General features: G+C 39.8%; 2 protein-coding genes across 5 annotated transcripts; one reads left to right on the forward strand and one right to left on the reverse strand.

Moving 5' to 3' along the window:
- Positions 1 to 2,119: 2,119 nt before the first annotated feature.
- Positions 2,120 to 10,275, reverse strand: ANKRD1 (ankyrin repeat domain 1). The gene is made up of 9 exons (XM_082286651.1): positions 10,141 to 10,275; positions 8,789 to 8,968; positions 6,823 to 6,960; positions 6,626 to 6,733; positions 5,900 to 5,998; positions 4,705 to 4,803; positions 4,462 to 4,560; positions 4,211 to 4,309; positions 2,120 to 3,020 (listed from the first exon to the last, which is right to left on the reverse strand). Exons 1-9 carry the CDS (start codon positions 10,168 to 10,170, stop codon positions 2,910 to 2,912), a joined length of 963 nt encoding a protein of 320 aa, XP_082142777.1. The 5' UTR covers positions 10,171 to 10,275; the 3' UTR covers positions 2,120 to 2,909.
- Positions 10,276 to 61,155: 50,880 nt separating this feature from the next.
- PCGF5 (polycomb group ring finger 5) lies at positions 61,156 to 119,001 on the forward strand. Of its 4 annotated transcripts, XM_082286479.1 has the most exons (12): positions 61,156 to 61,497; positions 68,460 to 68,629; positions 71,380 to 71,489; positions 93,023 to 93,332; positions 103,103 to 103,199; positions 107,772 to 107,827; positions 107,947 to 108,006; positions 111,132 to 111,280; positions 112,405 to 112,503; positions 113,552 to 113,641; positions 115,528 to 115,587; positions 117,781 to 119,001. In XM_082286479.1, exons 4-12 carry the CDS (start codon positions 93,221 to 93,223, stop codon positions 117,826 to 117,828), a joined length of 771 nt encoding a protein of 256 aa, XP_082142605.1. In that variant the 5' UTR covers positions 61,156 to 61,497; positions 68,460 to 68,629; positions 71,380 to 71,489; positions 93,023 to 93,220; the 3' UTR covers positions 117,829 to 119,001. The 4 variants fall into 4 exon arrangements, with proteins under 4 accessions (XP_082142605.1, XP_082142604.1, XP_082142603.1 ...); XM_082286478.1 differs by lacking the exon at positions 68,460 to 68,629; XM_082286477.1 differs by lacking the exons at positions 61,156 to 61,497; positions 68,460 to 68,629; positions 71,380 to 71,489 and adding an exon at positions 92,476 to 92,605.
- Positions 119,002 to 144,179: the final 25,178 nt, after the last annotated feature.

The raw sequence follows: 144,179 nt of genomic DNA on the forward strand, positions 1-144,179 counted from the left end.
GTGGAAGTTGTAACATGTAAAATATAGCAGAAATCCTGCAGTGGGTTGGTTATTTCTGAGCTCTTGGTAATTGGACTGAACGGAACAGATGAAGTTCTCATAGACTTAATAATTCTATATAACGCTTGTGTAAGTTACAACAGCTTTTGCTTCATTCAACAAATATGAAATATGTTTCCTGTATGTTATTACTTGTTGACTTTGTGACTTGAGTCCATTTTACTATAGGTATTGGGGAGTTTTTTTTATATGTGTGTGGATGTATATATATATATATATATATATATATATGCATAAAGTAGTTTGTCATTTATGGACTTACCTCTAAAATGATGCTCTAACCACAGAAGAAGCAAAATGTCTTTGGTGCAGTTTTCTGAACAATATGTTAATCTTGCCTTGGCCAGAGAATAACCTACCTTAAGCGTGACAAAAGGTAACTAACATATGGAAGGAGGCTTTGAATGCTTGAGATTCTTCTTGCTACTTGTTTGACTTACAAAAATTAAACTCTGCCTCTTTGCCCTTTATTAGATACAGTGCTTCAGGAGCTGATGGAAAAGTTTCTTCTCCCCCAGTTTCCTGAAGCACGTTGCTGTGGCCACTTGGGTGCCTGAATGATTGAACTGCTGCTTGGTTAGGTGATGAACAGACAGAATTAGCCAGCAGTGATGTCATTTCTATTTCCTGCAAGGCTTGCTCCCAGTGTCTGGGTAATTGTGCAGAAACAAGCAGGGAAGTCATGGCTTGCAGAGAAGGGCAGCAAGTGGAGGTGGAGAAGGATGTGTTCACAAGTTAGGCCTATGGCTGGCAAGGTGACACTTGTGAATTATGGTGCTTGTGTGAGAAAAGTCTCACGTGTCTGAAGCTGTTGGTCTCAGTCTAGGAGAGCTGCCTGCGGACAGAATAGGTGGTTCTTTTTCTTGCTTCTCTGTGGGGTTTGTGTAAATTCACTCCAAAATTGGCACTCCAGGAACAACTCTTCTTTGCTGCCTGCTTCTGACTCCACCTCAGGACATTGCTTTGGCTAAACTATAAAGCCAGCTGACATAGGTTGGTGAAGGAGTTTGAGAGCCTCTGGCATGTCTGTCCGGCCATCCAATGGATATTAGAAATGTAACTGAATGCAGCATCTAATACCCCTCTACTCTGCTCTCTCCCACCTGGAGTGCTGTGTCCAGCTCTGGGTCCTCAGCACAGGAAGAACATGGAGCTGTTGGAGTGTGTCCAGAGAGGGCCACGAAGATGGTAAGAAGGATGGAGCACACCTCCTGTGTGGAAGTGCTGAGAGAGCTGGGGTTGTTCAGCCTGGAGAATAGAAGGCTCCAGAACCACCTTATTGGGGCCTTTCAGTATTTAAAGAGGGCTTATAAGAAGGATTTCTCCAGAATTTTCATCAAGGCCTGTTGTGATAGGACAAGAGGAAATGGGTTTAAACTAAAAAAGGGTTGATTTAGTTTAGATACAAGAAAAGTTTTTTACAGTGGAGGTGGTTAAACACTAGCACAGGTTGCCCAGAGAGGTGGTAGATGTCTTAGCCCTGGAAACATTCCAGGCCAGGTGGGACAGGGCTCTGAGCAACCTGATCTTGTTGAAGACGCCCCTGCTCCTTGCAGAGGGGTTGGAGTAGTTGAGCTTTAAAGGTCCTTTCCAGCCCAAACTGGTTTGTGATTCTGTGAAATGGGACATGATGCCCTGGCTGGCAGCACTGAAGGTTGTCCTGCTTCTGCTAAAGCAAAGGGAGAAGTGTCTGCCTTTCCTAATGGGACTTGGCATCTCTCTTGGCTTGGATAACTGGGGCTGTCCCATGCTCTACACTGTAGTGACTAACCAAGAAATTATATTTTTTAAATCAAACTCAGTAATAGAACTGTAATTTTTTACTAGCTGCTCAAAATACTGTCTTTCTGCTTTCACATGTGCTTCCATTTAACAAAATAAGAAAGAGATGGGGTTTATCTAACAGTGGCAGGGAGGTACTCAAGGGATGGCTGCTCTTGGCAGCTGAGACTTTTTTTTAATTTTTAAGAATTCTACAGCAGACAAGATGTGAACTTCCTTTAAAAGGAGATAAAATTACCTCATGCACACTCATCACTCCATCATCCACTCCAGCAAGTAAAAAGAACCACTCTGTTTATTTAATCTGAAATGGATCAGTTCAAAATGTACAGAAAAAGCAGTACAAATTTACAAATATACATAATCTGGTTTTGCATTCTTCTATCATCATACTTAGTAGTAGTCTAGTTTTTAAAAAAATTCACTTCCCTGACACCATCTCCTCTCACCTTCACAACATTGTATCTGAATCCTTCAGTCCAAAGGGGTGTGTGGTGGTTGGAGCTCTGTCCTCAAGCTCATTATCAACCACGATTGCCAAACCCTGAGTAAACACCATTCCTCAACTACTTCATTAAACCCACTTGGCACCTCAGTATACCTTCTCCCATTGCTCTTCCACATACCACCACTCAATTCACAGGTTATTTTAGTACTGAGACAAGGCAACAGTTGCAAGTATTTTCTATTTAGAGCTACTGGAAGGGTCGAGGAAAGTTGCTCATATGGTTGAAAATGCTGCCATTTAAGACAAAAGGATTTATGTTGCTGGCAAAGATTGCATTTAGAGCAATTGCATCTATTAAAAAAAAGCTTAAATAATATTGAGGATCATTAAAAATTACTTATAAATAAATAAATAATAAATAGAAATAAATAAAGGCATTTTAGAGCTAGTGGAATTTTAACACTCAACTTGTCTTTCAAAATAATTTCTTTGCAGGTTTTTTGCAATTTTCAGTGAAGGCACCTCAAATATCCAGTGCCTTAAGGCCAAGGTTCAAGGACATCTTCATCCAGGTTCATGGGAAGCATTCCAAACACAAAGCATGGTCTGGTTTCTTTCTTCAGAATTTACCTAGATGGGCACTCTTTTTAGAATTGTCTTTCAGGCTGTTGAATATCTCTTTGGTGCCATTCTGCCACTGAAGAACAAGATCCATAGGAGTTTTCCCTTCCTGGTTAAAAGAAACAGAGGAAGTGGGATCTAATTTCGTCTGCTGATGGCAAATACTTGTTCAGTGCATCTGAATGATGTGAATCCCTTCTGCACACACAGGCCTAGACTTACTCTCACCCCCCTGAGATCAGAGTACTTTTGCTCTACAGATCTAGTCTCAGTCCTGGCCAGACCCGTGATGAAAATTCCCTGGGTTTCAGTGGGTCTAAGCAAATGCTGTGACCAGCAGAACGTGCAGGTGTTTCTTTTGTTCTAGTTTCAAGTGATTAGAAATATATTTAGGTGCAATCTCAGTAAGACACTCTTCCATTTAATTCAGAATTCAGGTAGGAGTTTAATTAGGGTATCAACCACAGTAATTGAGTAGGATCAACTGTGTGCGGACAAAATCTGAGAGAGCAAGTCTCTGGCCTTTGGGGCTGTACCTTCCATCATTGTCATACCCTGATGAGGGATAATGCTGGGAGCAGCCCCACTTGAGGGGGGGTAGGCAGAGAGTAGGGAATACAAAGTCCTCCAGTGACTGTTTTCTTCCTTGTCCCCTGGAGTTTTGACTGATTGTCAGTCAAAAACATTGACTGGCAAGGGTGAAACACATGCTACTGCTGCTAGGTTTGGGTTTGGGAGAAACAGTCCATCAAGTGCTATCTCTTAACAAGTGGTCACAGGGCTCCAGTAACGCTGCTGCTGCTGCAGTGGCTCCGAGCACAGCCAGGTGTGGGGCTTCTCTGCTCAGCCACGGGGATTTGTTGCCCAGCCAGTCACCCATGTGTAGTGCTGGAGCTTGCCCTCAGCTGTGGGCTTAACAAAAAGGAGATTTCTTTTGCAAGCTAAAATCTTTGTTGTCTCAGTGATGGTTGAAGCCCAGGAGTTGTGAAGAGTGTCTGTCTATTATATCTTTTCAATATATTATATGAGTAATTAAAATAAATCATAGAAAGGTGTGATGTTGTCTAAGTAGCAGATAGTGGGTTCTAGTTGTAAAAGAGGTACTGGGATTTCCTCTTTTCCCTGACCTCCCCCAAGTTACACTCTCCCTGTTGCAGCTCTGCTTTAATTATCTCTGAAGTGATCTAATTAAGTCTGTTCACAATAGTCTCTCCCAGTCCTGAAACTGATGGAACTGCTCTGGTGGGAAACTTATTTTAAAGCATTTTAAAATTACTTCAATTTTGTGCCATTACTTACGCAGTTCTTTAGAGTCAGGTCTGCTCCGTGCAGGATCAGGAGCCTGATGATTTTGTAGCGGTTCAGCCTCACGGCGTCGTGCATTGGTGTGTCTCCTTCCTAGAGCCATGGAGCACAGCATCAGTCCTGCCGGGCCAGCACTGCCAGCCAGCCCCAGCTGCACAGGGATTCCCACAGGCCAGTGCAGCTGTGGAGGCAGACAGGAGCATGGTGCTCCCTGGTGCTGGCACGTAAGAGGTGTTGGTACTTACCCTGTCTCTGGCGTTGAGATCTGCTTCACAGGCAATGAGGTGCTCTCCGCAGTCGTAGCGACCTGTTCGCACAGCCACGTGCAAGGGCGTGCTGAGCAGCTGAGGGGTCAGGGGAGGAAGTGGTCAGTGGCATGGAACAGCTGAAAATTGCTTCAAAAACAGCTACCAGAAGCTATGTAGTCGGAGTAAGGGTCAGCTTTTCGTCTCCAATTAAAAAAGCTGCAGAATTCCAGAAGCACATACCTTGTCTCTTGCATTTATGTTTATCCCTTTGTCCAGTAAGAATTTCAGAACATCCAGATTCCCTCCCCGGCATGCCCAGTGCAGAGCTGTAGAATGAAGCTTTAATAAGAAAAATAAATTTAAAGTATTTTAATACATTGGTATATTTAAAAACCCACTATTTTTATCAAAGTTCTAAATTAATCCAAGTTCATTTTTATGCAATTTAACCTAGAGCACTTCACTGTGATCACTGAATTGTTTCTAGTAACAGCTTTTCTTATTTTGCCCTAATTTCTGCAGTACTGTGAATTTCTCACTCTTCACACTCACTGCATATTGCTCCTAAAGACAGAGATCTTGGCAACACTGCTGTGAGAGAGGATGTGTTTTGTCTATTCTGTGAGCTTAGAGGTTATCTTTAGCTAGGTATATGGCTGGTATGTGCTAGTTAATATTTTTTATTCAATGCCTTTTGGGTTCTAAAATGCATAGAAATGAAGCTCAAGGGAAAGAATAGTTCTCTTTAAAAAACAAACAAACAATCCCCAAGTTATTCAAGTCCACAAAATGAATTAAAACCTTTTTCCTTTACAAGATTCAGTATCTCTGCCCTGAGCTGTGCTGGAAAGAGTGGAATGTCCCTTGATGGTCCTGCTCTGCCTGTCATTCCTCCTCTTTCTCACCCTCCGTGAGCACTGCTGGTTTAAGCGAGGGGGAGGAAGGCTGGCCAGCAAAGGGACAAAGAGCAGAGCAAAGGGGGGAAAAGCAGAGAAGCAGCTGCAGAAGCTGTTGATACTCAGGAACCCTTGCAGCTGGCATTCAGGAGGAGCAGGGGGCTCTCCCAAGCACAGCCTTGAAATCCTGGTGGCGAATGTGCACGTCGTGCTGACCCTGGATAGCGCTGTCCCTCGCACCTATCTCAGCACCTGCTTCAGGCTGACCTCAGCTCTCTTACCCTACCCGAGGCTTTGTTGTTTGTAGCACTCTGCTGGCCAGCACTTCCTGTGTTTTCCAACAACCATTTTGGCACAGGGAGGCAGACAGTCCCTCCTGAAGCCTCTTCTCAACAATGTTATTTTAAGGATAAACTTAAAAGACATTTTAAGGCCTTTTAATACTCCTCCTCTATCAGAAGCATTTCTATAAATGCTTCTCCCGGCACGTATAAAACAATGAGCAGTTTTTGGAAAGAGGTGTGAGTGGATGTGCATACCATGTCTTTCTGTTCAAGCCGGGCTCCAGCTTCCACCAACTTTTTCACCACCTCTAGATGTCCTTCAGAGCACGCCCTGTGCAGTGCAGTGCGTTTGAACTGGAAATTGCAACAGTGCAAAGTTAGACATTACATATGGCACAAAGATACCTTTAAATCTCTTCTCCCCTCCTCCCTAGGATGATGGCAAAAACATGCTCCATGCTGATTCCTTTTAAAGAGCTAATGCTTTTGACACCTGAAATCTGCTGAATTTTAATAGCAACATGATAGTTGAGAGCTGCCTACCCAGCATTTTAAAGGATGGGAGAAGTATCTGCAGTATGGCATCCAGATTTAAAATGACACCTGTTGAGTTCCCCATCCAACATGCTACACTGTGTTTTGTAAATGCAGCTTATGCATTATGGAGTGTGAAGGCAGCCACTTATTGCTGTTATTCTGCAGACAAATTTCTTATCTCCTTTTCCACAGCATTGGAAGATCACCTGTTACGGAAAATCAGGTTCTCCTGGGCACCAAGAGCTTTCTTTTAAATATAAAGGCAATATGACTTTGAAGGGTCTCAGTGGCCACTAGAAAACTTGATGTGCAAAACTTCCAGCATTTCTTTACTTCCCCCCACCCCTTTTTTCTTCTCATAAGAGTAGACTCTACAAAACCTCATGGTAAAAGTTATTCTTGCTCTCTTCTGTAGCAAGCTTTGCATTAGGAAGAAGACTGTACCTTATCACAGACATTTGGATCCCCTTTTTCTGACAGGTATTTTTCAATTATGGGCAACTTATTCTCCAGTGCAGCTTTGAAGAATGTGGGGATATCCACAGGTCCTGTCTGATGGAAAGAATACAGAGAGCATAAATGTGTGTGGCACAAACCCCCATTAATTCTTTTCAAGAATAAGGTACTTTGAAGTAACTTACAATAACTTCTGGTTCAGGTTTCTTTAAAACAGGCACTTTCACTTTCTTGCATTTTTTCTTCTTCTTCAGCTGGATAATTTTTTCAAGATCCTCCAAGTTTTCAAGTTTTGACCTGGCCTCTAATTTCTTCTTCTTCAGCTGAAAGAAATCATGGAAGGCAGCAAGTTGAGCTGTGCAACCACCTCTCCTTTTCAGAGTGGCAGGACAGCACTGTGATACTGTTCAGCTGAATTCAGTTAAGACCGGATGAACTTTGAAATAAATTGTCTGTTTTAATTTTTTTTTTATTTGCAGAGAGAGCTAATTGACCATTAGAATAAGTTGCTAACTATGTGAGAAATTCTACCTCATCTATAGTTTTTCATATACCATTAGACCTCTTCCTAACTTCTTCCTGATCCATAGGTTGTGACACAAATTTAGACCAGGAGTCAGGGCAGCACTGCAGTCTCTTCTGGCACACCAATTTAAAAAAATCTCATGTGCAGCTTATGAGAGCTGGAAAGCTCCTGCAGTTTTAGCTGACTTCCACCAAGCAATTTTCTTTAATCACTTATTTTTTAATGATGCAGCCCCTAATTTATTGGAACTTAATTCTCTTTGCTTAAAAACATACCCTCAAGTGAAGAACAAGGTTTAGAATGATCTTAGCATTTCAGTCAGCAAGTGTTGTTACTTTTTGGGAAGCCACAAAGAATGTCCTCAGTGTCCTTGATGGGGCAGTTCAAAAAATGTTTAAGGCTTCTCCAAACCTGCTTGTAAAAAGCATCTGGGCATAAAGTCAGTGTGGGGCACTGCTGACACCAAGGGCAAATGTGTTGCCTGAACTGAGATCCCATGAGGTATCCTTGACTTCAGAAGGGAGATTCACAAACAAGGGGTAACTCAGGGTGAATACAGATGACAGATTCTGTCCCATGGTGTGATTAAGGGTAAATACACTGGTGACACCCTGTCATACAGTATACAGTTTTGTCAACTGAATTCTTATTCAAGTTATTTCCACCTCTTTATTGTTCTCTGCATTTCTGGTTTGCTCTGCAGATCATTGGCCTAATGGAAAATAATTATGCTGACGGTGAATCAACTGGAAGCCCACAAAGTTCTTAGGAACCTGCTTTGAAGGAACTCAAGAAAACCCCTCTGTAGCCAGTAATGATGCCTCTGTTGAAGTTTAAGAAGTAGTTTTTCTTCTAATGTTTCTGGGACTGACTTTCTCACTCTTCATTTTTTAGAACAAAGTCTTATTCCCCCTGCTAAACTTTATCATTTCCAAATCGCTTTAAATTTTTAGGCCAGCTGATTGCTTATTCACAAAAAGAAATTAAAGATATTACAGCTACTGTGTTTTGGAGAGAAAAAGCTTCAGTTCTTAGGGATTTCTTAGGGATCTCTCTTCTAGGGAGAATTGTCATGCTCCAGGAATAGAAAATGATACTTTTCTGTAGACCAGTATGAATTTCCTTTGTAACTCTTCTTCCCAAATGTGCTGGTAAGTGTAATGCCGTGTTTTCATAAAAAGAATATTTTCATGGTAAGTAAGGGTTCTGGCTTGAGAAATGCACTCTTACATATTTTGTGGGTTAGTTATTTTTGGTAGCAGTCATTAGGTGTGCAAGCTGAAGGTGTCTCACTGGCTCTGATTGCCCCCCCCCCCCTCACTGACAGCCAGCAGCAGGTGACCCCTGGGCAGCAGGAGCCCTCAGGCTTTCAGTCAGACAGTATAGGGGGTGTTTTAGGTTCTGCCTCAGAGTGTTACTGCCTGCACCCACAGGCTACAGAGGTGAGCAGATCTCTGTGGTCTTCAGTGGACTTCAGACCAACCTCCTTTTGTGGGGGTCTTCCAAGGGTTTTTCTAGCTCACCATGCATGTATTTCTAACTTAGAGAGAGGCAAGACTTCAAGGACTGCAGCAGGAAATGCACAGAGGATGATAAAAATCCAAGCAGAAAACCCAAGAGCCTACCTCTGCTTCTAGTTTTTTCTCCTTCTCATAAGCCAGATCACCTCGAGTCAATGAGTGCTCAGGGATTGTCTTTAGGTCCTCCTGCTTCTCTAATCTTACGGCAGCTTCATACTCTCCATTTTTGAAGTCCTCAGGGAGGAAGCTGCCAGTCTCTTTATCATCCACCTTCTTCCCTGTCACCTGTAAATGCAAACATGATATAATCAGCGGAATCATGACTGCAGTAGCCACCACCTGGGAACATGGATTGCCTAGGGCTGATTGCACCTCATTCCTGCCCACTCTCGGAGCATGTGACAGCCAGGGCAGGCCCTGCTGCCCGTGCCTGGGTGAACTGTGGCTAGGGCACGTCTCCCATGCAGTTAAATCAGGTTGCTGAGTAATTTCAAGGTTGGTTTTATCCATCACTGTCAGTACTAAAGTCCCATTTATAGCAGAATGGCAGAAGCTATGTGGTGCTGTGCACCAGCACAGCTTTCAATAGTTATCAGAAATATTTCTGATGTCCAATGAAGTGTGTGCAAAGAGATAACTTGTTAAACTTTGTAGAGACTGTTGTGTATTTTGAGAGTGGTTCATGTGGCCTAGACTGCCTTTCTATTTGATCACCTTGTAAAATTGTGTGTTATAGAGTCTAATACAGAAGAAACTGTCAGAACCTTGACAAAGAATTTAAGACAGCATTAACTATTTAGGCAGTTGTATCTTAACAAAGCCATCTGGGAAAATAAATGCAGTGTTTTACTGAATCATTCCTGTTTTCCCAGTTTCTCCCTCAGATCAGACATTCTTGGTCTGAAACCTGCAGTGGAATGTCCCATTACTTGTGGTCTAGACATTATTTTTCAAAGACTCTTTTACATCATGAACAGCAGTGGCTGTAGGAACTGTTAGTTTATTATTAGAAAACAATACTATTATTAAGCTGTTCATTTAGTATTATAAAATGCTGTAGCTTCCCTGCATTAATATGTTGTACCAGTCCCTTATTAGATTGGAATTACTTAGTGTGATCGTAAGATTGCTGGCTTCTAAATATATATATATAAAAATTAAAATCAAGGACAAAAATCAAATAGCTAAATTTTGGTTGGTCTTTTCCTGGTGAACTGTGCTGTTATGCCAAATCCAAACAGCTGTGTAATTGTATCTGTGGTGAGACCCTTTCCCAAGGAAAAGTTAGAATGAAAATTTAATGATACAGAAAACAGTACATAAGGGTTTGCACCTAGAGCACAGAAGGGCTGGTAACCTGCTAAATCAGTGATCCACAAAGGTCATCTTTCTCTGCCTGGTGTAACAAGTCTAGAAAGAAAAGTAATTGTGAGTAAATCAAAGGAGGTTGCACCTACCAGCTCTTCTACTTTCATCATCATCGTCATGTTTGCTGCTGCTCGAAGGCTGTGCTCCTGTAGGGCTGACACCTCCCAGGGCTCAGGCCAGCTCTGCAGGGACCACCACACTCTCTGCACTTATATATCTTTGGGAGAACTGTGCTTGAATGAGATAATCTTCCAACCTGGGAATCCAAGTATGCCCCTTGTGCTTGCCAGCTGAGAGGTGGCTCACGCTCATTCCAGACACGTTAACGAGCCAGATCTGGTGTCGAGGCAGTGAAGGGGCGTCAGCTGGGCGAGGAAGGGTGAGAGCCCCGCAGTCTGACCACACCAGGACGGGAATCGGGAATCGGAATGCAATGTGAGCTCACCATTCCTTTGGCAATGACTGCACTGCTCAGCAATGCGACTCATTCTGTGCTCTCAGTGCCCACTAGGACAGCTGTCTGTTGATACAGCATTATAACTTCATCTTCTTTTTCCTTTTTTTTTAATTGACATTCAGGTGACTGTAAGACACAGGAAGGGGTAAGTGGCTTATGTACAATGCTCATAGCAATATCTTCCTGATAAATGGATTATTACCTCTAAAGTCTCGAAAAAACATTGTTTTCATTGCTATTTATTCTTGGATGATAAACACTTTTAGGGGAAAGACTTTTTCTCATCATGATGACAGTCTTCTATATTTGTTGGAAGGAATTCTCTGAAGGGATTACTATACCAGAGTGATGTCTCTGGTGCTAAAAGGGCCTATGACATGATAAGTTACAATCAGTGTGAGATATCAAAACAGTAAGATTTGCGTTTTTCTGGACCCTTGTCAGTTATTATAAGCCAAATAATAAATTATGTCCTATTATGCAAAAGAAAAAAAAAAAAAAAACTGAAAACTTAATACTGTTTTCTCAGGCAATATTTTCCTTCTGGATATGAGGGAATAGGGGCCCAGAAGTGATTTGTTTATTTTTTAGGATAAGAGGAGATACACACAAATATATGCAGATAACGTGTGTGTTTTGGGGAAAAAGAGCTATTGAATCCTTTGGGAAAGCTTTTCTTATGCCATGAACCAGAGTCATCTGGAATCAGGAGAATGATCACCAGCAGAAGGCAGTTTTATAAGAGGAAGATGCACTAATCTTTGCATTCAAAGAGTGTGGATAAATGCCAAGAAACACCAGTTCTGTGATTGTGCAATGCCTGGGGCTCCTGTTCGGTGAGGTATGCAGGTCACCTGGCTGAAAGGAATACAGCAGCCCAGGTGCTTCAAGTACGACATGTACATAAGTGCTTCACCAAATCGAGACCTATCTCGGGGGTTGTTTATATCATTAGCATCATTAGCATGCTGCATTCCTGACACTGACCTTTCAAGGTGTCTCTCCTCTGAACTATCCCCCAGTAATCCGAGTACATCCAAACTTGTCCTCTGGTGCCCATCATACCTATGCCCTCCCTTTCCCTGAAATGAAGCTGGATATCAGGTGGTTCCTTTACTACTCAGAATATATATGACATTAGGGGATGAGTCCCAGAACTAAAATAGAGTATGTGCTAGCAACACAACCTTTCAGAGCGTTTTTTTCCAGACTTAAGTACAGCAACGCTATCAACCCCTAGTGGTATGCTCTGAATCACATTGCCAGGCTTTCTTTCACTGCAGTTTTGTACTCCTGCTGAATGTCTCTATGACAAGAGGCAGCTCGGGGTTTTTCTTGTGTTGCCACAGCTTACCTCAGTCTGTTCAGTTCTGTGACTTTTATTGTGTCTTAAAATCCACAACCCTAACAGGATGGCTGCATAGAGTGCTTCTAGTTTAGTGGAAACGGATCACAGCAGAGACCTGATGCAGAAAGAGAAATGTAGAGGTTTGGTTTGCTTTTAGAACAAAAACCCTTTAAGGAACTGTGAGCTTCCTCTGGACTTGTTTTTCCTGAAAGTTACTTTTTCATTTTTTTACTTTCCCTTTTCTTTTTTTTTTTGTTTTTTGTTTTTTGTTTTTTGGGTTTTTTTAGCAGCCTGATATATAAAACTGACTCAACAAAACCTGAAGTGGAAGCTTTAAGTAGATAGATCTTCCTCTACAAATGGTACATAAATCCAGAGCCAGAGTAGCTTTACAGGAAACCTCAGTGCTCTGAGGGGAAACAGAAACCAAGTTCTCACAAGTGCTACCACAACACCAAAGCTTATTTATCTTTAAAACATCCCATCCCTGATGACTAAAAGAATAATAAAGAATAGAAAATTCCTTGATTATCCCGTTTCTATTTTAAAGTAGTGGCACCCAGAAACCCACTTTAACCAAAGGCTGGGATCTAAATTAACGTAACAGTAAATGCTTTTAAGCTAAATGTCATGTACACAAAGGCAACACTATTGAAATAGCAGAAATGCACTGATTTGTATCAGCTAAGACTCTGGGCTTATCACTGTTGCTTAAAATTGGAGGGGGAAGTAATATAATGGGCTTGTAACCTTGTACTGGACAGTAACCACTCAATCACCTTTCATCAAGTGATTTCTCGTTAAGGTGGTAGTAGCAGATGGTCAGTGGGTGATGTGTAACAGGAATCTGAAAAACTCTTGCCACTCCACTGAAGGATAAGGGCAGAGCAACCATCTGCAAGGTGTGAGGCAACTGGATATTGTCACAAAAATCTTCCACAGAGAAAATATGAAAGGACAGTAGGCTCAGCATGACAGGGAGAAAACTGTAGCACACCCTGTTCCCGGCTAGCAAAAAGGAACTGTCTGACTCAAGTAAAGAATGTTTGTAATTAATTTTTTTAAGTGATTAATGGTAGAGTGAACTTATCATGTGTGATACAAATGATATTACCTCTTCCTGTCAAGGGTGCAACCATTGTGTTTTCACGGTGTCACTTCTCTACTCATCTATCTTACATTTTCCAGCACTCTGCCCTTGGCTCTGTCCATGCACCCACAGATGCTGCCCTGGGATGCCACTGTGCCTGGTTGCTTGTTGTCCTTTTCCTGCTGCTAAGTAAAGGTATGAAAAAATCAGTTGCTAGGGAGTGGTTATGCACCTAAGAGGTTATTGAGCCAGCAAACTGTTCCACATGTGTGCAGTCAAGATAAATTCATAACCAAGGTACACAGAAGAAGTAGCAACCCACAGATTACTCCTCCTGGATTAGTGATGTGTTGGTGTGTAATGGCTTGTTTATTTTGCAGTATGTGTGAGCATCCAGCATGCCTTATATATCCACATGCAACAGAGCAGTATATAATTGCATATTGCAAGAAATGCATTTATTTCCTCCTCTTTCTTTTTAGCTCTTGATCTTCCATAAAAGGCAGGAAGCACTTTTATTTGTCTAACGCATACTCTCTGATACTTTTGTCAAAAAGGTAACTGATTTGGGAATGAGTTAACTATGATGTGATAATTACACCAGTCATGTTCTAACTTTTTCAACATAGGCATATATAAAAAGTGGTCAGGGATTGCTACATTATCTGATTAGAGACTACTTATCAATGTGTATTTTTGTGTCCAAAAGTGCTAAAGGGAAGTACCTTGTCTTCTCAGAGGAAAAAAATCCCAGAAAACTTTTTCACCCAGGTATATTAAGCTAGTCAAGTACAAAATTAGAATATAAGAAATTATTGAATTAAAAGACAAGGTTACAATTCCATTTCATCAATTGTTATTGAAGAAACAAAGAATTCGTAGTCTAGCAGATTGCTGGTCTGGCCAACACAGTTCTCTGGTGTCAAAACTCAAAGCAGCAATGAGTCAATAGTTGCATCACTTAGGAAGAGCTTTAAAAAGCCTCTTCAAATTACACAAGGGATGGGGATTTCACATAACAGAAGAAAATACAACTGTGATTTCTATTCAAAAACAAGGTATTTGAATATATCTGAGGCTGTGAGCTTTATCATAATGGCATTTCTACAACACATGAATCTAGATAATTCACCTTAATGGATCTCAGCTAATAAGCAAGTGCAGCAAAACACATCAGAAGGGTTGTTATCTGTGGTCAAATGGGTTTATCTCTTGGCTGCTTGCCTTTCTAGTTAGTGATATAGGTCAGGGTCCTTCTGCTCCAGCACACCTGTGCTGATGCTGTTAATGTAGCCTCTAACATTTGTATGTGGTAGATGATGTACATTATGCCCTCAGCTGCTGTAAAAAGGCTTATCTGTGAAAGCGTGGAGTTGTCTTAAAGGTTTCTGCCATGCAGAAATACTCCAGAACAACTCCAAGTCAGGCAGGAAAGGAAAAGTGCTTGAAGTAGAGAACAGTGAGTGCCTGCAAATCCTGGCCACCTCAGTAATGATCCGGCACTGGCCACTTGCTCTCCAGCAAAGCATAGCCAGTACTTTTGAATGACAACAAGGGAGAATTCATCTTCTCTCTGGAGAAGCTGTGGCATTTTTAAACTTTATTTTTATTTAGAATTTCACACTGTCTAAGTTAAAGCCTCCAGTTATTGAATCTTGGTATAACTTTGCCTGAAAGCTAAGTACTTTCTCTCATCCCAGTAGTGCAATGCATTTCTTCTCTGTAAGGGGCTGCTATAGTTTTGGGTGATAGAAACATACCTCTGAGGTGCTGCATATCTTGCACAGGACAAAATTCGGGTCCTAGCTGTCCTTCTCTCTGCTTACATAGCAAAAGCAGCAGCTCAGGAGACACTGGAGAGATCCATTGGGCAGCAGTACAAGACCTCACAGGCTGTACCTGAGGAAGTGATGGTCACTTGCAACTGGCTGCTTCTATTTTAGGAATTCCACTCTGCAAAGGTGTCAGGTTTTGTGTGGGACTCTAGACAGCAGTGACCAAATAACACCCAGCCATTACTTTTCCCTGTAGCCTTACATTAGAGCATATGTTGAAGTATCCAACAGGATTCCCAAATGACTCTCCAGGCAGAATCAACCAAATTGCATTCCTCCCAAGGGGAGACTTTGGGAAGCCATCTAGTCCCAGTTTCTGTTCAAAACAAGGTCAAAATTGAATTCAGGTAAGATTGTTCCGGGCTTCATCCAATCAGATCCTAAAAACCTCCTAGGAAAGAGATCTCATAACCTCCCTGACCATCCTGATTGGATGTCTGAGTATCTTCATAGTGATTTCTTTTTCCTTATATATAGTCGAAACTTCTCCACTTTAAATTTATGATCCTGGTGTCTCATTCTCTTCCCACAGACTTCTGTAAAGAGCCTGGCTCTGCTTTCTTTGTAACCTCCTCATAGACTGCTTTTACTTTCCCTGAAACTTTCTCCAGGCTGAACAAATCCAACTTCCCAGCCATTTCTTTGATGGTGAGTGCTCCAGCCCTCAACCATCTTGGGACTGATTTTACATCATTGTTTGGACACGTGACGAAAATACTAAACGATGTTGTACCAGGAACTGATCCTTGTGGGAATCAGCTGGAAATAGTTCCACTCGTTACTCTCACCACTTTGCAATCTGTCAGTGAGCCAACTTTTAGTTCTTCCAAAGTGCATCCTTTTAATTCCATACAATGCATGCTTTTTAATCATACCAACATATGCCATGAAATGAAATGCCTTTGGCAAGACCCAAGTAAACTGCATTAACATGAAAGCTACTCTCAACCAGACCTTTCATTCTTCAAAAAGACACTTTTTAAAGAAGATTTGCTTTGCATCCAGCCACACAGATTGGCATCTGTTTCGTGTAACATGTCTGATTCTTTCTTCATAAAGCTTTGGTTAACTCTTCCCCCTGTTTTCCCGGAACTGAGTCAGGTATGCCAGCCTGTTGTTAACTCTTTCATCATTTTCAGCCAGTCAAAACATCTTGGGAGCTAAGAAAAAATGAAAAGGAGCTTCTCTGCTTTACTGGCACTGAAGCTGGCCTGTGAGATCTTTGGATGTAGCCCAAGTGAATGCTCTACCTGAGGGAGATTCCTGCTTCTTGTGAATAAAAGGGAGCTCAGGGAATCAAGGTGATAAAGAATTGGGTGGATTTTGCTTTAAAATACGAGAATGTTTTCATAAAGCATTGATTTGTAATCTCGTAGCAGAACAGTAGTGTGTCACAATTCTGCTATAAGAAGACATGCACTCAGGCAGCCTCTTTCTTTCTCATTTATTGGAATCATATCCACTATAATATTAGAAACAGCTTGAGGAGAATTTTAAAATCAGTATTACCTGGAAAAAATAACCCTTTTTTGTTTTTATTTCAGGTAGAAAGGGTTTATTTTGGGGGGGTTGCTTTTTCTTTTAACATTTTGCAATTAAAATGTAAATGTGTAAATCTGCTTCACATTAAATTTGCTGAAAAGTTGTTTCTCCCCTTCCATGAGGCTTCATTGTCAGTAAGATATCATCGGATTTTTATCCAAGCTATTTTTAACAAATGTCTCCTTTGATTCTGATAATACCAGTAAGGGTGGAAAAGCATTGATGCAAATTTGGAATTACATTACATTGTGTGTTGGTCATCCTTTTGGGAATAGAGGATAAGTACTTCTGTGACCACAAAAATGATAAGAAAATAATTTTTCTCCTTTTTTTCAGTTTGTTACATGTATATAGCATATAATAAAAAGAAGTTTGAGTTTCATTTTAGAGAAGAGAGTAAGTAAAAAACAACAAAAAATAAAGGCAAGCAAAAAACCCCAAATGCACCTTTTCCTCCAAAGTTTCATAATCAGAGACAAATTTATGTCATATGATGAATTTGGAGAAAAACCTCGTGCCCTTCTGTAACACAGAAGTTTTACAGGAGTCTATTATGAAACTGGCATGTGGTTTCTGCATTCTGTTTCATTTCAGGTTCAGAAAGTGTAGGGAGTGCATGCAAAAGGAGGAAAGAGGAGTGAATGATCTAAGTTGGTGTCTCCAGGTCTGAAGACAATATATTTAGTTAAGTTGTTATTTCACAAGGGAAAATACTAAAAATCCCCCCCCCACAGCTATTTTGTCTCAGCAAAGGCATCTTCACACCACAGCCAGCTGGATAAGGAGACCATGGGGTAGGCCTTTTCCCAAAAAATCTCTTGTTATCCAGAGGAGCTAGAGAGGTGACTAGGCTGTGACCAGGACCAGCCAGTTCTTCCTGAAGCTCTGCCCATATCTAACTCACATACCCTGTGAGAAATTTTCTGTGAGCTCTGCTTTTTTTTCTCGTATTTTATTAGACCATCTGTGTGGCAAAGACAGTGTAGGCATAGGCTGTTCTCACCCTAAAGTCATAGAGCGGGAAGATCCTTCTTTTTCCTCCCCCTACGCCATCGAGGGAGAGGATGCAGGACAGCATTAATCCAAATGAAACACTAAATTTCATGGTGAAGAAGTGTAAAAACAAATACATCCTTTCCTTTCCCTCACAGATACAAGAAAAAAATTAAGAAACTGAGATAATGAAGGGCATTGTCGTTTTCAGTGCCCAGTTTTTCTGATGGCCAAGGGTTGTGGCTGGGTGACCACAGGAGTGAGTACATTCCCAGAGGTTCCTGTTTGAATGGCAATGAAGAGGCCACTGCCTTCTCTGACACTTGGATTCAGACCACTGGATTGTCTTTATTTCAAGTGAGTGGCCAGTAAATTGTGTTGAGTAACCTTATGTTTTCATATGGTGGTGCATGATGAGGAAGGGAAAAGACATTGATTTCCCACTAGGCAGCATGAGTCAGAGAACTAGTTTGGATGAAATGAGAAATCACCAGGGGCTTTGCCAAGAAACTGCAGCTCGTGAAACACAGCATATTTTGGCTAGTTATTTTGTTTTCTTCATACAGTCTCTCTGAAATTCTTAGTTTTGGCAGAAAGTGGAAAAGAAATATTGAAATGTTTTATGTCTAAATTCCACTGGGCTCCTAGCTTTCCTGAAGCAAGGAAGTGTTGGGCATCCCTGACTGACTACAACTTTGTCTGAATTCCAGCTCAAATACATACAGAAAAACTTTTTCCTTTTCTTTTTCAATATTTTTAAGCCCTATTTGTCAGAGGCCAAACATATGGTCACAGTCTGAACTCTTAGATTTGCATGTGCTGGCTCAGAATGCCAGACTGTTGAGGTTAGAGCCAGGTACAGGTGAATTTGTGGTTATCCTCAGGAATTCCTGTTGGGCTTTATTCTTTCAGTATTTGATCACAGAAAGCAGTAGAAATTTTTTCCCTGTCTTTTGGGGGGAAAAAAAGTTCACTTGAAACGTATATGACATTTGTCACCTCCTGTCAGAAATCCCTACCAGGTGACCTAGAGACCTGCACAGATGGAAGATAGAAGAGATGCTGCTTTGCTCAAAAGCCTGTCAATCAACAAATCAGGAGCAAGAGAAAACTTGTATTCCAAAAAGAGACAAAATAAAGCACTGTCATGTGTTTTGAACATCTAGCCAGCACTAAGATCACGACTGGTGTATTCTATGTCCTATAATGGTAATTTGATTTTTGAGGGCTACTACCATGTGCAGCCTCTATCCCAGAAGCACAAACACAGGGGCTTCATACACAGACACTGTAATGCCACTTCTAGGAATATTCAAAGAAATTAATCCCAAGACTATGCATCCATGCTTCCCTCAGCTTCACGACTGAGATTTTGTGGAAACTTGTAGAGCTTAGTGCTGATGAGACTGGGAATTGTGCTGTTTTCACTAAGGATTTTTAAGGCAGGAAGTGCACCACATTCTATATCAACTCTAAATTATTGATGAGAGGAGAAAAGCATCTTCTCATCACCAGTAAGTGCTCAGTGGAGTGAGCTCTCAAGGCATTACAGCATCATTCCCAGTAACATAGTTCTGTGAAGCAGACCTCCAGCCTGGTGAACTAAAAGAATCCCAAGTACAACATTAAATCCCTCAGCGCCAGTTGATTGAGAAAGTCAAGTCTACTACTAAACGCACTTTGCAAGTGCAGAGGACTTTCTACTTATGATTTGTACAACCAGAAACTAGTGGGGGGAAATGGTAAATTTCAACCTTCAGAAGAAAAATATGTAGATGAAGCAGTTCCCAGATGAAAAACATAAGGCCATGGTGACAGATTTGACTTTTACTGTCTGAAAATTTTTTTAGAAATGAGGAATAGTCATATGAAGGTGATTTTTCCAAGGACAGAATTTCTAGACCACTGCAGCATTAAAATGCTCAGATTTGAACTGCCTTGAATCAAGCACCTGCAGAGAGTTCTGTGGTCCCAGTCACTGAAGAATGCCTGTTGGGGTGCCTGCTCACTGCTGCTGAAGGGAAACAGTCATAATGTATCTTCCCATGATAGCTGTAAGTTAACCAAAAGAGAAAAAAGGAGGGCAACTTTCACACTTAGTATATGAAAGCATATTCACAGTTGTAGTAACTTACGACTTTACTGCTTAATTTTCTATTGACTCTTCAAAGAACTACTGTTTTTTTACTAAGCTGCATAAGCAATAGTGCACATGCTCATTATGTTCTTGGGCAAGAAATTATTCCAGACAATAGATGAAAGCAAATCCAATTTTGCTTTTCTCTTTATTACAAGTTGGTAAATACTTAACTATCAACCCAAGAAAAGCAGCAGCCTTGCTGTCTGGGTTATCTCTATGTTTTTGCTGCAGTGTGTCACCTAGTTTTTCTAAAATTTTTACCACCTGCACCCAAAGCCCATAGCCCCCATCAGAACTTTTGATAAATGCATGAAAACAGTGATTGGATGTTTATTTGGTGGCTGGTAGTAACAGAATTACAGCATTGAAAAAGCTGTCTTTTTCCCTGGGTGCCAGAAGTTGTTTATAAATAAAACTAGGGGGGGAAAAAGTAATACCTTGAGTATGGGGTTAAAATGTAATTTTATTTGCTTGTAATTACAGCTGTACATTTGAGAAGGGCACCTTTTAATCTCTTATCAAAGCATTCTATTTTTCTTTGATGTAGATATAATTCATTGAGTGCATTTGCCACCGGCATCTGTAATCCTTCTTAAAATCCCTCTATGCATTCCACTTTCTTCCAGGCTGGCCTTTTTCTGTCCATCATGGTGAACATATTCTCCCTTTTGTGCATCTTCCATTTGTCTCCATTGGGGTTAAAGGCACTCACATACAAATGAATAGTCCTTTGAAGTGTATGTTTTCTTTGTATTTTTTTTCACATGAACATTAATTAATAGGATTATTTGCCACTCAGGGAGATCTCAGTTATCTATATTAATGGAGCCTTTAGAATGGGGGGAAAAAAAACCTCAAACATTTTCTTATTTGTTACTGTCTAAGAATAATGGCAGGGACATGTAGCTGATTTCACCAAGTGATAGAGTTTCATTGGCATCCTTATGATATTTTTATGTAAAGAAAAACTAAAATGGAAAGTTTTGAACCTGTAAGATGTTGCCTCTGTCACCTGTAGATGCCAAGGTAAGTGGCCTTAGTAGGTTGAAGCAATCCCATGGTTGTTCTGTACTTGCAGTGAAGTGCTGGTCTTCCTTACACACACGAAGCATTTTGCATTGATGGACTGTCCCAAAACCACTGACTTGGCACAGAAGTCCTCCAGTGAAGTGCCCACTTCTGAAAATGGTGTCTAATGGTGCACTCTGAGACTACAGTACCCATTTCTTAGTGAAAATAAAATCAAGTCCAGTGAGCTGTAGCAATCACTTAGCTGTCAGAAATCAGGAGGGGATTAGATACCAACTCAGAAACAGAATCAGGAAACTTGCAGACTCTTGGTCTGAGTGTATCTCCATGTTCATTACAAAGTTACAGATGGGTAGAGTCAGTCCATCTGGCACCTATAGATTTTTTTTAGTGTATAAGCCTAAAAATACAAAACTGAACAGATGAATATTTTAAATTTTCATACTTCCAACCTTTCATTCAAGCCAATAATTCAAAGGTTTGGGGATGAAATGGTAAATTTCCCCTGTGCATTTCAGAATACTATATCTATTTCTCTTTCCATGTAGTACAGGTTTCATTCATAACTTATATGAGTTGAAGTCTATTGCCTAAAATTTGTAGTCTCCTGAGATGTCATAGATGAGTTTGAAGCTTCTCCAGTAATCAGCTCTTACGTTCAAGTGGCTAAAACCCAGCTGGCTGAAGCTAATAAGTCCAAAACAGAGACGAAGATTAAAGGAGAAGCTCTTGAGCTATTCCATTGCAATATAAGAGTACCATCAGTTAAAAACAGAAATCACAAAATCATAGGTTAGTCTGCCTTTTGAAAACCCAGTAACCATAAAATAGGTGCTACCTTCAGCATCATGTCAGAAGGTTGTGCCATAGTTGTACTGGACTTGACCCTGGTTGCCTTAGTTGTCTCAAGATGAAAATCAATGATTTCACCCTCTTTGACCAGCACACAGCAAATTTATCTCACTTTTGTCCTGCTGGCTGTGTGCTGTCAGCCAGTGAGATGGTTCATGAAGAACTGTCACATGAAGCAGAGCATCCATACGGAAATCATCCCTAGATGCAATAAAATTACCACAAACCACCACGTTGAAATGCACAGCTTGTCTCTGTGCCAAGGCTTTTAACTTCTCTTTCAGGACAGTATTTTCCTATGTCAATTAAACACAAAATCTCAACTGCAAGACTTCCCATTTGACAAGAACAAGTTACTAATACCAGTCCTGCTCACTTCTCTGAAGTTTCACCAAGTGCTGCTTGTTCTAAACATGGATTAGTTTCTGCAGTCATATCTTCCCATCTTGCAAGGACAGTTGTCTGTGAGATTACTGCTGGGCTGAACTAGTGCAGAGTTCTCTTCTATCTTAGCATACTTCCTCTCTCATTAAGATGGCTTGAGCACAAGGGTTGAAAGGGAATAGCTCCTAGTAGTACCTTTTAAGAAACAACAGGATGTATTTATTAGTCATAACAGTCACAAGTGAGAAAGAGGAGCCAAATAACTGTCAGAAGCATCAGTGAGAAGTGGACAAACTCAGCTACTCTGAGGAGCTGAACATGGAGCTACAAACACACTTCTTGATCAGAGTAAGTGCAACACCACCTCCACAGCCTCTGGAGCTGCAGGTTCATGGAGCCCCTAAGTCCAGGGAAAACAAGTAGGGTCAGAAGTTTGCCGGGATTTGGCTGAGGACTAAATCTCAGCAGCTGCTGACTCCCCCTTCTAATGTCTCTGCACAGGGAATGCAAGACCTTCACACTAGAAATTATTCCCAGTTGCAGCTGCTAGATATTCATAACAAATGTCTAATGGCTAAAATTGTGTGCTGTAGACAGTGTCACCTTTCGTGTCATATGGGGACAATTGTGTATTCTCCACTGTGGCTGGGATGTGCCATCCTAACATCATCTGGAGCTGTACTACTAGACCAGGAACTGCTGTCACTGAGCAGTAAGTTCAGACCCCTGATGATGATTTCTTTGGATCAAGTTACTGTTTTCTAACACTGTAGATATACCAGTACGGAGTAGCTGCCACTGTGTCTCACTGCAAGAGAGAAAGTGTAACTGTAGCAGCCCTGTCTGTGAATTGCATTTAAATCAGCTTTGGTTACAGCAGGACAAGGGACACGCGCATCCCATTCCAGAGTGCTTGCAAGTTTGGGCTTCCAAAGGCAATGTGCCTTTTGTGCTGATATTTGGTATCATCAGGAGGAAACACAAGGAGGATTTATTCTGTTGATGAATGGAGGTGGGCGACCTGCTGCCGATCAATGTGAAGTTTCTGCCGGATTGCTCTGAAATGGCTTTCTTCAGAATCCCAGAATATTCTGAGTTGGAAGAGACCCACAAGGACCACTGAGTCCAACTCTTATGTGAATGGCCCATACAGGGATTGAACCATGACTTTGGCATTATTAGCATCATGCTCCAACCAACTGAACTTCAAGTAATCCTGAGCCAGTTTTCTGGGAAGAACATGCTTTCTACTGATTTACACTGTAGAGCTAACCTGAAATAATGTTTCTGTGAATCAATCAATTTTCCAACCCCTAGAACTTTGCAATCTTAGGAGAATCTTCTTTTTTGTTAAGATAGAGTGAGACACCACAAACAGCCTGAGGAGCTGTAAAGCACAGAGAAACTACTGCAGTGTGTAGGGGTGCAGTGCCAGCCAGTGACAAAAAGTGCACTGCACCCCAGACATCACAGCTGGTACGGACACTGCAGCCGCTCTGTGTGGGCTCCAGTGCCTTCAGGGCACTTTGCTCCTCACACAGCTGATTTTATGTCCTGTTCAGACACATCCTGGATATGCTGGACTTAGGGAGAATACCTGGAACAATTCTGTTGTGTGCACAACAACAGCTTGTCTGTGCTCAACAGCCAAATAACCAGAGGTTTCCTCTTGAAGTAGTAGGTTGCATATTGCCATCCTGAATCAGTAGAATTGGTGCATCAGATAATCAGATGTGATTGTCTGTCTTTTTCCAGCTCTAAATCTAGATTTGATGGACAGACATTTGAACTCAGGCTCAGACAGAAGAGAATGAAACATCACCTGCTTTCTTTGCTTTGTAAGAGAAAAAAATATTACAGGCCAGTGCCTTTCCTGTGGAAGGACAGGACACACTGCATTAGATGCTATCATCCTTCAACAGGTTCTGGGATTATTTTTGCAATGACAAAAACAACCACATGAGTTCTTTCTTGTTTACAGGACAACTGTTCTCACAAAATAAATCCAGCAACAAAGGGGAGTGGCAGAGAAAGATGGGTAGTATTTGGTTTCACTAACAGTCTAGTCAGATGAAAATATCCCCCCTATATCTGACCCTCAGGGTGTGTTGCTGGTCAAGTGAAGCCAAGTTGCATAATGTTCAGCCAAGAGAGCACCAATTTTGGATTGATGTGTTGAGGATGAGATTTATTACAACATATTTATGTGTATAGAATCAGTTTAAAGAAGCACTGCAATATTTGCTACCACGTAGGGAAATGGCCTCACCCTGAAATGCACTCGGATCTCTTGCCTGGTGCTGAGTCACTACTCTCCTGTGGGAGTTAATCAGAGCTGGGAGCTTTGGATATCTTAGGGTTTGCCTCATACAGAGTGTGATGTACAGGATCCCACTGACAAACGCTCCTTCTCCCCTGCAGTTTAATTCTAGGATTTGGCACTGACATGTATTTTGTGTCTCCTTTTGTCATCACACACATAAGGTGGAATTCTTACAGAGAGATAAGGGGTAAAAGTCCTTTTTTGAGTAGTTTTGCCATAGCTAAAAGAACTTTTTCTCAAGCAAAGCAGAAAAATTGTCTGTTCCATGGAAAAACTAAAAGTTAGCAGATCTTTGAGCCAGCAACACCTCTTCCCCTTTCTCTGATGTGCATCCTCCCTCTTGACATGTACTAACTTACTCTTTACCTTTATAATAAAGCAATCCCTGAAAACATTATGTTTCTTAATATTTGCAAAAACCTTGTCTCTGTGTTTGGCTGGGGTTTTGTTGAAGAAAATGATCTTAGAAAACTACTGAATTCAATCTATCACTTCATTGATCTGGATTTCTAAATTCACTTACATCTGTTAAGGAAGAGCATCAAATATTTTAATGAGCATTTTAGCTCAAATTCACCCTCTGAACTGCCAAGAAATAAACAGTTTTCATGAAATGATGCAGCTGAGAAGGGAGAAATAACCCTAATGATTAGCAAATTCAGGAACTTGTTCAGAATGCAAATATATAGGATTTGGCTTTCATGTGCATGAGAAGAATCCTTCCCAGTCCCTCTGACAGTGGCATTGTGCCTGCACCTACAAATGTTGTAAACAGATCATTCCAAATCCATGCAAAATCACATTTCTTAAATTTACGGTCACAATATGATTCACTATGAATGCCATTATACTAAAAATAAGAGGAATGGTGATGAATTGTATTAAATGCAAGAGTATACTTTGCTCTTTCTTTTATCTCTACTATTCCTTCAGTGTTTCTTTTATATCCTTTCTAACAAGACAGTGAAAATGAAAATCTAATTCATAACCTCTAATCTTGATACTACATTCTATCATACTAAGGTGTTCCTGAAATAAACCCCTCTAGTTTTTTATGCCATTTGTATTCTCCAAATCCCACCCACGTAATTGGAAGCTTTTGAAGCATAGTATGTGTGTTCATATCACAACACAAAAGATGGCTATCCACAGGCTGCAGAATTGTGGGGCATTAATTTACATAAGGTAGGCAGTTATAAATCACAAGATACTTCTCTATGATAGTATGATTTAGCATAATTTATTTACATTCATACCATATCTTCTTAAAGCAATTGCAAACACTTTTATTTGGTTATCATTGTATTTTCAATAGATGGTGTAAGAGTTTAGTAGCATACTAGGAAGTATTGATCAAGTAAGCTGGTTTTAACCAGAAAAATGCCCGTTACAGCTCACAGATAGTTAAAATTACAATAATCTTTATAAATAATCATTAACTGTGTTCTTTTGTTTTAAGTCCGAGCCACCCCTGTGCTCTGCTAGCAAGCTGTGCTGAACCAGGTGTTTTTACTAAGGGCCAGGGACCAGCTGCCCTTCTGGCAGGTAACTCCTAAGAGAGGAGAGGAGACCAGACCATCTCCACTGAGAAAGCAAGCAGGAGTGGAGCAGCTTTGGGTGACAGCAGACTCGCTTTTAGCTCTGAATTGAGGTAAGGGTGAGGGAGATCTGCTTGCTTTGTTTACACTGATATGTTGCAGTCTGTTTACTGTGCTTAGTTGTCATTTATAATGTACCTCACAGGAGTTGTGCTTTGAGATTATTGTCTTTGTGATTTAAGATGTTGTGTAGAAGTTTAGACTTCTGTTTGAGTGTTTGGAGTCTGTTCTTTAACTAGCTGCCTTTCCCCAGGGTGACTGACCAAAAAAAAAAAAAAAAAAGGGTGGTGTAAAAACTTCACAAATTTCTGTAACTGAAGCTGTTTGCTTGGCTTCTAAGAGCTCCCTAATGTCTAGGACAGAAGGTAATTCAGAGGAGAGGTTGGATATAGCACCTGTTATCTGTAGAGCAGTGATAAGGGAGGTAAGATGTGAATAGAAACCTGAAGTTTGTGTGGTGGACCGCTTGTTGCTCTTCTGCAGGAGCAATTTGTTCAGGGGGGTGAAGGAAGAAATCCCATGTTTGCTTTTTTTGATGGATCTGCCTTTGTCTGCTGCAGCCTTCTAGTTCTTCATTTGAAAGAAAAAAAACCCTTGAATATTCAGATGGCCAATCTAGCACTTGCCAAAAATAATCTCCCCTCTCCCCCCTTAAAAACCTGCTATAAATCTGAGTTCATTACACCCTTTGTTCCTTCTTTGATCCCAGTTCCGCCCATCAGGCTGCAGAAGAGATGAACTAAGAAACCACTGAGGCATGGGGGCTGTCTTGAGACCTCCTACTTGTTGCAATATATCTATGAAAATTACTGCCAAGTATTCCAGGGGAGGGGGAAAGGGGTGTGGGATGCTTGTGTTGAAACGTTCCCAGCCTCCCATATGCAGAGGAGTGCTGGTGTTTGGCTGGAGTGGGGCACAGAGGAGCTCTGCACCTGGCCCCATGTGCGCTCTGCCCCATGGGCTGCATCCTCACTCATGGTCAGGAGCTGAGTCCTGGAGGCAGCAGGTTCCTCTGTTTCTATTACTTTGGAAAGGGCAGCAGTTGTTTCTGAAAAGTGCCTGCTGGCATCAAGCTGTGTTTTGACTGGGAGTACTCCAATATCCGCCTTAATGCTTATTCATAGGTAGTCAGGAGCACAAAAACCATGTTTAGTCAAGTTGCCAGACACAGCATATGTGAAGAAGCTTGGTTTTTGTAGATGTTTTTCCATTTTGGTCTTGCTGCTTCGCCAGAGTCAGAGGGATCTCCAGCATTCTTCAGTCTCTGCCTCTCTGTAGCCACCAGCAGGACTTTGCCAAAAGTCTAATTTTCTCATTGACTTTTCTGAGGGATCACAGGCCTACAGACAGGACAGGGGACTTGTGCCTCCTAGCCATGATGGCACACTGTGATTACCTTCCCCCTGAAATGTTTAAAAACATCATGAATTGTTTTGTACCTCCTGTACCTGTATCCTGTTACTTCCACGGCACCCAGGGCAGATGATCTGAATGACTAAATTGTGCTTGGCTGCAGGTGATAGCCAGAACCTTCCTGTGACTATCCAGCACTGCTAGCTCTCCACAGCTCCTTGTTAGAGGCACCCTCTGGGCAGACACTAGTTGTTCCTTTCCTGTCCCCTGGCAGCAGCAAGGCTGCAGAGGAGTAATGCACAGCAAATAGTTTGACTCATGCACACCTTTAGCTTCTCTGCTCAGCAATGAGACCTGCATTTGCACATCAGCTTACGGAGAAATGATTTCCATAGCAACAACCAGGATATGTGGGATACTATGAATGCTGCCTTGGAGAGCATATAAAGCACCTTCTTAAGAAATAACTGACTACACGCCCTCTGAAAAGAAAAAACACTCACAGTTGGCTATGCGAAGGGAGGGTGTTGCGTAATTTTTTTTTATTGTAAAGAAAATTATATTAATGGAGTTTTTTGATATCACTTTTTTAAAAAGACATTCCTGGGTAAAGAGAATGGGGGATTTCTGCTTTATGTAAACTGTTAGTGGACACTGAGAGCATGGAAAGGTCTGTGGTGATTCTTCAGCAACAGAGTGAATTAATACCCTTAGTGAAGATCTAATGGGGCAAGCACCTGAGGCAAGCACCAAGGGGAAGGGAAGAATGACTGCTCAGTTGATTGAGGGGCAAGGAAGAAGGATCAGCTAGCAGTTCCTTTAAATAACAGGTTTTATGGTTATTACTGTGGGGCAGACTTTCTGTTGTCAGAAGACAGGGAGGCAATGCTCTAGTACTTGGACATGCAGAGAAACAAAACAGGAAATATGCATGAAGGAATGAAAACCATTTAACTCTTGGTTGCATGCGTATGTGTGTCTTCCCCTTGCTGCTGTTCTCCTGCTTCTTTTTCTCTTTGTTTTTTTTTGTGGGGTTTTGTTGTTGCACAGCTCTAGGTGTCCAAAAAGCAGTCCAGTACCTGGACACTCCCCCCCAGGCTTCTTTGGGGAATGTGGCAGAAAATTGTATCGGCTTCTATAGGGTCAGGTGTGTTGCTGCTTTAGGAGGGTTTGCCCCTTCCTTCTTGGCCCTTTCACGAGCTTGGGGGAGATTTGTCCCTGGGCACACATCTGCAATGACCTCTGTGGTGCCAGCACTGGTTACCTGGATACAAACAGCTCTGTCTTTCCGAATGGCATGAGACTGGAAGGAATTGTTTCAGATTATTATAGGTGGAATGAACAAAAGCAACAAGGCTTGATTTCATCACTTCATTAGTAAGGTGATATGCAGTCAACAATGTCTGCTGCACTGCAGCACGGGTATCTTAAAAATAAATAGTTTTGGAAGGAGAAAGCATCTTCATGTTTCAGTAGTTTAACAAATTAAATCAAATGTTGGAGACAGCTAAAACCACTGAAAATCTTGAATCCTGCACTTTAGCTGGATGCTGCAGAAAAGCTCCACATGCTATTGCATTCCTGCCCCTTCCATGCATTAAGAGATCTGGATGAGTTTGCACAGCCCATCTACCTAGATCTTTTTTTCCACCTTTTGCTAAATAATTACTATTCCTAAAAGATTTGTTTGTTGACTTTTACAACTAGCTAAAATTTTGTCTGCCTGGTACTTTTTCAGTGAGAAGGGCAGTGTGGGGACAGTGACAACTGGCTGTGGTTCCGTATGGGCCCTGTGTGCCTGTGAAGCAGCACTAAAAGAACTAGCTGGACCCTCACATTTGCAATTTACCTTTGGAAATACATGTGCTCTAGCTCTGGCATTTGTCCTGAGTAGGGATTCTAAACCTGGCTCTTTCACATGGGAGCAAAGAGCAGGGCTGTGGGATTTCTCCTGGCAGTGGAGCTGGGAATGGCAAGCCCTGCCTGCAGAGATCAATAATGGTGGGTTATCCCACAGTATCTGCCTCTGTGGGGTTCAGATCTCAGGAACAAAACAAGCTATTTTCTTTTAATGAGTATCATGTACTTCCATTTTATGCTTTAATAGGATTAAACAGTCTCGTCATGGCCTTGGCAAGGTTGCACATACCCTAGGGCAGGAGAGTCTAGACTCACCCCTTTGATGCTGGCATGTGTGGAGCGTGGCTCTGTGGGCACCCTGGCAGGTGTGGTGTGGCTGAATCCAGCCCTAACACACACTGCCTTTGTCTGGGATCAGCTAAATGCCCTGTATGCATGTATTTACCTGCTAACATGGATTCTAAAAAGGCAAAAGATAAGCAGGAATACTGCAGGTACTGGTGTAAACGTTGTACTGAGGGATGCACTTCTCTCTAAAGAGAATTGGGCTGGAGCCATTAGTAGATCAATGCCATCTCCCTCTGCAGGAATCTTTCCCTCCTCCTCTTTTTTTGTCTTTTGTTTTCTCTTCTGTATATGACTTGGCCATGTAGACACATTTAATGTCTCACCCAGTCTGACCATCTGAGAGTGTCCTTGTTTATAGGGCTATTTGTTCCAGGCTGATGTGTTGCAAAGGGGTTTGAGAGTCTGAACCAGGGAGGGATGACAGCCACAGGTTGTTTACACTTGGTGTAAGCAGCAAGTTTCACTCTGGGATCAGGGGGTCTCATGAAGCAAGACCTGAGTGCCTTCTCCTCACTCCTTCTCTGCAAATAAAATACAGCCTATTTTCATATACCTTGTTCTCCCACCAGCTGCAATTGCTCTGCCCACATGCCAGCTCTCCTGGCAAGTCTCAGATATAGGAGTTCTGGACCCACATTTCTGTGCCTGCCCAGCAAATATTGTGGAGGAGGAGCATGTGAACTTCCAGGGTGGAGATCTCTTGCTGCTGTCTCTGAAGGCAACTCTATGGAAGAGAGTTCCAATTAAAATCAATGACTGTGGAAGACCAGTGCTGGAAGCTGTTTTTGTTTAATCCCTTGCATTTGTTTTCTTCATGGCAATGCAGGGAAATGTGTCTGTGTCAAGGCTATACAATAAGATACCTCTTTTCCAGAAATTAATAAATTAATTGTGAATACATCAGATGGCATTGCCATGTATGCTGAATGGAGAACAAAAAGGAAAGAGCAGCTTGTAATAAAAATCCTTTTATTCAAGGAGTAAAGGTCCCCATGGTCTTCTGCCTACCCTTTAAGAAAGTGCCTCAGTTTGTCAGCACTGGTAACAAGGAGTAGATGGCTTTAGAGTTGTTTTGTTAGAGGAAAAACATATTAATTACAGCCTTGGATTTATCCTGAAATAAGTGTGAGGAAGAGGGTCTGCTTTTAATGCTCTAAGGCTCGTGCTAAGCATGTGCCATGAAATCCTTTTCTGCTGCTAAGTCTGCCCCTCTGTCATCTTTCGGGGGAGGCACATGTAGGGTGGAGCTGAAGAAGCAAACAAGGAATTTCAGAGTCTTGCCAGAAGATGGAAGGTGAGGCTATGGCAGAAATGGGAGGATGGGGCTCCCTGTTACCTTAACTGAGTTCTCAGCTCTCACAGTTGTTTGTAAGACAAGATCAATGCTTTGAGATCTTGCAGTGGAAAGCTCTGTAGATGAGTGGGATACTGGACTGTTTCTTACATAAATGGCACCAGGAAATCGAGATCCCCTCAACCCATTTTCATTTAGCTACTTCTCTATCATCTTCTCCAAACACAGCACATCTGTGGAAGCTTCCATGAGAATGATCTGGTGATCTATTTACCTAAAATATGCAGGCAAAAAGCCCCTCACAAGGCACTGGAGTAGGTGGAGCAATATAAGCACGGTGTTGAACTGGAAGCACTTATGAGATAGGCAGGCAAGTCCACTGCTTCCATGGCAGTGAGAGTGTACCTCTCGTGGGGGAGTGCAAGTGGAAGAATGGTGGGGAAGAAATGAATGTGATAAGCTGCAGAAATCACAGTGTTACTGGTTGGGGATCCCTGTGAGTAATGAAAGGTAAGAAATCTGTGCAGGAGTGTGCTTCCCCTGTAGAGAATGATAACATTTGCTGCTGGGGGGATCATTTCTTGTGTGGGCTGGCAGAAGTGGATGCACTCTCATCTGAGGAAGCTGATTTGGCAGGCTAGAGAGGCCCTTTGAAATGAGCCATCTTTCTGCCTGACTGCAGCCCTTTGGGGTCTGGCTACCTGAAGGCAAACCACTGGCCTACACACAGACTTGCATCTTGTGTGGCATCTTTGGTAGCTCCCTTGCCAGGAGCTCAGCTGCAGATCTGGGATCCTCAGAACTTCATCGAAGCATGACCCACATTCTGGACTTACAGGTGAAGAAACTTCAAAGAAACTCTTGTGCTCCATGAGAAATGTTATAGCCAGGAGCAGAGGAAGAGATAGAAGGAGATCTGTTTTGCTTTTACTTCCTATGTAAACTTGCCCAAAGGCTCTAGGGAAGAGAGCATCTATCAGTGCAACTGCTTGTACCTCTTGGAGGCTTGTAGAATACTGGTGACTCCCTTCTGAAAAGGGTTTTGGTGAGGGGTTATGGGACTGATTCTTACTGGGCTATGTCTCATGTAAGTACTCACATACTGACTGTGCCTGTGGGGTGTTCTCATTTCATGGCAACAGAGTGCCATTCCTCCTCTTGTTTCCCTACCAGAAAGTGAATTTTTACTTTTTAAATAGTCTCTGAATCTATCCTCAGCTTTGACCACTGAGGACATAAATCTCTGCTTTCATCCTTGACAGGGCCTACCGAGCTCTGGCTTTAAGCCAGGAAATTCTGCAGGTCTGTGCTCAAACCCATACAGTATTGCTTGTACTTTAATTATCTGCTGCTGCAGGTTGTGCCTGCAGACATCTAGAGTTCAGATTCAATCATCTGTGGGAAGATGCCCTAAAGGGTATCTTAGAAGAGCAGAGTTGAGCTGGTGCCCTGTGGGGCTTCTGTGTAAAGAAAAAAACATCATGGATGGCTTTGGGAAGGAGGAACCAGATCAGTTTAACTTGGAAACACTTTACAAGTGAAAATTTTACCAGCTTGATGCAAGAAAAATATGCTGAAGGTATGTTGTTGAGGAGCAAAATAGATTTCAGCTATTGTGCTGAAAATCCTTGTGTTTCAGCATGGTGGGTGGGGCAAAGGGGGGGGGGGCAAAATATGCTTGTGTTAGCTTCCCGAGGCAGAAAAACTGAAGTCCTACACCTGCTGGGCTCTGCAAAACTTTATGGGAGAGAAAAGCATGAGCAGGAGGGTCCTGCATCCCAGCCAGCAGTGAAATACCTAAACAGAGAAACTTCTGTTTAATAGTGTGCTAGAGAAAATGCCTCAGGTTTTCCCAGAGCAGCACTAAACTGTTACAAAGCTTGGTTAGAAGCCTCTGGGGATGAGAAGTTATTCAACCTTGTCATCTGGCACAACAATGGCTGAAAATGCCTCAATGCACTGCAGAGAAAGGAAGACCTCTCCAACCCCAGCTCTTGGAGGGTCGGAGTGGTCCTCAGGCCACACCCACATTTTACATGCTGATGCTTCTGTAAGGTTCTGCAGACCCTCATTTTTAACACGCAAAATTCTAGTAGCTCCTACTCTGAGTGTTTGGGAAATTGAATGGGGAACAGATACCCTTATTTTGCTCCCAAAGGGTATATTTGGTTCATGCAACAGTGCACAGCAAGCTCCTCCATGCACACTTGGGAGTTGCTGACTGTTCTCCGCACTTGGTGCGGGGCAGTTTGGCACAGCATGACCATTCCCCTGGGCTCCAGCAGCGGTGGAGCTGTGAGGAGGGCTGCGAGCAGCACGCTGGCTGCCCTGAGAACTGCCCTGTGTGGGTGCTGCTTCTGTTGTGAAGCCCAGCTGACCGTGCACCTGCACTGTCTCACAGCACTGGGGCACCAGCAGAGCTGGCATAGAGGGGCCTCCTGAGACTTAGCCAAGAGCAGCCGTGCCTGTAGCACCTTTAGCAATAGCAGCACTGGACAGGGATCTAGACTCTGTCTAAAAAGTCTTACATTCTCAATTAATCTATTCCCCACTGCTCTACATTGGTGTCCTGGTGAGTTGTCAGCCAAACCTGCAGGTCAGTAAGCCCACTTTTACATGCAAGCCTGGAAAGAAGATGAATCTTTCCTGGGGCAGCCTTAAAGACAGTGAAACATTCTCCTGCAAGCTAGAGGTTGCTGTAGCTTTCAACAAAACTTATCCCAAGAACAAGTCACACATCCTCCAACCTATAGCACAAAGATATGTATGTTCTCAGGGGTTAAAAAAGCTACCTAAGCAAGGGACTCTGCTGCACAAGCCTGGGGAAAAGTGGAAGCGGGGGGTGAGAGTGAGGAGCAGAGATCGGAACAAACAGCATGTGACAGACCTTGGCTGTGTTTTCTAATGCTGGCTGGAAGGTGCTCAGCTGATAAGTTGGACGTAGGAACCTCATCAGAGCAATGATGAAGAGATTTCCATGGATCACTGTGCTTTGGTTACTAGGCCATTAAGCAGTCTGCTTCAGTCCTTTTAGAAAATTAATTTTAAAAAGGATATAACAGTTGATCCAACTCTGAAAACTAAATGATATTTCTCAAGGTTGCCTTGATCTTTTTGGATGGACATGGAGAGGATCTGGGTCAAGGGCATCAGCTGTACAAGGCACACCTCCGAGGATTACCTCAGGATGAACAATGTGGTTTGTTTCATGGCATTGACTCCTGAAAGAATGCACTCACTCATGCTCTTTTTAAATAAGGCTTGAGTGTGCTAAAAGACGAAAAAGTAGAGAGAAAACTTGCCTGTGAAAACTATGGTGAGCGGATGTCTAAAATGGAGGGGGAGGGAAGAAGAGAGGGGGCAGAGTAGCTATCAGAAAAGGAGGTGGCTACTCATGATGCAAAAACGTTTTTTAAGTTTCCCTCAACATGTTTGTAAGATCTACTGATCCATCTTCATAAGGACGGGTCATTTGATGCAGTGAAAACTGGCTATGGAAGGATTTGCTTCAGAGTCTTCCTCACAGATTTGGCCTATCCATATTCCTTTAGTGACAACAATTCGTCCTTCTATTTTTATCTCATGCTATTAAAGGGGTTTTGATAACTTGGTATATACCATATGTGATAGGAGAAATGGGAATGTCATAGGTACTCTCTGTGGGTGGTAGAGATACAGTAAAGCGTTGAACTTGTGCAAGCTGGCCCATGAAGAATTACTGGGGAAATGGCATTTAAAATTTCTTATAAGAAAACTTTAAGCAACTCTTTGGGATAAAGCTTTCCATGCTGATATGTCTCTTGGGACAAATCTTCCTGGGAATTTTTCTCATTTTCAAGGATTTGCAATGTGGGAAACATTGTGGCAATTTACTCTAGGAGAGAATGTTTCGACATTGTTTGTCTTCCATCAGCATCATTCCATGATAAACCATATCTGTATTTTATACTTGCTATGCAATGAACATATCAGAGATGTATTTTCCATCATAAATCTGAACAAGTGTGATGCACACCTGCTTAGTGCTCTGAGCACTCGCACTTTCACAGTGCAATCCTTCCTGTGGCATTGCCTCAGTCACTCTGGATGCCTTCCAGGTTATGTTTTCTCAGCTTAATAGTAAATATCCATGTGGACAAATATAATTGCTTTAGCTCCAGCTTGTGCTTTTGCAGAAGGCTGCACTGACATGGCAGCCTGGCTCCTTCAATTTTGTGGAGGTTACTTGTAGCAGCCAACACCAGACTTCAGGTGGCCAGTACTGTGTGAGTTATGGCATCTCTGCTTCGACTCCAACAGTAATTGGTAATTTTTTACCAAAACTCTCTTGGTATTATCATGTGAATATTAAAGCTGTGGTATTAAAATTGTGGCACTCATCAGAGCGATAGTAAAAACTTTAATATTCTTGTCCCAAGTTGTTGTTCTCTGAGTAAGATGAAATAAAATTTCTCCCTGTCAATCTCTGAGTCACTGCAAGACCAATCCCAAGATTTCCTATTGTAGTAAAAGCCAGTCTTGTTTGTTTTCAGGTCAAGTTAAAAAAGTAATTTTTTTGCTGATGACGTGAAGTGATCAAAACCCAATTCAATGCAGTCAGGAGCTCAGGAACAACCTTTAGTCTAACACAGAGTGAGAGGTCATGGAACAGTTTAGGATATTCACAGAATATGATCTGCAGGGTGCTCTTATCAGGTTTTGATGATCTTTTTTCTTTAAGATAACTTTATCATGAATGTAGACATGTAAGTGTTACTCCTTGGCTTTTCCTTCTCCATGCTTTTCTTGTTCAGTTCTTAAATACAAGAGACATGGTGCTGCAATTTCTCTCCTATTTCAAATAATTTCTCATTTTCTTCTGCTCTCATTTTAAAATCCTGAGGATAAGATTCTAGTTTTCCAGTTTTCAATAATTCAAAGTTCACCCAACTTAAGCGTATTTTCTTCCTTGTACCTCTATAGCTCATACTTCAGGTTCTGCTGCTGCACATGTGGCAGTTTCACTTTGATTGCTTTCCATTTCCTCCTCTGCCTAGAGCAAATTTCATATAGCAGCCACCCAGCTATTCATCCATTTTTGATCCTTGCTCTGCTACAATACAGTCTAAATGTTACCTTCTCTCTACCCCTGCCTCTCAAACCTAAATTCAAATCGCAGAATATCAAGTAACCTGAGTCTGTAAATAAAGAACGATGTACTTTTTCTCTCCTTCAGTCCCTCAGATCTAAAATATCCACTAGGATGTATTCTTATTAGTTGTCTTGATTTCATACTGTTTTGCTTTTGAGATCCTCCTAAGAAGTTTCCCTTTGGCTTGCTCCTGCCACCATTTCTAAGCTGGACCCCAAAAGGTCCTTGGCCAACCTCTGACAGGGGCTTTCTGCAAAGCAGGGACCTCCACCTGCAGGGGTTGCACTGGCAGCCTCAGGCTGATGCAGGGTCCCTTGGGAAGAAGAGCCTCCCTCTGCACACCCTGGTTCCAAAGTCCTTTAGTGTCTCTGGAAGTAGAACTTATAAAGGGTTTGGGGTTTCTTGGGGTTTTTGATATACCATCTTTCCAAACAAAAACATTGATTCACGCATCTCATCTTTTAATGGAGATTTGCTCTTCCTTAAATTCCTGTCACTATGAGAATACAAAAGCAGACCAGCAAATAGATAATGATTAGGAGGTTTCCCCTGGACAAACAGGTTCAAAACTCTTGTCAGAATAGGACACGGTAAGGTTGTGAACCCAGGTATGTGGTGTCTCAGGTAAGTTCCTGAGTCACCGAATTATTCCAGAATAGAATTTTTATGCCTGTTTACCAAGCAGTTTCCTCTGTTCTTCACTCTTCAGGGATTTATGTAACAAAAAAGTGGAATAATATTTCTATAAAACTCTAACCTTATGCTGAGTTTCTATTTTTGAATTGTATATTTGATTTGTCATGTGTGGAGGTTTGCTTAGGGAGCTCTTGGTTGGCACTCATTAAATCTGTTTGCAGATTACTAAATCCTATTGCATAAGAACACATTCATATAGCCAGGGGCCACACAAATACCTAGATAAATGCTCACGGGGCTAAATTGCTTCTAATAGCTTTTTTTATGTGCAAATAACAGTTGTTTTCCTGCCAAGGAAAAGTATTTCAATAAACATAAAATAAAAAACATGAATAATTGGAAGCACTTCTATCAATTAAAAATACTTCTGAAGAAATAAGATGTGTAGAGCATTTAATGATATTTACATGTGATGTTTGGCATTCACTCTGTAAGTGTTGATACAAGATTCCAGCAAGAAGAGAGAACTGTGAGAAGGTAGTTTATTCTACTGATGCATGCTTGGCTGTCTGCTGAGGTGGTGTATTCCAAAGTGGTTCACTCTTAGGAAAGTGAGACATCCCCAGCTGGGTGTATTCCTTCCATAAACTAAAACTAAATTTTTTTTCTCTTTTTACCCCATTCATCACACTGAGTGAACCCAGAATAAATGAGCAGAAAAATAATGAGTGATAAGCAGATGTTCCACTTAGCATACTGTACAAACTTGTAGAGATGAGCAAGCAAGAATGAAAATTATCACAGTGGAAAACGAAAAGAAAATGGACAACTACAAATTAAGTTGACATAGTCCTGAAAATGAAATATTTTTCTATATCTTCTCCTGCTGTGACTGCACCATACAACTACCTCATTCCATATTGTATGTGTTATGAAGATGACTGCAAACTAAAACAATCTAAAATGCAAGCTTTGCCAAAGTAATTAAACCTCATTTCACTGCTCTGATGACTCCCTGGACTCTGCCTTTTGTTCCCTGTAAGCACCTTTTTCCTGTGTGATCTCACAGTCATCTGCTGCACCGGTCCATTTGTGCATCTGCACCGACACACAGTCCCAGGCTGGTGAATTCACTCTCACCTGAACCTGCTGCACATGATAACCAGGCCTCCTTCACTGAGGACTAGCACTTAGCTGGCAGCTGGGTAAGTCCCTCACATAAGGCCTTGGGCACTGCAACACGAATTCTTGGCTGAAGCTTTCAGGTACAAAAGTAGTGCGAATAAGTTACTAGACATTATCATAGTGATCTGTGCATTGTTTTAGAAATCAGCCTTTTCAGTTAGTGAACAAGTGAAGCGTAAAATTATAGATGTAAACTTGTTCTAATGTATTTGTGCTGATGACATCTGTTGCTTACTGTTCTTATATAGTTGTTTGGCCATGTGCAAAAAGATGGGAGGAAAGGGCTTGTCCTTCGGGAAGGGGAGTAATTGACTTCCAGTGCACAAAGGACAGACATTACTACAGTCTCAAAATAGTGATAAGGCAGCTACCTGCAGGCAACACTGGCCTTCAAGCAAGCAACAGGACTGTGTTATCATTACACCCCCTGAATTGTAGTTACTCAGAGTTTACTCTGCCTTCTACCTGTGACAGATTGTAAAGGATGCCAGAAGCAAACGGCTGATCTGTGCCAGGCACTCCATCACAGCGTGGTTAAGTGTAGCAGTTCTAGTTTGTCATGGAGGGTCAACAGCTTTGCCTGGCTTCATCTGCACTGGCTGCTCTGGCAGTGTGAGTACTCACGTGTTTTCAGGGTCATGGCCCATGCTGACAGTACAGATGCAGAGTTTCTCTTCGAGTTCCATGTAAGATCAAACTTCACACATGGCGTCTGTAGTTATGTAAAGGAGACAGTCCTTATGCCAGAAGAAACACAGTTGCTGCTTTACCCATGCTGTCTTTACAAAAAAAATTAGTGTCCTCCAATGACACTTTCATGTTACTTTCTGCATTTTCATTCCAGAACCCTTCTGACTGCATCTGTTGTAACAGGAATGCAAACTTGAGTAGTTCACAATAGTTAGGTAGACCTCAAATTCATAAACAAGTTGCAGGGTATAATAGCAGTTGGGGGTACAAGTGGGACAGCAAGGCAGAGAATTGGAACTGAAGCTCACAGCAGCCCCTTCCCTTAAATAAAGCAACCAGGACTGGCTGGAGCGGGGAACTCATTTAATACCCAGCTGCAATGGCCTAAAAATATCATGGCTGTAAAATCAATCTCCAGTTCATCACAGCATTGCAGGCTTGTGCTGACACCCTGTGAAAATGAAGCAAGAGGGAAGATGCATGATGGACTTCTGTGACAGCTCATTTCCCTTCCAACACTTCCTATTGCCTAAACTCAGGCCTATGTCGTTCCTGTTTTCATGTGGCTGTCCTTGCATCTAAGCTTAATGCCAGGAATGGTCACCAACAGAGTTACTATTAAATGAATATTTCAGAATCTGGTTAGAAAAGAAAAATTAAAGTTGTAATCATGAGATCTTTGGGAAAGATGAAAAATCTACAGACTTCTTTCAATGTTGGATTGTAGATGAGGAATATTTGATTTAATACATTTAATTCAAATACTTCATTTTTAGCCTTGCCCATTCATGAGGAAGGTTAAAATCACAAAGTGGGATGGCACAAAATTTTAGTCAAGAATTATATGAGTTATATTATTACATTGGAATATTTTAGCACTTATTAAAAAAAATGCTAAAGCAGAAAGAGGAAGGCTTTGAACAGATTTTCTGTTCTACAAAACCGAAAAGGAAAAACTTTGCATGCAGGTTTTCTGCTTGTTTGGATTTACCCTTTAAAGTTCTAAATGCACTCAGTATCATATGAGAAGCCCCTCAGCAGTGGCTTACCACTGATGTTAAAGGGAGGGTGAATGTTAAGCTGTCGTATGGAACTGCTGCAAGGCAGCATGGATAGAGCCAAGTAACTTCAGTGCCTTGGATAGCCTAAACTGACTACATCATCAGCTGTGTCCTTAGGTCACCTGCTACCTGCTCACAGCCATGCCAGGTGCATGCTAAGCTGTGATCTGGAGTGTCTGGGAGTCTGTCCTGCTTCCACAGTCTTCTGGTTCACCAAACCCAAAACAGAGCTTCTTCCTTCAGTTTTTCCCCCTCTCCTTGGCTTATTTAGATGGAAAGCACCTGAAATGCAAGTTTATCATGCACTTTGGACCCTGCCAAACTGCATAAGGTCTTTAAAAATTGAGGACTGTGAGCAAGAAGCTCTTGAAACCCATGGCTTAGGTTTCTAAACCCCTGGTAAAAATTTTATCCCTTGCTAGACCAGCCCATAACTTCACTGCTCCTTAATTTTATGGAATAATAGTCCCTGGGCTTCTCCTATTCACGAATTGTGATATAAAGGATTGCCAACCAATCTATTTTCCTTTCTAATTAGCAATAGGAAGCAGAATTGAAGTTGCTTTGCCCCTTGAGTGACACAAGGGAGTTCCAAGGCTGAGGATGACACAAGATGCATTCTCTGCTGTAGGCAGGAGAAAAAAATGTGTCTTTTTGGATTATTAAGAAATTTTATGACCTCAAAGAAAAATAGCAGGTGCCCTGAAATTATTAACTGTAAGGGCAAGGGGAGGGTGTTTTTTTTCTTCAACTGTGTATTTAAGAGAAGAAAACCTGAGCACCCACTACTATAATGAGCTACTTCCTTCGGCAAAAGATGTAAGAACCATAGTCCAAGTTCAGTGAGATGTTATCCACTTCTCTTTGTGACCACAGGGGTGTCTGGTGGTATATGTTTCTTCCCAGGCAGGAAAAACAGATGACTAGTATCATCAAGATCAGCCTAATAACATCACCTCAATTTTCCCTCTAGGGAGCTACAGAAGAAAGTTATGTTGGAGACATGTTTGTAACAACATCCCGTAAGGTCCCCTGGACACTTTCTGTCCTGATCAATAGGCACTTTGTTTCATTGCTCTGACTGTGAAAGAGGAGGCAGAAATTGTGAAAAAATATGCAAAACATGTTCCCCAAATTTAATCATTAATGTGCTTATGTTAAATGGAAATACCATGTTATGATTGCCAACCAACTGCATCAGGTTTTACTTAATTTGTGGCCTGACCTGGTAACACAAAAATAATTAAGACATGCTATCCTCATTAGAAGAAAGGAAAGGCTTTTTGCACAAAAGACTAATTAGATAACTCATACCCTCAATGTTAAGAGCTTTCAAAATCAAACCAATAGCTACATATAATTCCTGAGACTAATTTGTCTTTCACGTAACCCAGAAAATCACCACTAAATGAATTGTGATTTACCTTTGAGGAGCCTGCAGCTTCTCCACTATGGATTAAAGGAAAAAATTAGGCCTTAACAGGTAAAAAACCCTGAAACCAACTGAGATAGAAAGGATGACAGGGAATCTAGGCCATTTGTTCTCCACAAAGTGGGAGAGATTATATTTTTAAGCCCTACTCATTATATGTTTGCAACTGCTCACACTCTCCCTCTCTCTTCCTCTCCTCTTGGAAACCCCTGGTGATGGATGTCCTATGTGGTGTCTACAAAACCTTTCTGCAGAGATTAACTAAAAGGATGATTCTGCCCCCTTGGGCTGTAAGCTGCCTGTTTCTCTGGAGTGTTTTGGCATGCATAAATCCCTTTCCATCTACTATGCTCCCAGCATAGTGATCAGACATATTGATAACATTGATGATGTTACCAGCACTATGTAAGCAGCCCACAAAGTATGGGTCTACTTAGCTGGAAAAAATATAGTCAAACCCAAACAGCAGAACCATGTAGTGGAGGTACATATTAAGAAAAACACCCAAGCCATTACCTCAGACTGTTTTCTGTTGAGACTGCTGAAGGTTTCACTCATGATTTTAATTGCATTATTATAAAATTTGACTCAGCTTTTGAATTGTAAAGCAGCTCAATCTGACAAAGCTAACAAAAAGACAGAGCACATACATTGAGTTTTCAGCGATCACAAAGCAGTTAACCACAGGGAGGATATTTTCAGTCATGTAACTGTATCAGTGTTTGCCTCCTGGCAGTGAAATGAAGGAGTCCTAGTGATGCCAAAAGTAACTAATAATACATTCTCTGAAGACCTGAAAAAGCTCTGTGCCAGACCTAATGCAGCTACAGTACTTAAGTGCAATTGATTTATGTCAGTCTATGTCAGTAGAGTCTATGTCACAGAGTAATCCTCTGTGCTCAGATGACATCACTTTGGAAAGCACTTGTAAGAAAGTGTTTCTTTTTTCCTTCCCACCCACCTGTAAATGGTCATAAGAATGAAATGGCAGTGTTAGCTGGCTTACCTCACAGCACACCCCTGGCTCAGAATTCAAGGTTCCCAAGGCTGCCCATAAACTAACCCTGTGATACATAGCTCTGGTACTTGCCCACTCCATAGCCTGGCTGGAGAATACGTTCCTATTGAAATGCTCCTGTCTTTCTGGACAGTGTTGTAACAAATGGTAATGAGAGTTGGGCTGATATTGTTGCAGCAGGGAGCTGAGAGTTTGGGGATCTGTAACATTTCATGGTCCTATTTTTGTCTACAGGGTAATCTTTGCAGATAGGTGCAGTATGCTGTACAGCTTCCCGGCTCTGACTGTCCCTCTGAACACCCAGGCAGAGCCCTGCTGGCACTGGGTCTATTGCACAGGGAGACCCACACTTTACAGCCTGGAGGGAACTACCAGGGTCTCCCCAGGGCCAGAGAAAGAAAACTCTGGGGCACTGAGATACATCAATATGTTTGCCATTGCAGTGGAGAAAAGATGTCTGAGAGTTGTTAAAGATGCAATTGGCTCTGTTGTTCCCCCAAACTCTTAAAGAGGAAAAAAAATCTCCCTCTTCTTGATTTTCTCAGTGTATATCCTAGTTATGTAGGCTGTGTGCTAGGGGGTCGGGATTTGAGCCAGTGTTTGGCGACTCCAGAAATCAAAGACTTAGCACTTCAACTCATTTGCAAGTACCGTATAATGAGCTTTGAGAATTCCTCTTTAGTCTGAGTTCGCTCTCAGAAGAAGTTCTGTAGCCTATGTATATTAGGGCAGCATAAATGACAGATGAGTCAAAGCCTTTTTCAGTCTCTTCTCTTTTGAACCCATAGAAGAATTATCAGACTTGACTGTCTGTGCTCTCCTGAAATTAATTAGAGCTCTACTTCCACTACTTTTAATCTCAGTGAAAGTTTTGTTTCCTACTTATCATGACAACAGTAAAATCTTCTTAATATCTATCAGCAAGTTCAGCACTTTCAGGTTCCCAAAAAAGTTAACACGTGAGAGTTTAGATTTCTTCCCCATGTTTTCAGATTCTAGGAAGGTAACTAAAATCTTGATGCTAGCAGAAAATTCTGTACAGGACTTGGACTCAGCCTCATTGCATGAAAAGGGGACATATCCTTTAAGCTAAAGACCCCAAAACCAAGCCAGAGCACAACTGAAGTATGCTTCAAGGCTCCCTGTGAGCCTCCCAGTTACCTCAAATAGAGAAGCTGCTATGGTTTTTTATCTCACGTGTCTTAGTTTGAAAACTTTATTTTTAACTTTGAGGTGCATTTCAGATGTAAGTTCTGAAAAACATCTGTATTGGCCTAACTCCTACTGAAGTCAGCAGAAGCTTCAAGTCATGAAGTGATCATAAACTAAGTTCACCAGAGTGACTGATTGTGATGAAAAATAAAGGAGAATAGTACTCCTAGGGAATAAGGTGACTCCCTGGGACTTAGAAAAGAAGCTTTGGTAGCAGACTGATCTCAACCCGTCACTTTTCCAGTGTTACAGTTACCCTTGCTCCACAGATGGGATATTTCCTTACCCAGGAAATTATCTGAGATACCTGTCAAAGAAATGATTTTATGAATGGCAACTCTTACAACTGACTAAAGGCCATGCTTCTCTCTAGTGCAACTGTGACTGCAGGTCTCTAGAGTGCTAAAATTTTCTGGCATTACCTTGAAATCAGGGCCACAACTGCCAGACTCAAATTTTAGTAAGAAGCACCAATGTGACTGTGTCTGCTTACAGAGAGGTTCTGGTGCTGTAGTTGAGTCATATTTTGATACTCCTGCAGAGGGCAGTGGAATATATTCTGGATATGGGACATGTCCAAAAGTTATGCTATTCTCTGTCTGAAAAACGGCAAAGTTACAGGTCTTGCTGGTGGCCAGAAATATTTTCTTGCATTTCTGGTCTAGAACTTGCATGAATCATATGCCTGCCTGCCCAACATCAGCCAAAACAGTCCCTTCCCTATGTCTCCTTCAAAAGCAAAAGTAGGAACTCTGATATGGGCAGGGCCGTCTGAAAGGTGAGGTGGAGTGAGAACCAAATCTGAGCAAGATGGTTGGGGCAGTAAAATACATTCTGCTTCTTGCTCTGTTGTTATTCAGGTTATCTAGCCCTTAACAGCGGGGGAAGTCACACAAATAAGAGCCTCTTCATGTCTAATTTCCTAAATAATTGACAAAGAAAAGACAAATGCAGGCTGTCCAAAGTTGTGCTGTTCAAAATGCTAAATGCCAGCTGCTCTCTTGTAGTATTTTTGATAAGGAGAGCTAAATAAGAGCAGAGGGGAGTCTAAGGCTGTTTTAACTATCTTTTTATATGTATATGTTTATAGATGTATTTATTTTAACTTTTGTGTATATAATTGTGTATGTACTACTTTTGGGGCTACATTTGGCCTTTAAATCAGACATGGCTTTTTTAGATTTGTATTTGTTCCCTGGGTGGATCTTTCCAAAGTGAGACAACCCCACTGTAGTTAAAGAGCCCGTCAGTCCTGCCTGACAATCTCAGCTTTTGGTGAAAGAAGCAAGAAGTAATATTGTCATCTCACCTGCTCTGTCTGTGGTTCAAAATACAGTAAATAACACACTGAGACATTGATTTATTACAACTATAATTCAGGCTCTGCTCTCCAAAAATACAGTTGCATACTGGACCAGTTTTGGTGATATACCCCTGCTAGAAACCACATTAAAATGAAGCACAGGATCCAAAGCTAAAATGCTTATTATTAGATCTATTCCTGCAGAAATCTTCCTTTGCAAGGTTATTATCTCTCTTGCCAAACATCCTTTTAGCTCTATTACAGGAAGCAGTATAAACCATAGCTTCTTCCACATTTCTTAAAATGTCTCTCATTGAGGACAGAATCAAGAAGAGCACCTGTGAGCTCTGCTGCTGTATAGTGATGAAAAAGAATCAGTAAAGGAAGGATTTGAATCCTGCCTTCTTATGGCTAAATGGAAACAGAAAACTGGGGAAAAAACTTTCCAGAGTGGGATCTTGAGCTAGAAATAAGTCCTTTGTATAGGAAGTAGTCAAATGATAAATTATAAATGAAGAAGCCTTTTTTATTCTTTTTGAAAGGTGTGCGGATTTGCATCCTGCTATCTTGAAGGAGACCCAAGTGCCAAATCTGAATGTTTCATGGTTGAATAATGGTAGACAGCTATTTGTAATGTGAACTCAAGATAAAGCCACAAGGGAGGAGGCAGGGAGGTGGGAAATGCAGCATGTCTCTCTCAAGTGTATTGTCTTCTAGCAAGAAAACAAGATGAGTTCTGAGAAGATGTATTTAATATCTCAAGAAAAAAAAAGGGGGTTATTTCTAATTAGTGCTTATCTGATTCCCCAAAGCTACATATGACAAAGAAGTTTGCTTCATTTAGGTCTCAACAAAATCTCACCAGCAAAAATGTGATTCTGATCATAAGCCTCTATTAAATTGAGTTTGTGCTACCATATTTGTAATTTTACAAACTGGTGTTTGGTGCAACAATAGAAATATTAACATGTGCTAATGCTTGTACTGGATCTAACATACAAAAAGGAGTAGTTCAGGAGGTAAAGGCCACTGGCAAACTGCCATTTAGAGATGAGAAAACAATTCAAAAGTGGTAAGAAATTTACAAATGTTGTGATTATGAGAGCATTAAAGTTCTCATCTGCATTAATTCCTTGTTATTTCTGGGTCACTCCAAGTCCATTGTATTTGCATTTTGAAAAACGTACATGTTCAGATGAATGAAAAAACTTGAGTTTTAAACCACATTGTAATTACCAGAGGTGGATTGAGCTCCTTGGTGGTGGAGAGGGACTGAAATTATTTCAGCTGCTCAGGTTTCAGAATTGTTTAGTTACTTCTGGGCTGCCGTGTAACTGATGCAAAACACAGATTATGGGCTGGGGTAAGGAAAGCAAAGGCTATTAGTAGATCGGTCCTGAATGCGCATTTATTTCTGCTCTCAGCAATTGTAGCAGTCACTGCTGCTTGCTGGGGATCTTGTTGCCCTGGGAGAGGAGGCCATCAGAAAAACAACCACGTGGCAACTGGTACAGCTTGTCTGCTAAAAAGACAAAGCATGATTGTCATGAGAAATGCTACCTCCATAACGAGCACTTAGGCTACTCCTGGAACTTGGCACTTTGCTAACTTGTCTCTATACTCAAACTTCCCAATCAGCTATTTATGTGTACCTGAATAATTAGTAAGGAAACTTGTGCTGTTACCCCACACCAGGAAAAAACAAGACTCCAAGTATATTTGTTAGAGGATGTCTGTATTTCTTGTGCAAGAGTGCTCCACTAAACACAAGAAACACCAAAGTCTTGAATTTAAACAGCATATATTGCAAGAAGCAAGACTGCAGCTAATTCAGAAGCAAGGAAACAATGTAATTTGCTCCTTTGAGTGATGATAGATGACATAAAATCTTTGGATTTATAGTCTCTTCTCATGGTATCAAATCTAATCTACCTACCAATCTAAGTATTCACAAATGCTCTACCTCTTCTTTGTTAAGCGTTAGAGATTAGCACTGCCTGCCTGGACTGAGCCCTGAAGCAGCGCTGCACCCGCGAATGACGCTCATGCAGTGCAGGGAGTGATGTCAGCAGCCGCAGCGAAAAAGTTGTAAAAGTTGTCACGGATGGATCCCCAGCTGAAGATTCGTTAACCTTGAGCATCACCCACCTAAGCTCAGTTCAATGGAAACTACAGCGAGCTCTTTCCAGTCTGCAGACTCTGGCACGGCCGCAAAGGCCGTGTCCGTCCCGCTTTGCGCAGGCACGGAGCGGCTGCGGTGCCGGCCCCGCGCTGCGGCTCGGGCACGGCTGGCGGAGCGCCCGCACCAGCTCCCGCCGGCCTCCGCCCCGGCACTGCCCTCCCTCCGTGGGGCACATGAGAAGGAGGTGAAGAAAAGCGGGGAGAGGGAACCGAGCAAGGGTCACAGCTGGGAGGACAGACAAAAGGGAGGATGGGAGGCGTGTGTAAAGCTGGGAGGGGGCTACGAGGGCTGCCGTCGTTCCATCATTAGTAACGCAGATCTCAATTTAGGGCAAAGCTGTCTTCTTTGTGCCATACAACCCTGTTCCCTATCACCTGTGCAAATATTTCTAGGACAACATAAAATTGTCTTGTGGAAGAGAGGCCCATTTGGACTATTTGTCAGAAATAATTTCATTTAAAATATGAACAAATTGTCAGTTCAAAGTAAGCACCCCGGGCACACTGATGCAACTACAATTTCTGTGTCATTCATACAATAAAGCTGTTAGGAGAGAACCTCATCCATGACTTGCTTCTGCTCCATTGCAAAGCTAACACCCTCCAGGTTTGGTAACTCGTTATGACTAACAACTTGGTGGAAACACTGAAAATAGCTCATGGGGAGGGAAAAGGAAGGGAAACAAAGGAGACAATTTTCCAGAGCAGAGCTTCTGCAGAACCAACGAGGTGTTTTCTGAAAGTTTGCTTTGATCCTGTTTCTAGTGAAAAGTACTGTGTAAAACAAAACTGTACGGCTTACAGGACACACACCAAAATAAAAAAATCTTTAAAGGGATTAAATCCTCATTCTCCTATTTATTTATCTGAACAGAGACTCATACCTGACTTCTTGTCTATGAAAAAAACTTAGAAATTAATTATATTGATGTCTTTTTGCTTCTACAGTAAGAAATGTCATTCACTAGGTAATATTTCTTTGATGCGCTATATTGATTTATTGATACTAGGGTGATGAAGCATGTGTCCTTTGGTAATAGCTCAGTGAAGCTCAGTTGTGTTTACTGTAGAGAAAAGTAAAACTAACGTGATAAATGAGTAAAACTAATGTTCCATTAAGATGATTTTAATCTGTGAACATTATTTGCCTCAGTAATTTTCTTTTATATGTGTAGATTTGCTGTGGATAGGAATAAGAAGTGCTTTTTAGGTATTGTCAATAAATTGTTTTAATTGCTCTTTTCCTTCTTTGTGATTTCCTTTCTGTGGATCTGGGAATTTCTCCTCTGGTTTTCTAAAGAAACAGGCTTATGCAATCATGTGATTTGGATGTGGTCTTGAATCTGTTTGTCCTGCTGCGGCAGCTTTTTAACCCACTAGTAAATTTTAACCAAATTGGGGAGCAGCAGCAGTCTCCAAAAAATTTATTTTCTTATGTATTTATGAAAATCAGGACCTCATTACCAAGGGGAGAGAGAGGCCTTAAGAGTGCCCTAACAAGGGAGAGTGCCTCTACTAAGGACTCAGCTCCTACAAGACACAAGAGATTCCGCATGAAGAACCATGCCATGAGTATCCTAAATTCATATAAAACTTCACGTAAAATGCACACAGAGTTTGCTCCCAGTGAACTGAGCTCCCAGAAAAAATCCATAGCAAACCAGGCACCATGAACTCTCCTCACAGAACCGTTTGTTTTGTGTATGTGACCTTGGTCGAGGGTAAGCTAGATCCAAATGCTGCCTGTACATTACTCCTTGTTTATTTAGACAGATCTGGATTAGGCATGAAGAAATAATCATTAAAATGCTGCATTTTATGATTCATTAAGCTTTTAGTTTGCACTTCATGACATAATAAATAGAAGTGCACAAAAAGCATTTCTAGGGCTCTTTATTAATTGCTCTATTTCTGGGAAATCTGCTTGGAAAGTGGCCTGTTAGTGCTGCCTCCTCCCCTCTCCTGCAATAGCATGCAGTTCTTTCACCTCTAATGAAGTTTAATCAACACAGAAAAAAAAGAAGTGGTAGGCGTTCCAGGTCACAGGCATTGTGGTAACTCAAACATTGAGTGCTTTTGACAGACCAGAATGCACTTTGCAAACCTTCCATTGTTCTTCTTGTAAGAACAGAGGTAAAAATACAGACTCCTTGCTGCATTCTCTGCAGCAGTTTTGTCTTGATGGAGGTGATTTGTTGCTCCATCTTTGCATGTATGAAAGAGTGAATGAAATCATCTTTTTGGCACATTACTGCTGTTTAAATTCTCATTCTCTTTTTCAGTACTTCAATAGCTCTCAGGAAAATTAACCCCAGTGATCCACGAGTTATTTTGTGTTCAGCTACTGGATTTAATTATTCTGAGATGTTAAATGTATTTTCATTACATAAATCAAGACGATATTTCTTATAATTTTTTTTTTAATATCTTAGAGTGTTACAGAACTGATAATTGGGAAGTTTACCTATTATTTTCTATACTCAAAAATTAGTGTTTCTACTATTACTTCCTTGTTAAGGAAAAGGGAAAACTGAGAGCAGGCTCATTTTTATAGTTACAATATTTCATACCTGAAACAAAACTGCTGTTCTCACCTACTACTGTAAGAAAGCTCATACAGAGAAAATGCTTCCTTTTCATGTTGTTCACCTCCCAGTTCCAGTACTGATGGAAGGTAAGAACATTCAGCTAGGAGTCACTTGAGTTTTTCTGGTTTTCTTTAGAAGGTGGTGACTCTTTGAAGATCTGTCACCTTTCTCTTGCCTCACTAAAATCTCGGCAGGGATGAAAGCTGAGCTGAGACTGCTTTTTGTTCTGTGTAGTTACTTCATGTTCACAAAGGACTAGTTGTGGTGCAAGTTGCATCCCTCTAACAATATTGCTGGTGTGCCAGAGATAAATGGAGGCAAACCACTGAAGTGGGACACTTGTCAAAGGTGCACTATTAGCTTTGTTACCAGCTGCAGACAATCAGGAGTCATGGCAAGTGACAATCTGGAGGCATCTTGACTGTGTTGAGATAGTATTACTCCATCAGTGTTATATTATTTCCAACCCCCTCCATGAGCACAGCTTTCTATTTTTTGCTGTTAGGGAAACCATACTGCCTGGAAAGATGTCTATATTAAGAAGACATATTATATGGTGTTGGGAAATAGATTTGCATTTGATGGCTTATTCCTAGAAGATTAGTCTTAGAGACTAACCACATACAAAAGTATTTCTTCAAATGTCATTTCTTATGTTTAATGTACAACTTGAAAAGGAAGGATCTGCTAAGAGCTGTCTTCAAAGATGCTTAAAAACTTACAGAGATTCAATGCAGGCAGTGAATGATGCCTGACCACCAAAAGCTTTTATAAAACTTAGTATCATGTGTAAACGGATGCTCTTGGCTTCCGTAGCTACTTCCCTTCTGTTCTTTTCCAATAATGTCTCCTGACTGGGCTCAGAAGAGCTGGCTGCCAATGGGAATATTAGTGCAACAGGAAGGAGAACAACTGGAAAGACCCTGTAAGTTCTCCTGCAATCCCAGAGATGCTCTTTAAGCAGTGAAAGGGGCCTCCATTATTTTGCCTTCAGCAACGTTTGGTGGGAAAGCAGTTACCCTGTGGTAGACAAAATAAATACAGCCTTCTAAGAGGAAAGGACACAAATAGGTTTGCACTGCCATTTTCAGCCCCAGTGAAAAATGGAGTCTTTCATGTAGTAGGCAGGACACGTGACTAAATAGGGATTCCCACAGCCTGCTTACAGCAGCCAGGGCAGAAACCCAGGCACAGGGATGCCAGAGATCCTCACAGGAAAGGTGCCCCCACTCCTCTTCATACCACACTGAACCACTTGCCAGTCACACAGGAAGAGATGGAGAGATTTTCTCCAGGCAGCCACATGTAGCAGGTGCTACAAAGGGAAAGTGTATAACCCCTCCAGGATATGGCAGGGAGATAGAAATATAAGGAGAAAGGAATTGACAATGAAGTATGACCTGTGCTGGGGAGAGAGAAATCTGAAAAAATGGGGCTGCTTAGAGTTCTAAAATGGAAAATGAAGTAAGAGCAGAGGGAGAGAGGCTGGGAAGAAAAAAAAAGAAATTTGGGACAACATATCTCCAAGTCTGAATTTCAAGTTTGAAAAATTGGTTGCAGTTTCCCTCTCTAATACAAATATCTCTCCCCTTTATACAGCAAAACAGCTTCACTAGTGGCCAGAAGATATAAGGTCTGGTAATGAAGTGCTTAAACAGCACTTAAGACTTTTCCATTAGGTAGAAATACATATTCAACAGAGAAATACATCATTATTGATTGAATTTGCTGTGATGTTTTTTGTATCTTCAAAAATTTCTTACTGACTCCTTGAAGAACATGGAACATGAAGCACTCTGCTGAGGTTAGCGGGATATTTGCATTACTGACTCCTCCTCTCACAATATCTGGAACAAATGTCATAGTTGTTTACAAAGGATTCTACTGGAAATTCAAAAGTGTCTTAAAAATACATTAATACTACTTTACATAAAGCCACACATCTCTGGAAATCTAGCAGCAGAATGAACCATCACATTACTACAAAGCTGAATAGCTTTAAATACAAAATGCTGAATTTCCAAAAGCTGCTCACAGTAGCCTCTCTATTTTATGCACTATTAAACTGGTGTGCAACAGGCTGTCACTGAACATTTGTTCCACATTTTGCTGAATGAAGAATGAATGCAAGGCAGCTGAGGTACCTTCCCTGCAGAGAGCAAAGATGAACAAATCAGAAGCTGCTGCAGGGGTGGAAAAGGAGAGGTGTGGGCTACCAGCAGTGATGCTTATTCAGAGATTGTGAGAGAAGGAAGGCAGGAAGATGCTGGGGCTTACTGAAATTGCTGGAGCTATTATATAAGCCATTAAAAAAAAACAAACCAAAAAACACAACCAAACAAAAAAAAACCCAGAACCATAAAAAAGCCAAATGTAAGCTGTTAGCTATATGGCATTTTACATCTAAAAGGAACAAAAAAAGTCTGTATTTGGTGCCTCACAGCTGGAGAATGTTTGGTAGCGGATGGATGTTCTCAGAAGACAAATCATCTACAACGACTACCAGGAGTTACTATTGGCCTTGAGGCTGGCTAAGCACTAAGAACACATGAACTGCATTACCTAATCCCACTAGTTGTGAAGCTAAATAAATTAACTTTAATAATTTAACCTTTAGTCTGGGACTTGCATCAAATCTGTTGGGTAAAGGAATGTGACTTCTTGCTAACAATTCCTCACCCTTCACACCCCTAGGAACCCTGTGGTAAAAGCTGTTGAAAAAAGATGGATGCAGTTTTCTGAAAAGAAAGATGGCATTAAAGTAGGCATGCTGTCAGGAGGATTAAACTTGGGCTGATGAAATGTGCCTAAAATCTGTTCTGAAGACAGAAGTCTTCTATCTACCAGGCAGGCTTAGCAGAGCTAATGCCAGTGTAAGTGGATCCTGTCACACCAGCGTGCTTCAGCTCAGCGAGCGAGGCACCTGTGATAGTGCACAAGGACACTCCTCATTCCAGTTGTCCCTCTTCAGTGGCTTTGCTGTCCAGCCAACGTCCTGAGTCAAAGTCATAATAAACAGACACTTATAAGGGAGGAGGTGTATTTTGCACTCAAAGTCTCCCAGGTTCTCCCAGTCCCTTGGTGTGGTGCGGCTGGGGCCACACTGGAGGTGTCTGTACATCACTGGGGGGATTATCCATACCGACAGAAGAAGAGGGGCTCCATCTAATGGTTTAAGAACTCTTGTTCCAAATAAAATAAGTAACAGGGGCCTCAGGCTAGCCTTACTCAGGTTTCTGAGGCTTAAGAAACATTGAAACATCAATTGATAAGCAGTCAGATTTCACTAAAGACTACTACTGCCCAGGGTGTGCTCTCATTTAGACAGATAGCCTTTCATTACTTATTTCACCAAATACTGTGACTCATTTTTGAGCCTGGTACTTGACAACTGAAAGAATTAATCTCAAACAGAAACTAAAATTTACTTGCATCATACAGGAAATCAAATGAATTTCGTATGATACAAAATCATACAGGATTTTCATTTTGAATGCCCAGCTAGTTATGTCTGGTCTTTTGAGACCCAAAGTTCAAAGTCTTGCAGTCACAACAAAATTAAATATACTCAGCTCTATCTGTCAAAGCAAATCTTAAAATCTTATCATATTTGGAAAACTATTTGAAACTGAAAATAGAAATGCTCAAATCTCTGTGGTTTGACATTTGTTTAAAAAAAAAGTGATTTTGTTGTTTGTATTTTTGCATATACACAGATGGAGTTGATAGAGCTTTATCTGTGTGTCAGTTACTAAACCAGGTCTGACCAGCTCATTTTGTGTGGTGGAACAGGATTATAAAAAATATTTAGTTCCAAGTAGGAAAAAAATTCTATCAGGAACCAGACGTTTCTTATCTTAGACCTAGAGTGTGAGGGCTTTTTTAAGTAAGTTTCTAGGGTATTTACTAACTTCTCTTTTATTTTAGGAAAATACATACACGTAACATAGTGTTTTAAAGAAAGAATGTCTTCTGTGAATTATGGTTTATACTTAACCAGTGCCACTGGTGCTCTTTCTTCTTGCCTTTCCTAAATGTGTCCTTGAAGCACAGCATCACAATAGAGATATGAGACTGTAAATGTGAGGACATCATCCCAGATAGACAGAATCTATCCATATCTGTGTGATTCACCAGCTGGGCTGTGCATCCATGTTTTTATTTGGTCTTCAACTATAATATCTATATCTAAGCAATTATGTTGTCTTCTCTTTCCCTGTGGTTGGCCTACACAAGTCTCTAATGCATTTACTTAGTATATTTAAAACCAGTGACTTCTATCAGTAACTAAGGATATGTGGGGCTGGGAAGATTGTAGTAGAGAAACTATAAGCTGAACACTGAGAGAGGAAGAACAAAATTGCAGTGATTACAGTCATCCAGCCTGGCAAGCCTTGAACGTCATTGGCATATTTCACTCACATGATGTTGTGGGCAACAAGATGGAAAAAAAGTGGCATTGACTCTCGACTTCCCCCTGCAGAGTTTGTGAATGAAAACCCATATGAGGGTGCAAAAGCCTGACACTGCCATAGTACCTGAAGTTAACTCTCTGATGGGCAGAGCAGCTGTCAGTGCAGCTGACAAATTGTAAAGGCACCTGAGTTAAACCTCTTCCCATGGCTTTTGTTTTTCCTCATGTTGTGCTGTTCCTTCTAATTTCTTCTCTTCGACTATAAATCAGTCTTTAACAAATATGCTATATACCAATGAAGAAGTAACACCTTAAATTCGAAATTCAAATTAACTCTATAGCAGTGCATATGGATCCTGAATTTGGCAGGAATTTAGATGAGATATTGAAAGTTTCATTACATAAAATTTGAGGGCGTGAATTTTTTTTTAGTTTCACCAGTTCATCCTGTAGATTCTTCCTATTTACAGCTTCAGCTGAGAGAAAACAGATTCAATGTTAAGCTTAGATGTCCACCTGCTTCCATTGATTTGTCACTAAGGATGTCTGTAAATTTGGTTGCTTAAAGCTCTTTCTTTCAATTATATCCACCACTATGTTTTTCATCAGGTTACAGAAATCATAGTTTGGACTTTTAACCAGTGTAATAGGAAATGTTTTGGTTGTTACCAAATTTCTGAAGACTAGATCTAACTGGAGTTCAGCTGTGTGTTTGAAGGAAGTGAGATCCATAGTCCCACAGTTTGTCCATATGTTGGCTTCCCTTCCCTAATGATGTTTCAACTTACTGACAAGTTCCAGCTATATTTTGACAGAGAGAGACTTGGAGGACATGAAGCTCCTGGAAAAGTACTGCCTAATTTACAGTGAGGGGATTAATCCTGCCTGCTCTATCTGTGGTATACTGGGGTATTTTTAATTAGGATCATGGGTGGTAGATGTTTCAAGCTAAATCCTCCCGTGTGTAAATTTGGGTAAAACACACCTTCCACATGGCGTGTTTTTAGGGGCCATATACACATCTCTGTCCACACACACAGTACAAGGCCATATGTCACATGTTTCCAGTTGTGCCCTAGAAGGTGGGTTGTTTGTGTTTTGGTTGTTGTTTGCTACCAGCCCTGATGGGACATATGCAAATGGATTTACCCTTTCTGTTTCATCTTTCTTTGTGTTCAGCACAGGGGTTTGTGCCACTGAAGTTCTACTGCCATGAGGAATAAGAACATTGTGCAGGATCATTGTATTATGATCTGTTATTCTCCCTGGCCTTAGTCATGGCTGCACATACCCAAAGTAAGATCCAGTGTCAATGTGTTTTCTTCTGGGATTAGGACACCATAAAAATTGAGAAGAGAGGGGATCTTCAGTGATTTGTTCATTCGAAACCAGCAAGTCAGAAGAGAGGGCTGAGCAGAGGGAGGATCCAGAAAGGAATAATCAGACCCTGTGACCAGAACAGGAGAGAGCACTGTTGGCACATGGCCAGACACAGGAAGGGGTCACAGGCAGCACTTACATATCTCTGCACAAAATTAGCACTATGACAAATCAAATTATGAAAGCACTATATTTCTTCTGCATGGATTTGCAGCTTATAGACTCTTTAATAAAAAATTTTCTCATAGTGGGAGAATTTTCATGCATTTGATAAACAAAAATATCCTGGTAACTGTTCTGATTAGAAGTCTAAAGAATACTCTGTCAAATTTTCCTTCCTTATCTCTTGGTTTAAGATATTTTCTGTGTTTGCCAAGAAAAAATACTACACTAACACCTGATAAGTAAATCATTCACTGACTCACTTTCAAAACATATATATAGCCTGATGATAATTTAAGCTCTCAATAGCTGTTCAGACTGCTCACATGTGCTTTTACAGTAGTTTTACAAATCATTCAGGATTAAAAACTGCTGGATCACTGCTCTCTGCAAGGAAGTTTATAAGGAAGATTACCATATTCTCAGTGATGGTGCCATCAGGTACATGAAGAGGGGATAAGAAATGTATAAAATATGTTAATGCTATGGGACAGAAAAAAAACCCCAGATTTATACTCTGCATTTTAGCACATGCTAAAAATGAAAATTTTTTTAATATAGTGCATGCTGTGTCATACTAAGTATTTGGCAGTGGACAGGTTGATCCTTGAAGATTAGAAAAGCTCCCTCTTACATAAGAACACTTCTATCTATTGGTGCTCTATCCTGTCTGGTCCGCTTCTTTTTAAATAAATTCAAGGAAGATCTCTGATCTCTGGGATGGATTTGTCACACAGACCTTTCTTTTTCCTCTTCTCTGTGTAATGTTGCATCCCATTGTAAAGAAAAAACTCCAGTATCCACAGCTCTAGTTATCTACATCAAGACCTCAACCATTTCGCCCTAAATATATAAACCTCTTAAAAATGGTTTGTTTTCAACAAGGTCCACAGACTAGACTGAAAATAAATACTGTGTAAGCAGAACTCTTTTTTCCTCTCTACCTTTTAAAAATCTTTACTCATACATTCTAGTTGACATGCAAATAAAAACTTAGAAATACTTTTGCCCTTTAGGTACTAAGGTGTTCAGATGCCCCAGCAAGGAATGTGACCAAGTATACAAGATGAAACACCTGTCACCTTAAGGATTCTGAATTCTAATTTAGAAATTGGTGTAATACAAGAACTTGACTGGTTATAATTTATTCTAACTGTTCAAGTTGCCAGAAAGAACCACTGCAGGTATTTTAGTAGAAACACTAGAAATTTTTAAAAACCCTGATTTCTAGGGATCTTAAAAAAAAAAAGAAAGAAGTGTCATCCTAGTTTCTTTCACTTCAACAGTGGCTCAAATCAACATTAGGAAAAGGAAATAGATTCAATGCAGGAAGTATTTCCCTTTAGGATGATCTAAAACTGCTAACATGGTAGGGTATACACAAGATCTAAATTTTAGATATCTAGGTTCACCTCTTCCTCATGAGCAGCTACTTCTCTCAATTGCCTTGTGAGCTGTTTTGCAAACCACAGGCTACAAAAGGGAAGTGCAGAAGACCAGTCATGTTCCCATCCCTAAACAAAGAGGAAAAGTGTTCCTGGAGACTTTGCTATTTCATCCTGCTCTCCTGCACTGATTCCATTTAGCAGTGAAAAAGTGATTGTCAGGTGAGGTCTCTGGGCTGTGAAAAGACTTCATTCAGTAATTATGCTCTGAATCTCTTGGTAAGAGATTGTCTCCTCACTGTCAGGAGGGAGACTTTCTCAGAAACAGCTGCTGTGATTACTGAGCACAGGTACCAGTCTTGTCCTGCCATCCCACCCAAATAAAGTGTTAGTAGTTAGTCCATTAAAATCTACTCCTGTAATTCTCTATGAGCAGAACTCCCCAACGTGAAATAATAGAGCTCATTACTATGAGACCACCTCTGTGCCCTTCTCCATTTTTGAGGAAGAATGCCCATAGTCATTGACAGGTATTTTATCCTGCCTATGAAAGGACATCTTGTAATAGTCTGTTACATAATGTAATTATACCTTAGTTCATATTCCATAAAATCATGAAAATCAAACTGGGAAACACCTTTCTCTGATATTATAACCAAATGCTTCACAATAACACTACAATATAGAGCATCATTGAGTTAAAAAGTAGTGAAATGGAAGGAAGTAGAGAAAGTTTCTGGAATAGTGAAACTTGAGATGAGATATGACTTGCCTTAAAGCACAGGAGCAGGTCTGTGGAGACTCCTGATGCCTTTGCAGGAGTGCAGAATTCCCTCCTGAGGGTCTAACCATGATGTTGCTGTAGCTGTGCTCTGACACAGAAGATATTTTTCTTTTATGTATGTATTTATAATGCACCAATAAATGATTAAATGTGCTGTTTACGCGAGGATCTCAACAGTTTCTGTCGTGAGGAGAAAGTAAACTCTTAGGTTTTCTTGTGGTAGGCTCTATACCAACTTTGCAAATAGGCAGCTATTCCAGCTGACAGAAGATAGATATCTGGCAATTTTTACTCCTGCTGGAGCTGAAGCCAGGCTGATCAGGTGTTTTACAGTTCTTCCCCTCTGCAACTGAAAGAAAACTCTCAGTCTAGTCCAAAGGCAAGAGAGCACTTTTCTGCTGTGTAATTCATATGAAAGGGTCTTTCAGTATTTATAGACTAGAAATAAAACAATGCTCAAGTTGAAAATATCCACCAAAAAGCAGAATTCACAATTTAGGCTCACTGTTGGTATGACATACTCTGCAATTATAGTAACACTAAGCTGTGCTCAGTAAAACCCAAGAGTGCCTTTTGCTGACCAGTAAACAATTGATAACCTTGCTTGGAGAGCAAGTTAATTAGTAACACAAATTAAACAGAATGAAAAATCATAGTGTAAAATAGTATTTTAAATAGTGTCATGGTTCTAATTAGGGAGTTAGGAGTGATAATACTCTCTTTTCAAATTGAAGTAGTTTTAGAGTGCTCTAGTACTCTGCTAAAGTAGTCAAATTCTGGATGAAAGGGAGAGAGGGATTTATCACTCACTGGCAAGAAGTCCTAGCTCATGAGAAAGCTGCATAATTAATGCTGGATATTTTAAAGCCATGATTTTCAATTTCTATGTAATCTTTGGAAAAGGAAAAATGTACCCTGGCAATATTTCTGAGGAGGTAGGGAGGGCACCCACTGAGACTTATGTATAGTAGGTCAGAAATTGAAAGCCAAGGACCCTAAAGATCCCTGATATACCAAAAGGTTATGGCTTGCCCTTCACTGGAAATTTTGTGAGCTTATTTGACAGGCAAAATCTACTAATGAATTGAAAGTTAACTCACAACCCTACATGTAGCAACTGCTGAGAAACAATTAAACAATTTAATTTTGCTTATTTTTAAGTTTTGAAAAATATTTCCCAATCACATATTTTACAGTTGAGAACAACTTTCATGCCAGTTCTCCAAGGATGCTTTAGCAGAAGAGGAGTTCCAGATGTGGATGTTGCTCTAATCACAATTAACTCACAGCTTATAAAAGCCATCATCTCAAGGAAACCACCTACATTTTACAAAGCTTGGGATCAAGAAGAAAGCCTCAGGGAGTAGTTTAAGACTTCTCACTCTACTAGAAATAAAATCAGCAGAGGAAGTGAAAGAAAGATAATTAGAGAACTGAGTCTTGAACCAGACAAACCTTTTTCTCCTGTATGCAAAACCTACCGTGAAACTGCAAAAGCTGTTTACACGAAAAATTCAGTATCACGTAAGATATAAAATAAAACTGGAATCTGTAGTTCAGGTTTTCACAGCCACTTAGTGGATTTAGATCTTTAGACCTTTGAATTGCAACACACAAAATGAGTAGTGCCAACTCTTGTGCTTCGATTATTAGTTTCTTGTTATTTGGTGTCTCCTAGGAGCCAAGAAAACATGTGAGAAGATCATCTTTCATCTAAACTTACAGTTACATACGTATGTACTTATATTTAAATACGTGTCCCTCCTGGCTGTGAAGAAAGCCTTGAAAAGGGAAATCTGTATCCATCATTTAGGTAGACTCAGAACATTTGGTGAGAGAACTGTCAGTACTGAAGCATGTTTCACACTGGGGGTTTAACATGCCTTCCTTGCTCTCTTAGTAAAGAAAGTTAATCTGCTCTGAGGTCTGTCCTGCCATGTCTAGACCATCACTGGTAGCTACATTTCCACCTTGTAACAATACCTTGAATAATGTTATCTTCTGGTATGGGGTTTTTTCTGACTTTAGAGTCAGCATCAGTTGTTCCAGTAAAATCAATGCATTCTCAAGTACTTTGATGTACAGGAAGGAATTTGTTTTCTTTCTGACCTTTCTTTTCAGATAAAGACCTCAAAACTACTGTTTCTCTCTGGAACTGCTCTTTCATGACTCAGATTTTTTTTTTTTCAAATGAAAACTTATAGTCACAAGTTTTACTTACCAAACCCCCCAATACAAAACCCTTGAAAAGCTCCCAAACTTTTTAATGATAGGATCCAGCTCTCAGTTTTCAGTGAGCTTGATACAACAGTTTGAAGTACAGACAGTCTAGTTTCTTTTCATTGAAGTTTCTTTTAATCTCTAAAAATACTCTGTGCATTGTGTGACACCCATTGACTATAAACTCTGTGGAGTTAAATGCATTGCTCTGATAAAACCAATCTGGCTCATTATCAAAAACACAGTTATAACCAACAGCTGACCTGACAGTCAAGATTGACACTAGTCTGACCAGCAAGCCTCAGAATATCTACTTACTGACAGGGTCCACTGCAGTCTAAATAAATGTGGTGCTCTGACCTGATTCAGATGATATTAAAGCATCTTTAATTCAGATATCCTGGTAATTCCTCCCAGGAAGTGACTAAAACAGAAATGTTCTAATTAAGCAGGCACAAGAGAACTCTTCTCTAGATTTTTTTTTTTTTTAATGCAATACTGCTTGGAAAGCATCATGGATATATTAAAATTAATCTTTCAAAACTGCACTCCTACTTTCCATCTAAGAATAAAAGTTGAAGTCATGAAAGCTACTAACTTGCAGGTGAATGCTCACCTCTAAGTTAGCATCAGCAGTCCTAACTGCTGGCCAACCACTCTACTGGCTTGCAAGGAAATGGTTCTAGCCAGGGGCCTTAACCCAAACTTTGTGCAAGAGGCAAAATAGAACAGGTTACAGGGACTATTCACTCTGTTATCAGCATGAGGAAGTTCAGTGCTCTACCATCAAATGCCAGGAAAACTTGATTGAGAAGCTTACTCATCTGAAAATGAGTCAGGGAAGTTCCCATGGTGTGTACTGAGAGTGCATCGTGGGGATTCCTATTACAAAGAGCTCTTATGGCATATATTTCGATACTACATTTATTGTCATTGCTGACTGTGGGATGGGAGTAACAGGAACATTAAGGAGCTGCTTAATTAGAATTAATGAGTACATGAGTAATGTCATACTAGTGCGTTATGTTCTCATTATTTCCTTGGTTAAAACTGTTTATTTCAATGGAAATTACCAAGGATAAGATATGAGTCACACCCAACGCAGCAGAAATAAACTAAGGAGAAAATACCCATTGCTGCGATGGCCTTTTGCCTACACAGAGGGAACAGTGCGGTATTTCTGTGCAGCCGCTGCTCACACGCAGCAACCCTCGCTGCCTGGTGCTGTTCGCTCCACGCCGACGCGCGGTGACCGCGTACTGCCGAAACTTCCAAGTGTTCGGGATGCGTGAAGTTTTCGGTATGCGATGCGCGAAGAGCCTGTCAAGAAGAAGGGTCTGACTGGTTATGTTGTGCTCTTTCCCGCCACTGGCCCCGGGATGGGGCCGCACCTGTCCGGGAAGGGGCGGAAAAGGGCAGCGGCCGCAGTCGTTCCTCGGCGGGGGCCCATCCCTGGGTCGGAGGGAGCACATCCACCTCCCTGCTAGGGAAACGCAGCCACAGGAGCACCGAGGGGCAGCCCCTCCTCCGCGGGCGCTACCGCTGACAGGGGCGGTGGCGCGGGGCCGCCAGAGACATCCCTCGGTTACACAACCAGCGCCTCCGGGGGCGGCTCCGCCGGTTCCGCCCCCGCCCCGCCGGAGACCGGCGGACAACGCTGAGCGCCCCGGCCGCCTCCCGCTGGCATCGACCGGGCAGCGGCTCCACGCCGGCCCCGCCGCCTCAGCGGGCAGAGCGCATGCGCGGCCTGGGCCCGCCGGCGCGCCGGGCATGCGCGGGGGCGGCGGCCGGGCAGCGTCTGGGGGTGGGCGGGCGGCGGGCGCTGGCGGAGCCCGCGGGGCACCGGCGGCCCTGAGCCCTGGAGCCCTGCGGGGGCTTCACCGGCGGCCGAGCGGCGCCGGGGGCCCCCGGGGCGGCAGCGTCCGAGCTGGGCTGTGCCCCAGTTTGTGTCCAATCAGAGAGTACAGCGCCTGCACCGGGCGGGCGGCAATGCGTAAACAAGCCCCGGGAACTCCTCCGCCCCCCGCGCTCCCCTCCGCGCCTCTCCCCGCGCCGCCCCGCAGCCGCCCCCGCCCGCCGACAAGTCCGGCGAGGCGCGTTCCCGCCGCTCCGCCGCCCTCCCCTCCCCCGCCCGCCCGCCCAGCCGGCGCCGCCCGCGCTGCCACACGCACCCACTCCCGCACACGCCCGCGGGTGCCCGTGGCCTCTGCAGGGGAAGGTAAGGGGGCCGCCGGGCAGGCGGAGGCGAGGTGCGGATGTGTGAGGGGGGGGGATCATGTGTCATAACAAGTTGTTGAACGTGACATTGCTCTTGAACTGCGGCGGCGGCGGACGCCGGGCCGCCGCCGAGTAACTTTCTCCTCCAATTCGGCGCTGAGGAGGGAGCCGGCGGCGGCCGGGCAGGGCGGCGGGGCTGGATCCGGCGGGGCTGGGAGCGCGGAACGCGCTCGGGAGAGGCTGATGCCGTTCGCGATGCTTGCGGCTTCCTGGGGGGACGGCGCGCAGCGCGGCGGGGGACGAGCGAGGGCTCCGCGTCTGGCGGCTGCTACGGGAGCCGCTGCCGCCCCGGCGAGGATTTTTCTAGCAAGGCGCCAGGGCGGGCAGTGAGCGAGGAGCGGGTGCCGGTCCGGAGCATCTCCTCCCGCGGGTCGTTATCCCCGCTGATGCTCCGTGGCGGTTTGGCTCGCTTCCGGCGTGATTAGCTCGCCTCATTATGTAAGATGTCACCGGAGAAGGAGAGGCACAAGCTCTCGGTGTGGCGGAGGGGGAACGCACCGGTCCGCCGCGCCTTGTCCGCTCCAGGTACCGGAGCAGAGGGACCAGCCCCAGCCCGGAGCGGCCGGGAGGGGACGGGAGCTCCCCTCCCCTCGCAGTCCGCCGCTGGAATACGGCTGCTGGCTTTACACGTGGGTTGGGTGTGTTCCCCAAACCTTGCCTTTAAGCAGAAACGTAACCTGTCCTGGTTCCTCTCCTATGTTTGATTGCTTCTATTCTCTCTCAAAGAGAAAAAAAAAATAAACGTTTGAGCATAAAAAAGTTTAAGAACTCGATTTTTGCTTCTTTTATGTGCATATTTAGTACGTTAATATGATCTGGAGACGATTGAATGAATCATCAGTTCCCTGGAATAAAAGCAAGTGAATCATCTCACATACACACGCATACAACTGTGAGGGAGCATAGTGGTATCGTAGATAGTGAAAGGTTGGTGTCATTTTCTGACACACAATGGGATGTCAGAAGTATAGACAATGCTCAGAAACCCAGCAGGTTTCCTGTGGCTGGTTTGTGAACTGTGAAAGTTTTGCAACATTCAATTGCAGTTTTTCTGGCTCAGTGGTTAAATGGTAACCTCGTTCAGTTATCAACTTGTTACCCATTATTTTAGCCAAATAATCTAAAGGGGAGTGTAAATGGTAAGAATTAAGTAACTATGTTATTCAAAGTGAATTAATTTAAAATAAAATTTAAACAAAAATACCCCCCAAAATAGTATCACACTATGTCCACACCCTGAAGCCAGAGACAGATCCCAGATGCTTTTAATCTGGGTTTTGTTTTGCTTAGTTTTGTTAAGCAAAAATTTTCTCTGTTGAAGTAAAAAATATATAAATATGTATTCTTAAAAGCTAAGCCAGTTGATTTAATAAACACGTTGGAGTTGTACCTAGATAGACTTCTGTTCCTGGTTCTCTTGCCTGTTGCTGTTTTAAATGGGATTGAGTCTGGATTCTATATATAGTTTTCTTTCAACTCCAACTTGCTTCCAAAGCGGATTTTTCATCCTCCACGTTTATGGGACATGTTCTCCTCTTCCTGTACAGAGGCAGAACTATGAATTTTACAAGATTAATTTTTCTCTTTTTTTCTTGGTATACTTGCCACCATCAAGAAACAAAGTCACTGTTTCTAGTGGGGAGGTAGTGCTTTACACATACAACCACCTGGTTTTACGGTATAAAGTATGTGAAGGTCTTTGTATGTCTTGATAGTAAACTATTCTGTTTCCTGTGGCATGAGGCAACCCTTATCTCACTACCTGTGTTTTGTACCTCTAGTCATTCTCCAAATGGGAATGAAAAGGATTGCTTTGGGTGTTTGTCACTGTTGGGGCAAAAGGATATGTTACCATTTTTGATTGACTAGAACTATGCACTGGCACCTCATAGCATTAATTAGAGGATTGGAGCAGCTAAGTGTGGGAAGACTTTAGGGTATTACTTCAGGGTTCATTGCATGGCTTTTAACACCTCCCTGTCAGAAGATTCTGAAGTTAGCCAAGTTAAGACTGCACATGACAGTGAAAACACTGTAATAGAGAATCTGTTACGTATGCTGGGTGGTCAAGTTAACAAACAGGAAAAAAATACTGGTTTATTTGCGCATTTCCTTCAACAATCAAATTGCGTTCGTCCTTTTTATTGAATTTCCTTACAGAGAAGATAAAAACACTGTGCGTGTGGCATTCTATGTGCTCAGACCTTAGCTGAAAGCAGTAAAGGAAATAATACTGAAAGTGGACTCACAGCTCTGCTCTAGCTGGTTTTCCCTGCTCTATGAACACTCTAGGATTCAGAGTGGAAATGAAAAATTCTAGGTTTCACTTAGAAGCCTGCAGAATATGCAAAATAAAGTGAGATAAAACGTATTGGTTTAAAGTTGCTCCTGTGCAGCTCCACTTTTAGGACTGATAAGCAAATTACTGCAGGATGCACAGAAGAGCTTTGAGAAAAGTGGAGGACAGTGGAGATAAAGTGAAGTGTCTGAACTTTGTATCTTGATTTTTGCTATGTTGGGGATACATAGGATTTGTTCTTAGCATGACCAATTGATATATGTATATATCAAATTTTACAGTGCCTTTTATAAAAAAAAAAGGGTACTAAGTTATTATCTTTCTGTGCTTTGAAAGACTGGTGCCAACAGCATCTTCATGTGTTCTTCCAGCTATCAATTAGAACATCCCAGTGTGGAAAAAAACCCTGACCCAAATTAGTTCCTTTTTGCAATTCTGGCTTTAAAGAACGTTTTTAGGCAAGTGCAATAGTCCTGAGCAAAGTTTTGAACTTTTCCTATAGAAAGACATACTGCTGGTGTTGAAAAGGGGAATCATTTCTTTGACTATTGAAAACTTTGCACCAGGTACACCTTAGCTTGGGCTTGTTTGTTCCCCAAATCCTCAGTTAAAAACCATTTTTTTGTAGTTGTCTGGGAAGAAGTTTTATTTCTAGTACTAGCCTCAATATTTAAAGTATCAAGAAACAAAGTTGATTCTGTATCACTTACTGTTGTAGCTATCTGATTTGAATGATGGCAGGGAGTGCCTTAGACGTTTCTTACAGTGAAGCTTATTTTCCTGATTACTGTGGTTTTATCTTTAAGTTTTTCCAGTAGATGTAGTGCCATGAAAAGTAACAGCTTGACAGGCTTTGAGATGGAAGCCCATAATGAGCAGAGCAGGTGTAGCACTGGCAGCCAGTTCCATCAGGCTGTGACAAGACCGTGTCTATCTCACGGAATGTGTGTCCATGGGAAATAGCAGTGTTGTTGTCTCTATCTTGATTATTGCTTATAAAATAAAAGTTGTTCATTGTCAAGTGTGGGCCACTTTTGGAATGAAAGATATGTAGAGTTAAGGGAGCACTATGGTCTCTACAGCTGTCACTGTTAGTTCTTATATGTGAAACAAATAACTTTGACTAAAACTATTTATCCAATTATTAGTAATGGAATTATGCATATCTCAGTAGCTTTCCTAACAGCCAACCAAACTGTTCATTTACTGCTGTGCATTGGTCATTTCTTTCCTGTAATGGAATAATTTTGTTTGCCATTGGTTTATGTATGTTCTGAGATTTGGTTGGAATTAAGAAGGTAGCCTGCTAATTTGCCATAATAATCTTATTTTCATAAAAGATCTGGCCAGGAAAAGACAAGAAAAATTCTCAGAAGAGGTTAAAGATGAGTATAACAGTTATTGGGAGGATCTTCACTTCCTTGAGACACTGACTGGTGCATCATAGAGAGCTTCAAGTTGCCACAGTCTGTAATGGTTCAAGAACTGCCTTCCCACATCGAATCTTCACTGGCAGTTGAGTTTTTACTCATTGTTTTAAAGGGGGCACACATGGAGATGGAGCAATGAGTGCTGAAGAACAGGTATCCACACTGCAAACAGGGAATACCTTTGGTGGCCCCTTTGCTCAGCTTCAGTATAGGTTCTTCCCCAAGGAGGAAAACCGCTTTGTACTCCACGGTAATTCTTATCATAAAGAACCCTTCCCACACAAAACATCACAAGTGGAGATGTAGCAAGAAATAGTGATGAGACCTAAATGGTAAACAGTGGTATTTTCCTGATTCATGGCTATGATTCTCATTACATGCACAATATTGATAGCAGTGTTACAGAATTATTTTCTGACAGCTCAGTCTGTAAGTACAATCTGATACCAGCAGGGAGAGTCCTAGTTCATAATTGCTGTAAAATTGCTCACATCCAGTTTGTTATTCCCATCTTTCAAACTCCACCCTACACACTTGGTTTGCTCACCTGTTTTTGCAGCTTAGTTTTTGTAATACAAGCTCTTGGGGAACCCCTTGTCATTCGTTCTGGCTTTTGGCATTGTGTTACATCTGTTAAAATCTCTGTGTATAAACAAAGCACATTAAAGTAAGGGAATCCAAAATTTAAATATTCTGAAGATAGATTTCAGGGCTGGTTACTATTAATCAGATCAGACAGAGAGAAGCTCTCTCTGCCACAAAAAAAGTAGTTGATCTTGAGATGAAAGTCTTCAGTGATTCTTAGAGAAGTGTCACCACTGATTAAGGCAAATGTAATAATATTTATTTCCTTCCTCAAGAAGAAGAATGGAATATGTAAGAAACCAAACTCTTGATTAATTTTGTAATGAAAACACAGTTCTTTTTTCAGATGAAAGATCATCTCTTAAATAGCCAATATGTGTATTGAATGGAGTTAAAGATGTTTCTTTCTTTCATGGTTTTATAAAATTATTGTTTACTTTTTTGAAGAATCATCAGTACTAGCTGCAGAGACAAAAGATCCTTTATATGATATAAATGATATTTTGAGTAAGTATTCTTGGTTGATTCTGGCTGTAGAATTTCCCTGCATACAAAGTGATTTTGAAGAGCTGCTTAATCAAACCAATATTTTTCGGCTTTCCATCGTAACTCTTTTGATATATCATAGATAAAGTAAATTTTTGTGCTTTCATCCCAAATACATATTTACCAAAAGTAGAAGTGGTTTTTTTGTGTGGATAGCAACCACAGAATGCAAATAGATTTACTTGAAATAATGTACTCAGTGACAGTTGGTGCCTCACACAGGCTAGTGTTTAAAATCTACTATTGATGTGTAACTCTTGTGTATTCATTGCTGAAAATTTAAAATGTAAATTTATATGGTGTTAGCCTCCAATTCAAAATTACCATTAATTGCAGAGAAGCTCTTTCAGTTTATTTATTGTGAAGCTGGATGAAACCAGTGACAGACTTGTAACAGAAGAGCTTTACTTTACCATGTCTTCCCAAGGTGTAATAGCTCTTACTACATCAACTAGTACAAAAAGGAAAACCACACAAACTATTGGGCCTACGAGCCCTTCTTCAGGTTTTGAACAATAGCAGCAAACAATGAACTAGGGATGCAGTTTCAGAAGACATTTATAGCCACTGCTTAGAACAAGGGAAGTGCTGCTGCTATGGCTTATGCTCTCTGAGCCCTGGCATTAAACCCCCAAATAAATTAGGTTTAACTAAACCACCAGGAAACTAGTAAAACGTTTTCTGCTGCTCCAGAGCATTAAATGGACTTAGAGATGGATCAACAAGCTCCAGAGTGGTGCTTCCCTTCTTTTTGGTACAACTAGTCTGTCAGATCAGCTCCACTGTTCATCTAACCATAGGTTTAGGCCAAATTTGGAAGTGTTGCTGTAAGCTTATTTCGATTATGGCGATTAAATAGCTAATTTGATTAAAATTGTGGTTATCACCTGTAAAACAAAGGGGATATTAGTATGAGAAGAGATTGTGAGGTAGTGCTCTGTCATGGGCAGAAGGAAAACAGATCATTCCCACCTGAACCTCCAGAAGGTTTTAGCTGGAGTGTCACCATGCGGTAGAGACAGTATCTCCAGTTAAGTCTTATTTTTGGTATCCAGAAGATCTGTGAACCATCATTTCCACATTTGACTTGGTGATCAGGGCTAAGAAGTGGGGGATTCATTGTGGCACTGGAAGTCTTGCTAATATGTGTGTAACATTGACAGAATAGCATAAATAGAACAGCATACATGAAGAAAACAGTTCTTAAATATTTATTGAAGGTGATCTCTTTTCTTCCTTTCTTGGATGCTTGCTAGGCTGCTGCACTAGCAGTGTGTTTGGGTCACATGAGCTAGAGTTGCTGGAGCAAGTTTGGTGTTCTGTGGTTCTGGACTACGGAGTACAAGCTCTGCATCTGACTTCTTTCTTGGCAGTAGAGAACCCTCCCCACTCCTCCCATCTAGCTGTCTTACACCTAGATTTCTCAAGCATCTCTGGTATTTAAAGAACATTTGCAAACATCTGTCAAACATTGGACTTGGGGATTTACAGTTTCCATCTTTTGGAGTGTGGTGGGTAATATGTGATAACACTGACAGGTAATGTGGTGACTGAAATTTACTACAAGTGATGATACTACTTACCATGTAATTTTTACTGTATGTTTTCAAGGGAAGTGTCTTGAGTCTCATGAATCAAAGGAGGAATCCATAAAAATAGAAATAATTTAGAACATTAACTTCAGCTGATGAAAACTGCTGTAACTTAAGCTTCAGTTTATCTGCTTGATTTTATGCCAGTATTGAATATGCCTGTTGACAGAGTGACTGCAAATACTCCTTGTACTGACTTTAGTTAAGTTACCATAGATCTTGCCTTGAATTGCTTATAAAATTGTCAGTGATTAAATAATTCTGAGAACAAGATTAGGGAGAAGTTGTCATGTTTTTGGTAACCTTTTCATTAAGGTAGGACCTCAAATTTGATTTAATTATTGCCCTTGTATTATGAATGTATTTTTTCCTGTTCTTATGAAAATATAAGTGTTTGATCTAAGTATAAGCCTTTGGAAAAAAAATAATCTAAGTTTATATATGTTCTTAGGTTGGTGAGAGTTTGCCAGTGACATTTTCCAAAGACAGTATCTGCAGCCAAGTCTTTGAGTAGAACTTTCCCTTTCATTGTTCCTTCTTGAACAGAAGACAAAACAAGCAAAGAACCTCTCTTCACTTCAGTGCTTTCTGGCTTGGTATTGATTCTGTTTATTCATACAGGTAAAATCTATTTGACAGGTGCAGAAGTCAAACTTAGACTGCATGGAGCCATAGTAACTCAGCAGTAGAAATCCTGTATTTTGGGAATGGTTAAGTATAAAAATTAGACTGTTCTTATATAGCCAAAGGGCCAAAATATTAGGGCATTTCTTGTTTTAGGTTGTTGATGTGACCATAATTTATCCATTGTAGTGCTCCTCACTTCTGTTTTTAAAAGGCTTTCTCCCCAGCACCCCCTTATCACCTGCAGGAGAGTGTAGAATGGGCGCAGAGGAATGCTTCAGGGAGACAAAGTCTCAGCTCAGGGAAGTTGAATGCTGCCTTGGAGGACTAGTATCTGCCTTTCTTGGATACTAAATTACTATTTTTTGCTGGGTAGGTAATGTAGGTCAGGGGTTCACAGATTACCTTTCATTTTCTAACAGTTGTGGGACACATGTAGCCAAGTTTGCCCTTGTTCTGACATCACCAGTACAACTGAAATCGTGTGATACGGAGGTGTTTGCTGAGTCCTGAGTGTCCTGAAAAACTGAACCTTAGAGCATCAGGTGTATGGAACTAAAGAATACATGAAACACTTTGGAACTAGACTTCTGTGTCTCCCTTTTCTCTATCTGAAAACTACAGCTACCCATGTTTTCTTGTTGAATATGTTGTGGAGAAGATTCTTTTATTACTATTTGGGGAGCACTGAAATGCTGCAGGAATGAGTGGGTATGAGTGTGTGTGATATCAAACACCTGGGAGTAAAATACTAAAACAAAGCATAACTGTCTTTTATACTAATTTGTTTGGTAGTAAATATACATTCATAGTATTAAAACCAGTGCTGCAGTTCACATATGCAAAGGCACAGAATTTTTTCTGCAATTCTTTTGAAGTCTGTAATTTTTACTGAAGTTATAATAACCTTGCCAGGCCCCATTTAGGTATGGGATTCTGTTGAGTTTGGCTTCATGGAGATGTATAAGAGATTGGTTCTGTCTAAAGGTTGAATATTTAAACAAAGGAATATAATGGACAAATTGAGTTCAGGAAGAGGCATTAGTCATACAGGTATATTTTTCCATAACGTGCTTGGGTGTGCTGCTTGGAAGTACAAAGGTGCTATTTTATTTCTTAAAGGCATTATGCATTGAGGTGCATCTATGTCATTTTTAAGCAGATGTAAGCTCCTGCTGCCTGAGCTTGAAGAAACTAATAAGATAACTGCTAATGTTTAGTGTAATATAAAGACAGAGTTTATTAGCTGTGGCTCAGTGCCATGGTAACACCATTAGGGTGTTACCCTGAACAGAACCCTGGCAAGAATATGGTTTCTAGTCAGCTTCCAACATAGACACATCTTGCTCCAATAGTAGTAGACACGTTTTGCAACTTTTCTTGTCATTAAAACAAACAAGATTCATTAAAAATAGTTTATTAAAACAAAGAAAACGTTCTTTAGGAAGCTGTGATAGCGATCCTATGGGTGAGTTCTGATTATGGAATTTGCATGAAGAAAGGCAGAGTTTAGGGAAGAACTAGTGTGAATGTAGAACAATAGAAAGAAGCCCACAATACTTGAATCTGGACAATGCAGAGCCTTCTCTTATACATCAGTGAGTGGGATGTTGTTGATCCTGCTTCTTGGAGTAGGTGAAATTTATATTGTTCACAGCAGTAAACCTTCACATTTCTTGAAAGTGGTAACTGACATTTAAATGTTGATTCCTGTACTTTCCTACCGGTAAGAAAAGCAGAACCATTGCTGAGCATCCTGTATTGAGTGAAGCCTCAGAAGTTTTTTTTGCAGGAGCTCTTTGTAGGTTAGGGTAGATCAGACAGCTCAGTGTGGTGTTGCTGTAAGAGTGGTAGAATGTTGGCATTAATGATTGTGACCATTCGTTCAGATACTGGACAGCAGTGTTACATGAAGTGTTACATTGCATCTCACAGGCTAATTGAACAGCTAAACTATAGTCACTTCTTTCTGACCACTTTTTTCTAAGTATTTTGTGGGCTGCAGAGATTTTAAATAGTGACTAAAAAACCTGATGCTCCATTATTGCTCATTTTATCTTGTTACCATGAGCATCATTCCCTTGGAAGTCACCAGCTCTGTAGGCCTCAGTCTCTGGACCTATACCAAATAAAAGGAAAGCAGTGATTCCATTTAAGTTAAACAGGGCATGGAAATCCTACTGCTGACTGTGCAGTTCCTGCTCTTGTCTCACTAGGTACCAAAATTAATCAGTGTAATATGACCAGGAGCTCCAGAACTTTTTTGAGTGTTCCTAATGTAGGAAAAACTTCTCAAAAAACTCTTTTGCAGCTTGTGCTTTTATTTGTTTGGAATGTGCACAGATGCAGGAGGAGATATTTAGGCTGTATTCCTTCTCTAGAGGAAAGGCAGTAGATCAGATCTTCATAGAATACCAGTTTGAAGTACCTTCATAGTTAGGGTGTCCCTGCAGGAGTGAACTGCATTGCAATTACCTGCACCAGACATTACTGGACTTAATGACTAAGAGTCTTCTTGGAAGTTGTATTCCTGTAAGCAAGTAGGTGCTAAATATTTTCATTTGGGTGGGGGCTGGAGTTGCTGTCTATGTCAGCACATGCTCAGAGTCATTTGTGTTTTAGGTCTCATGCTTGTGCTTTTCTCTGCAACACTTCTGAGTTAGCAAGGCTTCATATTCAGGGGTCTGTTTTTTTCATTGTCTCTTTTTCTTTTCTTTGCATGTTCCTGCTTATCTCACAAACACAAGGAACTGATCGAAACTCCAAGTAGAAGATAAATTTTGGAATAAGAAGAAACCTGTATGCTGAAAAGAAATCGCAGAAGGATTGTTAAGAAGAATCTAGAGTACAAGTTCTGGTATGAAATTCTAAATATTTTCCTTGGAATTCAGGTCACTGTCTGCTCTGGAAGACAGATCTCGCTTAGCATAGATTATAGCATGTAAAATAGTTCCATTGAGTCTGTGCAGGCCAGGCAAAGATTACTTTTTACTAGAAAAACTATGTTTAAATGCACTCAGACTGGCATAGCTCCTACTCTGTTGTATACGGTATCCACTAAGATATATTTTATCCTTTTATAAGTGTCTTATATGTAAGAAATTTTTTTTTTTGTATGGAAACTAGCCACAAAGTCAGGTCAACTTTCTACTGCTAGATTTTTTGCCACTGTTAAAAATGTTTTGAGTATCATTTTTTTTCTTCCTTAAGATGAAGGAAGGAAAACCATTTGTAAATACTACTTAAGATGCATTCTTCAATCTCCACAATATAAAAGAAAAAGACAATTCATTTTTTTAACACTGAAAAGCTTGAAATATTGCACACATTTAAATAATGCTGTATCATTATTCACCTAGAAGATACCTTGGTCTATTTCTGACTCTGTTTCCACTGAAGGCTCCAGCAAGCATTCCTGCTAATTGTGGGCCCACAATTTGAATCCTTTATACTTATTGCAGTAGTTCTAAATTTAAATGTGTGAATTTGCACAAAGGAAGAAAAAGGGTCTTTCATTTAAAATCAGGTGGTTAAAACACAATACATTTTATTTAAATTTTAAAAACCTTAATTGCTCTTTTTTCACTTCTGTAGCACTAAAATTACACATTTTTTTTTACTCTTAATTATTTCCAGAATTTTGCTATGTAAAAACTCATCAGGCCAAAACCAGGTACAGCTATGCATTACAAGTTGACTGACTGGAATCGGTCACCTAATCCTAGAGAAATGGCTTGATTATTTTTAATCTTATGTAGATGAACTTTCTGGTACATTTTCAAAACCTTTCTCTTTTTAATTGCAAGACAGAAGACTGGAAGGGCTCTAAGTATGTTTTCCAGGCTCATATCCTTGGTGCTCTTACATAAAAATACCTGTTCAGTGTCCACTGAACTGAAATTCAAGCCATGATCTCACTGTTTCTAAGTGCCAACATCAGCTGGTGTAAAGGGCTGCTACCAGAAGTTTGTTAGTTTTGTGTTCAGGGCAGCCAGAAGAAAGAACAGGGAGCAGGGAGAGGAGAAACTCATGACAAAAGTAGTTTAGCAAGATGACAAACCCTTGAATAAGGACCAGTACTTCAGTAAAAATGAAATGGAGACATAATCTGGCACTTTTCTTACAGTAATATAATCATGATTTCCCTACAACAAACATTTGATTCAAATGTTAGGCTAGAGTCAGCTTAATTATGAATCAAAAGAACATCATAAAGGAAATGGAAGGAAAACAATGTATATGGGGGAGGCTAAGCATTCGTGTCCTACCAACACCTTCCACACTTAAAACTGCGGAAATAAGTCTGCAGAGTTCAGTTGTTCATGAGGGAAACAGCAGAAAATAACACATGGGAGTAATTCTAAAATTAATATATTCCATATAAATGTAATTAAGCTCCCTGACATTAGATGAGTTCAAATAGAAGTCTTACACATTTCCACGTGCATATTCCAGATCTAAGATCTAAGATAATGAAATAGAAGAATAGGATAGATGGCAAAAGAGAAATCATCACATAGAAACTATCTGTAGGTTCTATTTACAGAGTGCCTCATTCTTCCCTCACAAAGCACAGACTTCTAAAGGAGTTTTGAAGGGTCATGGTATAATCAGCTGCCAGTGTCAAGGGGAGACAAAAGAATGAAGGTAGTCTTAGATGAATGGGCAAGGGGAATATCAAGCAGTTATTGAATTACAGTGATTCAGTGATTGTTAATGCTGTGATCACCACTCATTCTGAACTTGATTCTGGCAATTGCACATCAAGAGGGATGCAGAAAACTTGAAAGGGGTATATAGAAGACCTAAAAGAATGATAGAGTTCTTGGGACACATGCTTTACCATGAATGGTTGGGGGCACAGCTTAGTGAAAGTGAAGCTAAGGTGGCACTTCCAGACAGTAACCAAGCCATCTCTTGATATAATCTTTCACGAACTAAATCAAAACATTTGAGATAAAGTAAGTCGTATTCAAAACCATATTATTCAGTCTTGCTGACCAAAAGAAAACCAAATTACTGTATCTTAGCAAATGAGGTAATAAAAACCAGACTAATTCAGGATGCTATTAAGGATTTTTAATATTTTTTTAATATCTGGAACTACTAATGATTTTTGTACATCACTCTTTACAATAGAAAATTAAGAAGGATGGTTTAGCAAAATAATGTGTTGAACTTTGGGAGAAAATTACTATAAGTAAGTCCTAAGGTTGGTGAGGTTTGGTTTTTTTTAACACAACTCAGGTGATTAGTAGACTTTTTTTACTTGATATGTATTACAGTAAAGGTTGTGAAGTCAATCTTTGCTGTAACTTTTGGAAGTTTAATTGCACACAGTCTCCTAGCAGAGTGTTCTTTGTGCAATTACCTGAAATTCTTCAGAATTCAGATTGCTAATTCAGAAAAAGCAGAATAGAGGGACATCTATATCAAAAAGACAGCAGGATGGTCTTAGTGAGATGAGATGTTTTCAATTACAGCACATCTAGTGTGGTTTGTCAGCACTTCATAAAGGCGTGATAGAGTCCCTTGTAAAATACCTGACTATTTAAATTTTAAATGCTCCTTTATCTTCCTTTTCGATGGGTAGTATTCAAAAAGTATGTGGAAAGTAAAGCAAGAGCTAGTCTTGCAAAAGATAGCCCTGGGATACAAGGGAGAGCTGTGTACTGTATTTGCATAACATGTTGGTCTCAAAGTAGGTTAGACATCTGCTTACCCATTAAGTTTTCTGTAAAAATACTGTTCCCTGTTTGTTCTGTATTAAACCCTTCTCCATTTATATTTTTATGATCTTTAAAAATAAACCTAGAAAAGATGTGTTGTTTTAACAATTAATAAAAACAAACTAGCTAAGGTGCAGAATGGTCCAAGATCAGCCTTCCAGAATTCTTTCAGAAAGAAGAAAGTCAGACTTGATTGAATGGCTCATATTTATTTTTAAAATAATAAGGTTAGAAAAAACAAACATTGTGTGGAAGTGTATGCCCAGCTTCCCTAAAGTTCCACAGAGGTGTATGTTGTGTAAATAGAACTAACATATGCTTAGGAACCGTAAGAAGTCAGGATTCCTATCTGTTAGGCTTTTTCTCTTCATTGTGGCAACTTTTTTTTGTACTACTAACAGAAAATAAATACTTTGTTATGATCAGTAAATATCCCTGTTAATAACCACATTCTTTAAGCCATCTTTGTACTGTATTTCAGTGGTATGCAAGATAGAGCTTTACTTCAGATGTACAGTATTTTTTAAGCCCCTTTAGGAGATTCTCAGTTTGCTCTAAGAAGTAGATTAAACAAGTTCTGCAGTTCTTCACTATTCATAATATTTTTCATATGTGACAGTGATGCAGTGTTTATTTTAAGAGTCAAAAGCCACAGGTTCAAATCCCCTTAAAGTCAATAGGGAAAATTGCTTGCAATGACTTCTAACTTAGAGCCTGTACATTTTGATTTCTATTTTAGTCATAAAATTTATGTATGAAAATCTAATGCTAAGTGGTTTTTTTACTTTTGATGTAATACAGCATTTTAGTGCTCAGTGAGAGGACATTAAGAATATTCAGTAATACAAATGGCACCTCTATGAAAGCAGTAAAAAAGTAACAAATATCAGTGGGATGACACACAAAAATACTATCATTTGTATCTAGTATATTCCCAGTCTTTAAAAATATTTAATAACTTGATATAAATATCTGTCTGAGGTTATGCCATAAATCTGTATGGCTTCTTATAATGTATTTATTACCATACAAATGAAACATCTTCCAGCAGCATAGTAAACAATATCCCTAACACCTGTCACAATCTTATCACACATCCTCTCCCCGGAGTGAGAAGCATGTGCAGTACCTGGCCATGTTTTGGTAAAATTTTTGTGTTTAGTTTGGGGCAAGTGTGATGAAGGCATTTATGCTGACAACTCACAATCAATGTATAGTGTTACACAAAATTATTCTGATTATGCTAATTGACCTATAGGCAAACTAGAAACTGAGCTGGATGCTGCTGGCAAGTACTTCATCTGGCACCCAGCCCACTCCTGCATTCTTTCCATCCCTCGGACATGTTGGTCATGTCATACCATGCACATCTGTATCTGGCCATGGAGAAAGGGACAGCATGTATCTGCTTGTGACACAAATACAGGCTTAGTCACAAGTGTGCATAAACCCCCAACACCTACTCGTACATCACCGGGCAGCACAACAGAAAGGTGGGAAATCACTAATTTTGTTTATTATGTTAGTTTTGTGGGTTAAGCCCAGTGGGCTGGCACCCAAAATTGCACCACAAATTGCTCACTCACTCACCCCAAGCCCCTATGAGATGAGGGAAGAGTAAAAGTAGGAAAATTTGGGGGTTGAGGTAAAAAAAAAGTTTAAAAATTTATAAATTGAAGGATAGATAAGAGATGAGAGAAAGGAAGGAAGAGAAGTGGGGCAAAGGTGATCACTGCCCACATCCCACAGGCAGACTGATGAACAGCCAGTTCCATGGAAATGGCAGCTAATATCCCTAAGGCCCCTGTTTTTCCTTATTATGACTGAGCGTGGTGTTACGTGGCATGGAATATCTCCTTGGTTAGTTCAGATCATCTGCCCCATTGTGTCTTCTCCCAGCATATTGCACCCCAGCAGTCTTCACTGTGGTGGGAGTGAGAAAGAGAGAAGGCCTTGGTGCTGGCCAGCCACGGTTCAGCAGTAGGTAGAACCTTGGTGTGCTGTCAGCATTGCTTTGGTCAGGTAACTAAAAGATCACGTGAGCTGCTGGGAAAAAAGTTAATTCTGTCCTAGCCAGGCCCAGTACAGTTATTTACCAGGATCATTTAGGAAGCATTTGAGACTTAAGCTATAAAAAGCTATAGAGAGCATCTGAATAACAAAACATTTTTCAGGAAGGAAGAACACAGTATTTTGTAGATAACCTTGGTGCTTTTGAACAGTTTTCATAGGTCGCATGGTACAGGAGATGAGTATTTCTAACTCAGACTGAGAAGGAAATCCACACATAAAATATATTCAAGGTACATATTTGTGTGTCCCACTGAAGTTGCTCAAGAATTGAAAGAATTGAAAAATAAGAATTTATGTTTGTCTTGGACAAAAGTTTGTATTTAGGTCAGTAAGTACTTTGTTTCATTCCTTTTACTGCAGCAAACAGATGACTTATACAGTTGTACGCATTACATAATTCTCAACTTTCTCTAACTAGAGTATCAATTTTCTTGTGCAGGAGCCTCTTGGATGTTTTGACTAAATGTCTTATGTTTCTGCCTACTCCTGTCTAACATAATGCATTCCTTTTTTAGAGAAATGAGATCTGAAACATCATATTTGGCATTAGTTTCTGGTGGAACTGAATTTTTTGCTGGAATCTACCGAGTTTTGCAGGTTTACTCTCAGTGCTGTTTTGGGAATAGAGAGAAAAAAGGTTGCTGTTATTTTTGTTGACACAGAGTCTGTAGGGATGTAAGCAGTCTAGTAGTTGTCTTTACATAACAATGTTTGAATATTGTGTGAAAATTTTATTCTTTATTCTTTATTCTTTCCTCATCTCTGCTCACATGCTAGTAAGTGAGTCACTGACTCCACTGTGAAGCAGAGAGTTTGCTTGAGTGCTTATGAAGTATTGGAAGTAGTTTAGACAGAATAGAAGGTACTTAGAGTGTCTAACCATCCTGGGTTTGGGAGGCGTGAGGAAGGGACTAGAAAAAAAGAACAGGAATCTGGCAGTCTCAAATGAGCAGTTTCTGCCTGTGCAGTGATCACAACCTAAGCAAACATAACAAAACACCCTTGGGACTATAATGCAATCTTTGTGTCTTTAGGACTGAGAGGTGCAACAGAGCAGTAGACCAGAGGACCACTTCAGTTCTGAATAGTCCTCAGGCTTCCAGCACACTTGAATTAGATAATGACTGCAATTTTCTCACGTAAGAATTACAGGAGTTAGAAGCATTGACACTTTGTTCTCCCAGTTACCAGTGCACTGTGGACACTGGTGGCATCTTTTATTTGATGTCTTCACCCCTTGTTATTGGGAGATTGTGCTGCTTGTCTGTGTGTGGAATGAGAGTAGTTTACAAGCACATTTCTAACCATGCTGCAAACAGTGCAATGATGGAGATGTTATATTTAAACCTCACTGCAGAGTGAATCTGTAACAACATTCTTCTATTTCCAACCAAAAATACTTTCAGTTAATTACAAACATAAAATGAGACAGTATTTCTGTTTCAGTGATTATTAATATTAACTGCTGCTTTGTAAATGAGCGTAACTGTGCATTTTTATTTCCTTTTTAATAAGTAATGTATAGCTGTAAAATACTATATCAGCACTAGATGTGTATTAACAAACAATCTCTTCATGACAGCAAAGGTAAAAGTACATTTAAATACATCATAGAGACATAAAAATAACTTGTTTTATGATGTTATTGTGTGGGATTAGGCTGTGTAAACGGCAATATTCATGTTCATGAGATGTTTGATAATATGAAAAAGAAAGTTGAGTTGATGGGTCTGAATCTTTGTCATCGTAAGTGATCATTTGCTCTTGCTTCAAACCAAATTCAAAAATGCAGTTAAAACACAAAGTTCTGTTTCAGTTGCAAGCATATAAAATTTTGTATCTATAAATACACAGACACATACTATATAAGGCATGAAGTTCTGAAGAATCCATCTTTTAATCTTCAAATATTTTATCTTGCAAAATGTTTTACTTGCCTCCATATGCTGAAAATTTGAGACTGAACTCTTAATTTTTTACCAATCCTGTTCTAAAACTATCTGCCAATATCTTGGTTATTTTCAGGAGCTGGTATCAATAGCAGTATGAGGCAAAATGTAGGTTAAATGTTCAGTATGGCTATTTTTTTTAAATAAAATCTCTCACCTCAGAGATTAGGTGTCTGGTTTAAATGCATGTCAAATTAACATTCAGATGAAGACTAATGTTGTGATTAATGCATTGTATTGAAATTTGAGAGTTGGAGGTTTAATTCCTAGGCAGTCATTTCTTCCTGCATGGCTGATACCAAAAATTTATTAGGAAACAGCTAGAAATATTTTAGTCTTTATGTAAAACAGGCTCAGTAACGCATCCTTTTCTTAACACAGTTTATGTTGGAGACTTTTTAGAGCAGATGGGCTCTCAAAAGGGTATGTTTCCACTGCAGCTGAAGGTATTAGCTGAATGGATATATTTGGATATATTTGCTCTAAATGTAATCTAGTCAGTTTTGTTAAATACCAATAAAAACAGTGTTAGGTGTTTCAGTAAATGGGACCCAGCTTGCCCTGGACCTTGTGTGACTAGATTATGCTGATACAGCTGTTCACTTCCATTATTAATGGGGCTAGCTAGTTCAAAGAATAGATCTGCTTTTCCCTTCCAAAAAACAAATTGTTTTCATTTTATCAACTTTTGTCTTACTCCTTTTGCTAAATACTGCAGTCAACCTTTTAGATTTTCTTCTGATTTATTTTCTTGTAGAGACAAGCACTTTCCATCCTCTGTCTTTCCATGGCCCTCCCTGTCCCAAAATACAGACTCTTCCTTTATGCACAGAAGACCAAAAGGCACACCTCTGTGGCTATTTTGCTCAATAGAGCTCTTTTACTGGGCAGTACTAGTTGACAGTTGCCCCAGAATTCCCAAGGTGTATGATTTCCTTCATGCTTTCAGAAAAGCAAAAAATAGACATAATTAAAGCTTGAGTCCATAGATTTTTCCCAGATTTCCCTAGAGCTGGATCGTGGTAATGCATAGCCTGGACCCTAAAGTTGGCTGCCCTCATTCTCATCCTGAACCACGCCTGACAGTGAGCCTGTTTCCAGCCTGAATTACCCACTTCTGAAATGGCATTCTCCTCTAGGACAATCGGGTTGTAGGTGTTCTAAAGTCAAGTATTGAACTGAATATAAAACTCTGTTGATCGAGTAGAGTTCTGTATTGTGAAAGGACATCTGCAATTTGAGATTGTTGAATTTTCCTCTTCAGAAGGATTTAGACTCCTGTTACATAAATAACATGGAGTAACATCTCTACCCCAAAGCCATACTGTTTTAAAAACACAATTATTTTTCTGGAAGCGGAATTTGTTCATCAGATTTTGAGTTAAAATTCGGTGCCTCTGCAAAATGTAGCTACCCAAAGAAGGAGGAGAATGCAGAAGGGAGATGAGAAATAGAAAAACTTGAATGAAGGGAAAAATGAGGGAAGTTGGGACATGCAAAGCAGCCATAACCCAGTTTAACAGGACTGTGTATTTTGCTATTATGCACTATTCCAGGAAGCTTACTATAAGCTTTGTAGCTTTGTCCTTAAATTGCTAAATAGTAGTTTTTTCTTAATTTAAATTTTTAGATGTGTCATGGAGCAAATGGGAATGGACACAAAGCTGCTGTGCAATATGATACTGATCTGTACTGATTTTTAGGAAAAGCCAGTGGCCTTTGTTTAGTTGACATTATGATGCTCAGCATAGTGGATCCCACAGGATAATGTAGACTAGGAGGTGACAGAGCCAGTGCAGGCTTGGGTGTATCCCTAGTAACCATGCTGCACACTCAGGAGAGACCAATGTCATGGTGTGAGACCAGACCCCAGCACTCACCGTGGCATTCACCTGTGATACAGGTCAGACTCAGCTGGGGTAACTAACATTTTATACACTTTTTGTTTGCAGGTAGCCTAAAACTGCATGAAGTGAGCATTAATTGAGTAATTCTAGTTAGTATTTCACAGAATCCCAGAATCACTGAGGTTGGAAAGGATCTCTGGAGCTCATCTCTTCCACCTCCCCTACTTAAAGCAGGATAAACAGAGGAGATTACTCGTGACCTTATCCACTTTGGTTTTGAAAGTCTTCAATGATGGAGGCTCCACTGGGCAAACAATCCAGTGTTCCAACAGCCACACGGTAAAAATCGCCAATTTCTGATGTTTAAGTGGAATTTCCCATGTTTCAATACATGTCCATTGCCTCTTGTCCTTTCACTGGGCACCACTTAGAAGATTCTTTCTCAGTCTTTTTTACTCCTTCCTCCATCAAGAATTTACAGACAGTAAGGTCTCCCCTGGCCCTTCTTTCCTGCAGGCTAAACACTCCCAGCTCTCTCTCTCCATCTGTCCTTGTGTAGATAGATTCTGCATTTGTTCACCTTCACAATAGATTTTTTTTTCCTAATGTTTAAATGGGATTTCCTATGTTTCAGTTTGTGTCCATTGCCTCTTGTCCTGTCACTGGACAATACTGAGAAGTCTCTTGCTCTGTCTTACTTATTTCCCCCATCAGGTGTTTATACACATTGCCTAGAACCTGCTCTGAGCAAGGCTAAACAACCTCAGCTCTCTCAGCCTCTTCTCATATGACAGAAGCTCCAATCCCTTAATCACCTTAGTGGCTGTTCAAGCACTTTGTATGATAAAAACATGAACAGAGGGGAGAAAATTACGTGCCAAGAGTAGCATGTACCTTTCACTTTTTATAGTAAATATTTGCATCTTCTCTGCCTAATGTTTCTGTGTTCTGCGGTTTTGAAAAAATACACATTGAAGAAGTAGGAATCTCCATCACCTTTTGTCTGTGCTAAATAAATTACAGTATTCTTGTAAGTGGCTACAAGTTTATTGTTCTTTGGCCATTAAGTGCCATTTAAATTGGCTCCTGTTTACATCAGTGGCAGTGATTTGGACAATGACACCATTGAAAGGTCATGTTCATAGCAAGGATGTTTGCTCTAACAAATGAGTGAAATTGACTTTTATACTGAGTAAAAATTGTATGCAAAGATTTGGACAGGTGTTCCTAGAATCCAGACAAACTATGGAGCTACTATTTCCTTCTTCAAAAAAGTGACTGGATTTAATCTATCTACGATGAAACAGTATACTTTCCATTTCTCTTCTTTATGGTTATCTTTGATATGTGGTTTTGTTAGCACCACATTATTTGTACCAAAAAGCACTAGTTTTCAGGAGTATTATTGAGTCTCTCTACTGAAATGCATTAGCTTGTCCTTATTGACTGAGGGACACTAATAAAAAACAGGATTATAAGAAAGCAGTTTCAGTACCTCATCTTGACAGTTTTCAACTGTTCTTGAGTTTTTTGTACTATTCACTGGTATATAAAGAAAAAGGTAAGGGAAAGGTATTGCTTCACTGGTACAAATGTGAAGAAAAACAGACGAAAGGAAGAAAATTGTACAATAGATTTTAAATATATCAGCTGAAACTGTAAATTGCCAGTCTGTGTTTGAAAGTATCTCTTTTAGATATATTTTGTAACAATGGTTTCTGTCATGATTTAGGTAAGTTGATGCATAATGGAAGACATAGCCCCCAAATACATATTTTAGTTCCTGACTGATAGAGGGTTATGTTGGTACCAGTGTTTCTGACAAGTTTAAAAGACACGGGATAAAACACTAGACAGAATTCCAGATTTCTCAGCAGGAAAAATGTAAATCGCCTTAATTTTATTCCTACTGAGCTGTAGCAACTGAGGTCTTGTATTTAAATGTGAAATATTAAATAGACAACATGATTATGATAGGAGCAGACTATGTGTTACTTGTATCAACAAGTTCTCATAAGCCAAATACCTTGTCAAAGTTTCATATTCCCATCTATGCATTTGCAATAAAGGGAAATAATTTTAAGAGTATTATGCCTTTTATTCTTAAAAGCTTCCCAAGGAGATTAGATTAAGGAATGGAGTGAGATTTGCCATATAAATTGATAGGTGAAACCTTCTAGCTTTTCGCCTCTAGAACCTAAAGTTACTACAGCACTGAAGAAAATAGTCACATCTAAAAAAACTCAGTAAAATGCATGCAGATTGTAGTAATGTAGAAAGGCCAGAAATTGGATATCTTTAGCATAGTTTATAATTTGCTTTAGAAAACCATTCTTGAAATGTATTTAACATTTACGGGAGCTCAGTTCGTTACAAAATGTGAAAAATTCTGCAAGTAAAAATGTTTAGGGTAAGTTTGTGCTTTTTCAAGTGTGTTGGTACAGTGAAAAGAAAAGGCAGCTGGCAACCTGAAGCTGAGCTATTATATCTGTGATAAATCTCATAGAATCTCTTAGTGTTTGACAGTCACTATAGAATTTGGAACTCTTGCAATACAGATTAGAAATAGCAGCGAGGTATGAAACAATAATAAAGAATGATGTATGCTCTCTGCTAATTTTATACACCTTTGTAAGATGTAAGGAGGTGACTGTTACATAATATCTGTACATTGCTGCATGGACTTCCACACTAAGCTTGATGAAAGCTGTTAATCACACATTTTAATGAGGACTGTAGGCTTGCATGGACTCTGGGCATGCATAGTGAAGCAAGATAGTGAAGATGTTTATACAATCCAGGCCTAAAGATGTAATATAAATATAGTTAACCTGCCACTTAAGTATAGATATCCTTGCAGGGGAATGTAGTGAGTTTAGCAAGATTGTGATTCTTTTTGAGGAGGAAATAAAGATCTGTTTTTCTGTATACAAAGCAAGATTCTTAATACAATGATCCAATTTGTACGTTTTTCAGATGTTCTCATTAAGTGCCATTATATATTTAAGGACCAAAGCAGATATTTTTTTGTTTTATTCAAACATCTTGATCTCTAGAAGGGCTTTGCCTGTACTGGTATGCCTAAGAATTCATTTTAGACTCAAAAGCATGTAATCTCCTGAAGTATTAGCTACATTTCTCACCAACATTTTCTTCCTACAGAATTTTCTAGCAAAGTAGTCTACAATCATGTCTAGTTTATGAGACTGGACAAGTTAGAAATGTGAAAATGAGCTTCAGCAGACAGTACAATTTTCTAAAAGCAGGATTGTGTATATTCTTTGTATTATGAGAGGGACTCAGCCCTGCTCTGTTGAGAGCCCTAAAAACAGGGAGTCCAAACTGCCACATCATACTCAGCTAAAAGCCACATGATCTCATTAGCACTGCACTGAACCCAGACTTCCAAGTACTACAGGAGGAAGTTCAAGATGCAGGGATCATAAACATGGTCTCACAGTTTTTGGTTGATTTTGTGCTCAATCTAATTAAATGCACATAAACCAAGAATATGCTGTTTACATGCAGGCAGAGTCTGAAGGCCAGGATTTTGTAACTGCAAAAAAAAAAAAAAAAATAAAAAAAAAAATCAAACTTATTTTGCATAAACAAACTTGAGAATTGTTTTATACATCTTTTCTTTAGAAAACTCGGTGATGATAATGTCAGATGCTGACACCATTTATGCAAACTTTTTTGGTTTTGTGCAGTCATGGAACTGAGGTTGGGCAAACCAGCAGTCAACTTCCTAAGCTAATGACACTGCAGAACTGGCAGATGATGCCAAGTTATGGGCTGATTGCTCACTTGAGAATAGGTTCTGGCTAGAATCCTGAGTTTGTCTCTCCTCAAAACTAGCACATTATTCACATGAAGAATCACCTAAATATATCAGTTTTGCTTAGTTTTTTCCATTAGTATAGTGGATAAAAATTATTAGATTTCAAGATAATGCTTTCAGTGAAATGTTATATGGAGTGACTCTCATTTGTTAATGTGAACTGTTACAAACATCTAAAATACGTGAAGAACTTTTATTTTTGCTTTTTCTTATGGAAATTTTTAAATCTAACTCAGTAGGCCAAATTCCACAGTGACTATAGTCATATGATTGGATGGACAGGATCACATGGAAAATGTTGCTGCACAGACCTTGACTCTATGTATACATATATATGCTAAATTGCTGTGAAAAAACATCATAGAAGGATGTGAAGCTTGGTATCTCAGTCTGCCCCCTATTTTCTCTTAGTTTATCCAGAACAAACATTCCCTATTTTACAAGTTAGAATCAAATTCACAAGTATCTGTGTTAGGTTTTCTCCAATGAAGTTGACTGTTCTAATGGGCTGACAAAGTGACATTTCCCATGAATGAGTCCCATGCAGTTCAAATGAAATGGAGTCCATCCAACAGCGTGTTATTAAGTTAAAGGTTTTATTCTTGAGAGAGATGGAAACAGAACTCCTGTTGAAAATTGATTGAAGTAGAGTAGTTAACTCCCTAAGACATTGTGAATGTCAGTAATTTCTCTTGTAAAAGATGAAGCAATTTGGTCTCTACTTTTCTACTTCCTTTCAAGCCTCTTTGTTTTCTGGTTCTGCCATCATAACAGACATGAGTAGATTTGTTGAGGAATGCTTTTGCTGAGCTTATTGACATTTTGAATTTGTTTTGACTTAAGATCTAGTAGCAAGTCTTGTTTTTAATTTGCAGTGCAAGTTGATTGCATAATTGTGAAGCTGTTTGACATATGTGATACAATTTGATTTGCATTCCTGCCAGTTTTCAACTGTAAGAAACAAAATCTGTTGGTAACAATTGTGGTCGGAATCATTGGAGGCTTCTTACAGTTTGTTTTCATTGTGTTCATTTGTCTTTTAATTTCATGGAAATTGAGAGATGACACTCTGTAAAACTATTTGAAGACTTCAGGTAATTGTTTAGCTGAGGTGTATATGTTGATGTAAGTGGCTTTGATAATTTAAGGGGAAAAAAAGAGTGGGAAAAATATCTATTATATGTAATAGGTATTTTTATATATTATAGGTATAAAATGCAGTATAGAATGGTAGAGGACATACATTACTGACAGAAACAAGGATTTTTTAAAAAGTAATAGAATTATAGCAAGTAGCCATTGGGTTGTTTTGTGAAAATGCATAGACTACATTGTGACTTGATTAGCAAACTGGAAACCTATGTTCATACTGTTATGGAAATACTTTTCCCCTGGAAGGATAGATACATCGAATTGGCAAAGTGTTTTCTCTATGACTTACAGATCCTGGAAGTCTGTGGAGGAGACACAGTCTTGCCCATGCAGACAACAGCTGTTTAAGGCTGGCCTGTGCATGAGTACAGCACTGGAATTTTTCTGATAATCACTGATAATCTGAGTGTCACCAATTGTTTTATTTTTTTCCATTGTGGAGTAGCAGGGAGACTTGAAGTAGCATTAATTCCAGAGCAGATCTTCTCTGGAGAAGCCTCAGAATAAGCAGGTGATACTAATGTAGAGAGCAGAGTAAAAGGAAACTGAACTGGCAGAAGCATATAATCAGATGGCAATAGGTAAAATAGTTAAGAAGTATTGGAGATTATACAATAATAGAAATGGCAACACAGGTGTGATTTCCATTAATTCAGAGACAGTCTAAAAAACTCTCCAGTAGAAGTGAAGTGAAGTGAATAGCCGGAGACCAAAAATGTAATTCTGATGATGTGAGATGTTTGTGGTTCAGGGAGAACAACTGATTAAGAACCAAGGCAATTGTTTCAAATTATGCATCTTTAAGATGTTACCAAAGCACACCACCATTACTTGGTCTACTTACACAGACTTGCTAGCTTCTGTACTTATACAGAATTGTTAGAAATTTATATAAAGCATAGGACTGTAAAAGACTGCTTTGGTCATGCCGTGTGGTTCTCCACAATCACAGGCAACTCTGAAATAATGCCTGCTCCATTGCAGCCTACAGAACATACCAAGAACCACAAAACTTTTTTTTCAATACCCTATAAAAAGGTGAAGGAGATGCAGCACAGTAGACCAAAGTGCATGGAAGTTAGCATGCCATGAGATAAAACCAGGAGAGGTTGAGGATACCACCCGTGTTTTAGTTGCCCAGAGATCCTAACTCCACCATGGATCATTGGTTTTTAACCAAGCACACAGGCAAATGGAGGCACAGAAGCATCTTGGTTTTATATCTTGTAAACCTCCTGCCGTTGCATCGCTCCCTGTGAGCAGTCTCTGATGCTTCAAAGGCAAACCCCACTTCACCAAAAATTGATTACCTATGAAAAAAACCAAACAACTGTTGTGGAACAATACAAGGTTTTATACAATAACAAAGAATCTTTGCCTTTAAAGCCAAAATAATGTCAGTTAGGTCATTCTCACATGAAGAAGCATCTTGGCTACATGGCCGTCTATACCTGTACCATGCTTTAAAAACCCCAAACAAACCAGAAAGCAACAGCTGATCACAGTTCACACATTGGACACTGGGTTAACTGAATAGACAATTTGGTCACTAAAATTTTGTAAGTTTGTCTCACTTCCTCCTGGAAGTTTCTGGATATGTTTGTGTCTGATACATGTAATCATGCCTATTAAAACTATTCTTCAAAACAAAAATCCAAAACAGTGACAAAATAATCAAGGAAACAGAAGGAAAATACCTTTTAAAAATACGCCCATCGCACTTAATTCTTAAATCTACTGCTGCTTTTACCTGAAAAGTTTGGATTCTGCTGAGATAGATTGGTGGTTTTAAATTTGCAATACCTCTGAAGATTATAACCACAGTTCTTAAATTTGTTGTTTCCAGGGAGGTATGTCAAACTGGTCCCAAGATCTTCACTCAGTATGTTTAATGGTCAGTTAATAATATGTTCTAAACCAGATATTTTTTCCCTTCAACCTCTGCATACAAGTGACTAAAGTTAAATTGTCTCCTTCATGCTTGTGACAATTTCTACTCAATTTTGTTTCAGAGTTATGATTTCTTTTCCTTGCACTGGCAGTCTCCCTCTCCCACTGCTATGACCTTGTTTCTTGTTTTCTCTTTCCCTAGCTGGGAAGAGACAGTGTGTGCTATGGCTGACCAGTATTCTACTGTGCTAAGAAAACATTTAACAATACAGATCTGCTCATCTTTCCCTTGCCAGAGTCAGTTATTTGATTCTCTCTTCTTTACCAGCAGCCAATTATTGTAAAGTCTGTAGGAACTTACTTTACAATTTCTCTTACTTTTTAGAAGTTCCTGGAATTTAGTTGAACACAATTGGAACACTGTGTGACACAATTTTACCTTTCCCTTGAAGTTTCTTGAATGCATTTTTCTTGTTTACGTATTTGTCAATGGCCTAATAATACAGATGTTGGCCTTTTGCAACCTGCTTTGCTACTTTACTTTAGGCTATAAAAGAAGAGTAAGCATTAAGAAATCCTCTATATATCCCAGAAGTGCTATTATGTGCTAATATATGGCTTCTTATAGAGAGCCCAGTAGGGATGAAGAAAAACCCTCATGGTAGAAATGCAAAAACCTCATTGCTGATCATTTTCACTAGTGAGTGATGGGGATAAGAATAGCCTAATTCCTATTGTTTCCCATCAAATCAAAGGCAGTCTTCACACTGAGCATAGTATTATTTTTTATATGATAAACAGTGTTACTACTCTTTGCCTAAAAAGCAAAGAAGTATGTCACATGATCCCAAGATTATGGCAAAGACTTTGGTAATGGCAGTAAGAGCTAAGTTTACTTGCTGCTAGTAAATTATTCATATATATGAGAAAGTATACACGATGGAGCAAGGAAAATTCCAACTGGACCCAAATAAATTAATGCACAATGAGGATAGTCAGGGGTTGAGACAGGTTGCCTGGAGAGGTTGTATAATTGCCATCCTTAGATATACTCAGACTTTCTTTGGATGAAGCCCTGAGCAATCTGAATTAACTACCATTAGACCTGCTTTGAGCAAAGGCATTAGATCAGATGATGTCCAAGGTCCTGCCAACCCAATTAGTGTTCTATTCTGGATAATTTTCTACTTGATTGGGAATTTAACACTGGAAATAAGATATCCCAGAGTGATTATATGTGATCTCTTCTTCCTACCTGAGTAAATTTTAAGTAATTTGCCTGCAGTTTGAGGGAGGTTGATCTTCCTCTCTGTGCAGCACTGATGAGGTGACATGTGGAGTGCTCTCTCCAGTTCCCAGAACAAGACGGACATGAAGCAAGTCTCAGGGCCCCAAAGATGTTTAAGGGATTGGAGCATTGTTTATATAAGAGTTTGGGGAGTTTGGGAGTTTGGGGACTGCTCAGCTGGGAAAAAAAAGTCTCAAGGGGATCTTTTCAGCATATATAATTCCTTGATGGGAAGGAATGAAGATGTAGAAGTCAAACTGTTCTCTGTAGTGCCCACTGACAGGAAAAAAAGTAATGGGTACAAATTGAAACACATGAAATTCTATCTGATAACAAGAAAACTTTTTTTTTTTTACTATGAAGGTGATCAAAACTGGAACAGATTGCCCAGAGAGTGTGTACAGCCCCATCTGTGGAGATAATCAAAACCCAGCTGGATACAGTCCTGGACAACCTGCTTTAGCTGACCCTGCTTGAGCAGACAGGTTGGATTAGATGATCTCAAGAGGTGTCTTCCAACCTAAGGAATTCTGTGAAGTTTTCAAGTTTTTAAAAGCTGTAGAATGGCACGTCTATCAGATGTCTGGAGAATCAGTATTCAGTGAAGGTGAATACTGTGGTTCTCTCTAAATGTCATCCAGATTGCTACAGAATTTCTATTAAGAAAAGTAGGGATTTTTTGTTTTGGTAGTTTCCTAGTTCAGATGTGCATCAGTAATTCTTCCATTTACAAAATACAAGTAACTCTTAGGATGACTGGAGGGTAGTTGGAGATTTGCCTAGAAACAGACTCCAGAGTATCTCAATAGGGAGGTAACATTGTACCAATGTGGATCTTCTTGCAAAGTTAGAATTATTCACTCATTTAAAATGTTGCTGAGAATTTGGCTTTATTGACCAATGTTTATTTCATCTCTGAAATTTACTTGGGAGCTGACATCAAACATTGGTATATTTCAAAAAATATTAGAACTGCATGAATGAAATGCTTGGAGTTCACAAGTTCTTGTGTGTCCTGGCTGTTCCTTTAAAAAGATGTATTTTATTCATATTAAAGTAAGTAATTACTCTGTTTCACATCCAGTAGTTCTTTAGGGATTTCAAGAAACTACTCCTCAAGGTTGATCATGCTTAGAAAGTAGCCTTTATTTTCTATGTGTTAGGAAAGCTTATATATGTGAAAAAAGGACTTGGCTTTTAAAAAAAGTAAGCACTGTGTTAGAGGACACTGGGGACTGCTGAGTAAAAGTCAAAAGTTTAACACAGAAAAATGAGAGCAGCTGTATTTTCATCACTCATTTGAGGGCTATAATCACCCTCTCTGTCATACCATGTTTCCTGTCACTAACACATGACATATATTTACTCTGATGAGCTCCGTTCATTTCTTAATTCTGTTTCTTTCATAGTATGAAATGACTGCCTTGTTTGATTCAAGCACTATTCTTGTTATCTTTGAACTACTATAAGTAGATCAAAATGCTCACATCACTTATATGGACCTGTATTTTTAAATAAACCTGTTGCATGCAATGCTGGGAGTTAGCTATCTTTGAAATTATAATTAATTCATAAGCACTTATTAACATAATTTGTTTCCTGATGATATAAAGCATAAGTATTTAAGAATCTACTTTCCTCTGATAATGAAATGTCAGCTTCTTCTGTGCTGGTTCTCATTTGCTCTTTATGTTGTGGTCTGGAAAGGTGCTGAAAGCCTCAGCTTTCATCACCTTCAGTCGGCATCTCATAAATACAGGTTGGTACCAGCAGGGCTGAGTTCCTGCACTGTGGAGAGATGAGGCAAGAATTTGTCATGTACACTATCACTTACCTGGCATGGGACTGGTTGTCCTTAAAAGAAGGACTTCAGTATGACTTATGGGAATCAATACCAGCTGTGTATGTTTGCAAGTATCCCAACTGCTGTGTGAGCATTACTGCATGGGCTACACAGTATAATAAAGGACATAACTGAGTTTTTAAATGTGATTGAATAGAATATCGTGTGTCCATTACTGTGTAAATATGAGCCTAGCTGATTAATTAGTTTAGAAAATGTTGGGTTCTTTTATTTCAAATGGGACAGTTGATAAACTATGTTTTGAAATCTCACTTAGAATACAGTTTAGTATTAAAACAAGCCTTACCGGATGCAGTGATTTGCAAAGAGCCAGGAGAGCATCAGCAGTTGCTTGTTTTAAATGCATGTATGTAAGTTTAGTAATGCTGTATCAAACTACATTGGAGCAGCGCCACTCTTACGCACATTATGAAATACATCGATTTCTACTAAACTGAGTGAATGGGACTAAAGAAAATATTCCCATGAGATATGTATAGTTTTTGTTGTCTCTTTCTCTGTTTAGTGTTCTTTAGCCTGTGACTTGTCTGAGTGTGCTTTATGGTATAAAAATGCAAACAACGGTTAACAGTAGAAAGCCAAAATCATCAAAACACAACTCTGTTAAACTATACTGAATCCTGGGGTGCATCAGGCACAGCATCACCTGCCCATCAGCAGAGGTGGCAGTCCTGCTCTGCTCTGCACTGGTGCAGCCTCACCTCGAGTGCTTGGGAAAGTTCTGGCCACCTCAACATGAGAAAGATCTAAAGCTGTTAGCGAGTGTCCAAAGGAGAGCTATGAAGATGGTGTGGGGCCTAGAGGGGAAGCCTTACAAGCAGCAGGCAGCTCCGGTCACTTGGCTTGTTCTGCCTGCAGGAGACTGAGGGGAGACTTCATAGCAGTCTGCAGCTTCCTCCTGAGGGGAAGCAGGGGGCCAGACACTGATCTCTTCTCTCTGGGGACCAGTGACAGGACACGAGGGAATGGCCTGAAGCTGAGTCAGGGGAAATTTAGGCTGGATATTAGGAAAAGGTTCTTCACCAAGAGGGTGGTTGGGCACTGCAACAGGGTCCCCAGGGAAGTAGTCTCAGAACCAAGCCTGACAGAGTTGAAGAAGCAGTTAGACAATGCTTTCAGGCACATGGTATGATTCTTGGGATGCTCCTGTACAGGGCCAGGAGTTGGACTTTGATGATCCATGCGGGTTCCTTCCAACTTGGGATACTCTATGATTCTATGCTGCTTCAAAAGATTTTTAGCTATATAAACTTCTGTTCATGTTGTGGAGAAATAACCTCATAGAAAATTAACATTTTATCAGGAAAAATCATTCACATTCTGTTGAATTGCTCTGTGTCTGGTTTATCATGCATTCATCATTTCACTGTAACTTTAATTGTAGCTGTTTTTGATGCACCTGACTCAGACTAGCAATTGAATTGCTGTAAATGGAGATCTATTGCCTGGTAAATATTACAGCAGTAGGAGTGGATGGCAGAAACAGGCCAAAGTTATTAAAGCCTTCTGCTGTTGCAGCACTTCAACAAGGATGAAAGGGAAAGTGCACTGGAGGGCCAGTGCAAAATGAGCATTTATTTTGAAATGCGGAACAGAAAAGCAAAGACCTAAAACAGTCGCAGGTAATGTGGTGGCATTGCAGCTGATACAGGAAACGTCTCCTTACGTTTCTGTCATTACTGTTCAAAGCGGTATAAAAGAAATTTTCTGTAAATAATACAATTGGGAAATAAAGGGAGCGTTAGTTTTGTGGATAAGTACCTGGTAATATGATGGATTTCTGTGACTAGGGGGGCAAAAAGCAGATGCACTGAGCCACGGAGACAGCTTTCACTCGTGCTAAGCCGCTGGCTAGTTGGTCCCTGTTCGAGGAAAGCTCACGTATTTTCATGGGATTTGGGCTAACTTACTGCAGTGTTTGCGGGCTGGAGAAACGGGTTTAACTTTCACCCTTCCACGGGCAGAAGCTGAAGTTATTTTTCAGAAACGGCGCCGGTGCTCCAGCGGGTGTATGCCGGGCCGAGGGCGCGGGCCGGGCGCCGCTCCTGCTCTTACCTGGGGCCGGCAGCGCCGCCGCCCCGCTCCCGTCCGGCCGCCGTGCGCGGGCAGCCCGCGGTGCGGGGCAGCGCAGGGCTCCGGCCGCCGCCGCCCCGAGCGGCGCTGCGGGCTGTGGCGCAGCGGGGCTCGGCCGGGAGCAGCGCCTGCGCGCCCGTCCCGCCCGCCCCGGGACCGGCCGCGGCAGCCCGGCGGGGAGGAGGGAGCGTTCCGAGCGGGGGAGGCGCACGGCGTTTCCCTTTCTCTTTCGCCGGGCGCCCGCCCGAGGCCGCGGGGCTGCGCCAGGTACGGCCGGGGCCGCGGCGGGGGCGGGAGCCGGACGAGCGGGGGCAGGGGCGGGCGGCCGCCGCCCTCTCCGGCCGCGGGTCCCGCGGGGCCGGGCGGCGGGGGGGCTGCTCCCCGCGGGGCCCGGCGCGGCCTGCGGGCCCGGCGCGGCGGGGCGGGCTGTACCGGGCGGGCTGTGCCGGCGGGGCGGCCGCGGCCCCTGCACCTGTCACCGCGGCCCCGAGTCCGTCCCGCCGGCGGCCGGAGCCCGGCGGGGCGGGGGCGCGGCCTCGGACCTCGGCTGCCGGCGCACGGCGGCTGCTGTTATGTAAATTACAGCTCCGTGCTGCTGCCAAGTTCATGGCGACACTGGTCCTCCCGGGCATCGCCGCTGTCCGGCCAGGTTCACACAGCTTTCTTTTTCCACGTGTGTTACAGGTAGGAAAATGACTCGCCCGGCACAGGAGCAGGAGTTATGAGCCATGTCTCAGTGAGACCTGCGGAATTAAGATCAAATGCCTGGAGAAGTCCAGTTGCACAGAGTAGCGCCACAGCTCTTGTGAACTGTGGACATCGACCCCTTTCAGACTTGCTTCTCTGTCCCCAAGCACTCTGCCAGCATTTCCTGCCCCACGAATGGCTACTCAGAGGAAGCATTTGGTGAAAGATTTCAATCCTCATATCACCTGCTATATCTGTAAAGGCTATCTCATCAAGCCAACTACAGTAACAGAGTGCCTCCATACCTGTAAGTAGTACTTTTCAAAATAGTTCCTCCTTCATAAGTTATATTTTCTTGAATTGTTAATGTGTTTAATATGACCACTGTGCTTGTTTTTGTTTACTGAATTTTTAAATTATATACTCTGAATTAATCCGGTCTCTTCTGGAGTTTCCTAAACACTGGTCTGCAGTCTGGGTCATCTTGAACTGTGTGCAGTTCTGTGCTCCACAGTACAAGAGAGGTACAGAGCTCCTGGAGCAGGTCCAGCAGAGAGTACTAAGTTGATTAAGGATCTGGAGAACCTCTCTTACAAGGAAAGGCTGAGGGAGCTGGGCCTGTTCAGGCTCAGGAAGAGGTAGCTGAGAGGGGACCTCATTAAGGTGTGTAAATATCTAAAAGGTGGGTGTCAAGAGAATGGAGCCAGGCTCTGGTCAGTGGTGCCAGCCAATAGAACAAGAGGTAATGGGCAGAAACTGATGCACAGGAAGTTCCACTTCTTTTCTGTATGGGTGACCATGCACTGGAACAGATTGCCCAGAGAGGGTGTGGAGTCTGCCTCACTGGAGATATTCAAGAACAGTCTGGATGTAATTCTGTGCCGTGTGCTCTGGGATGGCCCTGCTTGAGCAGAGAGGTTGGACCAGAAGACCAACTGTGGTCTCTTCCAACCTGACCCATTCTGTGAGGGTATGTCAGCTCTGCTGAACACCTTGCAGAGTACAGAGACCCTTTTGTTTCCCCTAAGCCTAGTGGTGATTGTGCTGGCTCTAACACCAACCTTGTATCACTGTGGCCTGTCTGATCACAGGTGAGATCATTGGGTCAGGTGTGCTTATTTGATAATACAGCCGTGCTTCTGAAACTTAAGCTAACGTATCTGTTGGCAGTGTGTATGATGGGTGCACTAGTTTGGTGAGTACTGGCACACATCTCTCTAATGAGTTCCATGGCACAACGCAGAGAAATACATGAAAGGTGGCAAAATATTTACTTAGGGAGTAGATCTCTTTCAATGAAACTATCTCATGAAAAGTTGTTTAAGTTGTCTTCTGGTCCTACTACATCTGAAACATTGGCATGTATGAATTATATTAAATGTATGAATGGTCCTGTCAAACTGTCATCTTACTTTCAGAGGCTTATTTACATGCTTGACTTTTTTTACATTTATTCCTGAATAGGCAGTAGTTTCACTGGACCTTCTTGAGAATTTGGCATCTTTTCAAATAGTATTTGAAGTCCTCTAAAAGAAGAGTAAGGGGAACTGTGTGTCTTCTGGTAGATTTCCCATTTTAAACCTTCAATAAATATCAATTAGAAGTCCTGTCTTGGCATTTCCAGTCATTTCTGTGCAGTGCTGTTCTTGCAGTTGTTATCTTCACTGTTAATTTTTACAATTTGGTGTTCCATCCCTACTGTATGAAGTACAGAGAGAATTAAAATAGTGGAAGCCACTGTGCAGCAGGAAAACTATGACACAGTGGCCATCACAGAAACATGGTGGGATAACTCACACAACTGGAGGGCTGCAGTGGATGGCTGTAAAACTCTTCAGAAGGGATAGGCAAGGAAGGAGAACTGGTGGGGTAGCACCAGGTGTGTGTCTAGAATTTAGTGATGGTGATGATAGAGTTGAGTGTTTATGGGTAAGAATTGGGGGGAATGGCCAACAAGGCAGGTACCATGGTGGGAGTCTGTTACAGATCACATAACCAGAATGAAGAGGCAGATGAAGCTTTCGATAAGCAGCTGAGGGAAGTCTCCCAATCACTAGCACTTGTTTTAGAGGGAGACTTCAATTTACCAGATCCCTGCTGGAAATAGCAGAGAGAAGACAGTCTAGGAGGTTCCTGGAGTGGGTGGAAGATAACTTCGTGACGTAGTTGTTGAGTGAGGCCGTGCTGGACCTGCTGTTTGTAAACAGAGAAGGACTGGTGGGTGATGTGACAGTTGGAGGACATCTTTGGGCACAGCAGTAACAAAAATACAGTTTTCAATTCTTGGATAAGTAAGGAGGGCATTTAGCAGAACCACTTCCCTGGACTTCTGGAGGGCGGATTTTGGAGCTAGGTTGACGGAGTCCCTTGGGAGGCAGTCCTGAAGGGCAGAAGAGTCCAGGAAGGCTGGATGTGCTTTAAGAAGGAAATCCTAAAGGCACAGGAGCAGATTGTCCCCATGGACAGAAAGATGAGCTGGCAGGGAAGGTGACCAGCCTGTCTGTCCAGACAGCCTTGTCTGGAACTTAGTAAGAAAAGTAGAGTTTATGAATTTGAAAGAAGGGGCAGTCAACCCAGAAGGACTGCAAGGATATTGTGAAGTTATGAAGAGAGAAAACTAGAAGGGCCAAACCCCAACCAGAACTTAATCTGGCTACTGCCATAATAGACAATTTAAAATGTTTCTATAATTACATTATCAAGAAAAGGAGTGCTAAGGAGGATCTTCATCCTTTATTGGATACAGAGGGAAAATAGTGACAAAGAATCAGGAAAGACTGAGGTACTTAACAGAGGTAAATTTATTAGAGAGAGGTAAATATATTATTAAATTCTCTTTCCCTTTTAAGAAACTGGAAAAATTCCAGTACAAGCTAATTTTTTATGGTTGAAGTTTAATGAACATTAGTAACTTTTAAAAGATTGGGGTGAGGGGAAAATAGTTACATCAGAAATCAGTTCAGATTTAAGAAAAAAATGCTTTTGTTATGGTGTCTTTTTGTTTGTGTAATTTATTTGTTTATTTACTTTCGCTCCTGTTACAAAAGAATAATGGCAGAAGGAACATTCTCTTCTCAGCAGCATCTGCTTCTTTTGTTCTTTTGTAGTTTGTGAGCTCTTCACTGAGCTAGCTCTGTTACTGCCTAGTTCCCAGGTTAGAGCAGGTGAATTTTACTGAGCTGCCATGTACTTACACAGGTCTCCTCGCAGAAGAACTACCACATGTTCGAGTTGTTATGTAGAAATGCAGGAAAGAAGGTGGTGTTTCTTTAAAGCAAAGTCTAGTTATAGTTGCCAAAATACAAAGCTTACAATAATGGAAAGGAAAATAAAAACTTGAAAAAAGTTTTGAAAATGCAAATCTTATGTCTCAGAAGAAAAGGTGATGGCAGAATTCAGGAAGGTACTCTGATAAATTATCTTATACTTGTAGAAAATATTTAATCTTTTTAAGTTGTAATTTTTTTTTCAAGTGCAGGTATGGTACCATACACGCATGATTCTTCAGTATTGTCCAAATACCACAGAATACAATGATTTTAACTGTCCTTTGGTATTTGTCTTGTACTTGCTAATTGCCTTAATTGAAAACAGTGTTGTACAAATGATCTAAATCTGCAGATATTAGTGGTTGAAGAAGCAGCATAAATTCATTAGATACTGGGAGTACAATGTATTACTCAGGACAAGATGAAAAACATGTATTGACATAGATGTTCTCCAGTGATCATAGGGGAACTAATGTGATCAGTGGTAACCAAAGCAGGGAATTTGCAGCTAATTCACCTATTCTGTACTGCCGAAAATATTAAGTAAAGTCTTGCTCTGAGAAATTAGTGCCTTTTCAATAAGAGATGTTTCTGATGGGGCTTTTGAAAATGTTGGACAGATAACTCCACTATTCACGGGGAAACCTAAGTGCAACTCGGGTAGCAGAAGTGCAAATTTTCCTATCTCTGTTGGGAAGGAAATGGTTATGTTACTGTAAAATTACTTAGTCTGCAAATTCAGTACTTCATTTCTTTTTTGCTACTTCCAACAGAATGGTTTTGTCTTATGGACTGAGACCTTTTATTCCAGTCTGTTACACAGTTGTCAAGGAAGTTTAAGAACTACTGATGGAAGCAGGCTGGATGTGAGCTAAAGGGCATGTCCCATCGTCTGTCTCCTGAGTCACTCCATTGTTTAGTAGAGTGTGCACTTACAGAACTTGAAAAATAAACTTTCCTCAAGAACATTCTTTAGTATCTTAGAAAATAACAAGCTGTTTACACAATCATAGAAATGTTGGTTGAAAGGGACATCTGGAGGTTGTCTAGGCCAACTTCATGCAGGAGGCAGGTTAATTGCCAACGCTCTACCAGGTCAAGCCATGTTTCTGTGTAGTTGACACTTGAATTTCCAAGCGTGGAGTCTTCACAGCCTCTCTCAATAACCATTTCCAGTGCTACAGTCTTTATCTAGTTTTTCTGAATGTCCTGCCAAATGTCAACATGTGACCATTGCTCCTCATGGTACAATTTTCCACTCCCAAGAAGACGGGCTCCGTCACTCCGGTAGCTGCTGTTCAAATGGTACAAGCTGTTATTACATCACCTGCCAGCCTAAAGCATGATCTACTTTTGGCCAAGTGCTATTGCTACTTCCTGATTATATATTTGTCCCTCACATAGTTGGAAATTGACTCCAAGGGACATGATGTAATCTGCCCTCTTCCCCATGAGCTAGAGGAGGCTGTTTAGCTGTACTTCCCTGGGTCATCCTTCCCGTCTTTATTAAAGGTGGGCATTAACACACTACCCTTTTCCAGTCATCAGGTACCTCTCATAATCACCATGATTATGGTGATAAGCTTTCATCTTAGTGAATCCTACCTGGCCTGTAGATTTAAATACATCCAGTCTTTCTCAGTAAGCTCTAACCTGCTACTCCTTGGCTGTTGTTCATCCCTCTCCTTCCCAAATCATGCTGGTATGCAGGGACATCTGGGATTAAGCTCTACCTGTGAAGACCAAGGCAAAAAGATACTGAGGATTTCAAACCTTTCTATATAAGCTATTCCTGAGTTGTTTCCCTCATTCATTAACAGCCACATTTTGTCTAAGCTTCCTTCAGCTACTAGCATACTTACACAATTCCCTCATGTCTCTCATTAGTTTTAGCTATGGCTGGGCCTTGACTTTCCTTCTTTTGTCTCTAAGTGCCAGAGTAGTGATTTTATATCCTTTTGTTTCCCATCCTTGTTTCCACTTCTAATATGATCTACTTTTGTGGATTAATTAGGAACCGTGTGCACTAAGGAATTCTTGTTCACTAAGCAGTTCTTCTGACAAAATTCCCTGTACAGTGGACTGTATAGCTCAGCCAGCTCTCCTAAGTTTCTTTCTAATGATAGTCTCCTTGGGAAATCTGATGAGCAGTTGCTTAAACAAGCTAAAGTCCCGTCTCCTGACGTTCAGAATCCTAACTGTGCTGTTTAAGAGTGTATCCTTCCTCAAGATGCTCAACTCACCACAAGACGAATCTTGCCCTCTGTGGCTGTTTTTGTCATCAGCTTTTCCATGTTTATGAACAGGAGATCAAAAGGTGTATTACTCCTAGTTTGTCTCTCTAATATTTGTATTAAGAAATTGCCAACCAAGGCAGTCTAGGAGCTTTCAGAAATGTCCTTCCCTGCAGGAAATTTACCAGAGATATAATTTTCAATATCAAATAATCTTTCAACCAGAGTGGTTTTCAAATTTTGCTAAAAACCTCTGCTGTCAACAGAAGACAGCAAAAAAACTTTACTGCAGCAAAATTTCTCACCCTCAGACAAGCGAGCTGAGCTGCTTTCAGACTCCTTCTCCTGCAGAAGCATTAGTCAATGGTATGTAGCAGGGCCTAAATGTTATTTTGAAATAGTTTTCAACACAAAAAGTCTTTCTTGGTCATCACATACTGAAATTCTCTCTCCTTTTTAACAGAAGAGAATCCAGTTTGACTGTGTCTGGTAATTGTAATTAAGAGTGGAGTAGTCCCACTTGTATAGTTCTGAAAAGGATGGTTAAGTGAATTGAAGTTTTCTGTCCTGTTTTTAAGCAAACACTTCCCCTAAAAGTAAGTGCTTTTAAAGTAGGCTTAAAGTAGATAATTAAATACTTCAGTAAACATACAAAATGACTCGTTACACCTCTGTGCCATCACTGAGATGGGTTTGATGTTCCACTAGCTGTGCATATCCTGTGCCCTTCCTTTGCTCACTGCATCAGAGTGATTAACTTGGAGAGAGGAGATCCTTGGAAGAATTCAAAGGATGAGTTCTGACAAAGAATTTGTACCACAATTAACTAATTAAACTTTATCTTGTAGAATACTTTATTTTAAAAATGCAATATGAAGTTTTATTTAGGTACCTCATTAATCAACATTTAAACAGTAACCTGGAGGGATACATAGGTATGTAGATATGCATAAGACAGGTATTTTTTTTGTTTGTTTGTTTGTGACATACAGCACAGTCTTGACACTTCTATCTGTATTTTTCATCTGATTATAAAGATCTGAAAGAATGTGTGAACCAGATATCTCTGTATTGGAAAACAGCATTGTTATGGTTGCCAGCCAATTAGCATATGTCACAAAAGTACTTTTATCAGCTGTGGTAAGTCATCTTCTGTGAGTTTAACTTTTATTGTGTCTCATCTGAAATGTCATCATGCAACTATGAAATTCAGGTTCTCATTTCAGTGGCATGTGTAGCATATAGCTCAAAATTCTGCAAACTGTACATTTTGGTTAAGCAGTTTTCTTTTGCCTGTTTGCTGCCTTACCATGACCTACAGTAAAGCAAATGAAACTGTGTTATTTTGTTAATCTGTACTGAAAGCATTAAAGGGTTTTGGGTTGGAGTTTGGTTTTTTCCCTAATGAATTAACTATATTTGTAATTTAAGTGTGTTTAAAGATTCCCTTTTTGGCTTTTTCACCCAATACTTAGATTTTATCCCATTTTCTGAAACTGCAAAGAGATAGGCTGTGAAAAATGTTCAGTGTTTTACATTGAGAGTAACAGAGGATGATTATACCTATCATACAGGAAAATACTGGTTGATGATCCCACTAGGAGTATCATGTGTCAGTTCGTTATTCTTGCATGCTAGAATTTATGTGTATTTTTTACCTTTACATTGCTGGTGGTGAATCACATTTAGTTTTGGTGGGCGAATCCTCATAGCACCATAGGTCTACATGAGAAAAACCAAAAGTTATTTTATATTACTACAGTATTGATTTACAATTTCAAGGGATTTTTATGGCATGGAGCTGGCTGTACAAACACATGATCCAGATCTGTGTGTTTGTTGGCATAGGGAAACATCCATATAGGACTGGACTGCTTGGTTCCTTATGATGCTTCTGTATATGTTCTACTCAGAGACCTTTCTTACACTGGAAATGAAACTCTTCATTAATCGTTAGGTCCTTTCTTGGACCGTGCATACCTTCCAAGGGTGTCATCTCCTCTCAAAAAAAAAGGGTATAAAGAGAGCACAAAAATATATTCAGAGTGAGGAATTCAGTTCCTTTCCATAGATTGGTTTATATTATAAATATTTTTTCAAGTTACATTATTGTGGACATTAGCATGCTTTATGTTTAGCAGTGTTTGGGAGGTTCTATGGAGTCAATTTTCTGACTTAAATAAGTGTGTTAGTTATTGATCCTGTGGCATGGGATTCACTTCTGAATAGTAAATTTCAGATTTCTTCTAGATGTAAATGAAAGCTATAGCTCAGATAGGCCATATTTGTCTTTCGTTTGGAAAACGAAACAATAAAACTAGGAAGCCCAAATTTAAAATATCTTTACAAGACAAATCAATGAGTCCTTTTCAAAGCAGTAAGACCAATGTCATCTCTTCAAGACTTCAAGAACTTCTCTGACATGAGTGGAGCAGAGATCCTGAGAGCAAGTGAAGGGAATTAAATTCTCTTAAGAATTTCAGAAAGTTTTCCTAAAATGCAAGGAAATTCTTTCAGAAGGAGGCTAATTCTAATTGCTTATGGAAAAAAAAAAACTAAGTCGCTCTGGTATTGATACAAAGCTCCTTCTCCTTTTGAATAATTTTTGTGCTAATTCTCCAAGTCCGATTGCAAAAAAAAATCATGGAATGGTTTGGGCTGGAACAGACCCTTAGTTCTGACCCCCCTACCATGGGCTAGTTCAGGTTGCTCAGAGCCTCATCCAGCCTGGCCATTTTCCAAATAAGAGAAGGTTAGGGGTTGAGCTTATCAATTCCAAAATACTGACCAATTCCAGTTACATTTTTATGACTTTTTCCATTTTGTTTATTCTTTATCATTTTAAGTTGGTGTCAGGATAGAAAGACTCCATAGAGATGCTGCTGTTTATGCCAGACAGAAGCTTACCAAAAAAATTTTAAAAATAAAGACTAGCTCCTTCCTTTATTATGGGAGTTAGCAGATGAAACTCCATTGAAAAAGAGTTATCTTTGAGCTCAGTTTTTATGAAGTCAAGTTAGAAGAGGTCTAGAGTAAACCAAACCCTTTTGTTACTTACCTCAGTGACTTTCAGCTGAATTTCCAAATGACCATAATTTGCATCTGTGTTAGACTTCACAATTTCATCATCATTCTTGCTCCTCAGCCCTTTTCCCCCCATACTCTTTAAATTGAGCTTTCCAACTAATGACATTTCTGAGATAGCAGATGACTCTTACCCTGGTGGTTCTCATCAGTATCGTCATCACCCACCACTAACCCATACACTTTCCCCTGACAGAAGCAGTGTATTCAGCACAATATAGATACCAGGATTATGAGCTATCAGGTGCTGCTGCTGAAAATTCAGCTCAACTGACAGAAGTGTTATTTCACAATTCCTTGAGAAACTTGGGCTGTGAAGTTAATGTCTTTAAGTTAGTGTTTTAAAGCAGTTGGAAGAAACACCAATGTGGAGGTTTAATGTGTGCGTTATCAGCATCAGCTGATTTGACGTAACTCTTCTGAGCATTCTAAGGCAAATACAAATACAGACTTTGTTTGTTGAATTTCAAGATTCCTAAAGTTGTCTTATAATTAGGATTTACCAACTTGTTTAGAGATGTTCATACTTCTTTAGGTAATTGATGAAAGAAATTACAGTGTTTCAGCAGAAAGCATATTGCAATCACAGCAGTCCATTTATTTTTTCAGTCCATTTACTGATGAATTTGCAGTTCTTATTTCAGTGTAGGTGAATTAATAATAAGCAGAGGGTAGAGTGTATCTCTGTCCAGAACATTGTGGTGCAGTAATAATAGCAGGCATATTTGTTCTCATCATCTTGGCTTCCATTTTTGTATTAATGACATTAAAATCTAGAGTCTGTAATTAATCATTTGGAAGCAACAGTAGTGTAGCACCTTGTTTAGTTTACTTTCAGTTCATTGGTTTTTAAATTCACATTGGTTTTGGTTTGGGTTTGTTGATACTTGCCATGGTCATGATCCTGATTTTTCATTGAAATATTCAAATATTAAGTGTTGATTCAAATATTAAATTTTGTCATTGCTTTGGAAAGCACTGTGTCAAAAGGGAAACACTTTGAACCTGCGTACAATTTCGGTGAACTTTTCTCTTACAATGAGTACTTGAACCAGTATTTTCAGCTGCAAGCAACACCACTGGAACGGAAGTGATGTATGTAAGTCCTTTTCAGATCAGCTGAGGTGATGGTGGGCTCTGCTGGGCTGAAGCTCCCCAGCACACGCTCTCTGAGAGAACCTGTTCTTTAAGGTGGTACAGGCTATGGGCTTCACATGTTACGATTCTGGGAGAGTTCTAAGTAGCAAAAATATCTCATCATTTAAAGCAGTGCTCGTCCAACCTGTGCTGCTGACCTTGGTGTCTCAGCGTAGCAGAACTAACTAAGGTTTTGAGGAACAAGATAAGATACATTGTAATTATTTACTTTAAGATAATACTTATTCACTTCCGAGGCATGAAGTAGCTACCACGTATCATTAGGTCATACTTGAGCAATATTATTTAGATCTTTTCAAGTTGTTTTTTCCTTTTTTTTCCCCTTCTTTTAGTTTGTAAGACTTGTATCGTTCAGCACTTTGAAGACAGCAATGACTGTCCCAGGTGTGGCAACCAAGTGCATGAGACCAATCCACTAGAAATGTTAAGGTAAGATGCTATTTCACAATATTTGCTGAAATGAAAGAACAACAGAAAAAGAAAAAAATCTTAACATCTTTATCCTATAAGGGAATTGTTCTGTTTATTTTTATAATGCATGTATTAACTGTTCTAAGCCATGTAGGTTGTCATCTTCTCAGCTCCCACTGAAGTCTAAACTGAGTTTTTTCAGATGTAATAAAAGGAGGAAACATAAGGGAAAGACAAAGAAAGAGTGATTATATTGTACAAGTTTAAAAAAAAAACATTTTAATGTTTCTATTAAGCAAATAAATGAACCAGATACCTTTTATTCTTTACATGAAATTAAATGCTAGTGTTTCTTTTTTCAAATTATTTAGGGCATTCCAAACCACATGGCAAATTTTTTCTTCTTAGAACAATATAGAAAAAGAATCATGGGCAAATTTTTTCTTCTTAGAACAATATAGAAAAAGAATCATGCAAAAACCAATGTTTTTCAGGGCATAGTCTGCCAGTCTGATTGAAATCTGCTGTGAGATTAATGTAAAGACATTAATGAAAATTTTTTTTACATTATAAATACCCTTTCTTGAGATTTTTCTTTATATCACAGTAACACATCTTTTCAAAAACAATTATTTTTCCTGAAATTCTGGATTCACTTTTAGTGATGTTATGTTGAAAGAAAAGATGATAGACATCTCGTAAGATAGAGAAATCAAGAAATGTCATCATAAGTGGAAGAACTTCATGTTTTCCTAGAGTGATGAAGGCACTCCCTGCCCTCACTCCCAACTCTACCTCCACCCCATCCCTCAGTATTATTATTTTGTAATACTGTTTTGAACTTACGAGGACTTAAATTAATGTAAAAATATAAATTTACATCTGGAATTTACTAGGCTTGGTATTATTTCCTGGTGCCATTGTTTTTGTTACAATTTTTCATACATTGCTTTGATTTTTGACTGATCCGTGTGTGCACAACCATTCCCATACATCAGTTATATACAAAGAGGGAAACTGAGAGAGATTGAATTCAGCAACTGGAAAGGGTGTGATTGGCCTAAGTCTTTATCATCTGAATGTTTTTTGGAAGGAGAGGGCTGAGCAGGTTTATATAGGTGTTTACCGTAAGTATTTTTCTGGTTTCCTGTCAGTTTTTGAGGTGCTGTGTGAGTCATAACAGAACATGCTATAGGCTACTAATAAGCTGAAAACAAAAGCATTTAGAAATATTTCTTTTATTCTGGTGGGACCACTTCACATGAGATGAAAGATGCATTTTCTGAAACGTGTAGTAGATGTTTAGTAAACAAATAATGTCCTTTGAGCAGGAAATTATAGATGGGTGAGGAAAGTTGAGAGCACAAGCCCCAAATGTGGGAAGAGGTATTTTCTATGCAATTATTTCCTGAAATTCCTTTTTGAGTCATTTGGTCTCTTTGCCAAGAAACTGCATATAGTTAGTAGTTTCCTGGTTGTATTTTATGGACCAACTTTAAACATTTGCTAAACTAATAATCAGAACAGCACATGAGCAGTGCAATGGAATTATCTTTCCTGGCTGTTGCCTGCATAACTTAATGCAAGTCTTACACTCTGACCATAGAGATCAGCCTTTAATACAAGTCTTGCACTCTGACCATAGAGATCATTGCTAAAGAATGCAGTCATTTTCTGAGAAATTGTGCTGAACACCACATAGTAGTAACTAAGATCTCTCAGATAAGCTTTATAAAGTACTTCTAAACTCAGTTCTGAGTAACTTCACAACTATGTGAGCTTTTTACATGTATCTCGTAGTTGGCAGCACTTAGGGTCTGTTGTAACTACCAGACTAAGTCTGAAATTCAGTAAGCCTCAAATTCAACATTGAGCTCTAAAATGAAAATGTAGGAAGAGTGTTAAGTTTTAAGAATTCCCTTTACTGATTTAGCAGAATTCTGCAGCATCAGTACTCAATAGGGTCTGTGTTGACAATGTCACGAAGGCAGACTTCTTTTTCTCTTGCTAGAGTACTCCTGTGCATGCAAGTTTTCCTGAGCAATAGTCTCAGTTTGGTTCCCATTTGCTGATGATTATCAGAGAGTATTGATCTTATAACTCATTCAGTATTACAGAAGAGGTGAAAAAAGAAACTATACTAAACTGACAGAAATGCTTGGTTGTTCTTTCTCTACATTCTGGTTTGGAGATTTGGAAGATGGTTGGAAGATGTCGGAGTGGAAAGAGGTGTCTCTAAAATATCAATCCTGTTTCAGCATTAACAGGAAGTATCATATTAAATGACTGAGACCACCTTTTTCGAGTAGTTTCATTTTGGAATGGGTTTGATGTGAGTCAAATACAAATCTTTATGTCAGACTGCTCACATATGTGGATTATGGGAACACTGTAAGATGCATCTGAAATTGAGAATCTTGTAAAAATTTCATTTTTCCCTAACATTTTATTTTCCCTGGACTTAAAGATCAGATAGGGCTTTTTTTTTTCTGCCCTTTGTCAGAGTATTGATCAGTATTTATCCTCTGTAAAGAAAAAAAAGGGGGTTTTGTTTAGTTTTTGAAAGAAAATAAAGTCATTGACTAGAGTGGGAAGCCAGTTCTTGCTTCTAGCATTGTAACTTTGCAAAGTATACTGGATTTTTTTGCTATTTTAGCATTACCAGTGACTTCTGTTCTGGGCCACTGAAGGTAAATTAGAAAGGGCTAAACGGGAATTTTCAAAAATAATTGAAGGAAAACCAGCATGTATTATACCATCCTGAAGAAAAGAGGGATTTTTAATTAAGGCAGTGATGTTCTTTTTTGAAGTCCTTATTTAGTTTCTTTTAATGAGTAAATTATGAAGGTTGGAGCTTTCTGACAGTGTGAAATGAATTCCATTTCTAAGACATGTTCCCAAGTTCCCAGTGCTCTGCTGTGGGAACCTCACAGAAAGCAGTACCCTGTAGTTACCTTAGATACTGACAGAGGAGACTACGAGATGCACCATCTGGTACGTTGATGACCTAACAGATGACCTATGTTGTCATCTATTAGAAATCAAGCACTCAGACATCCTACAATTTTAATTTCCTTCTTATCTCTGAGAAAGTGCTCGTTATGTTGCTTTGTTTTATGGGAGGTGTGTTTCACTTGCTGGATTTTGTTGTTGTCGTCCCCTTAAGAAGAAGCAATTAAGAATGGATTGTGGTTGTAGCTTAAACATGAATATTCTTATGGTATGATTGTATCTACTGATGGCTTCCACAGGGAACTAGTCTCAGACCTTGATGGTTAGGTGATGGTTCTAATTTTGTACTTTTTGTACAAGTACAAATTCTGTAAAGAGACCCTTGAATACTCCTATATTTATTCTAAGATAATTGTTATCAATTTATGTGGATTTTAGGCATTCCTCAACAATAAAAACATTCAGTCTTACTCCTACTTTGCCCCTGTTGGTAAACAAATGGCAGAACAGCTAGGTTTTTTTAAACAGGCTTATTGTGTATTATTAATACCATGTACACATGTGTATTTGCAAATATATATGTAAAAAAATAGATTGTTATTGAGGTGAAAAAATCAGGCAATTAAAAATATGCCAGATTCTGACTGAATGTCAAGGTACTTAATTTCTCTGTATTATTTATTATTTTATTTTGTCATGAGTTTTTGTTTAGGCTGTGGGCAGTGGGAGTTTCTGCTGACAAGAGATGACATAAAGGGCAAAGGAGAGGAAGGAAAAGGAAACAGAATGAAAGACAGAGGAAACTGAAGGACAAGAGACGAGGAGAGGAAGTAGAACTAGAAAGCAGATGATAAACTAAATGGATAGAAGAGTTGGTTAAATTCAGAGAAAAGGAAAGAAAAATATTTTAGCTTCAGCAACAAAAGGGTCACTTCACTGTGCCCACTGGAAGGGACTGTAGTAACTAGTTTTGGCACTAATAGCAGGGTATCAGAAGACATACCTGCGCTGTGTACTGTCTTCTGGTGTACCAACTCATGGCAGATTCAAATAGTTCAAATTAATTACGCTGGGTACTGAGAACTGTCAAGTCAGAGCAGTATGGATGCTCTGTGGTCTTCTTTATCCTGCCAAGACTGGTTTGTCTGTGGTGTGGTAAGTAGGGAATGGTCTGTTCAGTTTGTCGTAACAGGCTTATTACCAAAGCACTTCAACACTTAATATGATAATGGAGTTTATAATTTTCATGGTTACTAGTCATGAACTGGACCTTAAAATTGGATACTACTCTTCCAGTCTGTTCCTTTTAGTAACACTATTGTTTGCATGCAATACAAATTCAAAAAATAAAAATTTTAGAGTATAATGTTTTTTCTCTTTTGTTTCATTCTTCTCTTTATATATTAAAAAATAAATGCCTTAGTTATTTCTATGATAAATCCATTTAGGAGGTGGTTGAGATAAGCTTTAATGTATGTTGTCTCTCAAGCTAAAATCAGTTGACTTTGACAGGATTTATTATTTACCAGAAAAATGAAACTCATTTCATTATTCAAATGTTTTTTTTCATTTAAACACTAAAAATACTGTAAATGCTGGTTTCCATTTAATGTGAAATGTGTTTTTTCCTTCTGAAAGGCTGGATAACACCTTAGAGGAAATTATATTTAAGTTGGTGCCTGGACTTCGAGAACGTAAGTTTCTCATTTGGTTTTGGGAGCTGTTTGGGTTGGCGGAGGGAATATGGCTGTTTCTGATTATATACCTGATATTGATTTAAAAATTCACATTACTGTTTTTTGATGTTAACTAGAGGAACTGCAGAGAGAGATCGAGTTTTGGAAGAAAAACAAACCTCAAGAAAATGGACAAGGTGATGATTTTTTCCCTCTTCTGTATGTTACGTAACACTGCTTATTAAGACTGGTTTCTTCACTCACACAAGTACATTTTGTTTTTACTGGATTCAAAGCTACTACAGAAAACTTGTAGTGACTGTGCAAATGTGGTATGAGCCTCCGTATACTGCTGCTTATCTATTAACCAGTTGGCTAACAAACACTAGCTGTTTTACCATCATTTTTATTTGCATTACCCTAGGCTCTCACTTGCAATGCTCCCACAATTGTCCAGCTGGATTTTTAATTTTCTTAATACAGCAAGATACAGATTTTTTTTTCACACAGTTTTTACAGATTACTTTCTGTTACCAAATTTGACCATCTGTTAAGTAGGAGGTTGTCAAGAATTAGTTATGACAAGTAGTAAAACAGTTTTCCACACATGCTAAATAATTGTTTTATATAGATTCCACAATGCTTTTTTGTTTGTTTGTTTCTTTTTGGTTGGTTGGTTGTTGGTTGTTTTGTTCCACTTTTTGTAGTTGACCCATGAACTTTGAAACGCAGTACTGAGGTGCTAAGTGAGGACTACATCCAGCTGGTCTTATGCCCCTTTAGTTTGACATCAGGTTTTTAATACTGTAGCCTGTTTGATTTGATTTTAAAGAACTTTTGAAAGACTCTGCTAAGTTAAAAAAATAGCTATTTTCAGTAAAGGGTAACTGTCAAGTAAACATCTTGTAATATTCTTCTGCACTCATTTCTTTATAATGTCTTCTTTTCAACTTTGTAACATTTCATTTTCTTTCTCACAAGTTTTGTTGATTTGCATTTGGCATCCATTGTAAGGGACAATGTTAACAGTTTAGATTAAATTATATTATGTGACTACAGTATACTATGTAGTGCATACCTGTTCAGTTTTAAAAATACTTAGAATGTTTTTTTGTGAGATATAGACATTTCTTGACTGTTTAGAAAATGGTATTCTGCTATATACATAGAAAGAATTAACAGATAATTTGTGAATTTGTAGAATGTACTTTTCACCAACTTACTTTTCTGCCTCTCCTGATTTAATGGTAAACCTAATGGAGATGAGTTAATAAGGATAGTGAGATCTTGGGTTGTTTTTGAATAAGAGGAAAGCTCTAACTCACCAAATACACTTCTTAGTAGCTACAGATGTATCCAACTCCATTAGTGACTGTATCCTGGGGCTATGGAACCTTGTCTCTACAAACCATTCAAAAGTCATGACAACTCATTGAGTCAAAATATGAGCACTTAAGCTATTTTCTGCCATAAACAAGCATTTAGAATCTTGCCTGGGAAGAAATTATTTGCTGAGAATAATTTCAGTTAGAAGAGACTGTTTCAGTGGTCAGTACCATGCCCTGCAATCACATTGCTCCTGTAGTTCAAGAGTCTGTCAGTTATGTCCTGTGCCACAGGTCACAGCACAGTTCCCAACCCAAGCATCTAAGATCTGTAAAAAAATCCCAGGACTTAAAATTTTCACATACCAGAAGGAAAAAATCCCCAAACAATAAAGCATATCTCAGGCATTGGTGATTCTGGGAGGAGAGTGGTTGCCAGAAAGAGTTGACAGATGAAACATACCATGGTGCAGAGAAAAGATATTCATTGGTACTCTCCAGCCTGAACTGAACAAATGCTTGTGACAGGTAGACTGCACCTGCTGAATTAATAGAGTTTGCTTCCTGGACTTTCAGAAAAAAAAAAAAAAGGAAAAAAAATCTAGTTTGATACTGTAAATTCTGTTCATAGGAAGATGATAGGAACAAAATGTATGTATGATACAAATTCAACTAAATGCATCAGTAGCTAATAGGGACTTGGGGACAAGTCTTTTATAATTACTGAAAACTTAAAAACTGTAAGAGAGAAAAGTAATAAATATACCTTAAAACTCATCTAGAATATGTAAACTGACAAAGGGAACTAATTACTGTGTCAAGAAACTTAGTCATGGCTTGGTATTTATTAAAGTTTACATTCTGTTTTCTCATCTGAATTCTTCTAAATTCCTTTAGAAGTCTTGTAAGTGTAGGAAAGTAGCAGAACTTGATCTGAAAGTTTTTTTAAAAATGTGAAAGCAGCTTATTCCAGTTAATTGTGATAGTGTTTTATTCCAACAGAGAGCAGCCTTTGTTTTAAATCAAAATGAGTAAGTGGGGGATACAGAAAAAAACCACATGTATACAATAAGGTTATTGTATACTGTATTCTAAATCTGTGAAACTTATTCCATTTTATGGTTGTTATTTACATACATTGCAGCCTTATCTAGATGTACTTGCTAGTCTTAGCATTTGAGTGCTCAACTTTGCTAAGCCTTGCTAAATTGTACGAGATGCTTCCTTTTCCAAAGGGTTAGAGTTTTAAACAAGGAACCAATAGAACATGTTAACAGCATGAGTGAAAGGGGATAACACATTATATGCGATTATGTAATTTATATAAGCTCTGCTAAAAAATTCACAGAGCTTTCCTCTTTTCTTTGTATTTTTTGGTTTTAAGGGGGAATAAGTAAATATATGGCTATATAGCTGTAAAATCCTTCTGGGGAGAAACACCTGGAGTTCTTACAGTGGCATTACTTAGATCAGGTCAAAAGTGGATGAAATCTGAGCTTTAATTTACCTCATGATTACATTACAGGAACTTGTCTTCCCTGGATTATTGTGACAGACAGTTAATAGGAATTGATTCGCTGTGTTACTTTGATGTACAAATGTTGGGATTGGTTATTCCATTGTTTATTTTAAAACATTATGTTTGTCAGTGAACTGCCACATCTTACACTAGGTTTATGTGTCTGAGTGATCGTGATGCATGCACAGTTGCAGGGTTTTCATTATTGGACATATCAGATGTAGACAGCCATACCCGATATAGTCCACTGACTAATTTTCTGTTCCATAGAAATCTGTTGCTTGCATATTGCATTAAAATTTCAGTAGTAAAAATTTGTTTTCAAAGATTTTTAAATTGGTCAGTTTAAGAATGCACTGAGTTAGAATTGTGTAAATTTAATGTGAAGAAAAAGTATGGCTCATAAAATGCATTATTTCTCAAATATGTGATTTTTAATTACTTTATACTTAAATAATATGATCTTTGTATTTTACAGATGGAAGTCCAAAAGCTGATAAACCCAAAGTAGATGAGGAGTGTGATGAAAATGAAGAAGATAAAGACTATCACAGGAGTGACCCACAGATTGCAATCTGCCTCGACTGTTTACGCAACAATGGGCAGTCAGGAGATAATGTCGTCAAAGTGAGTAGCAAACAAACAGTGCTGTAGTTATTGATGACAGAATAGCATCTTACAGGAACCAAATGATTTTATAACCATTAAAAATAAACTTTAATGTGGTGACCTGTTCCCACTCCACACTTATTTTGTCCTTCTGTTTGAGGCATTTCAGTGTATCTTTGGAATTTTGTAAAAAATACAGTTCTGTACAGAAATCCATCTGTGACAGTGGAATTTTTTTTGTGTCTGGGTTACAGTTTTGTGGTCTACAGCCTTGATGGTATATAAGTGCATTACACAACAGATTACAGCATACCACAGAGGTACTTATGAAGGTAGCTGTAGGTGAGCTGCCTCACACCTTCAGGATCACTGTCTTAACGTGCCAGAATGAACCTGCTTATCAAATGTGTTGTGCACTGAATGACTGGGATCCAGATTTTCTGAGCTGTAGACCTGACTCTGGTATGTTGTCTATGGCCTTGGGGAGGTCACTTCAGTCTGCAAAACATGTAGAGTAATACCTGCCAATTGCTGTTTTAAGAATTAGGGATATTTGGGTTCTGTTCCTGAAGGGGATTACCTAACATACTGAGTCTAGAAAAAAGTCTTTAGAAAATCTTTAGAAATCACCTTAGATTTTAATAACATTTTATTAAATTGCAAATAGCAGAATAATAAGAAAAATATATTTAAGAACTTTTCTAATGAAACTACTTATATTTTCTGTGTATTATGTTACATGTGTAACTTTGGAGGTTCTTAACTCTTCTAAGGAATGCAACATTTGTTTGACCCCCAGCATAACTAACACAAACACATTGATTATTTAAGTTCTTCTGGGGGTTTTGGTGGTTTTGGTGGTAGCTGGGTTTTGGGTTTTTTTTTTCTTTCCTCCCTTTTGTATCTTTTAGAAATGTCTTTAGAACCAGAGATGGGTCAAATGAACTTGCTTGTCATCTTTTAAATTTTGAAAACAAGTGAACAAAAAGGAACCTATGGTGTCATTATGAATTAGAAGAGAGTGCAGTAAAACTGGTTACTGATTGAAAAAAGTATCAGTTACAGCTGTTCTTGTCCTAAAGTTTGCTCACATTTTCCAGAATTTCTAACATGTCTTTTCTGATTTGTTGCTGTTGCTTTAGGGTTTAATGAAGAAATTTATCCGCTGTTCTACTCGAGTGACCGTGGGAACTATCAAAAAGTTTCTCAGCTTAAAATTAAAACTTCCAAGTTCCTATGAGGTACATTTGAAAGAAAGATGCTTGTGTTTTATTTCTCTGCAACATAATACATTTCTGTGAAATTCAACCATGTTTAAACCCACTTCCCCTTTTTCCAGGGATACAGGAATTTAGACTGAAGCAAGACTATTTCTTCAGCCTGTTCTCTTACAGGAGCCAAAGGCTCCATGAAGGGCAGGTTGCCTTTAGCACAAGCAGCAGGGTAGGCCAGATTCAGTCAGGGGTAGGGCTGAGTTAGGTTTGGTGCACAGGTTTATAGCTATACACAGGAGTTTGTCACAGTGTCATGACATGCTGACCAGCCTTTTTGGTGTTATTTGGTTTTTAATCTGTCTGGTGCCTTAATGCCTTGTGTTACAAAGAATCTGCTTACTTCAAAATTTTGACTTTTTTTTTCTGTCTAAAAACCAGAAAACATAGCTCTAGTAATGAAAATATTGACAAACATTTGCAGTGGCAGGCACTAGTAAGATGCTATAATACAGTTTAAACTGGAAATTTTTCACAGTAAGATCATTTTTTTTCCTGTCTTTTGCTTTCAGTTAACGAATGTCTGTGTACTTTGAAGTGCATTTTTCTTATAATTTATAATTATTTTTAAACTAATTTTTAAAAATTTCTTTATAATCTATTTTTTTAAATGAAAATTACAGTACTTCTGGTTTGTATCTTTGGGTTTGAAAGAGCACTGGCATAGCAAGATGGCCTTCAAAATACAGCACAAGGCTTTCTCTTCAAACAGATACTGTGCAGTGTAGCTAAATATAGGGAATGTTTGTCTGCTGATTTCATACCTTGGTAGCAGACTTTCTTCTCTCCACACTTCAAATAAAAACACAAAAGTGAAAAAATACCAGTTGAATACCAGTGCAAAAAATAGCATATTGTCAGCATATTGTATTCATCCAGGTTTGATATACATGTCTGATGGAATTGTTGTATAGTGATAGGAGGGGAGAGATTAACTCTGGAGAGTCACTTAGCAGTTCATTTAGACGTTAAAATTCTGCATCCCTTTGTCTTACTGTTTGTTCTGTTATATTTTAAGCTGGATGTACTATGCAACGGAGAAATCATGGGGAAGGATCATACTATGGAATTCATCTATATGACAAGATGGAGACTAAGAGGCGAAAACGTAAATGCTGTTACATTATTGATAAATGATGTTTTGGTATATTCATTATAGAGACTATACATGCTTTCACATCTTAGGCCAGAATATATTCCATGACCATTCCAAAAAACCCCTATTTAAAAATGCATTTTGCATGTTTTCTGAATTTCTTATGTAAAACCCTATGGGTGAAACCCTGCAGCACATATATTGTGTAGATTCTGAAACTTCAAAATAACAGATATAAAATGTGTACATGCAAGTTCTCCTCAGAGTTTTAAGTCAAGTAATTGAAAACCCAAGCCCTTGTTCTTTTTCAGCAAATTTGCTTTTGGTGGCCTTTTGAGTTACAATAGTTGGGGAATCTGCATCCAGCAGTTCTTCAGTAAGAACCTGTTTTATTCAGTCAATAAACTGAAAGTGACACTGAAAAATTACTGGTGAAATCTAATTGTTTTATTACTGTTTCTGTTAATACCATCTATTCTTTTTAGATACGCTGTGTAACAATAACATTCAGGTAACAGCCAGATGGGTTTTCTTTGCTGCATACTTATATTTTAGAATTGCAGTATTTAACTTTTTTAAAGACTTTTTTTTTCAGGACTGATTCTCAGTTTGATTTAGTATTGCCTTGTATATTTAATTTTTTTTTTGTTAGAAGTCATATCCTCTCTTCTTCTCTTTCTTTTATACATTTGTTTGTGTGTGCCTGTTGATTGTTCTTCACTTTTTATTGCTTTGTAGCATATGCAAGTTTGTCTATCGTTACTATTGGAGCCTAAATTGGAGTGCAGCTAAGGTTAAGCATTTAACATACCTTAATGTGCTGATCTGAAGAAAATTCCAAGTTTCCTCTATTCTTTTTTTGTTATAAGCTTCCTAGTGCTCAGAATAAAAAGCACTGGGACACAGAGAAGACAGAGGATTAAACACACTAGAGTTAACAATTCACAAGTTTCCTAAAGTTTTACCTTAATCTGAAGCTGGAGGGAGAAGGATAGATTTTGATAGGAACTAGGGAGGTCAGTGTATATAGGCAAGTATTCATTAAATTTGAAAGTAATATTGCTCTGAAATTTGGTGATTGCTGAAACCCCAGTACTGTGCAAGTAAGGGAGCTTTAACTAGAATTTTTTCCAATACTGCCTTGAAACCACCGGATGTTTGTTTGGTTTGCCATCTTGTATTTTTGTTAGCATTGGCTGCACTAGTAGGAAGTGTTGAGGCAACAATTTCAGTGATAATGGATTTTTTTCATGGCATTTCATCCTGCAGCCTTTGCCTACAAATGGACTTTTGGCAGCTGCATGAAATTGGAAGCAACAGTAACTATGATCTTGACAAAAAGATAGTACTGGTGAAAATTTTTCAAAAATCTCAGAACTATAGTTTTTAACATTTAGTGAATGCAAGAGCTGACAGCTCCTGGTTAAGTTTGTAAGTTGTGTTTATATACATACAGCATAGCCAGGTATGTGTTCATCTTCTCTTTTACGTAGTTCTAAATCACTCCCCTGAAGTCAGAGATGAGTAAAACCTCTAAAAATTTCATTGTGCTGGTAATAAATCCAGTAATATCTAGGCTTGTATGATTTTGTTTACCTCAATGAAATTGCAATACTAATTAATTAACAGTCTCTTCTTCCAAATGAAGATCAAGTCAATCTATTAGCTTCATCTTTGGTACTATTGGCCATGAGCTTTTACTGGCATAGCTGTGGACCTTATATGAGGTAGACAAGTAAAGGAAAAAATGTTATTCATTAAACAAATCTTTCCTGTTTTCAAACAAGTTGATTGTAACCTTTACATTTAAAAATTTTTTTAAAAAATCAATAAATGGTAAATGTGTATGTCCAGCTGTGGATGCCTCTTATCTGATCAGAAAATCATCTCCTTCGCAGTTTCGGTGTCAGAACTGCTCATCTTCGCAAGTCTGCTCACAGGATGGCACTTTTTATCAGGTAAGAGGCACTCACGACTGTACATATTACAGTCATTAAGGTCCTGTCAGCACCTCCATTGTAATTCAACTTGTGGAATTTTTATAATTCCTCACTACAAAGTGCTAAAACTCTGTGAGCAAGGCTTGAGCATTTTCATTCCTGCAGCACAAACTTTATTTAAAGGGCTTAGGGTTTTTCTTACTTTACATTAGGCTGGTTTTTGTTTGTGGTTTTTTTGAGTGATATCATTCTATAGGTTGATATCCATATCAGCCTCAAAGGATTATCTACCTCTTCCTATCTCATTCCTCTAACTAAGCAGCATTGGGCAGTCACTGGCAAGGGATCAAAACTGAAGAGTGTGAATTAAAAGAGGCTACACTGGTTTCATCTCTTTATGGGAATTCATATGTTCTTTTTAATGGAGTAAACAAATGTTAGATTTTTCTAAACTGTTCCTTTCACATTTTTAAAATTAGAAATGGAATAATCTCTAGAAGCAAAACCTACAGAACCTGCAAACTAAAGCTGATTTCTAAGTTTCACTGACCCATCTGGTTCCCAATACTATTTGAAACAGTATTTCAGTTTCCTCATTGGGAATTTTGATTTGAACTGATTTCTGAAAGTTACTTTGCAAGTTTGAAATACTGTTTTTGTCTAGAGTAAAAAATTAGAGCTAGTGATAGAGGGTCTCTCCCCCACTAGTGATGGAAGTGAACTACTGCACTCATGCCTCCTTCAATAATTAGAATTGTCTCAGCATAGTGCATTTTATTCGTACAGTTTTGTGATATTTTTGCTAAAACACTGAGACTCACTGGTTTACTTGGCAGTTTCAGTGTGATGATTGTTCTGTCTCTGCCTGTGTGCACTTCCAATTAGATCTGCACTCTTCTAGAGACAACTTATATACTCAAAGTGAAAACCATGTGAAATAGCATTTAAATAATATGGTAGTCGTATCCTGTGCAAAGAAAAAATTAATCAGAGACCAAGTAATTTATGATACTGCAGATGCATGTTTGTTAATTGCACATGCAGACTGCACACGGTGCTCCCTGTCTTCTCTCCTAAGCACTCCTGATACTGTTAACACCTCTGAGTTTACCTTGTGATTTCTCTGCACTCCAGTTTGTAAATCCCCTGCAAGTGTGATCACATTTAGTTCCAGTGATATTTCACCACCGTGTCATGGAAAGTTTATTAACCCCGTAGGTCTCTGGAGCTTTATCTTTGTTGCTTCATCTCTGTTGCATTTGAAGGATGCAGAAAATATTTCTCGTTTTAATGATAGCTGCTGTAATAATTCTTTTTATTTCCAAATTTGCAATTAAAAAAAACCTTAAATTGCCTTTGTTTCTCTGTCTGGGATATTTAAGGAGATATTTAAGGCCATACAGCTGCTGAGTCAATGAGATTTGCCAGGGTTTTATGCTATAGAAAATATCCTATAGGCTAATGAAGTTAAGAGGAAAACTTGAGACTTAAATGAAATGCTGACAGACTGAAAAATAAGAGATTGTGTAAAACAACAGTTTGAGCAAGAAGCACCCAGATATTCTGCAGCCCTTTTGGGAAACCCATCTACTCTTGCCTTCCATTCCACAACAGTTTTGTCCAATTTAAGGATCCAAGAAGCTGATTTGCCTTTTTTTTTTTCTCTCAGTAGGAATTAATTAAAATTTATCACTAAATCTGAGGCTAAGGAGTTTGGATTTGAGGGAGAAGGTAGCCCTCATCTCTCAGAAAACCAGCTGACAGCAATATGACCTTTTTTTATAGTTTAGCTATGGAACCTCTGTATATAAATTTCAAAGTACATCACCTGTAAATATACTTTGATTTAGAAAGTATAAAAAATGTCAAGATTGCTTTTTATAAAACACAGCAACACAGAAATAAGACTTGTTTGAGCGCTCCCAAGTATAAATGTAAAAAACCATAAATATTGAAACATATAAAAGCAGATACAGAAATTGTGTATCAGTGACAAATACCTAATAGATTTTTGAAGTACAGGGATGGATTTAACTGTTACAATGTATGGGATTATTTCATATAAATTGTCGTATACATCTGTCTTAGAGATAAGGTCTGGCTATTCTTGAAGTAGTCTTTAATTGCATTTTCTTTGTATTGTTTATGAATCATGTCTTCATGTTTTCTTGTCTGTTTTTGTTGTTGTTTTTCCCTTGCTTTTGTTTTCAGTCTTATCCTATGGTACTTCAGTATCGACCTAGAATTGACTTCGGTTAGACCAAAGGGCCAGATCCCACTGAGATGAATCCTGCACTATTTGTTTACCCATCGACAGATTGCACAATGAATGGATGTGCCTGGATTGGGGGGACACAGCCAGAATTTCAGCATGCAAATAAGGACATTGTCTTTCTTAAAATTGTCAGTTGCATCTCTGTTGTTTCTATTAGAGCAAGCCAAGTGCCATTCTGCTACTGAAATGTGCATAAGATATTTGTGTATCTTAAGAGTGTGCTGCAAATCATAGCCAAAATCATGAAGTGTACAGTCAAGACTCAAAAACTATGGAATATTTTTGCTTGCGTGTTAGAAAATTTTTCTGGTCCTAATATTGATTACACTAGCAAAATGGCAGAGTGCTCATTCATGTGGTGTTGCAGTTTCACACACTTAACTATTTTACTGAATATTGTTGTTTAAATCATAGAGTACTGTACAAATAACTAAGGATTATACCTTGACAATATTTTGTATAGAAAATATATTTAGAAAAGTGGTGATTGGGCCACCTTTTCCTTGATAAGGTTCTCATGGGTCCAGGTATAGCTCACTCATGAGTGTGCAACAGTCCTTTTGCAGTGAATGAAGATTAATTACACTGAACAAGAGATGTAGAACATGATAATTCAAAATAGTAATTTTAAATCTTCTAAATTGCTAATATTGCTTAAAAGCATTGCAGCCTTTCTGATTGCACTTTCTGATGGTTTCCCTAAAGTTTGGAATATGGGATACTAGCTATTTTTGGAAAACTGGCTTCTGGTCAGATTACATTTCTTCTAATAAAACCTCCATAACAATGAATCTAAAATAATATAAATGTATATGGAACAAATAAATTCCACTACAGAATTATGACCAAGGCAAAATTTTACATAATTATTACTTTTCATAGTAAACATTTCCTTTTAAGATTGAATAGAGGTCTATAATATGCTAAGACAAAAATAATATATAGCTTTAATTACATACTGTATCTCTTGTGACTATCTGGAGTTTAGAATTCATTACAGAAATTTTCATTAGTTAAAGTAATGTCATAAAGCTATTTCCATAAAATTAGAGGTAATGCAATACTGAAGATAAGCAGTCTGACCAAAATAATTGTTCAGGTCATCTTTTTTTTCGTAAGACCTGGTAGTGCTGGATAAAAAGTGATTGTTGCCTTAAGTATTGCAAGCATAATGGTTCTATTATGGGATGCTGGGGGTTTTGGTAATGTTGCAGGGAGCATAGCAATGCGTATGTTTTCTGTGTTCCGTTGTCTTTGCTTAAAAGTCAGTTGAGTTTTTCTGATCAGATTCTCTGGAGATACTTACAGTTCAGTCTCATTACGTAATTTCTATTTAGTACATGCCTGCTAGTGTTGTAGATATCTATTTACTTTCTTTATGCCTTTTGCATACAGCAAAAAGGAATCAAATCAATTTTTCACAAGCTGCTGTAGAGTGAACTGATCATTCTTAGATAGACAAAGTGAAAATTCTTTCTTGGGATCAAATATAAAAGATAGATGCAAGGCTGTAATTCATTTGTAAGTTTATGTTCATGTACAATAGTATGTTCTTAGGAGGAATAAGCATGTTGTGGATTAAATCTGGCCCCTTTTGTGTTGTTAGGAGTTCTAACATTGATGACTCGAGGAATCCCATGTAGTTGGGTTGAATTCTACCACTGCACTCCAAAGCCCATATGACACGCAGAAATCAAGATGCTGTCGGTAGCAGTCTGTTTAGGAACCCTGCCATTGCAGGTCAAGGTTGCACATATTGTGCAGATGCCAGTGGAACTGGGGAAGAAAAACGTTTAGGAAGAAGCTGCTGCCCCTTTCTGCAGGCACAGCGTGCTGGCCAATACAGGCACTGGTTTGCCCAGAAACGAGCAGGGGTGCACGTGCTGGCTGCAGGGAGCAGACATCCTTCTGCCCACCCAGTCTGTGATGCGCTACTTGACAGAAGGAAGATACTCCCGGTAGGGAGGGCCCTTCTCTGCAGAGTCTCTAGGGAAAAAATAGATTCTTTGTATATATAGAGGTCCTCCTCACGGAGCAGCTTGGAAGAGCAGAGCATGCTTTCTGATTGAAAAATCATTCTTCTCTTTAGTATATACAGTTGTTTTGTACAGTAGAAATAGGACATTATTTGTAAATATTTACATGCACATACAAATTACACCTTACAGTTTTTATATATTTCACGTGTTTTTATACCAGAATTTTCACTGTAGATTTGCTTGACATAAAATACCTGTTTCAGTTTATCACAAAACTAATGCTAGGATGCTTAAGGATAATTTCTGCCTGGTTCAGGGCACAATTTTTTTCTCAACAATTGTGTTTGCTGTTTTGACAAATTTGAACAGACTTGTTTTAAAAAGACAGGAACATGTAAGTTTTAATCCATCCAGGACCCTTGGAACAGCACTATTTTGCATTGGCTTTGGAATTGCAACTAATAGAAGCTTTCTTTGACTGTTTGATAACTTCCTGTATTCATAATTTAGAGAACCGTGAATTTTCACAATCAGAGTTGGACATTGCTTTTGATTCCTGGTATTTTCTTGATGCAAGTTAAAGCTAGATTACAGAAGGCAGATCTTCATTTTAAGCATGGAAAATACTGACAGATCTGAACCAACGTTCCCAGCTGCGAATGGTGGCATTAAATGCATATGAACTAACCACCTACACTTTATGCATTTCTGATTTGATGGCACGGTGCCTGAGTGCTGCTATAGTTTAATAGTTTTTGTAAAAGTGAAGTGCCAGTGAAATACATATCTTAACTGGGCAGCTTGTGTAACACAGGCATTGCCTTCTTTACAGGAAATTTCTCTCTCATATAGTACATGTGTGCCATGTCTCTACAGATACACATATTTAATTCATTTGTGCCAATTAAGAGTATCTGAGCACCATAGGAATATGATAATGCGTCTGCAGATTCCTGTGTGCCAAAGATGGGGTAAAGTGAAATGAGTACCTAAGCATTCCCTTCAGACTGCACCATATGCCATGCTAGAGCAGATGCCTGGATAGTCACACTTTCTGAGCATTTCCATGACAAAGTGTCACCACTGCATGCTTGTAAAGCACAGGAATATAAAATAAGTGTTGCTGCCACTGTGTTTCTATGACTTTCCCATATTAGCAGTATCTAACTGCAGCGGGACCTAAAAAATTCTGCACTACTACCTAACCTTGCTGTCTCTTATTTAGCACATTTGGTGCTGCTTGGGTTTTTTTCCCTAGAAGTGAAAAACTCATTAATGAAAATCATAAACAACCTTTTGTTGGGCGTAGCTGGTTGCTGCATTTATCTAGTAACAAGCCGTAAGCTAGAATTTAGAAACAAGATCCTGCAATATCTCAAACAATATGGAATTAGATGATTAATCAAAAAATGTATCTTCCATGATGCATTACTACACTCCTGGTAGCTAAGGGCCTAGTCCTATGAAGGATTTTTTTTTAATGAAATACCAAGTAAGATTGCTACAATGACTGAAGTGACTCATCACTATAGTAGGTATTGTTCACATGAAAGCTTTGGGGATTTGGGTCCTAGGAGTATGCAGTGCTAGAAGTATATTGTGCATAGTCAGCTAGCTTGCAGTTACACAGAAAGAAATTATAGAAGTATAATCCTTACTGAAAATGTTACACAATGTGAAGTGCCTGATTACTAATACAGAATACCTTTTAAGCCCATTATTTGCATTTGACAGGGTAATATTTGCATCTGTATTTTATCTGTGGTCTTAATATTTTCAGCAAGAATATATCATAAACATACTGTATTGAGAAGCTTTCATGAGTAAAAAGGATAAAAAGAAATGTGTTCTTTTAGATAATTTAAATTAAAACCACCCTATCTCAGTAGAAATTACATTAAAATAAGTACTTTTATATTGAAAATGTTCCATTTTCTGCATGAGGAACCCTTTAATTCTGGATCTTGGTCTTTTTTTCTCCATAGGTTTCAGCAATTTGACTTGACTTTTCTGCTGTTATCACAAACAGTTCTAGTGTATCTGCAGGAGAAAAGAGATTGATCCTATTCCATTTAGATATAAGCTAGGCTCTTACTGCAGACAAAGTAGCAGTCCTGAGTTTCATCTCATCTCTCCCATGTATAGCTGTTATACATGACTTTGTGAGAGAAGTAAAAATTTTTCCTTCTCTGATGCTTTCTCAAATAACAAAACAGGCCATAGCATAGTCCTTTTAATTGAACTAATCACTGAGTTGTATTGTTTGTGGGTTTTTTTACATTTTCATATAACTGAAGACAAGGGGCATTTATTCACTCCCCCAAAAAAATCATTCTTGAGAGGACTTGCAGCAAAAGGCATAGCATCCAGCTCAGCCAGATACTATGCCTGGTAGCAATACTAGAGAAAACAGGTAAGCTGTTCAAAACCAGTCTTAAGTCTCAAAATAAATAGACTGGGTATTGATTATAGAGGGGCTGCATAAAATACTGGTTAATAACATTCACTGATCAAAGTCAATTTTGTCCTGGAAAACTGCAAAGACAATTAAGATTTAACATCCTTATCCAAGAGTTTGGTCCAGTTTCTTCTCTTAATCTGGCAGATTTAAGGCATCTCTTTGCTTCCTACAAAAATGCATGTATCATGCTGCATATTCCCCTCTCATTTTACTTCATGCTTTGTTATCTTATTATTTTTCTCAGTTAAAATATCTCAACAGGCACCCTTGCTCCTGTAATTAATTCTAAGTTCTTGCACATCTTTTGGCCATTCCTGTACCCCACCCCATTTCCTACCCGAAAGTCAAAACATTAGGACTTAAAAAGGTAAAATTGCACATGAGGTATCAGCTGACAGGTTTCATTAATCAGGCAGCTCTCATGGATTTCAGCAAAGTTTTCACAGTTCTGCATTTTCAATCCTTTGTAGCCAGTTTGAGCAAGGTCATGCTTCCACAAGGGTTTCAGCTGAAGGCACTTCTTTGAGGGGGGATTGTAGTCTACTGGAGTGTGTTCCAGGATGAATTCCAAGACACCCAAGGGATTGATTCACCTGAAGGAAATGTGAAAGCTTCCAACTGCACATTTACCTCTAATTTTGGCACATAGGGGTTGTCTGACCTTCAGACCTCAGCTGAAACATCCATTGCAGGAATGTCCTTCAAATGATGATCTTGTAATGTTAATATATTTTTCTTCATAAGAAGATCTACCTGTTGATTTTCTTTTCTACCTACTGTCTACACTGTCTGTAGGTCAGATTAAAACCTTAGATTCCAGAATAGGAAATTGATTAATTATTGAATTCCTGACAGATTCTTCCATCCAAGGTATGTGCCATAAATCTTTTGCATTCAGGTTGCTTTCCACTAAAGCTGAGTAAGGATGTTGTTTCATTCTCTAGTAAGCAATTTAGGTCTCTATAATTCTGGAGGAGCTCTATACATGAGTAGAAATGTCCAGGTTATCTTTTGTATTTGCAGAAGGAGACCAAGTTCTGTAAGCTCTGGATGGAGGAGAAATTCTGGAATGAAAGATGTCTATAAGTGATAGTTTTTTGCTGTTACATTAATTTTAACCAAAAGTAGGCATTGGTTTGACTTTTCATGTTTTTCTGAACCATTAGGTACTTTTCTTTGAAGTAACTTTGTATTTTTAGGAACTGTTTCTAACATGGTTGACAGTTGACAGGATGAGGTGAACAGAAGTAGCTACTGTGCATTTTCCTTTTTCCTCATGACAGTGAGTGTAAAGCAAAGTAAGAGTTGAGAGAAGGTTACTATACAATATACAAAGTGGCTGCACAGTAAAATGTTTTTGCTGCTACTTAGCATACTGAGGGTTTTATTACAAATGAAGTTGTAATGAAGATGTTTATTGTCAAAGTGCAAGTCACATATTTTATGATGTATTCTACTCTTAAAATTCAGTTTTGTATTATATTGAGTATAGTAGATATTGTTCCTGTTATCTCCTGAATTTTGATGTGGTAAAATGAAACATGCTCCATTTTTACTGAAAAATATCACATACTAGTTGATTTAAAATTAGTCTGTGTTGTCAGATATTTAGTTTGTTCATAAAAACTTAGTTTTTTTAAAAAATAAACTATTTTTATGGATAATCTGATTGCCTAATAGTTTTAAGGGACCTATTTAATACCAAAGGTAATGCCACCCAGAAATGGACTTGGAATATGACATTGACACTTTTCTGCAGTGCCTGAGGGGTCAAGAGGTACACCTGGAGTCAATCAAGCAGAACTGAACCAGTGGTAGTTGTCTGTGTCACCAAGCTAAAGGGTTAGGCACACCTTGCAGTTTCCAAAACAAATCAGAAAAGGAAAGAAACAACAGGAATATAGCATAAAGTTTGAGTTAACGGACATAGAGTAGCTCTGAGTCCTAGCTCATGTTCCTGAAGAAAAGCACAAAGGCTTGCATTTACTGATGTGTCTGCTATACCTGGCCTGTGAACTAACAAAAAACTCAGTATGCTGTCAATCCTGTAAACCTTCCAAAGCACAAGATAGTCACCAAGCTACTTTCGGGGTTTCTAGTTGTAGTTCAGTGATATTTTGGAGGGTGGAAAGGACGGATTTGGAGGATAATGAGAAGATATTAAGTATGTTTTACAGATTTTTATAGCTATTTTTTTAGCAAATGGCATTGCTGTCCTTGACATGAGACCATTGATTAGCAAGAAGTAATTATTTTACTTGTTCAGTATAAAACAGAGAGAATAAAAAAATCCAAATTATCTTGATTTCCTTTTCCAGGATAGTGATTAACTAAACTGGAAAGTAATAGGTCAATTTAATTATTTTGCTGGCTGAAAGATTTCATTCTAAATACTTACTGAACATATTTTTTTTTCTCAATTAGAAGCTTCTTAGCATCAACATGAAGCAATGCATCATTTTTTCCCTTATTGCAGACTTAACTATTGAAAGGAAAGTATTTTGCATTTTTTTAATTAATGCGAAGCCTGAATTGTTGGATGTTCCAGGCTACTGAATAGATGATATAGTTACTCTCAATGGATTTTTTTGGGTGTTGGGGCCTAAGTGTCCTTATATAAGCTGTGATCCAAGTTAAAAGAAAGGAGCCTATGGTGAGCAGTAATAATGTTCTAATGCTTCCTTGCATTTGATCAATAGTTACCAGTTTTTAATAAAGCAGCCCTCACAGTACTTAGGAGCTCATAGAACACATTGTGATCTTAAGTTGCTAATTTGTTTTAAAATATAAAATGTTTTAAGCTTTTTGTCAAAAGTGATAACATCCTATTACAAATAAACCTTTTTGTGGTTGTAAAATTTAGCTTATAAATCATTCAAATTGAAGTGAAAAAAACACAGGTCATTGTTAATGACAGTCTATCCTACTATTAAGAATATATGTATTTTTGTAAAGGAAAAGCACTTGTAGATATTTAATCAGTCCAATATCTATCTATGTTAATGTTTTGGGAAAAAAAAAGAAAACAAAATGCTGCTTAGAGAGTCACTTACATATTTTTATTTTTTGTGCTCAAATGCATTTTCTGATGATTTATGGAATGTTTATTCTGTGTGAAGCTGTATAGTTAGTACAGCTGGGCTAAATGCATTTCTCACCTTAATCAGTCGTATCTGACTATGATAATATATTCTGTGTCCAATCAGAAAGCAATGGCAGAACACAGGCTGGTGGTGCTGTTTTTCATCTTCGATATTAGCTTCATCCTGCCTTATAACTTTTCTACTTCGTAGTAAGTATAAAAAATGCTAACCATTTTTTGTGGTGCATGTGTTTCAAAGGACATTTCAGGGTATATCTGGTTGTTCAGTTGAATCTTACTATGCTTACTAACATTTTTATAAGATGACAGAATTTTACGTAAAGTATTTAACTAATAGTCCCCTGGATGAAAAAGTATGCAAGATTAGTCAAGTTTAATACTTATCTTCCTTCAAAGGAAACTGCTGCTGGGTATATGTGTGGAACATGATTGCATCACTAAAGTTTCTGAGAATTTGTACAAATACTATTTTTTAAATTCAGAATCATTCACTTCTTGTAATATTTTGCAGCTATTTGAAACCTTACTTTCAACTGTATTTTGATTCATCATAATGCATTAACACAGTTTCAGGGAAGAAAAAAAAAGAGTAAATAATTTTATTAGAGTAAAGAATGGCAACCATATTTGTTTGTAGTTATTAGTGTATAATCCAAAATCTCTTTGCTCATTTCAGTGGGATTCTACAGGGATCTACTCCATGGGTCTGATGCTCAGTTAAGTTCTTCAGCTTGACCTCAGTGGAGTGACTTTCCATAATTATCTTTGTAGCTGAGACTTGAAATGAGCCAGACTTCCCACTTCCTCACTTAATTTCTTTTCATGGGTGACTAATATTGTTTAAATTTACTCTTATCATATTAACCTTCTCGTAAGTAAGTTCTGCAATAATGAGTGTGTACACTAGCAGTAGAATTCATTGGTAGGAACTCAACTGAGTAAATACTTGTGTCCTTGACTAATTTGGGGAGAATTTGACTCAGATTATGAACACTTGAAATGGCATTCTCTCATTTACGTTCATGCTTCACAAAGATCTGCAGTTGATCAGGATTTGATGTGTTTTATTACATGAACATTGTCCATTTTTATAATTTTTGTTAAGAGCTAATTTCTGTAGGAATTCATTAGGGTCAACATCTCAGGGTCCACAAAGTAGCAGTTTAAAATCCATTTGATCTGAGTGCAATATCAGTACTGCAGGCTTGTATCTTTTGAAGAACCAAATATGTTGTGGTTTTAAGTACCTTAAAAAGCACTGTAAATTTCACCCAGTTCTACCAAAGGAATGTGGGGAGTTTTTAATCTAGAATCTGAGTGTGGCCCTAAAAAAAATGAGACACTTATAACTGAATCAGCACTAGTGATCAATTTTACATTTAGGGAGGGGAAGTGCTGGTACTTGGAGGTTTTTTGGCAAAACCCCATGGTCGTGCCTGTTGATGTAGAGTGAAGCCTGTTCAAATCTGCATCAACATTTGTAAGTAAGATTTATTTTGAAACAACAGCTGATGCAAACCCTGTAAATGGGCCTCTAGAATCTTGTGTATAAATGTATCAGGTATGTGATGATATTTCTAACAGCGAACTACCTGTATGGCTCAGTACTGGTGATGTTAAATTACGTGTTTCATGCTAATGTCAAGAGGGTTTACAGCACCTTTATAGTGGTTGATAACAAATGACAATTTGGCTTGACCTGTATGCTGCAAGATGCCTCTAGCCCAGTTGGATTAATTTTATGAAAAATCTAGATGAGCAAGAAGTATAACTAATCTGCTTACTAGCACTGAATTGCTCCTTTCTCAAAGCAATAAATATATTCATGTTGTAACATCTGTTGTGCAGCCTACAATACGAGTTGTTTTGTTGCATTGTTTCTATATAATTTATTTTGTGCAATAAAAAAATCTCTGGTTTTATCTGACTTCTCTCTAGTTTGTAATAATATTTGAATTCAAACATTTGTTAGCTTTATATCTTAATCGTGCAAGCATATTGTCAACTCACAGAAATGCAAGTAGAAAACACTATGCAGTAATATTATGCATTATAGAAAAAACAGAAGGTACTCACAAGGCCTGATTTTGTTCTAGTTAATGTCATGGAGTGCTGCCATTATTTTTCAAGGGTGCAGAGTTCTGTTTAACGTTAAAGTTGTTGGACTTGGCACCCCATTTGTGAAATATAACCGGGTGGGTTACAGTGTGACTGTGTGCTTGAGGCTTTTAAAAAAAAAAAAAAATCCCGTAGAGCTTCTGCAAGTTTATGTTTTAACCTAATTTCACTGCTTTTTGTTCTCTCCCTTTTTAATGTTTTTCTGAGTTAATATGGTTTCAGTAGTATTTATTATTCTATGCACTTACCTTTATTATATTGTTGAGTTGTTTTAACTCTAAGGTAGTGTAAAATAAATGTGCATGCAAATTGGAAGCTAGGGGATACCATTACAACTGAGCCCTTGGTGTGAAGTAACGTTATTCGTACTATATACTGAGTTACTGCAAAGAAGAACAGTGGAGAGAGCCCTGTTATTCAAGAGAACTTGCACCTTTTGTCTGAGATGCTCCTACAAAACTGCAATACCACCACACGAGCTCTGAGATGTGGCTCAGATTTGGAAATAATAGAAAGGATTGCTGATTGAACTAAAATGATCTGAGACAAAGAACATTTTGTATCCTCTTGTAAAATCCTTCTACATGTTAGCAGAAAAAAACCCAATTGCTTGTGAGCACAAAATGTGAAGGTATGTGTAGCACATTGCAATTAATGCATACGATTAAATAGGATTTGTTAGTTACACTGCAATTGGCTGTTAACAGGCGAAGAGCAGCTGTGGCACTACTGGCTGCTCTGTAACCTGTGCAGATGAAGCACTGCAGCCTCAATGGCTTTCTCTGAACCTTTTTCACATGGGATATTTGACCTCCAGATTTGTCAAAGGTCATAAACTAATACTTTCCCTTCTTCTAAAAGTGTTCTCGAGACTTAAGGTCACTCAGTGAAAAAGCCCTCCAACTTTACATAATGTCATTACATTCTTTATTTAATAGAAATTGAATTGTATGTAAGTGCAAAATTCTGCTCCTAAATAGGAAACTAATTTCCTCAAGCAAGATTTCCATTTAAAATGCGGTGATTAAATTATTCTAAATAATTACTTTGTTTCAGGTAGCTAAAAAGAGAATCATTGGGGGAGGGGTGGGGGGACCCTATGCATAAGAATAGTAACGAATGCCTGATAAGTCATAAAGCTGCATTATGTTTTATTGAAGGAGGGTAGGTGGTATACAAATAGCTGTTTACATCAGGGGTGTAGCACATTAATTTCCCTGTTAGAACTGTGATTCACATTGCTTTCTGCCCTAATTATTCTTTCCTCTTTTATTCTAGAGGAGAAAATGCAATGCAACGTCATTATAGGCAAGAGTAATGTTTTTCAGAAGAAAAATGCTTTAGTAATTTAGGTTTCATTAAAGCAACAGAAATTTGCTGGCAGTATGTAATATGAGCACCTCATTCCAGTGGCACACTTCCAGCATCTTCATTTGGAAAGAAGACTGCTGCATTCATAATTCATAAAAGCATTGGCATCTATCCCATTAAACTCACACAGGAAAAGAAAACATTCTTATATGCAAAACCACCCTCTCTGTTCTAAAGTATTTATAGGTAATGTTCTGTCCTTTCCTGTAGTACACAAATAATGACAGTGAATGCACTTCTAGATATGGAAAATAATTACAAAAAGGAACTTAGGAAAAGCTGTACTTTTTGAGTACGGCTTTTTTGAGTACAATTTTGGAGACACTTTAAATTCCTTGGATTTAATGTCATCCTTTTGCATATGTATGCGTCCCATTCCCCTGAAGACTTCCAGTCCTGCTGCACACAAGCAGCCTCTACAGATTTTAGTGTCCTAGTACACCTCCAGAACCAGCAGAACTTGTTACTAGCCAGTATTCCTCCTTTAATTTCTCTGTCCATGTCCTTCTCAAAGTAGTGCAATTTTGTCTTGACTAGTTTCTAAAATGTGTTTATTCCCATGCTCCTCCCTATAACCTGCTGGAAGTGATGCAGACATAGAGAGTGCTCTGTGTGCTCCTCATGTCCTTATGCTACACCCAACATCAGGAGTTCTAAACATCTTAAGTAGTGAGCTCAGGGAAGTCCACTGCTGCTCCTGTGCTTTCCTAGAGTATAATGTTGGATTTGTGAAGCACCTTAGTACTCACAAAGAACTCATGGATTGTATTTGAAACCAAAAACAGGGAAAGAGAAAGGGATATACTCCCAATAGGCACCCCTTGGAAGCAAGCAGCATCCAGAATAGCACCTGTACTTCTGTGAGTACTGCCCTCATCTCCAGTGTGGATTGCTTTATAATGTTAAACAGCAATTACACTGACTTCTTCCAGACCCTCTCTCCAAGTGTTCAGCTCAGATTGTTATTCTCTGGTAATCAAAATCCCTGGAACAAGAGAAATAAAAAGGCATGGATCTGTACTGCTGAATAGTTCTGTAACCTGCAGCACTCTGCCTACCCCTCTTTCCATGTTCTGCTGATTGCCAGAATCTTTCTTCTTAGACTGAAAAGGTGCTTCCGGAGTACCTTATAAATAACTAAAAAAACTTACCACAGTGCTCGAGGTAAGCAATATGCAACTTGGTTGTTAAGCTTTATTTGGAAAAATTGCTATTAAAGGGCTCTCTGGCTAATATTTTGCATGGATGGATGTACATGTTCAGAGAATTACCCATGTAATTTGACTTCTTAAAAAGTATTCAGAGACATATAAAATCAAAAATTTTTGCTAATCAAAATTCTTGTTAATACAATAATAAATACATAAATAATGCGATAGCTTATTTAGAGAAGTGATACTATGAAGGAAAAGATCTGCACTATTGTTTTCAGCCCAGGGCTGCTATAGTTTAGTTTTCTATACTTGCTATAAAAACAAGTTGTTATGTCACATAATAATAACAGCATGAAACCAAACACGTGTTATGTAGATGCCTGATCCTATAAAGGCATGTGCTGAAAGAATACTCACATGTGTAACATGCAAGACGTGTACATAGGTTTTTAGTGATCCTGTTGTAGAAATACAAATTGGCCTGCCTGTAGCATGTTCTCCATTTGTTGTACAGGTTGTATTTAAAACAAGAAAATCACTTGGAGAATAGATGTTTACCATTTCAAAGGAATCCAAAGTGCTTTGTAGGTTATGTAATTAAAACATACACATGCAGGAGTGACTTTGCCATGGCAATGGGGCCATAGGTAAAAGCAGAATAGAGCAACTCAGCCCAAAAAAGTAATTCAAGTGCAAGAGAAGTGTTCAAGGTAACAGTAATGTGAAATCAGAATTCACACCTAAATCTATTCAGGTCTGTTCCCTGACTTTGGAGAAAAGTGCTGGTAAACCCTTTCATTGACTGCACAGTGAGCTGCCTGCCATCTGCGTTCAGCCTCAAAACACTGATTTCTGCCTGCAGCTCCTGGCCAAGACTATTCTATGGCAAACAAATTCTTAGGGGTAAAAAAAATCAGAGTAAAATGCTTTATCCCTATGAGTCTTAATATATTCTCAATTCCCAGCAGGGGGAAACTGCAATAATCACTGCTTAAAGAAGCTGACAAGAAGCTAAATTATTCTGAATTCCTTGTTCCTTCTTCTAGATTTTGAGAAGGGGGTGGATGTGATAGGAGACCCTGCTTGTCTTTCTAAGGAAGAAGGCTGTGCAGCAATTTTCTTTCTGATGTCATCTACTGCTAGTTACAAGAGGAGACTGGCTAAAACCAAATTTGAATAGCCCGTAAGAAATTCAGTCTTCAGCTCTTGTAGTTCTTATCTCTCTCAGTTGCACAACAGCAGGTGAGGACAAGAATTTCCAGAGATGTAACATCACAGAGAGCACCATGTGGAGGAAATTGCTCAGCACACCAACACAAGGGTGTGCCGAGCAGCCACGGAGCAGTAGTGAGCCAACCAGCTGAGCACAAGCTCCACAGCTGCACTGGTGAGCACCCTTTGCACTATTTGCAGCTCTGTGCAAGGAAACTGGCAGCAGAGAGGCAGTGGCTGTAGGCTTTGAACCCTTGTGCAGCTCAGGTCACTGCCAGCCAGACTGCCTGTACACCACACTTCACTGTAGACAAGGTGTCTGCCCATGGGTTGTATAGAAAATACTGTATGTGACCTTTCACCAGTAAACATTTTCAATACCAACCATATTCTTAACTGCTGCCAGGTTAAAGTACATAGCCAGCAGATCAACTGTATTTCCTAAATGTCCTCACATTTCACTACTAGGAAACATAGACTTAGTTCCAGCTGTTGTTTGCAGCCTGACATTAAGAGTTAGCAAAGAGCTTGACCTTGGGAAACAATAGAAAAGCATCCTAGAGCCTTTCTATAGAGCTGCAGGCAGAAGTTCTGGCAGAAAACAGGAGACTTGTTGGTATGGCCATCAGCTTGAGACTGTGGCTGTGGATTCACAGGTTTCTTGTTGCTAAACTCTTTGGGAGCATAGGTCATGGGGAAGGAAAACCACGTCTTGTCCAGCAGCTTTATCATCTGCTCTGCTTTTATTTGCCCACAAGCAACCACTGGAATAAGAATAGTGGTAAGGAAGGTACTGTGGTAAGGAATGCGCAGTTGTGAATACAAATCAAAGATTTCTGTGGGAAAGTAAGCATTAGACAGTGCTTCACACTATTAATAGCTTCTAAGAAAAGATAGTATGTCCCAAGAGCAAAAGCATCATGGGTTGTCGCCTGCTGCTCAGAGAACTCATCCAAATGTAGTCCTCACAGAGGATTATTTCCATTGACTCTAAGTCAAATGTGTTTTCTTCCACTTCAGCACAGGATCAATTATAAACATCTCTAAAAGCCTACAGGTACAAGCATCTCTACTGCAGCAGACCACAAGGCACATACACATTTTTAATTGAGGAGCTGAAGCTGAACTGAATCCCTGTCTCTTCATGCATCAGTAGTATTTAGAATGATGATCAATGAATGCTGCATTAAGAATGCTTAAAATGTCACTGATCCCTTCCAAGCAACACTTTAAGAGGCTCCACTTGTGCTTCTGCAAAACTCACAAAGGGAGGTGGTACATTTTTCTCTGATTTCCATAAAAACCTGAGCTTGACAGCAACACCCAGATGCTGAAGCAATTCTGAGTAAGAATGGGGAGCAGAAACCAAGCACACAGCTGATTGCTCTCAACAGAGCAATGTGGATGTATGCAAGACCTGGGTTCCAGGGTGGGACACAAAGCCAGCACAGGTGTCCACCCCAAGGAATGGGAGGAAATGTTCCTCAGTTGTTCTTCAGAATCAGATGCATCAAGGCTTGTTTAGCTTTCACCACACCCAGATCTTTTGTCAAGTGTGGAATCCATGTGGATTTTGTGCTTTGCATTCAAAGAAAAATTACCTTCTGACAATTTTCCAAAAGCCCCTGGCATTTTATTTTTCTAAATTTAATGATAAAGTTCAATACCCAAAGACCAAAGGCGAGGATACCCCCTTACACTGGGAGAACTTCAGTGGTATGGAGAGATGACAAACATGACAAATATGACTACAGCAAAAGAAAGAGGGTTCTGTGAATAGAAAATGTCTTATTAGATAAAAAAGACTACAAAAGACTTTTAAAAAATAACTTAAGTATACCAAAGTAAAAGCCAAGGAAATAAGGAAAAAAAGAGCTTGCTAATGATTTTATAGATGTTCTCCATGTTCGTTAATATATAGGCTTTTTCCTGTAAAAGACAATAGTTGAGCCCTAAGCAGTTAACATATAATTTACTGCTGTTAATGATCAGTGCAGAGCAGCCTTTCCCTGGGCTCAGATGTGTCCAAGTCAGGATTTTGAACTGTAAATGTAACTACCTTTACAGTGGTTAGGTAGAAACTGAGCTTAAATGCATGAGACAGCTGCTGCAGATCAGATGTGATTGCTGGGAAGGAGGTGTAGAGAGTTATCTTAAGGTCTGGAAACTCCGTCTGTGTGCAGTCTGTCATCAGCCCTGATCTTTAGGAGCTTGGTGTTAGTAAAACAGTGACTCCATGCCCAGGCAGGATGACACACCAAACACCACTCTGCAGCTGTAGGCTCCTGTGTGATAAACATTTCTAGCAATATCCTTAATCTTTGTTCTTTTCAATATGAGACACAGCTGGAGCTGGACTCTTCTGATAGCATTTATACCAGGTAGTTATGTAGAAAAACCAAGGTAAGTTGACCTGGTGCTCTGCTGCCCAGCAATAAGCAGAAGTGTTACTCATATTCCGGAGCTGTAGGTATGAATGTGCTGGACCTCCACATTTTAAGTTCATTATATATGATACATGTCACAGATATCTGTTTAAATCACAGAAAGATTTTGCCCACCAACTTTTATTATCAAACTTTCATTATTAAAGCAGCCCACAGGCTTTGCCATGATTTTAGCAGCAGCAGTGACTGTTCTGCTTGCTCTCCACCCCAGAAGTCCCATCTAAGAAGCCAGCTGCATTGTGTTAACCTGCTTCCATCCTTTCAGGTTGGATCTCCTATCAAATCAGGTACTGACTTATCAGATCTTCTTAGAGAAGACTTTCCTCTGTTCATCATTAACCTGCCTTTGTCCTTTTAGCAGCAACGGCTCTGCTTGAAATTACAGGGGTTAATTTCTTTGCAACCAGCTCTCCCAGTGCCTGTTGTGTCAGCAGGATGGAAATTGCAGGTAAAGCAGTAGCCACAGGTATGTGCGGTTGCTAAGGTCTGAATGCAAAGCTCTCTTAGTAGTCAAACACTTCCTTATTAGCACAACATTCAGAGCATGGGACATCCTGCCCCAGTAGCCCATACTCTGGAAAATTCCCATCCCACCTGCATGAGGTGGCACAAACTCACAGGCAGGTTCCCAGGACATCTGCAGCATCCCCCACCCACCCTACCCTGGATCATAGGGCAAGCTGATTTGCCTCCCCCTATGCCTTCCAGCTCAGAAGATTCCCAGGAGATAAACTCTGGGAGATGGGCTAATTGTCTCTTAACTGCTGACACCTGTAACATAAATAGTGCCATGCTGTGCCCGTGGTAGTGAGACTCTTGATGCTGCAGAGACAGGAGGGTTGTTCTAGGTGTGTGAGTAGATCTGTTCTATAAGTGCATTGACTGGCAGTACTCTGTTAAGAGTGCATTATATTAATCTAATATCCTGCTAAATACTAGGTAGATAAATTAGTTTCTTCTTTCATTCTCTCTCCAATAACTATTCAAAGTGTTTCTCTCTTGGTTTTAGTTCATATCATAGACTGACACTTGATGGTCCCAGTTCCTTCATACCTTTCATACATTATGATTCACATACTGCAAAGAGAAATGCTTTACATTGATATTGCATTTCTGAGTAATTTCTGATGCATGTTTCACCCATGAAATCCTCTTGTCCTTAACTGGGTGCTCTTTTTTTTTTTCCCTCCCCGAGCCCCCTGCCTCTGTGGAGACCTGCTTCAGCTGTTAACAAGTTGTCTTGCTATTATTCCTGAGACCACCTGTATTTTTCGTTTTTTCTTAAACATTAAATTGAAACCTTCGTTTTTCTGTTTTCTTCCAAACTTTATCTAAGACCAGCTAATGTACTCACTAAATCTGTGCCCCTTCTACCTAAGTGTGATTTGCACAGAAATTTAAACTGGGGCCAACTTCTGTGCTGCCTTTGCCAACGTGTTCAGAGAGATTGCATGAGGCAAGAATTTGGACAAGGTAAAACAAGGAGAACCTAATCCTGAACTTTCTCAGTTTAAGTCTGGACTTTCTCCATGACCCTCAGGTTCACGTAAAGCAGAGTAGATTAGATCCCAAGGTCCCCTTTTTAGTATATACAATACTGAATATCATGCTTCTTATTCAAACCAGAAGAGAAGTAAAGCGGGTGCTGTTGTGTATTTTCTTCCTGTGGTCAATGTTATTGTTTATTACTTCCCACAGGTTTGCAAAAACAGACCCTACTCAAGTGGTTTTGGGAGTTTCCCCAGCAGTATCCATAAGCTGCAGGGTTTCCTTGGACTCTCCAGATGAGTCTCTTCTTGCTTTCCAGTGCAGACCTCCTCCTGGGATGAAAGTAGGCAGTGGAACTGGTTCCTTCTGTCCCACTTTTGTGCTGTGCACATCACTGGGCTTTATCATTAGTAGGACTTAATGTCAACTTCAAATTTGTTTCAACATGAAAGCAGCATTTCTTGTAGAAGTGGGTTGACTCTAAACATAGCGAGAATGGACCAGAGCTCATCACTCTTTTATTAATCTTTCAGTCAGCTAATTAAAGAAGCAGAACATGGTCTTGCTCTTTGCATTGCTTCCTAGTATAGATAAAGTATTAATTTCAACCTTAGCTGCAGGAGGACATTGGTAAGAGATGTTTGGATCTGAGTAGGTTTCCTGCTTTGTTTTAGTCTGTTTCTGAACATCTGCTGAGGTGGGTGGCTGCTTCAGGGGGGAGGGAAAATTAACTTTATTGATTGAGTAATTTCCTTTATGAAGTCTCTGAAGGGGATGGCTGCCTGCAGAAATAATATTTGTTAAATGGCCATATTTGGAAAATGAGTCAGTGAGAAACAGCATGCAAATCCCCCAGCTTATCTCCAGCAGGGAAGGAACAGAGATGTGCTAAGCAACAAAGATGGATGCTGACTTGGATATGACAAGTTAAAATGACCCTAATAGGAATTTTTTTAAATTTTTAACTAAGAATATGTTAGGAAAATATTGTAACTGGGCATTCCAAATGCTAAAATTTCTTCTAGTGAAAAAATTTGTACAGAAATAATTGCCTACCTGCAAAATATGTTTAAGTTCACATTAATGCTGAGTGTGCAAGGTTTTGCAGCACTATCCTTCACCTACCTTCACCTGCTTTTTCTTAAAAAAAAAAAAAAATAGAAGAGAGCACAATGATGTATTTAAGGTGTTAACAATAAAAGAAAGGGAAAAGAAGCAATCTTTTTGTTGCATGAACTACTTCAGCATACTACACAAGGGTGGGAAGGCCCTAAAAACTTAAAATACCTCACGGGCAAATCCTTAGGTTTCAGACGGCCAGGCAGCAGCCCATCTAATTAGCTACAGTTACTGTCTCTTTAGTAGCTTTCTCACTGCTGACCTCTCTCATTTACTGTGAGTCTTTGTAAGAGAACATTTTCCGCAGTCTTTTGTCCTGGCAGCTGACTCTTTAAACCCAGGAGCAGATTGAAACAGTTTCTACTTTCTACCAGTTTGTGGGTGTCTTGGGTCTCATTTCCTCTTGTGTTCCTGAAGAGATGCCGTGGCCTCACTTGGCTTTTATGTCGCTGTGGGCTTGGAGTGCCTGCTAGGGAAATGGTAATGCTTGTTATTTGGAAATCTTGGGGAAGGGTAGAGGAGACCAGCAGCAAATTGATGTGAAGTTAAATTATTGCTTTTGTCCTTAGCCTTGAGACTGGGGTGGGAAGTGGTAGATGAAACAATATGAAATCTGATATTTACTGAGTAAGCTTTTTAAAACTCTCGCTTTAGCCTGGGAGGCTGCCCGTGGAACAGAATAACTCTGCACTGATGCAACTGAAGTGCTCCCTGCCAGAGCTAAAACCAAACCAGCTCAGCACCAGAGAGGCGTGTGCAGGGAAGCGCTGGGGGCGAGCAGCCGCTCCGGGAGCGCCGGGGGAGCCGCTCTGCTCAGACCGGAGCGTCCCGGCCGCCCCCGAGGGGACACCGGCAGCTGGGAGATGCCTTGAGGCCTTGGGTGGAAGGTATAAAAGGTTTACAACGGTGTTACTCGTTCTCACTGCAAATCCCTCCCCACCACTTCTCTAACACGGGTAATAAAGCATGCAGCAAGCAAAGCAAGCCCTCTGAGTATCTGGGGCTTTGCAAAGCAGATACACTGCACCAGGAGAGACTGCGTGGTTTGGCAGTGCCCCGCTGGCAGCACCCGCCCTCCCCTTCCCTCTTGATGGGCACTGCCTCGTGCCTGTGCTCCTCTCCATGAAATTCCCAAGTCTCATCCGTGACAACGAGTGCTATGTAGCCCACCTGAAAATTCTTCTCTCTGGAGTGGTTTTGCTGTATGATTTTTCAAAGATGTAAGTCTCTGTACTCGGCACTGATGAGGCTGAACCTCGAATCCTGTGTTCAGTTTCGGGCCCCTCACTGCAAGAAGGAGTTTGAGGTGCTGGAGAGTGTCCAAAGAAGTGCAACAAAGCTGGTGAAGGGTCTGGAGCAGCTGAGAGAGCTGGGTGTGTTTAGCCTGGAGGAGGCTCAGGGGAGACCTTCCTGCTTTCTACAACTGCTTGAAAGGAGATTATGGCAAGATGGGAATCAGCCTCTTCTCCCAGGCAACTAGTGACAGGATTCAAGTTACACTGGGGGAAGTTTAGATTGGATATTAGCAAACATTTCTCCGTGGAAAGTGTTGTCACACATTAGAACAGACTGACCAGGGAAGCGTTTGAGTCTCTGTCCCTGGAGGTATTTAGGAGGTGTAGATGTGGCACTTGGGGGCATGGTTTAGTGGTGGACTTAGCAGTGTTAGGGTAACTGCTGGATTTTATGATCTTAGAGGTCTTTTCTAACCTAAATAATTCCATTATTCTAATTCCAAATGTTTTTATAGGGGATCAGTTGATCAGAGCAGTACTGAAATATGGGGCTGTAAATACCCCCAACAAAGGGAGGACTGCAAGGTGTGAAATAAGCACAGAATGAGCAATAAGACTGCACTGAGGTGTGCAATGGCCCTTCCTAAGGTTATCACAAAGACAAAACATTTTAAAAAATACAACTTCCTACAAGTCTGAGGGCACTAGCTCTGGCCAATGAACATTTTGGCAACTCTTTAAAAGATAATCCTTCTAAGAATAATATTTAAACCCTCTGTTTACAGTAAGGGTTGTTTTCTGGCCCTGGATTGCAAAGTGTTTTTATCCTTGTTCTGTTTGCTTTAATAAAGATGGATGTATCATGCTCATGTCCCAGAGAAATATGAATTAGGTTATTTTCTTCTAACTGAAGTTTTCTCTGTATCTTAATTGGATGTACTCTAATTTGCCCTGTGAGGTTGGGAAAGAGGAACATTCTGTGCAGAAAATCCTGCCCAGTCCAGGTCTTACAGGAGGTCTAATGAATGGGCTGCTGAGGTTGTTCCATCAGCTCCCTTGATCTGCCCCAGAGCCTCCATCAGCTTGCAGAGGAGAAAATAATTAAGCATTGCAATAAAAGTTTTCATAGCACTTACAGGTGGATGAAGATCTGCACTACTGAGTGTAATGTAACTCAATTGTTTAAATGGGGCAGCGTGTCCTAGTCTGCCACTGACTTTTTTACCAGAGGCAGCATATTCAGAATTGAAAGTGGTGTTGCTAGTGCCTTTTTCATGCCAGCCATGTTACCTTTAACTGCACCCTTTCTGTCAGACTCTAGTTATATGTTAGGGAGTTCTTCCACTGGGAGTGTCTTGGGGGAGTCCTACAAGTGTCAGTTCTGATCTCCATACCAAAATAGCAAACACTGATCTGCTTTGTGTTGGATTTGGTGTAAAGGATCAGGTCAGTTATACCTGTATGAAGTGCAACATCAAACAGTGCTGGATTCACTGCATTTACTGTAGTAGATTTGCTCCAGCTCTGTCTGGTCGTCAACAGGGGCTCAAATGACTCTTGTAGAGTGGACCACAACTGGTTCCATAGGCAAGAAGCAAAATCCTATCTTTTTTGAAAAAAACAAGGCTTTAATGTCTTTCATTCTGTATTCTGGTGTATTTGAGCTTACTCCTGGTAGGGAGACTATTAATATATATTTCTTCTTAATCAAGTGCTGTTATTGACAAATATATTAATTCAATGGCAAGCCATTAAAATGGGGGTGTGAGGAGGAGGCTGAGCATATGACAGAGGAGAAGAGAGGCAAAGGAGGGTGGGTTTGTTTGTCCTGGGGCAGATGGGGTTGGGAGGATCCAGTTGCATTCTTTTGGTATCAAAAGGGGTGCTAGAGAGTTAAAGAGTAATTTCAGTAAACAGAAACTTTGTTAAATAGTAAAATTCCTTGTAGGCAGAGGAACAGGGACAGCCACTGAGGTTACACAGTACTGAGAATTAGCACATAACTCTGTGCTGGTAATACCTGTTCACTGCTAGAAGCAAGCCCGATTAAGCAATGTTCCTCATATATACCCTTCTCAGAATTTTGGAGGTTTTAAGTGCTCTTGTGATTTCTGAACATGTACTGTGCCCTTGGAGTTGCTGTCCTGACAGTGGTGGGGGGAAATAAAAAGCCTCAAGTTAGAAGTCTGAGTTTTATGTCTCAATGAATTTCACTGGTTCTTTAAGCAAGCAAAATGAGAAACTGCTCCAATGCCTCTGTGTAATCAATTTCAACATTTATGACTCAGACTATGAAACATGCAGTGCTGAATTATTCACTCTGGACCAAGAAGAAAAATAAGACAGCTTCTCTTACTACACTGTGAAATATTGTCGCAGGACAGCAGTGGTATGTTGAACTCCTAAAAATCCTCTTTGTGTTAACTAACTAAAAGTAGCAAAACATAACAGGCTTGGCTTTTGGATATACACAGTTTAATTCATAGTCTTTTGGGGTTTGTTTTTAAAACTGCACTTTTCTTAAAGCACAGGAAAAGCTGAAGTGAAAATATGTGCATTTGTTTATTGGAACAGCATGATGTAACATGATAATTGTTATTTCTGTTGCCTTTGATCTTCAGCACACAAGACAGTACAGCTTCAAGGTTGGGCAGGGTCACAGTCCTGCTGGCTCCTGGGCCTTTGCTATGGATGCCTGAAGTCGTCTTCATTTGACACCTTCACAGTACCCTAAAACACTCAACAAATTATCTGTGTCCAGCTTGTGAATGTCTTGGCATTTTTTCAGAAAGATCATGCCCTGAGACAACCTTTTTGCAGTTTGACTAGCTGTAAATAACCCAGACCTAATGCTAACTTTTCTTGAAAAGAAGCTATGAGGGAAAGCATTTTTAAGCCAAAAAACCCCCAACTAAATCAGGTATAAAACCATTTCACTTGAATTTGTACTTACCGGCTCAATCCAGAAAGCATCATTATTACCATACCAATTTTTAGGCAAAATCACCGATTTTTTTCTTCTCTCCCTGACAGATTAGCAGTCAGCCTGAGGAAAGAGTTATGCAAAGTCTGTATGCTCAGCAAGAAGTTGCCTGGATGATTACCTGAGCAAAATGTCCTACTACAGGCTTCAAGTTTCAGGGGAAAGCCTTTTTGCAGAAGCCTGGTCCTGGCTCCTGAGGACACTTCCATGGTCCATTTCTTCAAAGAGTGGGCTACAGCTCACTGAACGTCTCAGAAGTGCACCTTTCCCATGGCAGTGGGTGGTTACTGCCCTTGCAGATAAAGCAGGAGCTTTACATTTGGTTCTCTTCTCAACTTGAGAGAATTCGAATCCATGTGTCCTATTTCCAAGGCAACCACTTATCCTGGAAGAACACCCTTCTCTCCTTTTGAATGTGTTCTGCCAAACCAAAATTAATTAAATGGAAAGAAAGCATGAACACAAAGACACAAAAAGGCTGCAGGGTTGTGGGCTACAGCTTAGGGCAGTTGTGAGGAAGAGGGGAGATGTTGGATTTGTGTAAAGGATCAGGTCAGTTGGTTCCTGCCCCCAAGATGAGTTGTGTTTGGCACTTGAACAGTAATGTATGCCAGCATTTCTGGCAGTGAGGAGAGTAACCAGAACTCCCTGCTCACCCTAGAGTGCCCTGAGCATGGTGAGTGCTTCCCTGAGCAGTACCATGGCTTCAGCTGGTGAGATGGGGAGTGTTGCCTCACAGAGGAGGAAGATGTCACCCAGTGACAAAGGTATCCTGCTCAGAATCACAGCTTTCTTGCCCACAGACAGAAGCAGCCAAGCATCAGATTAACAAATTGAGAGAACCCCACCTCATCCTCTGTTCTACAGGAAGACAGGAGCTGCCATGGCATCTGTCTGCATCTCTGAGACTCGGAAACCAACTGCCCCATGGCTGAGTGTTTCCTGCCACCGGGCTGAACTAAAGCCCTGCTTCTGGGTGTGAAGCAGTGTGAAGCAGAGCAGGATGCTGAGCATCTCTGCTTACCCTCAGCTGAGGCAGTTCTGGATGTATAAAGTGGTGCAGCTCAGGGCATCTGGATGGGGAAGTGGAAAAAGTAGGTATCTGTCAAATTGAGTTTTCTCCAGTGCTAGGAGGCAATCAAGCAAAGAGAGTCTGGGATCAGGTATTTGAGTCCTGCACAACTCTTTTTTATGGACTTGTATGCTTTTTTGGTCTCCCTCTCTCTCACTGTTTGGTTTTGGGTTTTTTTACTTATCCCAGGTGTCTTGGTCTGAATTACCTCATTTCAAGAATCCTAGCAGGTCTCTGAAAGGATAAGAATTTAAAGGGATTAGGTACTTTTAGTGCAACTAAACATACAAAGTGTCCTGTAGTATATGGAAAAGCTAGTTTAAAACCTGCTTCCAGTTCCTCCATTTAATCTAAAGGTTGTCTGTTCAAGAAGCTTGAGAGGAGTGTTGTTCATACTAGTACATAGTGATACAAAGAAATACTGCTTTTGGGGATGTGAAAATTTGGCTGTAATGATGTTTTAGCCTGGACATGCTCAGCCAGGACATGTTACAGGAAGAGGGATCAGCATTGGCTCACTCCTGCTCATTGGCAGGCATTCCATGTTACTGATGTCTCTGCTTTTGGAGCCAGAGAGAGGAGGCTGAAACGAAACTTAGGATAGGCAAGGAAAGAGTGATGTGTAAAATCGTGAATCTCGGCATTCTAATCACAACCATGGTTATAATTAGTGATATGGCAAAGATAAAATATGCAACGTGCCTGAGGGACCTATATATCCACTGCTCCCAGATTGCTATCTGACAAGCTAATTAACCACAACAATGTTGAAATACATACTCAGAATGGTTACTTGGGACTGGACTGACTATTCTTTCATTACAGTGAGATGGAGAAAGCAAAGAGAAACTTAAGAGTAAGGGAAGTAGTGAAATGAAGGACCTATTTCTCAATCGGAATGAAGGAGTCCAGGCTAGCAAACCTGCATTACAACTGATGTTGGAGGTGAGTGATCTCCCTACCTTGAAGAGACTTCTCTTCTTGTACTTACATTTTGGAGTGTCTTCCATTTTCTTTTGCCCAAGAGTGGGCACTTTTGAGTCACCAGGCTTTCTGTGGATGCCAGAACAAGAGCATAAGCAGTGGAATGACGATGGAGCATTTCCTCAGGTTAAGCAGAATGAGGCTCCAAATTTGGCTTACTGAATGAACAGCTTTCTCAGCTGTAGGTGCTTGGGTACATAGTGCTGAATGACTACATTTAAATACATCATTATTGTTTGGTGTGTGCTGACAGGTTCTGGTGCAGAGGGAAGAAATCCTTCATCTAAAGGAGAAAAATGCAGAGGTGGTCATAAATGACAATTGCTCTCTCCTGTGAAATGCTGATGTATCAGCATGTGTTCTTGTCCTGCCTGCTTGGGACAGAGAGCTGGGATAATGAATGTTTTGTTGGTTTTGACGTGTAGAAGATGTCAGTCATGTGGAAAGTGTTTTCTGGAAAATTTCAGATGGGTTTCTATATTGACTACACCTACAATGGCTTGGCAGGGCACCCTGACAATGCTTTGTACGCTTGCAATGCACTGCCTCACACTTGCTTACGCTTTTGGTCTCTTTGCTGGGCATACTTCAATCCCCTTCTCTGTTGCTCAAACAGAATGGAGTGTTCCAAGGTCTATGAATTCAAATTACTGGTTCTGTCCCCTTACTCGAATGTGGCCATTTGAAGAGGAAGCCGTAGCTCATGCAGGGAAGTTGCACACTGTTGAAACAATATGTCTAGAACCTTGGAACTATTAAAGAATTGCAAGTGAAACAGGACCCTTGTAAGTGAATTGTAGATCTCTAGCCAGATCCAGTTTCACTCCTGCCGCAGGTGGAGTCTGACATGGCAGAGAAAAGGCCTCTCTGCAGGAGATGGCATGTCAAAGGGGTCTGTTGCCTTTTTCATTGGGAATGTGTATGTACATCAGTTAGAAGGGCTTTTGGGAGTACCTTTCAAACTTTCAACTTCTTTTCTGCTTTATTAGCATAGAGGTGTATTTATGCCTGGCCTGATGCACCTCTTGAGTGCCTTATATTTTTGCAGGAGTTGGCTGTTAAAGGAGCTGCTTACAGTGACTGGGAGGTTTGTGGCAGAAGCTCCTCTCTGTATGTGAATGTTGGAGTTACCTTCATTTCCTGAGTAATTGATGAGCAAATGAGAACACTTCCTCCAAACTGAAAATTCGCTGAAGTTTAGGGAGCCCCAATGATGATTAAGCAATCCCAAACTATCTCATAAATTGAGAATTGAATAAGCTCATACTTTGTTCTGCTAAGAGATAAATGCCTGTGTTTAAACAAAATCTTTACAATTCCACTGTTCATTCACCCAAGAGCAACTCAGCACATTTTCTGTCCCTCACCACAATTTCTTGCTCTCTTTTTAGCCACTGATACCCCATTGTAGTACCAAACCTGGAAGGAGGGCATGGAGGGGGATTAAGAGACCAGTAGAGCTGTACTGGATTATTGCAGATGGTAAGAAAAGGTCATCACTTCCTTTAATTTTTCTGCCTTGCAAAAGTATGAAATGTCAACATACCACCATATTTTGGTTCAATATTTAAAACTATTGAAAGAAAAGAGTAAGATGTAGTAGAGGTAG

This window comes from Coloeus monedula (genome assembly GCF_965178545.1).
Source record: "Coloeus monedula genome assembly, chromosome: 8".
In the NCBI taxonomy this organism is placed as follows: Eukaryota; Metazoa; Chordata; class Aves; order Passeriformes; family Corvidae; genus Coloeus; species Coloeus monedula.

What these genes read in the sequence shown, in the direction of transcription:
- PCGF5 (XM_082286479.1), top strand. Translation starts at nt 93,221, where the DNA reads ATGGCTACTCAGAGGAAGCATTTGGTGAAAGATTTCAATCCTCATATC. An exon ending in GGTGCCTGGACTTCGAGAAC is followed by an intron (nt 107,828 to 107,946) that starts GTAAGTTTCTCA and finishes GATGTTAACTAG; the next exon opens with AGGAACTGCAGAGAGAGATC. An exon ending in AACTTCCAAGTTCCTATGAG is followed by an intron (nt 112,504 to 113,551) that starts GTACATTTGAAA and finishes TTATATTTTAAG; the next exon opens with CTGGATGTACTATGCAACGG.
- ANKRD1 (XM_082286651.1), bottom strand. Translation starts at nt 10,170, where the DNA reads ATGACGATGATGATGAAAGTAGAAGAGCTG. An exon ending in GGCTTGAACAGAAAGACATG is followed by an intron (nt 4,804 to 5,899) that starts GTATGCACATCC and finishes TTCTTATTAAAG; the next exon opens with CTTCATTCTACAGCTCTGCA. An exon ending in ATCTCAACGCCAGAGACAGG is followed by an intron (nt 4,310 to 4,461) that starts GTAAGTACCAAC and finishes CCATGGCTCTAG; the next exon opens with GAAGGAGACACACCAATGCA.